General features: G+C 43.8%; 2 protein-coding genes and 1 pseudogene across 6 annotated transcripts; 2 read left to right on the forward strand and 1 right to left on the reverse strand.

Annotated features, from left to right (window-relative positions):
- The first annotated feature begins 7,065 nt into the window (after positions 1–7,065).
- On the forward strand, positions 7,066–9,247 carry LOC139567569 (immunoglobulin lambda-1 light chain-like). The gene is made up of 4 exons (XM_071388927.1): positions 7,066–7,220; positions 7,421–7,705; positions 7,965–8,003; positions 8,609–9,247. The coding sequence occupies exons 1-4, from the start codon at positions 7,172–7,174 to the stop codon at positions 8,944–8,946; spliced, it is 711 nt and encodes a 236-aa protein (XP_071245028.1). The 5' UTR covers positions 7,066–7,171; the 3' UTR covers positions 8,947–9,247.
- A 3,314-nt stretch (positions 9,248–12,561) lies between these two features.
- Positions 12,562–75,636, forward strand: LOC139567568 (SEC14-like protein 1). 5 transcript variants are annotated; one of them, XM_071388923.1, is made up of 21 exons: positions 12,568–12,765; positions 13,766–13,892; positions 14,577–14,725; positions 15,586–15,758; positions 16,515–16,681; positions 28,521–28,610; positions 54,679–54,828; positions 55,667–55,798; positions 57,315–57,443; positions 58,031–58,343; positions 58,514–58,623; positions 58,795–59,029; positions 61,919–62,007; positions 62,126–62,196; positions 62,883–63,054; positions 63,214–63,348; positions 63,563–63,697; positions 64,349–64,606; positions 64,932–65,110; positions 65,430–65,456; positions 66,557–69,556. In XM_071388923.1, exons 6-21 carry the CDS (start codon positions 28,548–28,550, stop codon positions 66,660–66,662), a joined length of 2,304 nt encoding a protein of 767 aa, XP_071245024.1. In that variant the 5' UTR covers positions 12,568–12,765; positions 13,766–13,892; positions 14,577–14,725; positions 15,586–15,758; positions 16,515–16,681; positions 28,521–28,547; the 3' UTR covers positions 66,663–69,556. The 5 variants fall into 5 exon arrangements, with proteins under 5 accessions (XP_071245023.1, XP_071245024.1, XP_071245026.1 ...); XM_071388925.1 differs by having other exon boundaries at positions 58,840–59,029; XM_071388922.1 differs by lacking the exons at positions 65,430–65,456; positions 66,557–69,556 and adding an exon at positions 74,947–75,636 and having other exon boundaries at positions 12,562–12,765.
- Positions 75,637–76,185: 549 nt separating this feature from the next.
- Positions 76,186–77,231, reverse strand: LOC139541233 (UDP-glucuronosyltransferase 2B23-like; annotated as a pseudogene).
- Positions 77,232–144,179: the final 66,948 nt, after the last annotated feature.

Genomic DNA, 144,179 nt, shown 5'->3' on the forward strand with positions numbered 1-144,179 from the left:
CAGGCGTTCTTCTCCTCATTTAAAGCTCTGGCCAGCTGAGAGGCCCTGCTCTCCTCGTCCTGCAGTCGTCCTGGCCTCCATATCTGCCATCTCCCTCTCCAGCTGGGAGGCCCTGGTCTCAGACTCCTCGTTGATTTTAAGTGTGTCTTTCAGAGCCTTCTCCAGCTGGGAGGCCCTGCTCGTCCTTCAGTTGAGGAGATGTCTCTTCAAGGCCTCTCTCCGTCCACAAGGCTCATCCAACTTCCTCTGCCGCTCCTCAATGGTTCTCTGCTGCATGGCCCCACGGAGCTAGCTTCTCTTCAGGCTGTCCTTGACTTTCTGCAGCTCCCAAAAAATGTATTTGAACATTTTATCGTTGGTGTTCTGCTATAGATACGTTTCAACGCAGATCCTAAAAATGATCGTACGCGATTGAGAAAAACTGTAAGTAAACAGATCTTATACAGCCAGCTTATATACCTCGCTGATAGAATCTATTGTATACTAGTTTATAGAATTACATTTTAGTCATTTAGCAGACGCTCTTATCAAGAGCGACTTACAGTTTGTCCCACCTCACTATGAATGCACTATCACATATCACAGGAATAGTAAGTACACATTTCCTCAATAAAGTAGTTATCAGCAAAGTCAGCGTTACAAAGGGGTGTGGTGGGTGTGAGGGGTGGGGTCTATTGTAAGTATTGGTTATTCAGTACAGTACATTCCTTTGACATTCCTTATAACGTATAACATAAATGTGTGTCAACTTATCAGGATTGAGAAGTTTTGCTATCACCTCCAGATAGTTTGATGTCTTTTAGTACTGGCTGTGCTGCGCACTGGCCATCAGCAGAGGGATGGTTTATGTTTGTTGTAGGAACATAGCGTTTGGTGTGTGCGCGTCTGCACTAAACATTAGGAACACCTTCCTAATGTTTAGTTGCACCCCCTTTTGCCCTCAGAACAGCCTCAATTCGTCGAGGCATGGACTCTACAAGGTGTCGAAAGCGTTCCACAGGGATGCTGACACATGGTGACTCCAAAGCTTCACAGTTGTGTCAAGTTGGCTGGATGGCGGACCATTCTTGATACACATGGGAAACTGTTGAGCATTAAAAAAAATACCAAAAAAACACCAGCGTTGCAGTTCTTGACACACTCAAACCAGTGCGCCTGGCATACCCCGTTCAAAGGTGCTTAAATCTTTTGTCTTGCCCATTCACCCTCTGAATGGTACACATACATAATCTCTCAATTGTCTCAAGGTCTCCCCTTCATCCACACTAATTGAAGTGGATTTAACAAGTGACATCAGTAAGGGATCTTAGCTTTCACCTGGATTCACCTTGTCAGTCTGTCATGGAATGTTTTCCTAATGTTTTGCAAATTAATTAAGTGTTGTTTTTTTTATTGGGCATTTATTCCCTACAATACTGTAGCTAATGTAAAAATACATACATAAAGTTGGAATACCTTCAGATAAGAACCAAGTGCAGACTGTGTTGAAGTAACAATGTTTATTGCAACAACAGAGGCAGGCAAACAGGTCAAAGAAGGCAGGGGTCAATAATCCAGAGTAGTGGGGCAAAGGTAGAGGATGGCAGGCAGGCCCAGGCAGAGATCGGTAATCCAGAGTAGGGGCAAAGGTACAGGACGGCAGCCGGGCTCCGAGTCAGGACAGGCAAGGGTCAAAACCAGACTGGCGAGGAAAAAGAGCGACTTGGGGGAGAAAAGCAGGAGCTGAGACAAACCACTGGTTGACTTGACCAAACAAGACAAACTGGCAACAGACAAACAGAGAACGCAGGTGTAAGTACTCAGGGGATAATGGGGAAGGTGGGCGACACCTGGAGGGGGGAGGAGACAAACACAAGGACAGGTGAAACAAATCAGGGCGTGACACGTTACATTAGATTTTGTTGGGCCAACCTGGAGGATGGTTTTCCCAATGGTGTATTTAAAGAGGAAGTTCAGTATTTTACAACTCCATGTTAGATGGTTCAGGCGAGTTAATTAAGAACAAATTCTTATTTACAATGACAGCCTGGCCACTGATAACTGGGAAGTGCAGAGAAATACATAAAATAACAAAACAACATTGAAATCACAGGACAAGACAGACAGAAGGACAGGGACATATGACAAACACAAAAGTCAATACGGAACAGTTACAGCACAAGGTGAACAGATATCACAACACAACGGGACAGAAACACATGGCCACAACACAACACTTAATCAAAACAGTCAGCATAGATAGTAGATGGTCAGCAATAAATGTGATAGAATATCAGGTACAGTATCTATATGAAACATTTTAAGCGCCCATTGGAATGTCCGTAATTCACCTGCTATTTGTTAGAATAACACGTTTTCCGTGAAAGTGTCTATGAATGACGTGATTCTGCAGAGTAACAGTACATTGACTGACCAGCTGATGGAGTGGAGGCCACCGTGGAAATGCGGGACCAGGGAATGCAGAAACGGGCTTGGACTAAGCAGCTGGGCAGCCGGCAAATGCCGGGACCGCAGAGGGGACGGTCGCCAGGTAACCACAGGTAGCGGGTGTGAGGAGCTGCGATTCAATTTGTTGACAATCACTAATTAGGAGGAGAAATCTTCCATAATCCTAAAGATGCTCAAATCAAATCCTAAAGCTGCTCCAAAGGCCATGGTGTGACTGTGAAGCCTCCCTTTTTCTCCTCAGCCTGTTAAAAAACGTGATGTGTTTTCTCTTCTCTAGATATGAGACCCCCTTGAAGGATGTTACCTAGAGGAAGTTTCCTCCTTGGCTACATCCTGTGGCAGTTTATTGTATTCTTCTGCGTCCACGTTAAAGTGAGTATCGTCAGCCAAGTATTGGTTCATGATGAAAAGGATGATGATTACAGAGTACGCTGTGTACATCTTGGATCATGTGCAGGTCCTCCCGGTGGTTCAAAGTACTCCTGAGAAGAACCTGAACCAGCCTACCCAGGAGATGAATACTCCATCCAGCGATGATGTCCTACAGACCTCTACGGAGGGTTAAGCCAAACCCCTGGACGACAAACGTATCGATAGCCCACCTGTCAATGAACCACCACTATGTGACAACATACAGGCCTTCCCCAGGGGGAACGAAAAACCACTCAAACTCGAAGGTGTGAAGGACTCTAGAGGGTGATACTACTCCCCTCCGTGACCTCCAGATCAACGGCACACCCCTTGTCGGCGAGCAGCAGTGTCAGTTGGTGCGGAGCCTGTGTGGACAAGCTACAGCCCTGTCAGATGAGTGAAAGAGTCCAGAGTGCTGTACTCAGTACTGCTGGGAAAACACCTTGAGGCAGATCCAGGAGGACATGCGGAGGGAAGGTGCAAGCAGTCTACTGTCAGCCCAGCCACCCTCCCCTCGCCTTCACACGCCCTTGCACACACCTGGGGATAATAAGGAGAAGAGAGAGAAGAGGAAGAAGGAGAAGAAGCCAGTAAGCTCCTTTCCTATGGACAACACACAGACATCCAACCATGTCCCCACAGATGTTGAGGAGTCCATTTCACAGGACAAGGTTGGGGTGAGGTACAGACCTCCACCCATGTCAATGGCCAGGACAACACTACCAAATCTAACGATACAATGGAGGATGAGGGACAAGGTTTGGCGTGAGATGTGACCCTTCCTTTACTCCTACCAGACCATCACAATTCCACCCATGGCCGATGAGGAGGAGCCTATCTCCCAGGCTATTGCTCCCTCCACTGCCATTAGGCAGTCCCCAAAAGTTGACGCCCCACCTCCCAATGACGCCAGCTCATTTGCCCCAAAGACTGAGGGGTGGTTCGGCCGACTCTGTCATTGGAGGAATGGGGAATCTGCTGGCTCTCCTAAAGGAGTCAACATGTATGTACTCTATGAGAGCAGGTGATTGTTTTAGTCAACATGTGGTTTTAACTCCAATACTGTCAGCCACCGTGTTACACAGATTTATTCCTGGTAATGAACGTCTCAAACAACACATTATCAGTCAGTATCTTAAATTCTTGACCTTGTATTTGTTATGAAGAAGATAACGGTTTGTTTTTCTTCTCATGCAGTAATTGACTTTTCTTTTTCAATCCTCTAACCCCAAAATCCGAAGGAGGTCTCGAGGCATGATCATGATCAGCATCTTAAAAGGCATCTTTGAAACGTTCAAGGCATATTATGAAACAGCATCTTCAAAAATGAATAAACACAAGATGTATTCGGGATAATCGTACTCTGACATTTCTTCAAAATAGGTCAAGTTTGAAGTTGTATTTTGTCTGGTTTTACATTGCCGTTGACTATTCCATGGGCCATGACTTATTGTGAAATATTTTGTTCAACTGTCTCACTCCTTGGGCTGCATTTCTCTCTACAATAAAAAATGGTAGACTTTTGCAAGCATTTCTCTCATTCTCAGAGGTGCCTAGTGAGTGTGCAGTGATGTCCTCTGCACTTGTCCAGGTGTGAGAGCTCTGGGGTATTTTTAGTACCAGAGAGGGGTGGGGAGCTCCCCAAGACAGAGAAACTGAGACAACAGCTGCACAGTGATACAGAAGAAGGGGAACCGAAATGTGGTCTCAAACCACAAGTCAGTGCACATACACACCCACATTCTTTTACAAACATGTCTGCATCCCAAATGATACCCTCTACCCTTTATAGTACACTACTTCTGACCAGAGCCTTGGTCAAAAGTAGTGCACTATATTGCGAATAGGCCATTTGAGATGCATAAACATTCAGATAGATGACACAGGGAGGTGATAATAAAAGTGGTGTGTGATTTTCTACTCCAGGTCATGATTCAGCTTACTCATGAGTCCACTTTGAAAATTAAAACACAAAGGTTTTCTGCGACGTGTTTTATGACCTCTATGCATTATGTTATATTATAAACTGGGTGGTTCGAGCCCTGAATGCTGATTGGCTGAAAGCTGTGATATATTGGTATACAGTGGGGAGAACAAGTATTTGATACACTGCCGATTTTGCAGGTTTTCCTACTTACAAAGCATGTAGAGGTCTGTAATTTTTATCATAGGTACACTTCAACTGTGAGAGACGGAATCTAAAACAAAAATCCAGAAAATCACATTGTATGATTTTTAAGTAATTAATTTGCATTTTATTGCATGACATAAGTATTTGATCACCTACCAACCAGTAAGAATTCCGGCTCTCACAGACCTGTTAGTTTTTCTTTAAGAAGCCCTCCTGTTCTCCACTCATTACCTGTATTAACTGCACCTGTTTGAACTCGTTACCTGTATAAAAGACACCTGTCCACACACTCAATCAAACAGACTCCAACCTCTCCACAATGGCCAAGACCAGAGAGCTGTGTAAGGACATCAGGGATAAAATTGTAGACCTGCACAAGGCTGGGATGGGCTACAGGACAATAGGCAAGCAGCTTGGTGAGAAGGCAACAACTGTTGGCGCAATTATTAGAAAATGGAAGAAGTTCAAGATGACGGTCAATCACCCTCGGTCTGGGGCTCCATGCAAGATCTCACCTCGTGGGGCATCATTGATCATGAGTAAGGTGAGGGATGAGCCCAGAACTACACGGCAGGACCTGGTCAATGACCTGAAGAGAGCTGGGACCACAGTCTCAAAGAAATTCATTAGTAACACACTACGCCGTCATGGATTAAAATCCTGCAGCGCACGCAAGGTCCCCCTGCTCAAGCCAGCGCATGTCCAGGCCCGTCTGAAGTTTGCCAATGACCATCTGGATGATCCAGAGGAGGAATGGGAGAAGGTCATGTGGTCTGATGAGACAAAAATAGAGCTTTTTGGTCTAAACTCCACTCGCCGTGTTTGGAGGAAGAAGAAGAATGAGTACAACCCCAAGAACACCATCCCAACCGTGAAGCATGGAGGTGGAAACATCATTCTTTGGGGATGCTTTTCTGCAAAGGGGACAGGACGACTGCACCATATTGAGGGGAGGATGGATGGGGCCATGTATCGCGAGATCTTGGCCAACAACCTCCTTCCCTCAGTAAGAGCATTGAAGATGGGTCGTGGCTGGGTCTTCCAGCATGACAACAACCCGAAACACACAGCCAGGGCAACTAAGGAGTGGCTCCGTAAGAAGCATCTCAAGGTCCTGGAGTGGCCTAGCCAGTCTCCAGACCTGAACCCAATAGAAAATCTTTGGAGGGAGCTGAAAGTCCGTATTGCCCAGCGACAGCCCCAAAACCTGAAGGATCTGGAGAAGGTCTGTATAGAGGAGTGGGCCAAAATCCCTGCTGCAGTGTGTGCAAACCTGGTCAAGAACTACAGGAAACGTATGATCTCTGTAATTGCAAACAAAGGTTTCTGTACCAAATATTAAGTTCTGCTTTTCTGATGTATCAAATACTTATGTCATGCAATAAAATGCAAATTCATTACTTAAAAATCATACAATGTGATGTTCTGGATTTTTGTTTTAGATTCCGTCTCTCACAGTTGAAGTGTACCTATGATAAAAATTACAGACCTCTATATGCTTTGTAAGTAGGAAAACCTGCAAAATCGGCAGTGTATCAAATACTTGTTCTCCCCACTGTATATCCTCTTAAGGACCCTTTTTTTCAATTTTCGCCTAAAATGACACCCAAATCTAACTGTCTGTTGCTCAGAACCTGAAGCAAGAAAGCTGTGGTATTTTGGTATATATACCCCCTCGTGCCTTATTGCTTAAATAGATACCAGACAGACAGAAGATGCTTCTGAGAGGAAAAGAAGACACAAAGCCATACCTAGTGGATATATTCTCCCGAGACCCAGAAATTCATTTTTGTCCAAAAACTACATGCCACTGTGTTAGGGCCTGTTGTACCTATGAGAGGACATTCAAAGCCTTTTAATGATATCACAATTTAATCAAAAGTTATTTGTGTTCATACCCCTTTTTCATAATGAGTAATCATAGAGTTGTTATTGAACTCAAAAGCTACAAAAAAAATATAATTGCTAAACTGTTCATTGACTATGCAAATGGTAGAGGAAGTGTGTGTTTATGGGTGGCTGGTTTTGGAAGGGGGAGTGGGGCTGGCTGACGGTTTCAGTACAGTAAGCTGCTCTTTATAGGAGGCGTTGGGAGTTTCAGAGCTGCATTGAAGTGAAGACAGAAGTGTGTGAAGACATCTTTCTCTGATATCACCTCTGCTTCCAACAGAAGAGATCACCATGTTCCTTTCTACTGCTTCTATTACAGCCCTGCTACTCACTCTGTCTGGTAAGACTGATTTAACACTGACTACAGTATAATGAAATCACTGACTATAGATTATATTGTAAATATGGAGATTATTACTTCCAGAAGTATTAATACCAGATCCATTGATATACTCTGCAATCACTAGGAGGCACAATGGGCTTATATTGTAGGATCCTGATGTATTTTATCCACAACAAAATGTTTCTACATTTCTGCAGGTATGGAAGCTCTGGTACTGACCCAGGAAAAGTCCCTCTCTGTGAACCTGAGAGATAATGTGAAAGTCTCCTGTGTTGTTGGCATTCAGACCTGGATTTCATGGTACCAACAGAAGGCTGGAGGTGGCCCACGTTTTTTGCTTGCTGACACCAATAGAGCAACTGGGCTTCCAGGCAGGTTCACATATTCTGAATCTGGATCTACTGAGTATCTGCACATTAATGGAATCACGGCAGAGGATGAGGCAGTGTATATCTGTGCTTGCGTTGGTAATAATTGTGGCGATGTACCACAATGATACAGTTCAATAGACTGCTCGTACAAAAACCCAACAGGGCTTCGGATTGGAAAATAATTAAATGTGCACAGGTCACTGAATGCCATCGTGTCTAAAGGGGGATTGCATTGGAGAACACTTCACTATAAAATGAATGAATTAAGTCCTTTGCTGAATTTTTCATGGATTTCTACATCTTGATGAATGGAGGCTTGACAATGAAGAGCAGTCATCAACACAGATGTTTTTGAATGAAGATGTATCACTGTGGGCCACGTTTGGACAAGGAACTGCAGTCATCATTGGTGAGTAAAATCCTTTGTAAATATAATCATGTGATGTGCTTTCTTAAATCAACAAATCTGTATTTGTACCTTTTATTAAGTTGTACTGTATGTAATGGTTAGAATATATTTTAAATTCTTCAGTATGTGTTGATTCATATATAACCCAAAATATACATTGTCAATAATAATGAATACTAATAATTGTTGAGGTAACATATTAATAAAAATCATACTGCACATTCATTTACTTAATTTATGGTAGCAGGGACTACAGATGACAATTTTCCATCTGGTTAACAGAGATCTTGATCAATGTGAATAGTTCCTTTCAAATAAACCTAATTAAGTCAAGTACACAAATTATCTTATGAGAAAGAGGAAAACATGTATTTTTTTGTTTCAGGATTATTAGTGATATTCTGGAAAATATAAATAGACTTAAAGTTTAACACTAGGATATTAAATCTATGTTCAAAGATAAATAATGAATTGTTTTAATTTTGACTGAATTTCAAACAGTTACAGTGTACTTTAAGTTAAATTCCATTCTTATTTTTTTCAATGAGAAAGTATCTTGATCCATCTCACTGTTACAGTCTGTATCTTTTGTGTCCTCCCGTCAGCCCGTCCTCCATCACCCCCTTCTCTGGTCCTGATGGCCCCAGCCCAGGCCCCTCTCTCTGGGGACAAGACCACCCTGGTGTGCCTGGCGCAGGGCTTCCACCCTGACGGTGCCTCTCTGTCCTGGTCTGATGACGGTGGCTCTCTGACGGGTGCTGAGATCCAGAAGGGCGAGTCTCAGCGCCAGGCTGACGGCACGTACACCCTGAGCAGCCTCCTGAGTCTGCCTTCGACACGCTGGAGCTCCGGACAGACCTTCACTTGTCACCTGCGCCACTCAGCACTGACCAACCCACTGAGCAGGAGTGTGAAAAACGGGCAATGTTCAATGTTCGGTTAGTTTTGCATTTCCCCCACTAATGGTTAAGATTAGGATTGAGGGGGGGGAAGCTGATCCTAGAACTGTACCTAGGCCCCCCCCCAGCAGCAGTGTTCACCCAGATAGAGGGACTGCTAGTGTGCTTCACATAGTTTAATAGATTGGCAACTTGCTTTACAAATGATTGAAGTTTAGTTTTTTTCATGATGTCTCTTTTTATGAATAGGGACATCTGATGATGAATGCTGTATTGCTTGTGAAGTAATCTGAGGAATTTCTGCATATTGATGTGATGAGATGAATAAAGCATTTCATGATATGATGTTGCCTCTATTTGACATTTCAATAACGAAAGCCATTGTGCAAAGGCTTTAAAGTAGACTTTTACCATACAATTCTTCAGGGTTGGTGTTAATCCATTAATTTATTGGGACCATATTTAGCGTGTATCCAGTTGTGAGAGTATCTTTATGAATGTTTTACACAAGTTTAGTATTCCGTTAGTCAGCACCTCTCCAACATTTTGGGGTGTGCGTTAACGAATGCTTTATACTGCATGAGTGGCAATTCATTTTGGGGGTATATTCAACACGCATCGCGGAAGTCCAACTTTACAGCGTGATTGAAATTTAAATGCAATGTTAAAACACTGCATTCACGGTAAACGCTGCATATATCGGCTCAATCGGAAATTGCCTTTAGGCTACATTTCTATCACCGAATCTGTAACGCTTCAGCTTTACAGATTGAACAGAGCCCTTAGAGCACGGTTCCCCAACGCATAACAGAGACACGTGACTATATACAAATGTAAGCAAGGTTTTAAATTATTATGTTTTAGTCACATATTATATTTGTTTGTGCTTCTTACGGTCAATTTGCAGCCTACAAATCTGTAATTATGTTCCGGTACCCTGATCATCCGCTAAAGAAACAATTGGGTATGCTGTTGAATCTAGTTGATGATCCCTGCCTTGGCGTTTTCACACACAGCCTAGTTTTTAGCTATATTTCGAATCAGATATCGACTGTTTGTTACAAACGAACGAAATATTTCATCAAATGCTCGCTGTGTTTGGTCCGGACTGCGCCCCCGGGTGCAGATAGAGAATGTTCACACCAGTTCAAACGAACCGAAGTAAGGGTGTAAACGCACCAGAGTTCGGAAGTATTTGATCTAGAAGTGTTGTAGAGACTACAGAAAGATAGGGAGGGTGTTGGTCCATCTGATTTGTATAATAGATGTCTGGATACTGTGTATCAGGATTTTGTGGCCATTTACACAGATGGTTCAAAAGATCCAATGACAGGATGTACTGGGTCAGCATTTGTAGTGCAGGAATGTGTGTGGGGGGGGGCATTCAGGAAACGTATTGGCAGTCAGGAAACATATTACAGGAATGTGGGGTGACAGTCAAGAAACATATTACAGACAGTGGAGACCTGTCATGATTTTTTGGGGAGGGCTTGCCTGTTTTGCATGTTATTTTGGCATTAACACGTGTCACATCAGTTTGCAAACAATGTAAAAAAGAATATATATCATTGAGTTAATAAAGCCACATACAAACATGGTCTCTTTTTTGTTTTCTCTAGTAAACCAGCTCCAAAATGCAGGTGTTTCAGCCTAGCTCAGTGTTTTCTGTGGTGGTGGCAAAACCAGCAGAAAATATGGAGCGTTGCGCCATGATTGGCTCAGTGTTCTGTCACTCATGGTGACTTTACGTCACTGCCAAGTGTAAGAGGAGACATTGAAAATTCTAGTCCTTCGGCTGCTGCCATAGAAGTGCTCATCCAAGAAGGCTCAAGGTCAGTGGCCACAGATAAAATGACATCAAATCACGTTATATGTACAGTAGCTTTGATTGGACTGATCATGTCAACATCATACTTTCAAAATCTTAGCTAGCGGTCATCATCATGAATCAAGTCGACAATCTACTTGCAAATCCTTTTTAATCCTTGTCATATGAAGAGAAATAACGAAGAGAAATTATAGATAAAACGTATCGGAGCTCATCGGCTATTGGACATAAACACTACACAACAAGTTAGAAATCGCAAATTCAACGAGCGGTTTGGAAAGAATCAGTGACAGTGGCTGTGTGGTCCCAAATCTGGGATTAAGGGGCTATTTTACGAGTTCAAATAATAAACATTCAACATTGGCCATGCTGTCAATGAAGTATGATTTGTGCCGTGCTCAAAACATATGTTAACTTGGAGGACCGCCGCTCCACCTTCCTGTTAAAGTGAGCCGAGCACAGCAATGTGAGTCCAAAATGATAGTGTATGCTACATCCTAAATTATGTAATATGCCAGTGAGATATGTATACTGTAGCTAAGAAAGTAATACTACGTGTATGTTGTGTCATAAGATATTAATTAAAACCTCTACAGGATCGGTGGGTCCCCTGCGGGATGGTTGAGCTAACGTAGGCTAATGCGATCAGCATGAGGCTGTAAGTAACAAGAACATTTCCCAGGACATAGACATATCTGATATTGGCAGAAAGCTTAAATTCTTGTTAATCTAACTGCACTGTCCAATTTACAGTAGCTATTACAGTGAAATAATACCATGCTATTGTTTGAGGAGAATGCACAGTTATGAACTTGAAAATGTATTAATAAAGCAATTAGGCACATTTGGGCAGTCTGGAGTAGGATTAGATAGGGTAAATAGTTATTTTATAATATTATTTTATTTTAAAGAGAGAGCTAATAGTTGGCAGAGTGATTTTTCATTTTCCCAAATGTTATAGTACTGTATCACAAAGAATTGAATGTATACTGAACAAAAATATAAACAGAGTTACACAAGCATTTCGCTACACCCACAATAACATCTGCTAAACACGTATGTGACCAATAACATTTGATTATAAGGAAATCAGTCAATTTAAATAAATGCATTAGGCCCTAATGTATTGATTTCACATCACTGGGCAGGGGTGCAGCCATGGGCGGGCCTGGGGGGACATAGGCCCACCCACTGGGGAGCCAGGCCCAGCCAATCAGATTTTTTCCCCCCCACAAAAGGGCTTTATTACAAACAGAAATACTCCTCAGTTTCATCAGCTGTCCGGGTGGCTGGTCTCAGACGATCCAGCCTGCAGGTGAAGAAGCCGAATGTGGAGTTCCTGGGCTGGCGTGGTTACATGTGAACTGCAGTTATGAGGCCGGTTGGACGTACTGCAAAATTCTCTAACATTATTCATATTAAATTCTCTGTCAACATTCCTGTAGACATTCCTGCAGTCAGTATCCCAATTGCACACTCCCTCAAAACTTGAGACATCTGTGGCATTGTGTTGTATGACAGAACTGCACATTCTAGACTGGCCTTTTATTGTCTGCAGCACAAGGTGCACCTGTGTAATGACCGTGCTGTTTACTCAGCTTCTTGATATGCCACACCTGTCAAGTGGATGCATTAACTTGGCAAAGGAGAAATGCTCACTTACCTGGGATGTAAACAAATTAGTGCACACAATTTGAGAGAAATAAGCTTTTGGTGCATATGGAACATTTCTGAGATCTTTTATTTCAGTTAATAAAACATGGGACCAACACTTTACATGTTGCGATTATATTTTTGTTCAGTATAGGTAGGTCGTGATTGGCCTCACTATCCAGTAGGTGGCGGTGTATGTATCTTAAATTGGATGCGATCCGCCAACACAATCCCAAAGAATAAGTATTTTTATCCTCGTCTGAGGCGGGAAGCTAGCAAAGCAGGGCTCATTTTTATTTTTGTTAAAACCTTACATTTTGTTATGTATTGTGGAAAGGAGATGATTCGAATGGATGGACATGACCAAAACACATTGAACATGGTAAGAAATGTGTCCTTGCTAACCTGCCAGCCAAAAGCTAACGTTAGCTAGCTACGTTTGTTAAACGTCCAACCAGGCCAAACAAGTCTAACGTTAGCTAGGACGATGACGGGGTTACATTTTCTAAAAAACGGGAACTTGTTTCTGGTAACTGTTGTATTTATAACATGTATCTGGCCTAAATGTCACCGTATTCGCTATTTTGACCAGGGCACATAGGAAATAGGGTGCCATTTGGCAGTCACGGTACTCTGTAGCTAATCTGGGTTTGGGCAGGTCCTGCAGTGAAGCCATCATGGCCGTAGGCTGTAGCGTGTTATAATCTGGTGACTAACGTACACACTTTAAACCACCTATACTCATTTGAGACCCTTATTTCAAAGATGCAAATCTCTTCTAGCCATGGTAGTGAAAATTAGTAGGCGACTTTGATAATTATACATGACCCAAAACATTACGGGATATTAATTGCTTGATGAATTCAGAAACCACACGTGTAGAAGTTTTCAATATAGGTTGTATACATTTACTCAAGCGTTTCCATTATTTTGGTAGTTACCGGTATACAATAGCAGTGGGTTATGTGAAGCCTTGCAATTGCAGTTGTGCGCATGTATACAGCAGTTTGACGCTCATGATACTGTACACAAACCATTGTCTTTAGAAAACATACGTTGGTCCCTTCCCTCTTTTTTTTTTGTGTTAATCTAAAATTCTGTAATGTATTTACTATTAAATTAAACTAGATTCGTTTTTACTAGCCAGCTATCTAATTTAGTGGCAAAGGGGTACTATAGAAAAGAGTATAGGTTTGGCTAGTACTCCACTGCCAAGAAGATTTCCCTGTTGGTGGTAATGATACACGTTGTCCAGTAAAGGGTGTGTGTACTAGGATAAGATCAGGGGACAGAAAATATTCAAACATATGAAACCAATGTTTATCATCTCAACAATAAACTGCTCTACTAAAACACTAATCTTCTATGTTTCCCATCTGTAGTGGTTCAGCATATCTCAACGAGTCGGTTGTCCTTGAAGTCAAGAGATGCATGCTGACAAAGGTACACACATTTCTGTGGTGCCAAGATCATGGGTCCCTCTCACCTCTGCTGTAATTGGCCTACTGGGTAAGTAGGCTACATGGCTTGGCCTTTAGTCTGGCTTTTCCCCCCCTAAATGGCACACTATTCCCTACTTAGTGCACTACTTTTGTCCAGTGCTTTGGTCAAAATAGTGCACTATATAGGTACTAGGGTGCCATTAGGGAATCACTGTGTAAATAATCTGGTCTTGGGCAGGTGCTGCAGTGTAGCCGTCATGGCTGTATGCTGCAGCGTGCCTTGTTGGACCTAGACTATAACAGGGGGTTCTGTGAAGCTGCCCTGGCAGTTGCAGGTGTGAGCATGTATACAGCAGTTTGATGTTCATGTATGATACTGCAGACAAACTTTGTCTTTAGATAACAGAAGTGTCTCTTCTATCTTTTATGTTGAAATAAATAAAATGCTGCAGACGTATTTACAATTCAATGAAACTAGATTTGACCAGCTAGTTAACTTTAGTGGCATAGGGGTACTGTCGTGAAAAGGGTACACAGGTTTAGCTCGTAGTCTAGGCCCAGAAAGATTTCCCTGTTGGTGGTAATGATACACATCTTCCAGTGAGGCATACCAGGATAATATCAATAGTCATGAGGGACAGATCAAATGGTCTGTTTTATAAATTGAACTGTCTGACATATGGATCTAATGTTTATCATTTCAACAATAAGCTGCATACTAAAACACTTCTCTAATCTTTCCCACCTGTAGTGGTTCAGGATATTTTAACAAGTCACTGTCCTTGAAGTCACATGATGGCAATGGAGCGGCAAAGCATAGAAATAGAATGACACAGATTCTATTTCCGTGGCGCCAAGATCCATGGATCCCTCTCACCTCTGCTGTAATTGGCCTACGTGGTAAGTAGACTACATGGCTTGGCCTATAGTGTATCTGTCCCAAATGACTCCCTATTTAATGCAGTACTTTTGACCTGGGCTCGTATGGCTCTGGTCAGAAGTGGTGAACTATATAGGGAATGGTGTGTCATTCTGGACGTGCATGCTTTTGATAATCTGGTCTTGGGCAGGTGCTGCAGTGTAGCCGTCATGGCTGTATGCTGCAGCGTGCCTTGTTGGACCTAGACTATAACAGGGGGTTCTGTGAAGCTGCCCTGGCAGTTGCAGGTGTGAGCATGTATACAGCAGTTTGATGCTCATGTATGATACTGCAGACAAACTTTGTCTTTAGATAACAGAAGTGTCCCTTCTGTCTTTTTGTGTTCAAATAATCCTGTAGACGTATTTACAATTGAATTAAACTGGATTGGCTTTCGCCAACTAACTTTAGTGGGAAAGGGGTACTGTAGAAGAGTATACAGGTTTAGTAGTCTAGTGCAGGGATGTCAAACTCATTTTATGGAGGGCTGAGTGTATGCTTCCTTTATATTTCCTTTCAATTTGTGTAATAAAGACTTAAACAACCAGGTGACTGGAGTTTCCAACAATTAATGAGCTGAATTGATCACGCAAGTACAAGGGAGCGAAAACCCGCAGACACTCGTCCCTCCAAGAAATGAGTTTGAGACGTGGTCTAGTGACAAAGATTTCCCTGTTGGTGATAACGTTGTCCAGTAGAGGGCATACTTTGTAGAAGATCAATACACTCATTAGGGACCAATCAAATCTTCTTAAATTGAACTGTCTCACATATGAAACCAAAGTTTATCAGATCAGCAAACCTCTGTGCTAAAAACGTATCTTCTGTTTCTCACCTGTAGTGGGTTGGCATCTCATCGTGTCCGATGTCCTTGATGAACTCACATGATGGGGCGTCTATTGAGACCAGATGCATGATGACAATGAAGGGGCAAAGCATAGAAATATATTATTAACAGATTCGATTTCTGTTAGAAATGGGTCCCTCTCACCTCCGCTGTAATTGGCCTACTGGGTAAGTAGGCTACATGGCTTGGCCGATAGTCTGTGTTTGTCCCAAATTGCACACTATTCCCTACTTAGTGCACTGCTTTTTAGGGTATGTGGCTTGGGCTATAGTCTGGCTTTTTCACAATGGTGCCCTATTCCCCATTTAGTGCACTACTTTTGTCCAGGGCTTTGGTCAAAGTAGTGCACTATATAGGTACTAGGGTGACATTAGGGAATCACTGTGTAAATAATCTGGTCTTGGGCAGGTGCTGCAGTGTAGCCGTCATGGCTGTATGCTGCAGCGTGCCTTGTTGGACCTAGACTATAACAGGGGGTTCTGTGAAGCTGCCCTGGCAGTTGCAGGTGTGAGCATGTATACAGCAGTTTGATGCTCATGTATGATACTGCAGACAAGTGTCTTTTAGAAAACTGAAGGTGTGTCCCTTCAACTTTTTTTTTGTGTTTAAATAAATCCAATGCTGTAGACGTATTTACAATTCAATGAAACTAGATTTTACCAGCTAGTTAACTTTAGTGGCAGAGGGGTACTGTCGTTTAAAGGGTACACATGTTTAGCTCGTAGTCTGTGCCCAGAAAGATTTCCCTGTTGGTGGTAATGATACACATCTTCCAGTGAGGCATACCAGGATAATATCAATAGTCATGAGGGACAGATCAAATGGTCTGTTTTATAAATTGAACTGTCTGACATATGAAACTGTTAATCATTTCAACAATAAACTGCATACTAAAACACTTCTGTAATCTTTCCCACCTGTAGTGGTTCAGGATATTTTAACAAGTCACTGTCCTTGAAGTCACATGATGTGCGGCATTGAGACCAGATGCATGAAGGGCCAAAGCATAGAAATGGAATGACACAGATTCTATTTCCGTGGCGCCAAGATCCATGGATCCCTCTCACCTCTGCTGTAATTGGCCTACGTGGTAAGTAGGCTACATGGCTTGGCCTATAGTGTATCTGTCCCAAATGACTCCCTATTTAATGCAGTACTTTTGACCTGGGCTCGTATGGCTCTGGTCAGAAGTGGTGAACTATATAGGGAATGGTGTGTCATTCTGGACGTGCATGCTTTTGATAATCTGGTCTTGGGCAGGTGCTGCAGTGTAGCTGTCATGGCTGTGTGCTGCAGTGTGCTTTGTTGGGCCTAGACTATAACAGGGGGTTCTGTGAAGCTGCCCTGGCAGTTGCAGGTGTGAGCATGTATACAGCAGTTTGATGCTCATGTATGATACTGCAGACAAATGTCTAGAAAACAGATGTATGCCTTCCTAATGTATTTTATGGTGGTTAAATGCTGTAGGTGTATTTTGTAACTCCTAGCCTATTTCCTCATTGAATGTGTCATGCTTCGTAGGCTACGCCCACCATTTTCAACTTATCTTGTGTAAAAATTTGTCACTTACATAAGGGATAATCAAGGTGCTATGTGTTCTTTGGAAAATGGTGAACGACATGGAAGGCATGTTCTACGACGCGCTAGCGAAGTGGAACTTACCTCCCAGTGAGTTGCATTATTTTACAGAGAATGCGTAGAACCCCCACGTTGGTTATCCCTTGTGTCATGGCTATAATTTGACACAATTACCAGGAGAAAAGTGTTCGAAATCTGCTGAAGTAGCTAGTAAGTTTAATTGATAGCTACAGTAGTTGTCTTAGTAACCAAACAGACTTGCTTATTTAGCTTACCAAACCAGAGAAGACTCCCATTGGGCAATAGAGGAATCTATAACTCCTCGGTCAGCGGATTGTCACCCAATCATGTTCACATTGTCATGCAGCATCACGTGGTTGTTAAGCTGATCGTCATGCTCCTCAAAGTTAGTGACTATGCATCTATGATAAAGAGGGGTTGCGGGGGATCACACAATGCAAATAGTCCGGGTAACCATTTGATTACCTGTTCAGTAGTCGTATGGCTTGGGGGAAAAACTGTTGAGAAGCTTTTTGACCTAGACTTGGCACTCCGGTACTGCTTGCCATGCGGTAGTAGAGAGAACAGTCTATGGCTGGGGTCTTTGACAATTTTTAGGGCCTTCCTCTGACACCGCCTGGTGTAGAGGTCCTGAATGGCAGGCAGCTTAGCCCCAGTGATTTACTGGGCCGTACGCACTACCCTCTGTAGTGCCTTGCGGTCAGAGGGCCAAGCAGTTGCCGTACCAGGCAGTGACGCAACCTGTCAGGATGCTCTCGATGTTGCAGCTGTCGAACCTTTTGAGGATCTCAGGACCCATGCCAAGACTTTTTAGTTTCCAAGCTCTCAACCTGCTCCACTACAGCCCCGTCGACGAGAATGGGGGCATGCTCAGTCCTCCTTTTCCTGTAGTCCACAATCATCTCCTTAGTCTTGGTTACGTTGAGGGATAGGTTGTTATTCTGACACCACCCGGCCAAGTCTGTCTTCCTCCCTATAGGCTGTCTCGTCGTTGTCGGTGTTCAGGCCTTCCGCTGTTGTCGTCTGCAAACTTGATGGTGTTGGAGTTGTGCCTGGCCATGCAGTCGTGGGTGAACAGGGAGTACAGGAGGGGACTGAGCACGTACCCCTGGGGAGTTCCAGTGTTGAGGATCAGCGTGGCAGATGTGTTGCTACCTACCCTCACCACCTGGGGGCGGCCCGTCAGGAAGTCCAGGATCCAGTTGCAGAGGGAGTTGTTTAGTCCCAGGATCCTTAGCTTAGTGATGAGCTTTGAGGGCACTATGGTGTTGAACACTGAGCTGTAGTCAATGAATAGCATTCTCACATAAGTGTTCCTTTTGTCCAGGTGGGAAAGGGCAGTGTTGAGTGCAATATAGATTGCATCATCTGTGGATTTGTTTGGGCGGTATGCAAATTGGAGTGGGTCTAGGGTTTCTGGGATAATGGTGTTGATGTGAGCCATTACAAACCTTTCAAAGCACATCATGGCTATGGATGTAGAGTGCTACGGGTCTGTAGTCATTTAGGCAGGTTGCCTTTGTGTTCTTGGGCACAGGGACAATGGTGGTCTGCTTGAAACATGTTGGTATTTGACTCAATCAGGAACATGTTGAAAATGTCAGTGAAGACACCTGCCAGTTGGTCAGCACATGCCCAGAGCACATGTCCTGGTAATCTGTCTGGCCCTGCAGCCTTGTGTATGTCGACCTGTTTAAAGGTCTTACTCACGTCGGCTACGGAGAGCGTGATCACACAGTCGTCGGGAACAGCTGATGCTCTCATGCTTGGCTCAAAGCAAGCATAGAAGTGATTTAGCTCGTCTGGTAGGCTCGTGTCACTGGGCAGCTCGCGGCTGTGCTTCCCTTTGTAGTCTGTAATAGTTTGCAAGTTTAATCCTTATTGTTGCTAGCTTCACATAGATGGGTCTGACACCATTAATCAAATAAGAACTTTCTTATAAAGTAGGGTTATTTTAGATGACATGTAGCTATATAGTTAGCTAACTATAGCTACTGAAACATATGTCTTTTTGCTATGTTTTTGGGGAAGAACATATTTTGCATACATGAGCTAGCTTTTTTTATGACCAGCACTGTAGTTGCGCGAGACAACTTTACCAGCATCAAAGCATACGTATCGATGAATCGTTGTGACATTTGAAATGCGAGTGATTGTGTAATAACTACGTAAAAAATGTATGAACGCGTTAAATTATTATGTGACGTGCGGTCATATTCAGCTCCTGATTGTTCGACAAGCTTATTTGATACGTCAAATAGTGTTATTTGACACGCAAAGACCCAAACGGCGTTCCATAGAAATCCTGGTTGAGAATTAAATGACTGAACAACGAAACAGCACAGCATGTAAGTGAAATAAATGGGTTTTGATTATGTTTTACTGGTAATGGGGACATGCGTAAATGCCAACAAAATAACATTTTAGTCAGTGTGTGTGTAACCTTTATTTAAGCTAGGCAAGTCTGTTAAGAACCAATTCTTATTTCCAATGAAGGCCTACCCTGGACAAACACGGACAACGCTGGGCCAATTGTGCTCCACCCTATGGGACTCTCAATCACGGCCGGATGTGATACAGCCTGGATTCGAACCAAGGACTGTAGTGACGCCGTCTCTGCACATTCTCTGCAACTCTTCCACGTGTCCTTGGTGTATAAGATATTATTTTGTCTTTATAACTGTTCAAATAATGGTTAATAATCTAATGGGGGCTCCATTAAAATGTATTCTGTACGTTATTTTTTAAATGTTACTGTCAATAGGCTTATTACAAATATGCATTGAGAAACAATAAATGATCTGAGTCCGTGTCAATGTTTAAATCAGATAAATTGAGGTCTGGGGGGGAAACTAAAACATTTGAGTTGAATTCTCCTTTAATTATGCAAGAAAGGAATGTCAGTCTAGCTATGTTTCTGCTGTTAGCCCGCTGCAGCACAGCTACAGCGCAGTACAAAACAATGGCTACCCAATTGATGCCGATATTGTTATGTTTGGCTTTTTAAGCCGATGGTTGCTAACCAGGGGTGGGATAATGTCACTGCCGTTGATTGGATAGCAGCCGGGAGCTTTGTTTATGACCGTTTGCGATAGTACGCAAAAAAATTAAAGCAAGCATTTTCACAATTGTTGGAGACCCCTGGTATAAAGTTTCTTAACCCATCTGTTTGAACACACAAGGAGGTGATGCCCTGTGCCCTGCTGTGCCCCTCTTCAGCCCAGTGGGTTCTGACTGGTCAGTTGATGCACTTCCTCTTGTGTTAGGTTTTGCACCACTTCCTGGTTCCAACACTTGTCCTGATGGAGTGAAGGAGCAGAATCAAACTAACCGTTGATGTTTTGACTGATGTATATTCATAGAACTAGATTAAATGTTATGTATAGTGGTGTATTGTCATCAGGAGAACCATTTGTCAAAGATTCAGTGAAGTATGATATTATCCACTTCCTCAAGGAGAAGGTAGCAAGCAACAAATGCTACAACCATGAAAAATGTGTTCATGACAATGTTATTGCAATGACCTTGCAGGGGGCTCTAACAACTTGACTCTCAGCCAAGACCATATCACGTTTGTGTGAATGTATTTCTGGAACATGCTGTTCTCTTGGTGTAAACTAATGTGGCATGATGTCAGAACTGTAGTTTTGCCTTACAATTGTTCATGACTCATCAATAAAATTAGTAAACAAATAAAAAATGTCCATGTCAATCTATTCATTTTTAATGCAGTAGAAATGTAACCAACTGAAGGCATTTGCACCACCTACTGTAGTTTGATCTTGGTGGGTTTGATGGTAGACCTTGGTTTGCTGCTGAATGGATGTGATGTTACTAGTTTGCCTTAGAATGGAGACAACTACATTTCAATCGGCACTAGCCATCTGTGCTAAATGTCTTGCATACTTAGTGTGTAAATCCATGGCCCGAAGAATAAGCTTCGTCCCAAGGCTGCTGCTTATGCCCAGAAGGCCTTGTCATTGATGGCACTGTTATGAAATATGAGCTAAAATCCCTGTTTGACACGCACATGTGCTCAGAATGGCGAGGATAGACTGACATTGCCCTGTGTGGATCTTAAACAGGATTATCTTAGATCTAAACTCTTCGTAGATAACTACATGTGCATGATTCCACAGCCATGTGAAATGTTTACATATTGCAGCTGAATGCAAATTATTCTTACCTCTTAATTTCCCTGCTGGGATTTGGCGTTCTCAAATGGTTATCCAACAGGAAGCCCTGCCCTAGGGGAAGTGGGTAATTGTGGAACCTCACATGTAAAGCATTTGAGGACACAAGGCTATGCCTAACACAATAGTCCCCCTGTGCCATAATGTCATAACTTTATCAAATTGAATCAATGGAATGTTGATAAAGGCATTGCAGCGGTGGAAGCAGATATTACATGGCTAATGAGGTTAGTATTGAAAATGTCATTACCAGCTCAGTCAAGTAAAACAAAGTCAAATACGTTTTCATGTTAGATGGAAATCCTGAAACTATCTTGTCAAATGCTTCGTTCTTTGTATCCCATGACTCATTTTGCTGTACAGTACACTGGTGATTTGAATTCCCGATGATGACTCAATGCAGCCTACTGAACATATTGCTCATGCAATTGTATCTTATACATTAAGCATAACTTAATAATTTTGGGGGACCCTTCAACTCATGCTTATGATCTACTGTACTGCCAACTTAGGCCACACTTTTTTGAAAGACTGGCATGTGCACATGGACTTGGATAACTAAGCTGAAAGCCAGTAAATGGGTTCTAGACTGAGTTGTGAAGGTCATGTCATGCTGTATTTTAAATGGATAAAGCCCTCTTTTAAATTATACGAGATTGAGGGATTTAGATTATATTTGAGTGCAGAATTAGGCAAATATTATTTTATAAATGTAGTATGGATTTTAGGGGATCCACACAGTAAATTACTCATTTTGTAAACAGAAGTATGGTGAAATGGACCAATTAACACATGTCACATGGGCATATTGTCCAATATCATGAATTGATGCATGGTCATGATATGAAACTTTTTTTCAAATGTGCATATGCACAGTTCTCAGTGAAGATGACAGCTTTACTCATCATGTAGCTTTTTCCTCTGTCGCCCGTCACAGTATAAAGAACATTTTACATTAATTGTATGACAGCTTAAGCATAAAAAATGTAATTTTCAATCACCAAATGCCAGGTCATCTGTCATGTCTCCTAATATTCTGTCCCATCACTCAACTATTATTTCCCTGATAGGCCTACATATTGATTTAGAAACTGATTTATATTCAATTATTTTTATTGTAACCGCATATGCACCACACCGCGGCACTGCTGAGCTCTGTCTGTACCAAAGGGGGAGGGGCGAAACTGTCAATGAGAAAGCTCGAGCTTTCAAATACATTCATTCTCTCCAGTCCTCAAGGCTCAAACCTTCAGCTGGCTGTCTTTAGCTCGCTAGCTGCATCTGGAATCTTTTCGCTATGAAAACCCAATTCTGAACCTGTTGTTAGCTAGCTATGCCTTTTTAAAGTGCTGTAGTCGCTATCAGGTCGATGGCTGATTGGCTAGCAAAACAGCTAGCTAACGTTCAGCACTCGTTCATCACCGACCGGCGAAAAAGGAACCGAATAAGGCTATGGATTAACAGTATAACTGTACTTGAGTTTCCTGTTTAGTCAAAATAATACGAGACAAATATATCGAAAGAAGCAGATAATTGTTAAAGAAATTACGATAATTCATTGGTGAGTGTCATTTATATTTGTTAAGTTAACGTTACACGTGTAAATTCGTATTACCTGCAAGGCACATGCCTGTAGTGATTGTGTACAGTGATGACTAGCTAATGTAGGCTAAATAGCCTAAACCATCCTTTTAACGACTTCACACAGGCTTCTACATGTTATAGCTATATAGGGTGTGTGTGAGTGTCACTCACTGAGCATCACTGAGTGAGTGTTCTTGATTTCTGAAGGGCTCAACTATAGGTGTTTGAGTGGCTCTGGCACAGCTTGTTTGTACAGTAGATTACAGTGCTGCCGGCCATCGCTATGGCGTATTGGTTAACAGTGAACAAAGAACCTGTATTGTATTCTGGTTTGGTTTCTGAAATGTCACCTGTTCTTTTCCCCTTGACTTACATCTTTTGTTCAACAGGGAAATGTAATCTCTCTCTAATACATGACGGTAACAATTGTTCACCTGTTTTTAAGTAGCCTAAATAACCCCTATAGTTGGCTAAATGGAAAGGTTTAGCCTAGTTTCACTTTAGTATAATATGATTAGCTTTTACAGACAGTAGCATAGATGTAGCTTGGTGCCGGTCTTCTGCTCTCTTGCCAACTATGAAATTGTCATGCCAAATTTCATTTGAAAAAACAGGCTGACACCCAGGCTAGTGTGACGTTTTAGTTGAAAAGCCCCATATCCCTCAGAAGTATAGCTCTGGTCCAGTGCCTTATGCCTTAAACGTTGGAGTCTCAAGCCGAACCTAACGCCCTGGTTGGATCAGACCTACCAGAAGTAGTGCTGTGTAGCAAGTGTTAACACCACTATCACACAATGTCCCTTCCTTGCCGCACGGCTGCTGAAAAAGTCAAGCAACACTTGCTTAGTAACATGTATCTGCACTTTAAATAAATCAACAACACTGAACAAGTAAGGTATGCCATGTGCTAAGACTGGGCAGGTACCCCGCCTGTCTTTACATGTCCTTGTCGGAACAGGTTTACAGCAACACTTACATTTCACAATGTGATTTTTGTTTTGATCTTGTACATCTGGGTTGTGTTCAGTAGGCGCAAAGCATAAGAAAATGGTCTGAAACAGGGAGGTATTACAATCTGAACCTGTCCAGTAAGAAGCGCTCGTTGTGCCCCAAATAAACACGTCCCAGGCTTACCCAATAGCTGTTTGACAACAGGGCAATTCCACGCCTGGACAGCCCGGAAATATTTAACGTATCTCAGATTGGTCTGGCAATTCCCACATAGAAACTTTGGGAGGAAGAATGTTTGACATGCTTTTCACATTTGTATCACAAACCATTAGAGAAAGTGGCAATTTTAGGCCCTTTTTAGACTATAGGGCCTACATTCCTCCTGTAAGACCCTATGAGCTGTGAACCGTACAAGATAACGTCTGTGTCCAAATACCCATACTAGCGTACTAAATACGTAGTATGCGTTAAAGAAAGTGTTATAGTTGCACGATATATCGGTGAACATATCGGAATCGGACGATATTAGCTAAAATTGCCAACATCGGTATCGGCCCGATTTCTAGTTTAATGTTGATGTTAAAAACCGATGTCAAAGCTACCGTGCATACTTTTATAACGTAGGTACATGACGTAATGACACCACGTAAAATGTTGCGCTACAAGTGCAACACAGCATTCCTAACCTAGCCCACAATGTCTGCTGTGTGGATTGAGCAGTCAACAAGTCGAGCAGTCATTTGAAAGAGTAAGAAGATTTCAGCGAGACAACTCAAAGGAGAAGTCCATTAAAGCCAAGATAATGGAATTCATTGCCCTTGACAATCAACCGTTCTCTGTCGTGGGTGATGTTGGCTTTCACCGACTGGTCGAGCACCGGTACACACTACCAAGTGCGCTATTTTTCAGATGTTGCCCTACCGGAGGTACACAGTAATAGCGTCACTGTTATTAGCTTCACAACATACATACTATGGAAGGCAGTTTGGTTCTTTGTGTGTCAAAAAAGGATACAGTAGCACTGTCAAAGCTGTACAAAAAAGTCTGCAAACACCGGCCACGAACGATGTGTTTACAATACCGCTTTGGTAATATAGCATAATTTGTTCGACCGCAACTTCTGGGGTAGCTAGCTTTAGCTTGGTACCTAGCTAGCACCAATACAACCAGCCTGAAAACAATGACCAGTAGAAACTGCAGTCATTTTCATTATTCTTAGCAATGATTTAGGAATCCTTGTAAGTATTAGCTAGGTTGCCACTTGTTGTTCGCCTTTTGAAATTGAACTTCAGTTCATGAAAATAAATAGCTAGTCAGCTACTTAACCCTGCTGCCCAAAGCGAACATTTTAAGTAGGCAGCTAGCTTCACAATAAGGATTAGGCACAATAGTGGAATTTGCGGTTTGCCTTCAAAATAAAAGTGTGCCGTTGACAGTGATGCAAATGAATACAAATAGTACAATTATGCCATACCTTCATTTTGAAGGCTAACCGCAAAGTCCTAATTCTTATTGTGTGGCTAATCCTTATTGTGGCTAGCTTCACATAGATGCATCCGACCACCATTAATCAAGTAAGAACTGTCTTGTAAATTAGGGTTATTTTAGATGACACCTAGCTATATAGTTAGCTAGCTAACTACTGAAACAGATGTTGTTTTGCTATGTTTTTGGGGAAGAACATTGTTTGCATCCATGAGCTAGCTAGCTTTTTTTTATGACCAGTACTGTAAATGTGTGAGACAACTTTACCAGCATCATAGCATAAGTATCGATGAATCGTTGTGACATTTGAAATGCGAGTGATAGTGTAATCAATGTGTAATAACTACGTTAAAAATGTATGCAGTCATATTCAGGTCCTGATTGGTCAAATAGTGTTATTTGACGTGTATCTTTTTTGACACGCAAAGACCCAAACGGCGTTCCATAGAAATCCTGGTTGAAAATTAAACGTCTGAAAAATGAACAACAAAACAGCACAGCAAGTAAGTGAAAGAAATAGGTTTTGATTATGTTTTACTGGTAATGGGGACATGCGTAAATGCCAACAAAATAACATTTTGGTCTGTGTGTGTGTAACCTTTATTTAACTAGGCAAGTCAGTTAAGAACAAATTCTTATTAACAATGACGGCCCGGACGACGCTGGGCCAATTGTGTGCCATCCTATGAGACTCCCAATCACGGCCGGATGTGATACAGCCTGGATTCGAACCAGGGACTGTTACGCCTCTTGTACTGAGATGCAGTGCCTTGGACCGCTGCGTCCGTGTTAACTATTTAACTGTACTAGAATGCTTAAAAGGCTGCAAAAATAAAAAAATATCGGGTATCGTTTTTTGTTGGCAAGGAAAATATCGGGTATCGGACATAAAGGTAATTTCGGTGCATCACTAGTGGTGCATCATTAGTTATAGTATGTGATATTTTGAAAATGGCGAATGTGTTGCAATTGCGTTGACTCCCACCATTAGTTTATTTTGGTACAGTTTGTCAATTTATCTGATTAGCAGCTGTTAGACATGTGAGTCAGAAAAGATGACTGAATTCTACTAGATTAGCGCTCGGTTATGTTAGGCCAGGAGATCCTGTATAAACACAAACTCACATCCTTGACAACTTCCTTCACAACAGCTCTGCGCTGCTCCGCGAAACACAAGAAGTATGGATGTCCTGACTTCTGCAGATGCCGTATCACCGTAAATGTTGCAAGGCCAATGCAGACGTTGGATTGACCATGCAGAATGCACAATGCACGTCTTTCTCCGCTAATTTGTGCAAATTCATTGTTTCATAACTTCATTGTGTGAATTGTTTGCGTTTGATTGTTAGTGTCTATCAATTCCCCATTACATACAGTAGATCACCAGTAGTACAATTACTGGCCTGCGTGCAAATGTAGGCATATAAATGTGTCCATTTGGGAATCTGATCGTATTTCTGAATTGGCTTAACGCACCACCACTAATGAGCTGTGGAGCTTCTCAAAGTAATGTTTTCTTTACATCAGACAGCAAGCAAACAGTCTGTTTTTACATTAATTGAGAATGACAATAGTTCCTAAAAGTATTTGAAAAATCTTTCCAGCTTTCTCCCTTTCGATAACCACTCAGCGTGAAAGGGAAAATGTCATGCTCTGATCCAGTGGAAATGTCATACAATAGGACTACTTAATGACTTCTTATCCGTTGCGCAAATAGCCTACAGCTGTGTCTGTCCCGAGTTCAATGGCACAGGAAACTCTGAAGGCCCAGAATAATTTGTGATTCATATGATATTTATTATCAGGATATTTTCTACCTACAGGCTACAATGTTTTTATTTGTTGGCTTTATAGGCAATTTTTACATAGTTGGCAATGGCAATATAAGTTACTTTTTAGCATTGTATAATTTTCTATTCGATTTGGATATAGTTTAGATATACGAAGACGTTATTATAAATGAGATGAAACAGTTTCACGAAAATATGCACATGAAAACTTTAACTGGCAAGCAGATTGGTAGAAAGGTTAAGATTATTTGGCATTCCACTTGAGAAAGATTGCCGACTCCTCGTGTAGCCTATTACAGGCAACTTCGGGAGAGTAATGGCAGAATCTGCAAAAGCCAGTAGAAGTGGAAGGAGAATGGTCGGGTTAAATTTTAGTTTTTTGTTATCTTGATCTCTGGCTCCCTCTTGAGTTATTTGTCTTATTTCATCAAAGAGGTGTGCTTAAGGCATCAGACAAGCTCAATGCATATATACTTGATTTTATTAAAACACAGGGTTTGTCCTATATATTGAAAAATACACATTTTAACATTTTGACCAATCCAAATATCATGCAGTGGAACATTCCAGCGTTTTCAGGGACCACATCTGTTGGCTCTATCAGGACCATAGCCTAGTCCTACTGTATTTACCAACGTCTGCACTGTGGTGGTTACCAACACTAAGTTCTTGGAATGCGCTGCTTACATTTTACATCACAGATTAATTCATCAGTTCTCTACGGCCAACCACCCATTCATGCGTTTACGTAGGCTGTAGTGCAGTATTAATGACCCCCAAGCTTTCAGCTCTACCGCTAGCTCCAAATAATATTTACATACGCATCAATGTAGGTCTACCTGAATAGTTTATCAGTCATGCGGTTGTGACTAGTTGGCACTTAGCAGTCCCTGACTTTCCAGTATTTGGCCATGTCTATCTCTGTTCCCTATGCAGTTAAGTTCCTGAATGGGTGATGTATGGTGCAAAACGCTGCATTCATTGATCGATTCAATCAGACGCGCTTCCTCACCCACGGCAGAGGAAAGTGCCTTCCTGCAGGCAATCACTGCAGACAAACTGCCAAGTACTCCGGGCTCCCCGCCAGCTGCTACACACACACACACACACACACACAAACACACAAACCTGGCTTACTTAATGACATGTCAGATGCCTCCAGCGGGGCCATCCAGAACTATACTGCCATTTTACCAACTCAAGCACTATTTTCTTTGTGTGTTACGCACCCAGTCTAATGGAGTCTGGCCCATTTTTGTCTAATCTCACCAAGACAAGTCTATGATGTTGGTTATATAAGCTCTAATATCAGATTGTTTTCTCTCAGGTCGTTGGCACCACAGTCGTTCCCACCATGGTGCAGAAGTATCAGTCACCCATCAGGGTGTACAAGCAGCCTTTTGAGCTGGTGATGGAGGTAAGTGTTACTCTGCCCTAGACTCTTGACCTCCATTGACGCCCCACATGAATATTAGATGTACTGTAGTGGTTATGCAACGGTAATGAATGGGTCCCCAAGACCACCTCTAGGAATTGGTGGGTAAGGACGTTAGGGCAACCTTGTCCTTCATATGATTGCCTAGAAGTTGACAACATGGCTGTTTGAGATGTAGCCTAGGTCTAACAAATACCCAGGCAGTAGTGGTTGGGTTATGTAATGGTAATGAATGGGTCCCCAAGACCACCTTGAGGGAAGGGTTGGTAAAGTACATTAGGGCAACCTTGGCTTCATATTGAACATGTGTGGTCGTGTTGCACTGTGGTGTACTATCTAGCTGCTTGGGTCTAACATGCACTAGCAGTCATAATACTTTGATGGTCTTCGACTGGTCTTCTTGACTGATCATTTGTGTAATGTACCAAGCAGACCGCTCAAGAATTGTCCAGCCAAGTCCAGTCCAGGATGCACAAATCACTTCTAGTCCATCTAGTATGTAGACAACTCAAACCTCCACACCATCTCAGGCCATGTCCGTGCACCAACCCTTTTAATATCTGAATAGCAAATGGTGGGCACTGTTATGTTGAACAGAAGTACCACTGCTGAATTGGTTGCTGGTCTGTTTCCTCTGTTAAATGCAGCACCTGTGCAGGCTTTTGGTGAGTGAGTGTCTTCTGGCTCCTATAGTATGATTGAGTTGTACTCACTCACTCACTCAGATAAGATGAGGGGATGCGTGCAGTACACAACCTGGAAGTGTAGACGTAGCGTCTGCCTCGGTCTGTCTGTACTCTCTCTCTCTCTCTCTCCTCTCTCCTCCACTCTCTCTGCCTCAATGAGTATGGTTACATGCACACAATAATGCGACCTATTGTGGATAGTCAGATTAATATAATAGTTCGGTTAAAACGTTTACATGCTTTGCAAGAACAATTTCCTTAATAATCTTGTTTCCATGGAGACATTTGAAATCGGGCTACCTGATGGCACTCTGATAAATGCAGGAATTCCAAAATAAACGTTCTACCACAGCGACCATGTTATTTTTGGGAAGCATATTTAATTCTGAGAACTACTTCGCATATATTCAGCTGTTCCAAACTCACTTCACTCACGCTAAAGATGGACTCTCACTCGGCTGGTGCTGGCACATGCGCAGATCAAACGCACAGCTGGAACGCTGATTTTAAACCAGGTGTTGTAATCCGCGTATGCGTACATAGATTTTGACCTTACGCCGACGTAAGGTGTTTACACGACTTGCATAATATGCCTACTGCCTTAACCAGTTTAAATCAAATTATTACTGTACACGTTAACGCACTCACTGTCCTTCTCTTTTTCATTCTCTTTTGCTCCATCTTTCTCCCTCTTTTGGCACCTCTCTTCCTCCCCCTCTCTTTCTATCTCTGCTCAGCCTCCAGAGCTAGAGGACAGGACTGTCAGGCAGGGCTGTCACAGAGGGTTCACTGAGTAAACGGTTCAGTGGCAGATGAGCAGTGGAAAAACACTGGCTTATTCAGCCTATCCACAGTACCACAGTACAGTGGCTACATGCCGGCAGGCGCATGTACACTACATTAAACTGTGTTATGGTGGGTTATCATCAGAATAATTCTCTGTGGTAACTTAGTAGTGTTACTTCCTGACTGTGTTTCACAAAGCTAGGAGGAGGACGACGATAATTCATAATTTTGGTTAACCACCTCATCTTGCTTTACTTAATAGGTGTTGCTACTCAGTTTTCATTGGGAAATCAAGGTTGGCCAACTTTAAGACCTGTAACTATTTCCAGAAGACATGCAATCAAAGCATTGTTTTTTGTTCAATCCAATTTAACTGCGCTTCATTTGAATGTGATTCAATAGTTGGGCTATTGTAGCCATGCATGCAGGTTTTATTTGCTGCCTCAAATCAGCTTTCTCCACTAAAGCGAAGAAGAGGCAAATCTCCTTAGCGCTGGGCTTGGTGAAAGGTGGGCAAACACTGGACAGGGGGCTATAAATAGTCGGTGAGTGGAGGCTGCTCAAACGCTACACCTGGTGGACAGCAGGGGAGGAGGAGGAGGGGAGGGGGACTGGACTGAAATGGCAGGAAATCCACATTGGGCTGCCTGAGGGGGCATCCGAGCTGGGATGAGCTGCCTTAAAGGTTCGGCTAGGTGAAATGATTTGATGTTGCTCGCATGCACTCTTAAAAGACCTTCACATGAAATAAGCTGCAATAGTACTGTTTGTCCATCTTGAGACGCTGTAGGCAGTGTACACTTCCTGAAAATAGTCTGAATTAATGTAACGCAAGAGATCTGTCATTCATTTTGACGTTTTTCCCGAGGAGATCTCAGTCGTGCAACTTTCTTTGGTGCAGTATTTCTCAAGTGAAAAAAATTGCATAAATGATTTGTGTCTCGTTGAATGACAACAAACACTTGATTGAATAATCCCTAATGTTGACCAAACATCGACGAAGATCCCAAGACTTCACTACCGTCTTCGGCTTGCCTCGATAAATGTTTGTGTGTGCACAAACAGCCCCCCCTCCCCCCAAAAACCTTGCCGAAGACCAAAACTAACGAAAAATTCACAAAATATCATGATCTAAGCACAAACTGTTACGAACTGTTGAATGGGAAGCATGCGGACGCCTTTAGAGTCAGATGGGACGGGTTCTGTTAATCTGAGGCAGTAGCAGAGGGGTAGAGAACCAACATAAGAAGCTGAGGAATCAAGGCATAGGGTTATTTGGCAGGAAAAATGGTTGCACAATGGTTGAACGATGCACACGTTCGTGTGCAGATACAAGTGGTTCACTGTGCGTCGTCATGGCAAATTGTCTGTCTGTCCTGTCCTGTCTTTTTATTTTATTTTATATCTCTTTAACAGGTCGGCCTGACTCAGTTGTCAGAATTATGTAGCCTAGTAGAAGAGATGTGGTTCACTATGCCACGTATTCTCTAGCCTTATTGTCTGTTCTTTTCTTTATTGATGTGAGTGGTACATTTACACTGACTGATAATGGCCCCTTCTAAAGCTGGTGTGTTTGAAGAGGCAGGTTGACATATTCTCTCTCCACGGGGAAATTACAAATTGGCAGACACTCAGGATATTTTCTGTATCAAAAAGGGGCTTAGATGGTGGTCCCCCATCTGGGCGGCGTAGAGAAATGTTAGCGTTTTTAAGACAATTTCCTGCAATTATACAGATTTCTCCATCGAGCTGAGAGATTGTTGCAGGTTTAAAGCAATTTCCTGCGACTCTAAATATTCTGCCATGGAGCTGAGAGACCGAGGGGGGGGGAAAGGTTTTGCCACAGTTTGCCTTACTGAACAGGACATTGCCCTGGTGTTATTGATGCCCTAGTGAGATCACAAAGCCATGCAAGCTGTCTAACACCTTGACTGCACCTATTTGAGCCTCCCTAGTAGGGAGGCAGCGTGTTCTACTTTGTGCCACACCTTCATGCAGCATAGCTGTGGGCGTGCACCGCACGAGAATGTACATGTTTTTGCAGGGTGCGTGTGATTTGATATGTCGTTGTGTGTGTGTTTATAAACATTGCTGTGCTGTCATCAGATTCTGTTTGGTATGACTAGGCTTGAAGTTTGTCTTTCAACAGACTTGAAAGTTGGCAAACATGGCTTTTCATTCTTTCGTTAAGGGATTTTGTTTGGCATTTTGCATTGAGGAATGTTGCATGTCTCTTTCTCTCCCTGTCCACTTTTCTTCTCTGTTTGGAAACTGTCAGTCTTCTGAAACACCTCTTACCGTCTCTGGAAGGAGAGAACTAAAGCGCTACATTCCTCTGTCTGTCAATTACCTTTTTAAACACATTCCTTCTAGAAGAAATACAGCCTCTTTCTGTGCCTCAACCACCCACTCAAGGCAATGACAGAATTGAAGCAAAATGTTTCCACCTTTAGCAATGTTGCCATTAGGCTCAAAGGAATGTATTAACAGCATCATGAAGTCCTTAGCCTGTTCTTGCCTTGCAGCTGTCTGTTTTCTGAGAGTATTAAAATGGTTCTATCCCGCTTTGACTTGGGCAATTTGAGAGGAGTTTAGTTAAAGTAGGCCTACGTTGCATTACAAACCATGTGTTTGATGTATTTGATACCATTCCGCTCCAGCAATTACCACGAGCCCATCCTCCCCAAATAAGGTGCCACCAACCTCCTGTGCTGGTGTCATGTATTAGGGGCCAATTAGGCCTATGCAGCATACTGTTATACAATATGACTCCAATTAGTTTGCCTTTGCACCCCTCCTAAGAAATAGCGGAAACACTGAACATTAATTCAAAAAGATAAGACCGCTAACTTGAATGATTTGTCACTTTCCAAAATTACAGTTTTTTTTTAGGGTGTCAGGAAATGATTGCTCAGGACTCCTGTGAAAGTGACTGATAAGGACAGAGAATTGCTGAGAAACACCAACCCCAGCAGCCCAGCAATGGGAAACGCAACTTCCTCTTTAACTAGGCTAGATGACACTCAGCGGAGTCTCTCGGAAGAAAGAGTCCATCGGCTGCTACTGCAGCAGCTAACTAGTGTGCTTCGGTAATCTGGAAACGTGCATATGCATGTGGTCGCACGCATACCGTCCAGCTTTCACCCGTGTAATATTTCTCTAGAGGAAGGGCTTTGGAAGGAAGTAAAACAACAATAGCTACAGAAACACAGTAGTGGTCCATAGCCTCCCTTCAGCATACACTCCCGACTCGTGCGTGCCTTCTCCGCAATAACAGGAAGTGTAGTCGATGTTATTGTTGCTATTAGCACGCCGCGCCGGTTCATGGAGCCCATGAGCACTTCACAAACTTTTTGCTACACCCGCAAGAACATTTGCTAAATATGTGTATGCGACCAATAACATTTGATTTGAGATGGTGTTCCCAATGGGAGGAGAGGGGGATGTCGAGAGACTTGTTGTTCCAGGTTAGAGGACTCTGTGTCCTCCTTGAAACAAACAACTGCTATTTCCCCTACGGACTATATGAGTTTTTGAAGTTTTGCCCTTTGGGGGAAATTGTGTTCCCAAAGTAGGCGAGAGACAAACACTGTTTGTTGTTTCAGGTGAAGAGAGGCTCTGTGTTCTGATTTGAAGCAACCAACCCCCACCCCTCCCTCCCTCTCCCTCAGACTCAAATAGTGTCCAGATGAATTAGAGTAGCGTGGCTCAATATTTAGCAGACGACACCAAAAGCAACTTAGAGTACATACATTGTTAGTGGGTCTAGCCTATGTGTTTGTGATCCCTGCAGGAATTGAATCCACGTCTTTTGGATTGCTAATGCCACGCTCTTACCAACTGAGCCACAACAGACAGGGGGATGCTCTAATCCACTAGATTAGGACACAGCATCACCGGGTCATCAGGGAAGGAACAGAGTGTCCCATGCCAGCCTGCTGCACATCTGGGCACGGTCAGAAAGGTGCTTTTTAGAGTGGCTGAAAGCCTAGCCTAGTCTAGCATGCCCATTTTATAAGTGGAGTGTTGCGCTAGGCTAATCCGCTTGTACAAAACGCCTCAGACCTTGGGAATGAACAGTGTGTCCATTGCCAGCCTGCTGTTGCAGCTGCACATCTGTGCACTGTTTGAGAAGCGGAAGTGTCCTATTTTAAGTCAAATCCTCTTTGGGTTGCAGCCTGGCTACCTCCGCACACTCTAGCGGATAGAGATAGGGTAATCTCCCTTAATATTTAATGGAAATGTCTGTGTTTTGCCATCAGCCAAGCATCTGTGTTACATAGACTACTGATGCGATTTCCATGGCACTAGTGAATTAAGTAGATTTTCCACGAATTGATGTCATTGGGCGGATGGTTGTATGCTTCTGGATAGTAGCCTATAGGCTAATAAGGCTTGGGTTAGAGCTCTGATACTGTATCAGACAGCATCACGTTTATGCAGATGGCGTGAGAGACGGGAGGAGAGAGTAGCCTATGTTTGTCTGTGTGGTCCTGATGAGTGGATTTTCAGGCCTGATTCCAAGAGTTTCTGCATATAATTTTAACCTTCTGGGGCCTTTTCTCACCTCGAATCTCTCTACGAAAGCTTTCCATTCCGTATTATACCGTGTCTTCAGAAGGTATTCACACCCCTTGCCTTTTTCCACATTTTGATGTGTTACAGCCTGAATTTAAATGGATTAAATCAAGATATCTTTTTTTGTCACTGGCCTACAAACAATACCACAAGATCAAAGTGGAATTTTTACAAATGAATTAAAAATGAAAATCTGAAATGTCTTTAGTCAATAAGTATTCAACCTTTTTGTTATGGCAAGCTTAAATAAGTTCAGGAGTTAAAATGTTCTTAACAAGTCACATAATAAGTTGCATGGACTCATGGATAATAATGGATAATAATGTTCAAGATGTTTGATGAATGACTACCTCATCTCTGTACCCCACACATACAATTATCTGTAAGGTAAGCAGTGAATTTCAAATACAGATTCAACCACAAAGACCAGGGAGGGTTTCCAATGCCTCGCAAAGAAGGGCACCTATTGGTTGATGGGTAAAAAAATAAAATCAGACATTGAATATCCCTTTTGAGCATGGTAAAATTTGTAATTACACTTTGGATGGTGTATCGATACACCCAGTCACTACAAAGATACAGGTGTCCTTCCTAGAGGCCGATCGATTATCATTTTTCAACGCCGATACCGATTATTAGAGGACCAAAAAAAAACGATACCGATTAATCGGCCTATTTTGTTTATTTTTATTTATTTTTTATCTTTTTTATTCTTATTTTTTTAAATATATTTCTAATAATGACAATTACAACAATACGGAATGAACACTTTTATTTAACTTAATATAATACATAAATAAAATCAATTTGGTCTCAAATAAATAATGAAACATGCTCAATTTGGTTTAAATAATGCAAAAACACTGTGTTGGAGAAGAAAGTACAAGTGCAATATGTGCCATGTAAAAAAGCTAACGTTTAAGTTCCTTGCTCAGAACATGAAAGCTGGTGGTTCAATATTCCCAGTTAAGAAGTTTTAGGTTGTAGTTATAAGAATTATGGCGCGTCGTCTATTTCTCTCTATACCGTTTGTATTTCATACACCTTTGACTATTCGATGTTCTTCTAGGCACTTTAGTATTGCCAGCCTAATCTCAGGAGTTGATTGGCTTGAAGTCATAAACAGCGCTGTGCTTCAAGCATTGCTGGCAAACGGAGTAAAGTTTGAATGAATGCTTACGAGCCTGCTGCTGCCTACCACCCCTCAGTCAGACTGCTCTATCAAATCATATAAATAGTTATAATAAATACACAAATACGAGCCTTTGGTCATTTAATATGGTCAAATCCGGAAACTATCATTTCGAAAACAAAATGTTTATTATTTCAGTGAAATACGGAACCGTTCTGTATTTTTGTATTTTATCGAACGGGTGGCAATCCTAAGTCTAAATATTGCTGTTACATTGCACAACCTTTAATGTTGTCATAATTATGTAAAATTCTGGCAAATTAGTTCACAACGAGCCAGGCGGCCCAAACTGTTGCATATATACCCTGACTCTCCGTGCAATGAACGCAAGAGAAGTGACACAATTTCTCTAGTTAATATTGCCTGCTAACATGAATTTCTTTTAACTAAATATGCTGGTTTAAAAAAATATACTTCTGTGTATTGATTTTAAGAAAGGCATTGATGTTTATGGTTAGGTACATTCATGCAATGATTGTGCTTTTGTTAAATCATCACCCGTTTGGCGAAGTAGACTGTGATTCGATGATACATTAACAGGCACCGCATTGATTATATGCAACGCAGGACAAGCTAGTTAACCTAGTAATATCATCAACCATGTGTAGTTAACTCGTGATTATGTGAAGATTGTTTTTTTATGTTTTTTTTTTAAATATATGTTTAATGCTAGCTAGCAACTTACCTTGGCTCCTTGCTGCACTCGTGTAACAGGTGGTCAGCCTGCCACGCAGTTTCCTCGTGGAATGCAATGTAATCGGCCATAGTCGGAGTCCAAAAATGCCGAATACCGATTGTTATAACTTGAAATCAGCCCTAATTAATCGGCCATGCCGATTTTAATCGGTCGACCTCTATTCCTTCCTAACCTAGTTGCCGGAGAGGAAGGCAACCACTCTGGGATTTCACCATGAGGCCAATGGTGACTTTAAAAGAGTGAGTAATTGCTGTGATAGAACTGAGGATGGATCAACAACATAGCCACGGGAAGTAGGGGTGCTGAGGGTGCTGCTTTTTATTTTTGTGGGCCTTTTACTAGTCCTGTATTAGTGGACCAATATAGCCGTAATTTTTTTCTGCCCCGCTCCAAACTTCTAACCGCAGCTATGATCAACAACATAGCATTTACTCCACAATACTAACCTAATTGACTGAGCGAAAAGGAAGCCTGTACATAATACAAATATTCCAAAACATGCATCCTGTTTGCAATAAGGCACTAAAGTATTACTGCAAGAAATGTGGCAAAGCAATTCACTTTTTGTCCTGAATACAAAGTGTTATGTTTGGCGCAAATACAACACATTACTGAGTACCACACCATATTTTTAAGCATAGTGGTGGTTGGCTGGCTGCATCATGTAATGGGTATGCTTGTAATCATTAAGCACTGGGGTGATTTTCAGGCTAAAAACTAAACAGAATGGAGCTAAGTACAGGGAAAATTCTGGAGGAAAGCCTGGTTCCGTCTGCTTTCCACCAGACACTGGGAGATGATTTCACCTTTTAGCAAGACAATAACCTAAAACACATGGCCAAATCTACACTGGAGTTGCTTAGACGGAGAATGTTCCTGAGGGGCCGAGTTAGATTTTTAAGTAGATTTAAGTTAAAAATGTATTGCAACACCTGAAAAATGGTTGTCTAGCAATGATCAACAATTTCAACAGAGCTTGAAGAATTTAGAAAAGAATAATGGGCAAATGTTTTACATTCCAGGTGTGGAAAAACTAAGACTTACCCAGAAAGACTCAGCTGTAATCACTGCCAAATATGCTTATACAAAGTAATGATTTAGGAGTGTGAATACTTATGTACATTACATAGTTTATATTTCATTTCCAATACATTTGCAAAAATCTATAAAACATGTTTTCACTTTGTCAGTATGGGTTATTGTGTGTAGAAGGGTGAGAATGTTTTTGTTTTAATCCATTTTGAATTCAGAGTGTAGTATGAATACTTTCTGAAGGCACTGTAGCCTTATCTCTCCACTATGATTCTACACTGAGAATCACATTAGAGGCTTGGCTGTAGAAACCTCAGAACCTATAGAATTATGATATAATTTAAACTAGATTATGTCCATTTGACAAGACTTCCAAGCCCTCTACCTCACAAAATGTAGGATTCTGAATTTATACATACATGTGGAATCTTTAGGTAGAGGCAATGTCTAGGTCTATATATTGTGAAATATAAAGACCTTTGTGGAGAGGGTTTAGATTTCACTTGAGGTTTGAGGGTACTCGACTCACCTTGGGCCAAGGCAGCACTGGGTGTTGGATTGGCTACGAAGACGAAGAGTCTATATCTGCAGTAACTGTGTGTAACCAGCTCATTATGAGGATAACAACTGCTCTTGGCAACCGCTGGACAGAGCTGATGTCGGTCAACTAGACCGCAGTCAACTGGTTCTAATTCGCTTTGTCCTTTCTCCCTGGAACCTCTCTCCTTTTCACTTTCTTTCTGTTTCTCTCTACCAATCTCTGTGCGGTGTGTAGTCAGCTGGCCAGTTAACCTTTTTTCTTTCTTACTTTCCTCCCTCTCCTTGTCACTTCTGTTTCTCACTCCTCTGTTTCTCTCTCTCTCTCTCCACTTTTCTCACTTTCTCTCTCTGTGGGGTGTTTGGCTTCAGTGTAAAGGTGTGCCAACAGTGCAGCAGGTCTGGCCTATGACCAGCTTAATCAAATAGGCCTGCTTGATGCCACGCTTGGTTGTCCCTCTGCTCTTCTCGCACTATACAGTCCCTCTAGGATTTCGCAAAATGTTTTTGTGATATCTGCGGCCAAAAATGCTTGATTTTGCGGCAGCTTTTCTGAAATTCTGCGATACATTTTGCAATTTTTTTTCTTTTTCTTCACGTTAATTTCATATAAAGCAATAAAAAGTCATGTGCTCAGTTTTAGGACAATTTTAAGCAGAATGCATAATACAAAAACAATTAAACATCGGACAAATTGCACTCAGTGCTTTGAGCAGCGCTCTCCCTAGACAGACTGGGGAGAGCAGAGTGCTGACCACCCTACTTAAGCCAAGGTTAGCGGAGTAAAAGTTTGAGTTAAACACCACTCACCTTAATTCTTTCAGCGTTTGCCACAGTCTTCCCTGTTACCACTTCAGTCATGGTGATCTGTCGCTGCTGTGGGAACTGTTCTGACCTTCTCATACGCTTTGCTGATTCCAAGTGACTGTTGATTGTCGACAAAAACATTTGGAAATTGTTTTGCACGGTCGTTAGCTGTTATTTTTGTTGGCAAATGAGATGTATTTCTGTTCATTGTACTGCCTGTCAGCCATCAACAATCACCCATTTTAGCACGTGAATATGCTGACAGGCAAGGGGGAAAACTTTGTTGATGTGTTTTTGGATTGGGCCATTTTCCACAGTAACAGTGCAGTAATTGGTCAGAATTACAAACCCGCTTTTGATTGGACCCTTTTATGCTCTAAAAGTACAGGGATTGGTCAAAATTGCGAGCTCTCGTGTAATCTGAGCTAATTGGTTGATTTTTGCATTGAATTATGCGATCGCGGAATCCTGGAGGGAGTGACTATAGTACTGTTTTCACTGTGTACTGCATTTTCAAAGCCTTATCTCATCCTTTCAGGGATGAACCTACAGCCAAGGAGAAGAAACATATGATCACACAAACAAATGTTATTAAATCAAGCAGATTATTGCAGATCCACCAAACGCACATCTACCCAGCCCAATGGAAATATAATTTGAAACCTGAAAGACCAGTCGGACTAGATTGAGTTAACCTCACAACCTGTCCTTCCTCCTTTACTCACTACGACCCAAAACAACGACGCCGCAGAAGGGGTAGATGGAGCGGTCTTCTGGTCAGGCTACGTAGATGGGCACATCGCTCACCGCTCCCGAGTATACTACTCGTCAATCTCCAGTCTCTCTCTTGACAACAAGGTACATGAAATTCGAGCAAGGGTTGCCTTCCAGAGAGACAGAGATTGTAACTTTCTCTGTTTCACGGAAACATGGCTCACTCGGGATACGTTATCAGAGTCGGTACAGCCACCCGGTTTCTTCACGCATCGCACCGACAGAAACAAACATCTCTCTGCTAAGAAGAAGGGCGGGGGTGTATGCCTTATGATTATGGTGTGATGTGATCATAGCAACATACAGGAACTCAAGTCCTTTTGTTCACCTGACCTAGAATTCCTTACAATCAAATGCCGACCGCATTATCTACCAAGAGAATTCTCTTCGATTATAATCACAGCCATGTATATCCCTCCCAAGCGGACACCTCGACGGCACTGAAAGAACTTCATTGGACTCTATGTAAACTGGAAACCACATATCCTGAGGCTGCATTTATTGTAGCTGAGAATTTTAACAAAGCTAATCTGAAAACAAGGCTCCCTAAATTTTATCAGCATATCGAATGCGCGACCCGGGCTGGCAGCATTCTGGATCATTGCTACTCGAACTTCCGCGACGCATACAAAGCCCTCCTTCGCCCTACTTTTGGCAAATCTGACCACGACTCCATTTTGTTGCTCCCAGCCTATAGTCGGAAACTAAACTGCCGGCTCAGACGGCATCCCTAGCCAGCTGGCTGGTATGTTTACGGACATATTCAATCAATCCCTATGCCAGTCTGCTGTTCCCACATGCTTCAAGAGGGCCACCATTGTTCCTGTTCCCAAGAAAGCTAAGGTAACTGAGCTAAACGACTATCACTCACTTCCGTCATCATGAAGTGCTTTGAGAGACTACTCAAGGATCATATCATCTCCACCCTACCTGACACCCTAGACCCAGTCCAATTTGCTTACCGCCCCAATAGGTCCACAGACAACGCAATCGCACTGCACACTGCACATTCCCCTAACACATCTGGACAAGAGGATTACCTATGTAACAATGCTGTTCATCGATTACAGCTCAGTATTTAACACCATAGTACCCTCCAAACTCGTCATTAAGCTCGAGACTCTGGGCCTCGACCCCGCCCGTGCAACTGGGTCTTTCTGACGGGCCGCCCCCAGCTGGTGAGGGTAGGAAACATCTCCACCCCGCTGAACCTCAACACTGGGGCCCCACAAGGGTGCATTCTCAGCCCTCTCCTGCACTCCCTGTTCACCCATGACTGCGTGGCCATTCACGCCTCCAACTCAATCATCAAGTTTGCTGACGACACTACAGTGGTAGGCTTGATTACCAGCAACGACGAGACGGCCTACAGGGAGGAGGTGAGGGCCCTCGCAGTGTGGTGTCAGGAAAATAACCTCACACTCAACGTCAACAAAACAAAGCAGATGATCGTGGACTTCAGGAAACAGCAGAGGGAGCACCCCCCCTATACACATCGACGGGACACTAGTGGAGAAGATGGAAAGTTCCTCGGCGTACACATCATGGACAAACTGAAATGGTCCAACATCGGCGTCTCTTCAACGTCAGGAGGCTGAAGAAATGTGGCTTGTCACCGAAAACACTCATAAACCTTTTACAGATGCACAATCGAGAGCATCCTGCCTGGTACGGCAACTGCTCCGCCCACAACCGTAAGGCTCTCCAGAGGGTAGTGAGGTCTGCACAGCGCATCACCCGGGGCAAACTACCTGCCCTCCAGGACACCTACACCACCTGATGTCACAGGAAGGCCAAAAAGATCATCAAGGACAACAACCACCCGAGCCACTGCCTGTTCAACCCGCTATCATCCAGAAGGCGAGGTCTGTACAGGTGCATCAAAGCTGGGACTGAGAGACTGAAAACCAGCTTCTATCTCAAGGCCATTGAGTGGCTGCTGCCAACATACTGACTCAAATCTATAGCCACTTTAATAATACATTGGATGTAATAAATGTATCACTAGTCACTTTAAAAAATGCCACTTTATATAATGTTTACGTACTCTACATTACTCATCCCATATGTATATACTGTACTCTATACCATCTACTGCATCTTGCCTATGCCGTACGGCCATATATTTATATGTACGTATTCTTATTAATTCCTTTACACTTGTGTGTTAAGGTAGTTGTGAAATTGTTAGATTACTTGTTAGATATTACTGCACGGTCGGAACTAGAAGCACAAGAATTTCGCTACACTCACATTAACATCTGCTAACCATGTGTATGTGACCAATGAAATTGGATTTGATTTACAGGTGGATCTGCTTACCTCCGATTTCTAAACTAGCTTGCTGACTTGACTAGCTGTGCTCTGTCTAGTAGTCTGTCTCTGGCCCAGTGTAGAAGAACAACTCCAGTATGACCTGGCAGCCATCTCATCCCATCCCTCATCCTGACCCACTTCCTTCATCCCTCTTCCTCCATCCCAGATCTAGACTATTTCAGCTCTCGCAACATTCTCACCTGAAGTGTTATAGTTTCTCTCTCCGTCTCTAGCTGTGTTGTTGTTCTAATCTCCTTACCACCTCCTATAGGCCCCTAAGCCTGGGGATTGTCCATTTATTCTCTCAATCCATCCTGTCCAGCGCATCACCTTTCAGGCTTTTGTCATTAGGATTTAAACGGTAGAAGGCTAAGTACAGCTGATTCATTCCTATGTTAACCTAGTGAGCTAATGGGAATTCAAGTGCACTTACTGCGCTAATGAGAATTTTATACAAGACGGAGCCATTTTCCCATTCTTTCGGGTTAGAGGTCTTTTTAATTGAGGTCCAATTTGTAAGTCGCTCTGGATAAGAGCGTCTGCTAAATGACTTAAATGTAAATGTTTTGGAAGCCGTGGGAACTCATTACATATTGCCTACAGTATTATTTCCATTCTCTGTGATGCGAGTTGTTTATGCATTATGCAGAGAGTTGCCTTCTCCCCTGTGGCTGGCGTAATGCCAAAATCTTTTGGTTTGGAATTGTTCCTCCACACACTTTGTGAATGAGTCTGTCAGCGAGCAGCATCCGCCTGCGGAGTGTAATTCACTTCGTCGGATACAGTTCTGTTGTAGCCCCTAGAGAAGCGCTCTGCTCTGTGAGGCAGCATTGATGAAAGACTGACTCTGGGCCTGCTATGTGCGAGTAAGCTGTATTAATAAGAGTTTCTAACAACTGACTCTGGGCCTGTGAGAATGATCCTGATCTGTTTCACTTATCACAGGACTCCTCATTGCAAGGTCGAGATGCTGCGACGAATAATCGACGACAGCCCTCCCCCACTCCAACGCCTCGCTCTACCAGCAGTAGCACACACACACACACACACACACACACACACGTCACACAATTGACCGTTAGCGTATTCTGCTGCACCTGCATGGTGCAGTCTACGTAGAGCCAAGCTGCAGTCAATGTGACTCACTACAGACGTAGGGAGCCAGTGTGACGTTAATAGGAATACGATTGACCTACATATTCCCATACAGTGTAATGTTTGTGTGTGTGTACATATGTATTGTATACCAGTATGTAGGCTAGGCTATATGTACAGTGTGTGAGTCCCTCCCCTATCCTGCGTCTTCAAACACAATAACACACACTCTCCTTCTGTGCCGTTATTTCTCTCTGACGCAGTACACCACAAATCACCTGCGCCCTGCTCCCCCTGTCTTCCTTGTTGTCCCACGCTTCACCGCCCATAGCCTCCTGACACAGCAGCCTTTATTTCCAGGAAGCGATGACACGCTCAACGCAGCCTCTGCCCCATTCACTAATACAGTCAATGGAGGTGCACCAATGCACCACAGCCAGTGAGGATGGGAAGACATTATGAAAAGAGGACCAGTTTCCAATAGCAAAGGTGCCACATTGTTTTCTGTAACTAGTCAATGGGGAAGGGAAGATGTTATAGATTGCCAATTTCCCACAGCCATCAATAAAGATGCCAGGGGTATGTGTTTCTTGTAAGTCAATGGAGGTGCCTTCGGAAAGTATTCAGACCCTTTGACTTTTTCCCCATTTTGTTAGGTTACAGCCTTATTCTAAAATTGATTTAAAAAAAAAAAATTTGCCTCATCAATTTACACACTACCCCCAAAGCAACATTTGTTTTAGTTTTTGCAAATGTATTAAAAAAAATATCACATTTACATAATTATTCAGACCCTATACTCAATACTTTGTTTAAGCACTTTTGGCAGCAATTACAACTGGCCTTGAGTCTTTAAAAAAATATATATATTTACCTTTTATTTAACTAGGCAGATCAGTTAAGAACAATTTTTTTGTTCAATGATGGCCTAGGAACAGCAGGTTAACTGCCTTGTTCAGGGGCAGAACGACATATTTTTTTACCTTGTCAGCTCGGGGATTTGATCTTGCAACCTTTCGGTTACTAGTCCAACGCTCTAACCACTAGGCTACCTGCCACACCAGTCTTCTTGGGTATTTTGCTACAAGCTTGGCACACCTGTATTTGGGGAGATTCTCCCAAGCTCTGTCAGGTTGGATGGGGAGCGTTGCTACACATCTATTTTCAGGTATCTCCAGAGATGCTTAATTGGGTTCAAGGCTCTGGCTGGGCCACTCAAGGATATTCAGAGACTTGTCCCGAAGCCACTCCTGCGCTGTCTTGGCTGTGCTTAGATTTCAAGGATGATCAATGGAAACAGAATGCACCTGAGCTCAATTTCAAGTCTCATAGCAAATGGCCTGAATACTTGTGCAAATAAGGTATCTCATTTTTATATTTTTTATATACATTTGCAAAAACATTCTGAACCTGTTTTCGCTTTGTCATTATGGGGTATTGTGTGTAGATTGCTGAGGATATTAAATGTTTGATTTAATCAGTTTTAGAATAAAACATAACAAAATGTAGAATAAGTCAAGGGGTCTGAATACTTTCCGAAGGCACTGTATATAGTCAAGGGCGGTAGGACGACATTTATTTCTCATAAACTTCAATGTAGATGCAAGGGTTTCTTGTAACAGTCAATGTGTCCATAGCCAGGCAATGAAGATTTGATACCGACAGTATTTCCCAATACAATCAATGAACCTGCAACACTGCTCATACAAGATGCCAATGTTCCCTTTACAGTCACTGAGGATATGGTACTGTCTACTTTTAAAAGTCAATAAAGATGGCAGTTTTTAAATATTAGTTGATGACGATGCAAGTTTCCCATTCCAGGAATTTCCAGTCAATGACATGCCATGTAGCCTAATACCAACCACCAGACTGGTATGTTTAATGCAGTAGTCGGCATCAGGAAATGCTGTGAGAGCAGACAAAATGTAGCTTATGAAACAACTGTTTCAATTGTGACCGCCTCGTTCTGCCCTGTGACCCCCTCGTTCTGCCCTGTGACCCCCTCGTTCTGCCCTGTGACCCCCTCGTTCTGCCCTGTGACCGCCCCGTTCTGCCCTGTGACCCCCTCGTTCTGCCCTGTGACCGCCTCGTTCTGCCCTGTGACCGCCTCGTTCTGCCCTGTGACCGCCCCGTTCTGCCCTGTGACCGCCTCGTTCTGTACTTGGATCTACATGTAACACCTCTTTTTCAAGTAGCCTAACTCAGTTGGTTAAATATCAGGACTACTTTATGTTGCAGAGGTAGAACCATGTGTAGCATTACAGTGCAACACATTAGCTTTGTGTATGTCACGTTGGCAGTGGCCTCTCTAAATGCCTGTCTGGCCGTGGCACAGTGAGTGTGAACTTTTAGCTCAGCATTTCCTGCTCAGCATTTCCTGTTTTGATGGCAAGAGTGTTTGACAGCTGACAGATGGGCTTCCTCAGCTCTCAGTCCTCTCTCTACCACACACACACACACACATATACCATCTCATGCAGACTGCATTCCCAGAAAGGGGGCTCATGCCCACTATACCGTCCTTGGCAGAGCCAAGAATACTGCCCTGACAATACCCTCTGTGTTGATGAGAACTGTAGAGTGGGTGGTGGTGGGTACTAAGTAGCTGCCCTATACAGAGCTTAGGCTAGCTATTCAAATAGTTGTAATAGTTTTTACCCCTACACACCTCCCCACCTGAAACACAATCTTCTTTTGTGCACCAAACTGAATACTGCAGTTAAACTCTGTAGCTACTTAGCGTTGAGATTAAGTGTGGAAACAACCAGGATATGAACAATAAAATAGCCCATACACAATGTACAAAACATTAGGAATACCTTCCTAATATTGAGTTGCACTCCCTTTTGCCCTCAGAACAGCCTCAATTCGGCAGGGCAAGGTGTCAAAGCGTTCCACCGGGATGCTGGCCCATGTTGACTCCAATGCTTCCCACAGTTGTGTCAAGTGGGTGGTGGACCATTCTTGATGCACACAGGAAACTGTTGAGTGTGAAAAACCCAGCAGCGTTGCAGTTCTTGACACACTCAAACCTGTGCGCCTGGCAACTACTACCATACCCCGTTCAAAGGCACTTCAATCTTTTGTCTTACTCATTCACTCTCAGAATGGCGCATACACAATCCATGTCTCAATTGTCTTAAGGCTTAAAAATCTTTCTTTTACATGTCTCCTCCCCTTCATCTACACTGATTTGAAGTGGATATTGGTGTTCCTAATGATTTGTACTCTGTGTATAACAGGGAAGCCATTGCATCCTGATATGCCCCACTTTAAAGCTGTATAACCTGTTAGCCTATGCTCTGTATTGAGCAGGAGTGACAGGCCTCAGTGTATTACCCAAGGACTCCCAACGGCGCAGTTCCACCTACTTCAGGCCACATGAACTATTCCCCGTTCAACACTCAGTCAATAGCTATTAAACAGGAGAGGTGAGGGACTGGGCAGGATAAGGAAACCGGTTTTGATGAGCAGTCAAAAGACTTGTTTAAATGGAGGCTATGACACCTTGCAGGAGTTTGCCATTTAAAGGGAATTTAGGCTATTCTACACTGCCCACAGAAAGGACAAACCATAGAAATATACTAGGAATACTCAAAGGGATCCTTAAAGCCCCTAGGCTGTGTCTCAGTAGCTTGTAATGGCTTCCTTCCTCATCTCCTTTCCTTGACCCCTAATCCTCAAGGATGTGATGGTTGAACGTTTATGAAATCTATCCAGCCCCTTTCAGTACTCACAGAGGAAAGGAGACAAGGAAAGGGAGTCACTCAGTATTAAGACAAGTTTTTTTAATACCTATTTTTGTGGAACTTACCAAGTCTGGACTTGCACAAAACCACAATATTTTCTTTGCATTTCAACCATTCAGAACAGTCTGGAACACAGCTGTCTCTCTCTATCTCTCTCTCACTCCACTGTGACCTGCTTTTCTGGCTAAACTCTGAAAATAGAAACCATGAGGAATTTTTTTCCCCCACATTACATTTGGTGCAGAGTGCAGCACACCTGAAAGCCTGCCCTGACCCTTTTAGCATGGATGCAGTCTTGTTGTGTAAGTGTGTGTGTGATCTCTTGAATAGATATGGAATTATACTTCATATTTCAGCCTAAATGCCAGTGGGAGAGGTGCCTAAAATATTGCCAGTTGGACTACATAGCAGCAGCAGCACAGGACACAGCCACTGCAGAGGACCCAGCCACAGGCATCACATATACTCTGGGGTCAAGTGGTTATTTGACCAACGCACGTCACACACACACCATCCTCTCTGCCAGCTAGGTCAGTAGACACGATCCAGTCAGTCTAATCAACAGCCACCATGTCCATGCCACCCTGTACCGTTCACCTCGCTACAGCCCGCATGTGGCACTCTGACACATTCCTCCACCCTACAGTCCTGCTTAAGAACCTATTGAACCACCATGGAACTCTGGGCCATATTCAATAGGGGCCCTGGTCAAAAGTAGTGCACTATATAGGGAATAGGGTACAATTTCAGACACACTCAAAGCGTCCATTGCTCACTGCATCATAGTCAGCAACACTGGATTCCCCTGGCATCGGCAGTACAGTACTTTCCAGAATAGTGCTGAAAGCAATCACAATAATGCTCATTTTGTTCCTCTGTTTACAATGTGAGTGTGTGTGTGTGGGCCATGTCCTGAATTAAATTCACTTTGTGCTGGAAAAATAGAAGAGAAATGGAATAATGGATATAGGGAATGTAAAAAAGGGGATTGTTCTCATTTCAAATATTACTATGAAATGTCATCTGAAGACTTGTGTAGGTCTATGTTGGACCAAAGAGCTTCGTATGTAACCTAACACTCCAAATACCTCAATCTCTTTTGTACAAATAGCTTAATTCTAAGGTAAACGTCTGTCTTTTCGAACAAGATAATTGTTTTGCCAACCATAAAAACCAAAAAGAACATTCCGGCCATATCACAGACATCTAAATGCCTTGTTTTTTGCTTTTGTTTTGATTTTGCCCTGGCAACCAAGCCCTCATCAAATGTTTTAGTCTCAAAAGCGGCCCCTCACCACAATGTCCTCGTCGCCGTTAAAAGGCTGTTATAAATATAGGAACTGACGTCCTGTTGGCTCTTGGCTCTGTTGTTCTTACACAACAATGCTGATACAGTCCGGAGACGAGACGACACTCACACCCATCTAGGAAGTCCACTGGATTCCCAGGCAATTTCAATTGCGTTTGAGATTATGTCCCTTGCAACTGTGTGAAAGTTGCTTTGTGTAACCCCAGCACTGTAGTGTTGTCACTATAAACAGTGTTTTGATATAAGCAATGGGTCCCCCCATTACTATTGATTTAACCATTAGGATACGTCAGAACTGTGCAATTACATCAATATTCCCTCTGTGTGTGTGTGTGTGTGAGGGAAAGTGTAGGACTAGGTATCTGTGATCTCAGATTGTCGTTGGGCCTGTCTGCATTGTCCATTTTAAAGCTTTTAATCAGATCCTGTCATCTGATCTAGAGTCAGTTCTCAGTGTCGGCTAGATCTCTGCTGATTGCCAAGTAGGGTGAAGAACTGATCCCAGAGCAAACCTTAGCTTAATTAGAGCTGATGTAATTGTTGTGATGTGTGTGTGTGTGCCGTGCAGACAGGCTGCTCCGCCCCAAGCTACATGAGTCTCTACCCTACCCAACCTCTTTCACACATACAGTAGGCATACATAGCAGAACGGGTCTCATTAACACACTGCGGTCATTGACCATCGCAGGGCACGTCAATTTCCCTTCCCAACACACACATTTACACACACTCAAACATTATCACTGCTACTGACGAACGTCATTGGCAACACTGAGGCAGTCACCCGCCGACACGTCAGCTCCAGCAGCCTGACCTTGGCCAGTGTCCTTCCCTTTCTAAAGACCAGTCTCTTTCAAAGCCACTCTCACACACGTCTAGTCCCCTCTAGTCTGGAAATAGACGTGATAGTATCCTTCGGTTCCTTTTCCACCCAACTCATTCATTCCCACTGTTTTCACTTCTTTGCTTTCCATTCCAAAGTGTCCTCCGTTCCCCTTCCTGAAAACACTAAGAAATAGTTCCTCTTCCAGTCTTCCATGCCCGGTCTTACTATCCTTTCCTAAAGGAAGAAGGCCTGTTTTCTATTTCCTGGAAAGGATTAGGTATTGTTTTGACATTTCCCCATGCATGTCTGGAAAGTGATCCTATAAACGTCCCAGCTACATTCCTGGGAATGTTGCTCACACGCTTGGCCGGCCTATCCTTTAGTGTATCCTGTAGCTATGGAGACCTGAGCTGACACACACACACACATGCTTTCGTGCTTATTTGGAAACCTCATATAGCCAATTTTAGTAAAAAATGTCTCTCTCCGTTTTGTTTGATGGCAAGCCTAATCTGCTCCGGGGAAGAGTTGAGCTGGAGGCAATCAAATCAAAATTTTCCGTGCTGTGGTGGATCTCCGCCAGTTGGGTCTGTTTGGATTAACTGCTGAATTTGACTGACTATAGCTCTGTTAGAATCATGTGACAATGGGGCGGTGGCTCGCGTGACTGCCTAGGCCTTTGTCCCAATTACTGTTCATCTTTTGATTATTCTTAAATATTTCCCTCTTCCTTCCTTTCCGTCACAATACACAACCTCTGATATGAGAAGTTAAAGCAACATGTTGGGAAACCGTCCTGCCATTTCACCGATCAGCATTAATGATGGAAATGAAACAAGAAAGGAGACCATGTTAGAGTATTGGAACATGTCTTCCTCTTGTCACCTGTCAACGCCGAGCGTGACACACTTCTTCCATGACTTTTACCGACACACTTATCTTGAATTGACTTTAAGAGGACCATAATGCTTTGTGTCAATATTAGACTGCCTAAGGTCTAAATATTGACCCAGTCTCCCTTGTGAGTTTCTGATGTTTGAGCATGTGCTCAGCTGTGACAGAGCAATGAGTCATGCTTGCGAATGTGGTATTTGAGTTTCAGTGATGTGACTCAGGCCTTTGATATGGAATTTTAAAATATGTAATAAGTAGGTCATTTCCTGTTTGGAAGAGGCATCCCGGATCGATTTGACGTGTATCTCAAGGGCATCTCTAGCATCAAGTGACACCCTCAACAAGCTAGTTCATTGTCTTTGGGCTACCACTAACAACCGCTACATATTACACACTGCACCATGTTTAGAAGGCACTTGGCGGGTTACGTGATTTCTAATTACCATCATTGTTTTCCCCTCACTGATCTGGAGTCAGCTCTTCCCCCCTCAGTCAGAACACTGAGTACTGGCCTGAATGGTGTCGTGTTTCTCTGTTAAAAATAGTCACTATCATGGCCTTTACATTTCCTGTTTTGCTTTCCTATTCATTGTGGGGTTTGTTTTCCCTTGTCATGTGACCTTTGTTTAGCATTGGGTGTATGTTTGACTCTAAGTTCATCCTAACCTCCAAAATAAATCAAACACTTGAGTAAATGAGGGATACAGAGTAGGCCTATATTAAAAGTAGTTGGTTCCACACAGGTGTGGTTCCTAAGTTAATTAAGCAATTAACATCCCGTCATGCTTAGGGCCGTGTATTCAAATGCTGGGAAGGCCATTATTTTGGCTACCAGGGCTATGCCCCCATAGGATGACAATGCCCCCCATCCACAGAGTTTGATGAGCATGAAAACGATGTTAACCATATGCCATGGCCCTCAGTCACCAGAACTCAACCCAGTTGAACACGTATGGGAGTTTCTGGAGTGGCGCCTGAGACAGCGTTTTTCCACCACCATCAACAAAACACAATTATGGAATTTCTCATGGAAGAATGGTGTCAAATCCGTCCAACAGAGTTCCAGACACTTGTAGAATCTATGCCAAGGTGCATTGAAGCTGTTCTGACTCGTGGTGGCCCAACGCCATTAAGACACTACGTTGGGGTTTCCTTTATTTTGGCAGTTGCCAGTGTATATAGCCTAGTGTGTTGTTTTTGGTCTGAAACAGCATGTTTGACATAAGGGTAAATCCATTTTGAATTCAATCACTTTTTGACTGCGTACCTTTTTGAACTAAAACAAAACTTGCCATACGTGTTTGCCCATGGAATAAGTGGTCATAAATGCATTTTTGGACCTTAATGCCAAAACATTCAGAAATGAAGGTTCTCAAAGTTGACCAAATTTTCATACTTTACCATACCATGAAACATCCATGTCTTCATCACTGGAAAAGAGAAACTGTTGAGTTTCATTTTTCATCATTTAAAAGCTTACGGTGTTGTCAAACTATTTTATTATTTCATGGAGAGAAAAAAAATCAAATTCAAAAATGTTCAACCTTTTTAAACTCCGATTTGTTTAATCGAAAATGTTGCATATTTTGTAGTTTAGACCATTTTTCATATCATCTGAGGTTTTTGTGTTGTGCCTGCCATCGGTTGAGCCAAAACATGCTCTTGAATACAGGGGAGGGTGTAATTTAAATCCATAGAATGGATCTATCCCTTCAGACCACTGCAATTTAGCTTATTTTTTTCTTTTCTTTTTTACTACCACAAAGATGCCCATCATTCCACCCACCGTCGAATGTCAACTTAAATGGTCATGTCTATTCTGTTTTATATTTTTTTGATTTCAATAGGTTTCCTATGGAGGATTGACAGTATAATTTAAAACAACAGATATTCCCATTCTCTGATGTGTGGACCTCCAACCATCTTTGTGTTACCATTTTGAAAGTAGAAATGTCTGTTATTCCCATTTTAGTACATTTCTTAGCCAAAACATAACACCCACCCTGTATTCAAGAGCATGTTGTCTCAACACAACCTGATGCAAAATAGGGTCTAAGCTATGGGAATGTGTAATTGACCTTAAAGGTTAAAAATGACAAATTAGATTATTTTTTAACAATTCTCCAGAAATCTAAAATAGTTTTACAACCCTGTTTTGTAAGCTTTTAAATGATATCACTCAACTGTTTATCTTTTCCAGTGATGAAGACACGGATGGGGTACGCAAAATGGGTCAACTTTGATCACCTTTATCTCATGAATGTTTTGGCGTTCAGGTCCAACAAGTCACTTTCTGACCACTTCTACAATGGGCAAATATTTATGGAATGTTTCATTCAAATCAGAAGGGGTGCTGTCAAAAAGTGATTGAATTCAAATGTATTTGCCCAGAAATATTTGCTTTGTTTATGCAGTCTGGGGTGTAAATTGTTATTGGGATTGAACATGTTGGACGTTGAGTGTTTATTTTATATTTATATGAGTGTATATTATTTATTTTATTATTTATTTTATATGTTTTGTGTTGAGGTATGTTGTTGGGTGTGAAGAATTGTTTGTTGTATTTGGCCTACCCCTTCATATGATGTTTGGCGCCATTGAGAGCATTTGTTGATGTTGATGCAGTAGCCTGTTTTGATGGGCGAACACCAAACACCGTGTTTACTCCTGCCATAGTGCTGACTGTACTCCTCCGAGAGCCTCTGTTCTAGACCAGAGAGAGAAACAGAACTCAACATGATGATAGTGGACACAGCTCACTGGTTGCGACCCAAATGGCACCCTATTGCCTATATAGTGCACTACTTTAGCACTTTAGGGAATATGTTGCCATTTGGGACACAGCCAACAGCCCTGGCAGTGTTATTAGGCAGTCTGGTACCATGCTGACTGGGGCTACAAAGAATGGGGGGTGCAGCTATTGCCAATTTCCAAAGCACCCTACTTAGCCTGGTTTGCTAGTCGACTCACACCGAGGCCTGAATACCGGTCCCATTTTAGCAGGGTAAGCTCTAGCCCTTATTACAGTTATATGACAAGGCCCTTTTTTTTCACCTTTATTTAACCAGGTAGGCTCGTTGAGAACAAGTTCTCATTTGCAACTGCGACCTGGCCAAGATAAAGCATAGCAGTTCGACACATACAACAACACAGAGTTATACATGGAATAAACAAACATACAGTCAATAATACAGTAGGGGGGAAAAGGCTATATACAGTGTGTGCAAATGAGGTAAGATAAGGGAGGTAAGGCAATAAATAGGACCATGGAGGCGAAGTAATTACAATATAGCAATTAAATACTGGAATGGTAGATGTGCAGAAGATGAATGTGCAAGTAGAGATACTGGGGTGCAAAGGAGCAAGATAAATAAATACAGTATGGGGATGAGGTAGTTGTCTAGGCTACAGAGGTGTTTCTCAACCTCCAGTCTGGCCCCAAAAAGGAAAAAGCCATAGCTTGCGAGTCCCTGGTATGAAAGGATTGCAAAACACTGGTTTTAGAGGACCTGAGCTGAACCCAAAGCCTTTTTAGAGGACGGGGACATCTTTCTCCAGTATAACTGATGATCGAGCTGTGAACACTGCCGACCTTGAGTTTAAAAAGAAGCTTGTTCTTTCTCTCTCTTACTTTTAGCTTTTGGTGAGTGCTTTTACATGTATGTTTTCGGTCTGAGCCATCTTGACTAAGTGGTGGATTTGTGCCCGGTGGTGGCCTCTCATTGCCCCAACGCAAGTTCCCTCCTTTTTCTCACTCTCTCCTTCCTCTCTTCTCTCGAGACTGCAGACTCCAACTGGGCCAGGATAAGAATCTCTAAATAAATAATGGTATCTAGAGCAGCCAGGAAGAAGTTACAACACAGGGCACAGACTTGGCCTAGAATAAGCAAAGACGCTGTCATAATGTACAAGTCTCTTAACTGTACTGAGCACAGTGTCCCTTAGGTGTGCTGGAGCATCACCTTATCTCCAACACCTCTCCAAACTGATCGGGGACCTGTCGATACATGTCCTCTCATGTCCCCTGGCTGCTTACGTAACCCTGCCAATCAGGTCCAGGATCAGTAATCAAACATTATGAAAGCAATGCAGGCCCATTGTGTGCCAAAGACCTTACGTTGTGTAACAGCTGCCTTCAGCAGCACAATAAATGAGGGTTGTGTCTGAAATGATACTCTATTCCCTTCATCGTGCACTACTTTTGACCAGGGCCCATAGGGTGCCATTTTGGTTGCGACCTACCTAGGTGGTGTTATGTGTTTATGAGCAGAATTCTACTGATATATTGTGCCTGAGGTGCCATTAATGGGCCTATTATTACTAAGGCCTATTATTTTGCATCCGAGGTAATGAAACGATGCATTGTGTAATGTTGGCATGTGTGCCAGCTGCTGAGACAATTGGATACGAGTCAACGATAGAACCATAGTGAGGGGATGTGTGGGTCGGAGTTGAATAGACCTGAAGGGTGTTTTGTCTCTCGCTGTCTATCTTTTCTGTCCTAACCTCTCATGCCCACCTTTATCTCGTTCTCTCTCACTCACTTTTTTGAAATATGAAAACAGCTGATAAAATAGATTTTGGGAACTAGAATATCCAACAATTAAATGTCATTGTTGGATATACAATGGCTAGACTATCTTGTCTGATGCATCTCACGCTCTCTCAATTCAATCAAGTTTATTAACATGGAAGGTTGAAGGAGTTTGCGTTGTTAAAACAATTGAGTCCCAGACTAATAACCCTTTCTCTTTCCATCTCTCTCGCAGGCCTACGAGAGGCGATTTCCCACTTGTCACCTGATTCCCATGTTTGTGGACAGCGAGGTGTTGGGGGAAACTGAGTGCGAGGACGGATCCATACACCAGGTCCAGCGCCGCTGCAAACTGGACGTGGACGCCCCTCGTCTCCTCAAACGGGTACGGCTAACCTGTCGCTAACTTCTCTCTTGAGTCTTGTCAGTCAATCAATCAAATGTATTTATAAACCATTGTCAGTCAATGTGAGTCTTGTACTTTAAGTCAATCAATCAACCAATCCAATGTATTTATAAAGCCCTTTTTGTACGTCAGGGGTTGTCAAAGTGCTTTACAGTAACACAGCGTAGACCACAAAGGCCAAGCAGAAGCCATATGAGTGTTAGAGTATTGTTTAAAGTTTCTGCTCAGTGTTTCCAGACTTCTGTGAAATATGACCTATAATTACTTCAAATATGAGGGAAATAGTTTTCCTTCCAAAAATGTTAAGTATGTTAAAAAGTTGCTTTTCTGTGTCGGAATGGTGTTGGCTTACCCCAAACAAAGAGTGGTGTTGATGTATACCGGTCATGAAAAATATTGATGTGAGTAGACTGCTGATTGGCCAGCTCATCCTCCTCAGGAAGATGACATCTTCTATGAGGAAATAGCTAGCATTTTTAAACGGTTTATTTAAGATACAAGTTTGAGGTGTTTTTCTCCAATTTATGCTTTGGCCACAAATACGAGTATAGGACGAGTCGGCAACATTATTTGGATACGAGTTAACAGAATATTCATTTTAAGTGAGATTTTCAGGTGACAGTTTAAATAAAGTTGCATTTGAAACATCCTTAGCTTGTATTCTAAGCGAAGCTGACATGACAAAAAACAACAAATCAAAAGACCTTAGGTAACACGCAAATCAGGCATCGGCCATTTTGTAATCAGTGTATCCGTTTTTCCTTTTTGACCATTTGGTTTTGCCGCAACTGGTTTCATGAGTGTACTTTGTGTGCAGATTGCGGGGGTGGACTATGTGTACTTCAGCCAGGAGAACACTCTGAACAAGAGAGAGAGGACGCTCCACATCGAGTCCCACAACGAGACCTTCTCCAACAGAGTCATCATCCACGAACTCTGCAGCTACTCGGTGTGTTACACACACACACACACACACACACACACATTTAAAATGTAGCTTTGGTTAGAATGGTTACATAAGCTACCTGTCCATTCGCTAACACACATTCAAGCCTTGGCTTTATTTTGTCAAACGCATGCACACACACTCGCACTCAATCACACACTCACAAAGCCCTGTTAAACCACTTTGAAGCCAGCTGTCGGCAGCACACCTGTGCATTCACAATGTCTCTTCAAATGGACGGATCAAGCGGTGTTCCAACCAGCTCCTGATATGTAGCTACACACACGCCACTTCAGTCTTAGTTTAATACACCTTATCTCACACGACACTGACACGCACACAGCCCTGTAAACGCAAGTTGTAGACGGCACACTTGTGTCTGAAAGCCCTTCCCTCCAATGCAATCACAATGCAGAGAAAGCTGTGTTCCAACCAGCCTCTCATATGCTGCTTCCTTCCCACTGAATAATTCAGACCTCCCATTTGTTCCTTGCAGCACTCCGCCTCAACACACTCACACACTGTTCTGGGGTCAGTTCTTTCACACCTCCCAGGCCTACTGCAGTGTGTTGCGGCACTCCCTACTCTGACCTCAGTGCTACTCTCACCAGGCTCCCGTAGTGAATGAATGCGCTCTGAGTTAATGAGGTCAAGCACATTGCATTAGCGTCTAACGAGGCTAGCGGGCCTATTTTAGGTCCGTTATGCAGCTTTCCTTATGAAAGAACAGTTACAGTTAGCTAGCGGATGCTAACAAGGCTAGGTAGCTCAATTAGACTGGGCTAAAGTTGGCTAAAGCTGACATATTTTGGTAGCCAGAGATAACAGGTATCCAACGCCGGAGCTAGCCGAAGAGCTACATAGTAAAATAAGCTCTTTCAGAAGTTGTGTGTCACGGAGGGATCACTGTATGACTTGCCTCGGTTTGCCTAGCGGTGTCTGACATTCAACACTCTCACTCCCAGCCCTATCTAACACACTCCACTCGCTGACATTCAACACTCTCACTCCCAGTCCTAACTAACACACTCCACTCGCTGACATTCAACACTCTCACTCCCAGTCCTATCTAACACACTCCACTCGCTGACATTCAACACTCTCACTCCCAGTCCTAACTAACACACTCCACTCGCTGACATTCAACACTCTCACTCCCAGTCCTAACTAACACACTCCACTCGCTGACATTCAACACTCTCACTCCCAGTCCTATCTAACACACTCCACTCGCTGACATTCGACAAAATCTATTTTGATACAATCTCTGGCTGTGTGTGAATGTGCTGTCTGTGCTTGTTACCGTCACAAAATGTCCTCCTCCTATCAATACTTGTTGGCATATAACGACACAACCTGTCAGTATTGGTATAATGCCAGTGGGCAGTGCCATCGGTACGCGCTCCAACACACAGTTGAGGATGTGTAGTTTGTAATGTGCGTCAGCGCTCGGCACAGTCATATTGGCGTGTGTGGTTGCCACGGTAACACGTGTATCTTCTCTTTCGTGTGTGCGCAGGCCCACCCTGAGAATGAGGACTGGACGTGTTTCGAGCAGTCGGCCAGCCTGGACATCAAATCGTTCTTTGGCTTCGAGAGCACGGTGGAGAAGATGGCCATGAAGCAGTACGCCAGCAGTATCAAGAAGGTGTGTGTTTGTGAGCCCGATCGGATCAGGGTCATATTCATTAGACACTAACAGTAAGAAACAGACTGAAAGGTGGCAGGACTACCTGAACCTTGTCCAATAAGAAATGTTGGCTTTCGTTTACCGTTGGTACGTTGCGCCCTAATGAATACAACCCAGATGTATCATATTTAGAGAATTCACCAGAGGTCAAACATTCCCCTCATGCAAAAAATAATTAATCCAACTAGGTTCCATTTCAACTCAATAAGTGAATTGAAATTCCAATTCAAAAATAACCTAATTGTATTGGGAATTTAATTCATCTCCTGCATTGAGTTAAATGAAAAGGAACCATGGAATCCAGTGTTAATACAGCAGACATACCATTGGGCCGTGAATGGTGAGGTCTAGTGCTAAGTGGCTCTTATTATATAATGTAAGCCAATTTGCTGACCCAATGTAAACGAAGTCCCTATTTATCCTCCTTCCATATTAATAACTCTAACTCTGTCTTCTTTTTCTCACTCTGTCGTTCTTCCTCTCCTCCCCCTCTCTCCATCTCTCTTGCTCTCTCTCCCTCCTTCCTCCCCCTCCCTCGTCTTCAGGGTAAGGAGATCATAGAGTTCTACCTAAACCAGCTAGAGGAAGAGGGGATAAGCCACGTGCCCCGCTGGACTCCCTCCCTAGATGCTCCCTCCTCCTCCTCCGTCACCATCAAACCTGTCTGTGCCACCCCAAAGCTCCTCCAGCTGGAGCTGCCTGTCACTTCCCCCGTCTCAATCCCCGTGTCCACGGATGCCAATGACCGTGAGATTGCCAATGCCAGCAATAATGATGCCACCCAAAGTGATGCCACCAGCAACGATGCCACTAACCAACCTGACAACCTGACAGAGAACCAGACGGGCACGCCTGATGGTTAGTACGAATGAATGATTAATGAATGATTGAGACACTGTTCAAAGGTTTCAATACATTAGGAAAATGTGAAACACTATTTTTATGTGCCGTTTAGCTGTGTGATTGATTTTGAATGAGATTGAATTGACTGACTTGAGAATTCCCTAAATTGTGTGTGTGTGTTGTAGACAAGTTGGATGCAGACTACATCAAGCGCTACTTGGGAGACCTGACGCCTCTGCAGGAGAGCTGTCTGATCAGACTACGACAGTGGCTGCAGGAGAGCCACAAGGGCAAGGTGAGACACACACACACACACCCTTACAGCTTTCAGTACACACATACTAAAGCATATTCTATCTTTAAAATCATACTCTGCTACTTGAGACACAAACATAGAGGCATGCGTGACATGCTCACACGCGCACGCTCTTACCCTGCCCCCTCTGAACCCCTCCCCCCCTTGGAGACCCTTACCCTCACTCCCTCCTCTCCCTCCTCGCCACCTTTCCAGATCCCTAAGGACGAGCACATCCTTCGTTTCCTGCGGGCCAGGGACTTTAACATGGAGAAGGCCAGGGAGATCCTGTGTCATTCCTTAACATGGAGGAAACAGAACCAGGTGGACTATCTGTTAGAGACGTGGACCTCACCACAGGTCCTCAATGACTACTACACTGGAGGGTGGCACCACCATGATAAAGGTATGGAGTATGGACACAGAGAGAGATGCTCAGGCATACACACACACAATTAGTCGTTAATAATTGTCATGAAGTCTTGATTTGATGTAGAGGGGTAGTCATATGATGTTCACAAAATACAGTAGTCACTCAGAATTACTCAGACACACACGGTACAAACACTGTTGTACTCGTATTATTTACACATGGTAAAAAAATAACTGTTGTGTGTGTCCTGTTTCTTTGTAAGTTGTTAACAGAAGTAACTTCCCAAAACGTCACTTTGTATTTCACTGTAATAGAAAAAGAAGTCTAAGCCACAACTTCCTGTCATACACCATATTTGTCCAATGAAGGAATACATCTTAGAATTGACATTGCAGTTCACCAGTCCCAAATTCAAATACGTTGTTACGTCATACTTGCCCTGGGTATTTGCATGCTCTGGTTTATTGCATGTCTTCACAGCAGTCCCAAGGCATTGCGCTCATCACACAATTAAATGTATACGAGCCTAGTTTGAGGAGCAGAATGGCCTATCACCTGTTAGACAGCGCGAGAGCAGCTCCGTGCTTTTCTAAGCAACAAATAACAATTCTAAATGCAATCGTGTGTAAACTGTTTTGATGGCCACGATTGGAAAAAGAGCTACTGTTTTTATTTTTTATTTTTTTCAATCTCGTAATTAAAGCGCGCCTCCCATTCGCCGGTGCATAGGCTAAAGTCAGCGGTAGGCAGGATATCAGCGCGTCACACCCCTCTTTGCAATGTGAGCGTGAGGCAGCATACTTGTTTGAAACCTGAACGTTTTACTTTACTTCAAATAATGAGGCATCTCTTACCTTGCTTCAAAGTAGCATAGCCAAAATCCATCCATAGACATGTGGAATCAGTTATTTTATAAAGACTTCCTCATACCATTTAACCAATATGATTTTATAAAGAGTTCCTCATACCATTTAACCAATATGATTTTATAAAGACTTCCTCATACCATTTAACCAGCATGATTTTATAAAGACTTCCCCATCCCATTTAACCAGCATTTCTCACCGGTTCTATTGGTTTTCATATCAACTTTATTTTGTTGTCCAGAAACCAAAGACCCAACCCATCCTAGTTGTTGCTATTAGATTCCCCCTCTACGTTTCTAGCAGAGATTTTAATCTCTGTCATATATGGAGCCACTTGCATTAGGCACACTGTTTTAGAACTGTTTTCCCACACATTGCATTTTGGTAAATGTTTGAAAAATATGCTTGATTAGCTGCTTCATTACAGGAGTTGAATGTTCAATAATAGACTATAATTAGCCTTTTGACTGGAAGACGATAGACTTGCTATTGTTGCATGTTTCTCATAATGAAAAATGTCCATTCCTTGTATGCATAATATTTTACTGTTTGGAATTGTATTTTTTGTTTGTTGACTGGTTTTTTATTTCACCTTTATTTAACCAGGTAGGCTAGTTGAGAACAAGTTCTCATTTGCAACTGCGACCTGGCCAAGATAAAGCATAGCAGTGTGAACAGACAACACAGAGTTACACATGGAGTAAACAATAAACAAGTCAATAACATGGTAGAAAAAAAAAAAAAAGAGAATCTATATACAATGTGTGCAAAAGGCATGATGTAGGCAATAAATCGAATAATTACAATTTAGCAGATTAACACTGGAGTGATAAATCATCAGATGATCATGTGCAAGAAGAGATACTGGTGTGCAAAAGAGCAGAAAAGTAAATAAATAAAAGCAGTATGGGGGGTGAGGTAGGTAAATTGGGTGGGTAGTTTACAGATGGACTATGTACAGCTGCAGCGATCGGTTAGCTGCTCGGATAGCAGATTTTTAAAGTTGTTGAGGGAGATAAAAGTCTCCAACTTCAGAGATTTTTGCAATTCGTTCCAGTCGCAGGCAGCAGAGAACTGGAAGGAAAGGCGTCCAAATTAGGTTTTGGCTTTAGGGATGATCAGTGAGATACACCTGCTGGAGCGCGTGCTGCGGGTGGGTGTAGCCATCGTGACCAGTGAACTGAGATAAGGCGGCACTTTACCTAGCATAGCCTTGTAGATGACCTGGAGCCAGTGGGTCTGACGACGAACATGTAGCGAGGGCCAGCCGACTAGGGCATACAGGTCGCAGTGGTGGGTCGTATAAGGTGCTTTAGTAACAAAACGAATGGCACTGTGATAAACTGCATCCAGTTTGCTGAGTAGAGTATTGGAAGCTATTTTGTAGATGACATCGCCGAAGTCGAGGATCGGTAGGATAGTCAGTTTTACTAGGGTAAGTTTGGCGGCGTGAGTGAAGGAGGCTTTGTTGCGGAATAGAAAGCCGATTCTTGCTTTGATTTTGGATTGGAGATGTTTGATATGAGTCTGGAAGGAGAGTTTGCAGTCTAGCCAGACACCTAGGTACTTATAGATGTCCACATATTCTAGGTCGGAACCGTCCAGGGTGGTGATGCTAGTCGGGCGTGCGGGTGCAGGCAGCGAACGGTTGAAAAGCATGCATTTGGTTTTACTAGCGTTTAAGAGCAGTTGGAGGCCACGGAAGGAGTGTTGTATGGCATTGAAGCTCGTTTGGAGGTTAGATAGTACAGTGTCCAAGGAAGGGCCGGAAGTATATAGAATGGTGTCGTCTGCGTAGAGGTGGATCAGGGAATCGCCCGCAGCAAGAGCAACATCATTGATGTACAGTATACAGAGAAAAGAGTCGGCCCGAGAATTGAACCCTGTGGTACCCCCATAGAGACTGCCAGAGGACCGGACAACATGCCCTCCGATTTGACACACTGAACTCTGTCTGCAAAGTAGTTGGTTAATGAGGGTTGGTTCGTCGGCAGCAAAATGGACCGACATTTGCATCCCTAGACTATTCAAATTATGCGTCTGTGTGTCCTTCCAGAGGGTCGTCCTCTCTATATCCTGCGTCTGGGACAGATGGACACCAAGGGGCTGGTCCGAGCCCTGGGAGAGGAGTCTCTACTCAGACACGTGAGTGGGCCTCTTCTGCTGTCAGTCATACATGTATTAACTAAAGTGTGTGTGTGTGTGTGTGTGTGTGTGTGTAAGCATACCTACATTAAGTGTGTGTGTGTTTTTAACCCTTCAGGTTCTATCCATAAACGAGGAGGGCCTAAGGCGCTGTGAGGAGAACACCAAAGTCTTTGGCCGACCAATCAGGTACACACCCCGTTGCTATTTGGTAGTAGCTCCACCACTCCCTCTGATAGGTCAAGTGGAGTTTAAGCCATATTGCATACACCTATCCAGGCCTCTCAGATCTACAGGACACGAGTTCCTGGGAGAAGGGGGACTAAACAGTAATGAGTCCTATGGGACCTCTGTTGCTAAGCTAATGTGTATCATGGGAATTGCCTTGGTGCAGTGGGGTTATTAACACAGAGTGTTGGGGATGCTCTTTAAAGTTATCTCTAGGCAAGATGGAAAGAATGGAAGGTTCCTCTCTGAAGGATTTGGGTGAGAAAGAGAGAGAGCGGGAAATTGATTAAGTGACAGAGAAATGGAGCGAGTGAGAGGAGAAGCGGAAAAGAGAAGGAAAAAAAGAGAAAGAAGGTGAGAATGGGGGGTGTTACCTGGCAGCTGTCAGGCTTATCAGATGGATGTGACTGTGGAGAGAAGCCATGCAGGAATCTATCTCAAGTGTGCTAGGGTGGAATGCCATGGAGCTTCCCTCACGTACGACAGGGAGCCAGAGCCCCTGATTGAGAGAGTGGGAGCAATCTGTCCGTTTCTGTTTTTTGACATCATATGGTCGTATTTGGAAATGTAATGTGTATTGTACTTACAATCTGTGTAGAGTACTTAAAATCTCACCCTCCTGCCTCCTCTCTCTCTCTCCCCTCTAGTTGTTGGACGTGTCTGGTGGACCTCGAAGGGTTAAACATGCGCCACCTGTGGCGACCGGGGGTTAAGGCCCTTCTGAGAATCATTGAGGTGGTGGAGGCCAACTACCCAGAGACCCTGGGACGTCTGCTCATACTGAGGGCTCCTAGAGTCTTCCCTGTGCTCTGGACCCTGGTGAGACACTATGAAATACTATTGTTTGAGACTGCTAAACGACACCCTATTCCCTATATAGTGCTCATAGGGCACTAGATAAGCTGCAGTTAGGCATGATGTATTTAGGTGGAGGCAGTAGGGTGTTGACTCGTCCCACGGTCTCTATCCTGTGTTCAGGTGAGCCCGTTCATCGATGAGAACACCCGTAAGAAGTTCCTGATCTACGCTGGAAATGACTACCAGGGCCCCGGCGGCCTGCTGGACTACATAGACAAGGAGGTCATCCCTGACTTCCTGGGAGGAGAGTGTATGGTGAGTCACTGTGTGGGGGCGCGTGCGTGTGTGGTGTCATCACCCAACATAGTCACATTGTCGTGTGGTTGCCATGATAACGTTTGTATCCCTTTTTCATGTCTGTGCGTGCATATAAATGATATTATGAATTTGAATTTAAGATCCTAGCAAACATGTACTTTCTATGCAGTTTTCGTTCTCCTATGGCCTAGTTCTTTGTGTGTCTGTGCAGTGTGAAGTCCCAGAGGGAGGCCTGGTGCCCAAATCTCTGTACCGTACTGCAGAGGAGCTGGAGAACGAAGACATCAGCCTGTGGACAGAGACTATCTACCAGAGTGCCAGTGTCTTTAAGGGAGCGCCCCACGAGGTGAGCCCCAATACAGTGCACCTCGGCTGGGGCAGAGCAGAGAGGACTCGAGGAGAGCGATGCGACTGTGGCCTTAGCTGGAGCTTTGAAGTCATTTGTGGAGAAAGAGAAATAAGAAAGAGAGAGAAGGGCAGATAGGTGGGAGGAGAGAAAGAGAGAGATGGGGAAAGAGGTATGGGAAGAATGAGAGAAAGATGTGGATAGAGTGAGGAAAATAATTAACAAGCCAAACGTTGGTCTGCTGAAGTTACTTGACCAACACTGCCACCCACTGGAGAAATCCTGAAAGTGCATTCAAACTGATCTTCAGACATTTAGCCACTGTTCTGTCACAAATTGAACATGAACATTGCTTTGAGAGGAATCTGCACCCATTTGTTATTTTGTTTCTGTTACAGGAAAGTAGATTATATAATCTATTATAAACGAAGCCATGTGGATACTACTCGGTAGAAATCTGCTGTCTTACCTCCCTCTGTCATCTGTTCTTTTTAATTATTTCTCAATCTCTTTTACTTCTACTCTTCTCATCTCTTTTTCTCACTCCTGATTTTCCCATCCTTCCCTTTCTCATCCCTCCCCCTTTCTCCTTTTCTCTCCCCTCATCTTCAACCCTCCTCTTTTTCTCTCCCTCCCTGCTTTCCCTCCCAGTTGGTGATCGAGATCATCGACGCCTCCTCCGTGATCACCTGGGACTTTGACGTGTGTAAGGGCGACGTGGTCTTCCACCTCTACCACTCCAAGCGCGCCCCCCAAACCCCCCGCAAGGACCCCCTAGTGGGGCAACACAGCAGCATCACCACCCCCGGGGGGAACAACGTCCAGCTCATAGACAAGTCCTGGACCTTAGGCCTGGACTACAGCATGGTGGAGTCACCACTCACCTGCAAGGAGGGGGAGAGCGTGCAGGTCAGCAATGGAACAGCAGACTAGTTGTTCATAGTATTGAGAAAGACATGAGGCATGCAGGTGGTTCTTTGTCAGTGCCTGAGAGAATCTCTTGACTGAATGAATGAATTAAGATTGACTCATTAAAATATACAGGTTTGCGAATTACACCAATGTTGAAACCAGTTGTTTAGTGGTGTGATTTTTAAATGCCTTTCGATACTTTCGAACATTCAGATTGACAATGATTAAAACCTCTCATCTAATGCACCTCTCTCTTTCCCCCTCTCCTCCTCCTCTCGCCGTCCTCCTCCTCTCGCCCTTCCTCTCGCCGTCCCTCTCCCAGGGTTCCCACGTGACCAGGTGGCCCGGGTTCTACATCCTGCAGTGGAAGTTCCACACCATGCCGGGCAGTGCCTCCACCAACCTGCCCCGTGTGGACGACGTCCTCGCCTCCCTGCAGGTCTCCTCACACAAGTGCAAAGTCATGTACTACACAGAGGTCATTGGCTCCGAGGACTTCAGGTTAGTAGCTTTGTGTGTGTGAGCTGATATCAAATGGGTCATCAAAGTAAATGTAATTTATTTTTAAATCATACTGTATTTTGTGTTATGATTGTGTCATACTTTTTTCCATTTGATATTTTTTGTACACAATATTGACTTTAACATTGTCCATTGTAGCCATTATGAAGTGCCAAGTGTAGGCTTTCTGTCCTAAAGAGAGAGATGTCCTTTTTACCCTCCACTCTTTCCTTTCAATGCGCTCCTGTCCTCTTATCGCTCACCAACCCCTCTTCCACTCCTCCTTCTGTCTCTTCTCTTTCTGTCTCTTCCTGTGAAGAATGGCTTGCTTTGATGTTCAAAGTTTGTAAGTGGACTTGTGTTCCCTTAGCTTTGCATTGCGTTTGGTTGCTTATGAGAACTCCCATTTAACAGTTAACGACAGCTCTAAGATGCTAGCATCTTGACCCTTCGCTTATGGCTTTATTTGAGCATTACCTCACCAGCAATGCTAGGCTTTCTCTGTGCGCTTCAGCTAGAAAAAGGCCACTCACTCACTAAGCTAGCTAGTCTCGCCCTTGCATGAATGACCAACAGACACATGGCCTTTTTAGTTTGAGTTTCCTTCCTCCTTTGCCACAAAGGGCTACCTGTATTTCAGGGTTCCCCAACTGGCGGCTTTAATTTAGGAAATCTGTTCCCAAGTATTCCCATGCATAATATAAGTACGTGATGTCATACAAATCTAAGTACATATAACATTTATAGGTTTTAATCCAAATATGATATCTGTTTGGGCTTCTTGCGGTCAATTTGCAGTCTACAAAGGATTTGTAATTATGTTCCGGCCCCCTGACCATCTGCTCAAGACCAAATCAGCACACAGCTGAATGTAGCTGATGATCCCTGCTGTGTTTTTCTGCCTCTGCAAATTGGTTGATAAGGATAAGAAGTCTTTCATTCGTGCCCCTCAAAACTATCACTGAAGCATGAGAGGCCATGCTTTAGTCCCCGTGGGTTAGAAGGACAACCTATTTAGTGCAGTATGCTAAATGAATGTCACACAGGGTGGATTCACCTCCGTTTGGTTTGACTTGCTGCATGATCTACACTATTCAGCACCAGACTTGACAAAGCAGGAGCTTGAACTGGGCATCATTAATACCAGACCAGGGATCAAATAATATTTGAAATAATTTCCTATGTGACGAGAGAGAAAGAAAAAAAAATTATACTTCAGCTGTGCTTGATTGAGCTTTCCTGCTACAATATAACCAATAAAAGAGTCCCACAAGTGCAAACCCCTCCCACTGGTCACTCCTAATGCAAATGCTCAAAGTAATTGAAAGATTTCAAATAGTATTTGCACCCAGGTCTGATTTTTAAGCCCATTTAGTATGTAGTTCTAAAACCTTAGTTAGGCCAACAATACGTTTAAATAAAATAATCTAACCTTTTTTCTCTCAGGGGCTCTATGACCAGTTTGGAGTCGAGTCACAGTGGTTTCTCCCAGCTCAGCCACGCCACCTCCACCTCTAACCACTCCCAGTCCAGCTCCATGATCTCCAGGTAGAGGACTACATCTGCCACGGACTTACAATTCTCCCTCTGCTGAACTACAAGTCCCAGCTCCTCCAGCCTTCACAGTCCACACTTCCCGCCCTAACCACCTCAAACCTGTACTACTATTAGTCAGTCACAATGTGGATCTGAAGCATGCTTGCACAACAGAGGATAAAGAAAATGTCGGCGGTTGAAAAAGTGAAAACAAAGACTTGTGATTTAAAGGGCTCCTTTTTTCTTGCAGCAGGCCATGTATATTTTTTTCCCAGCTTTCTCCTGGGCTGCTGAACAGAACGTTGGCAGAACGTTTTCTGCTTGCTGAGACTTTGGTAGGTGTGGGAAGTGTCGCACCCATGGAGCGCAATGCCAGATCAAGCAATTGTCAAACTCATTAAAGGAGCTGTGGGACTGGATTAAAAACGGGATGCGTCGATACATATGTGCATTAGAACACTTTACGCACATGCACACTTCCAAGGTGTTGGTGATACTGGATGCGCTGTTACATAAGAACATGGACACTTTATAGGTTGAAGAAACAGGAAGCGCTGTTACCTGCAGACAAACATGCTCAAACATAGGAAGACACACAATCTCACATACTGTATAGACACAAACCATAAACACACCTGCAATGACATGCAGAAAAATACAGTATTTGCCATATCACCAGTGTGGTTTGTCTCTACCTGGTGAATTGTATATAGGTCAGGATTGGGGTAAAGCCGTAGCGAGGTATCGTTTAGAAGCAATAAGCAGAGTTCGAATATCAACTATTGAAATAATTACATTTCTATTTATCATGAACATTTTATGTATGGAGGTTTGTCCTCATGGGTGCTATATGTGCAATGTATAGGTGACCTTCCAGTTCCCGGGTGACTAGATGGATGGACAGACAGACATTTAATTTAGCTAAACTTTCATTTGGAGAAATAGCCAGAAGAAATTGCCAGAGGTTATTTTTGAAATTTGAATTCACAAATGGAATTTGAATTGACACATTTTAAATGTGTTCGCAAATTCATCTACACATCTACTAGTCTCTTTTGGGCACAATACACTTAACCAGTGATTTACATTTAAATTCTTGAATTTCAATTACTCTGACTTGAATTTGAATGGATTTCACCCCAAAATGAGTGTTTACCATCTGTCCGTCTGCAGGAATGAACCTGACCCCTAGCTAGGTGTGGTTGTGGTCATTGGTTTGAATGTGCTACTGATGGTCAGGTGAGCTTTTGCTAGCCAATGGAATTCCCCGAACTGTCAGGGTCACAGGTTTAGGTCAAACTGCTATTCTTTATAGAGGGGTAGATAGAGAGGGAGGAAGTGAATGTTTTTTTTGTGGTGAAGCTTATCATTTGCTACTGCGCCATTCATGGAAATGTATTGATGCATACATGTACTTGGGTTAGTGCTGGTTGGATTGTTAGTTTTCAGTGAAAGTGAAGTGGGTGGCTGCATGTTCATTTTGGGATATGGTTGATTTGATGATTTTAGTTTAGGAGTTACCATAGTAGCTACTCATAAGCCATTTGTTAGCACCATTTTAGCCTTTGTAACTAACCGTGTATATAAGAAATATATCTGCTTGGTTAGGGGACACCTTTGCCTCGACTGAGCGAGGTGGACGATGTTTCCATTGTAATGCAACGTACCCATGCAAATAATGTTCTGGACAGCCACCTTGTGCTTCTAAAGCACCAAAGACGACGACAAAAAACTGTTCCGTCTTATAGTTTCCATGTTGTTGTTTTTTTGTCAAACTAGTTTGGAGTGTTTTAGGGGATATTTTGTGAGCTTCAAGCTCACGAGAGACATTGAACTTCTCTACAGATTAATGTCGGGCTGTTTCAAAGGTTCGGTAAGCTTTTGCCTTGCATTACAAGCTGAGGCTCTCTCAAGACAAGTAAGCCCATCCAGCCTGGTCAGTGTCACCATGCTGCTGCTTGATGTTAGAGGGCCAAAGACGTGTTTGTTGATGGGGCGTCGGATCTCACTCCAAGGATTATCGGCCAATCAGGCTAGCAGCACATGTCTGTTTTTAACAGCTTTTTGAGATGCTACTTTTTTAACGACGATAACGAAAACCCCAAGGTCAAAGTGAACAGTCTAATGTCTAACTGGAATAACATGAAATGCTTTGCTCACTGAGGAAAGGACCCGCTCAGAACGAGGGCTGTTCAGAATGGACTCACTAAGTTAATGAATGAATGAATGGAATAATGAGTAACTAAATGTCTGTAAGGGTGTCACCCATGTCAGGTCTGAGGATGTATAGTTGTACTTATTGTCTTCTGTACTCATTTTAACCTTGAAGCATGTCTAGAGATAGACTAGCGTAGTTTCCTACTTTCCAGCTCTCTATCAAAGGAAACTCATGTCCACAATGTGTAACGTGCTCAACGGTTCACCAAGCTTTAGAGAAAGGTTCCAGTCCTGGATATATCTCTTTGAACACGACATGCGTGTGAGAGGAGACAATGTTAGTTTTTCCTTTAGCTGAGATGGAACAGTGCTTTAGATGTGGCTCACTGTTGTTTTAAACCAGAGGCCGATGTCTTCAGTTACCTGTCAGTTTCATCAACTGACCTCAACATAATGTCACTACTACTACTGAAATGTATCTGCTATGTAACCTGCTTTGCTCTACTTGTCAACCTTCACTTTTTCTTATCTCATTTACCTATGAGGGCTCTTTCTGTCTTGTTTGTCACCAACCATATCCTGATTTCTCCATTTCTCTCATCTAGCCTCCCTTCCTGTAAGACAACGATAATGTTGCATATCTTTATTTCCCTTGAAATTCATAATTATGTTTAAAGAAAGAACTTCAAATTAATATAAAATAGCGCCTTTCCAATTTTTCAAACCATTAAACTTGAATTACGAGAATTAAAAGTTGTCCTGTTTGTGTAACATATCTTTCTACTTTTGATCCGGCTTCAACCTGCAATGCACGCAGCAATCTTAGTTTAAACTCAATTTGACACAGTCAATGTGGATGCATTTAGTTATCTGTATGTAGGTGACTTGAACATTGAGTGGATGAATAGGTGAACCGATGGATGGATGGGATTACATGCAAGCTGGGGTTTTTAGACTGGAATGGAAGATGGTCTCTGAATTACAAGCAGATCGTATGCACTGAGGGACAGTTTGAAGCCTAAAATCTCATTTGAAAGTGCTTTCTTGGCAACATGAAAATAGTTAATTACTGTATGGGGATTGAGGAGCTGTCCAAGGTACTACTGCCTAATGCCCACTAGGTGGCAATCATCAAATATCAAACAGAATATGCACAATCAAATAAACATTTTATTTGTCACATTTGCCGAATACAACCGGTGTAGTAGACCTTACAGTGACATAATTGGTGATGAGAAAACGAATGTTTCAGCTTTATAGCCCCTGTGAAGTGTCTTGAGTTTCTCCTTCTGTCTGTGGTACAAAAGTTATTTTTAAACGTCAGTGGTACACACAAAGAAGATCTTCGCTGCAATAATTTGACACTTCTGTTTGTTCATTTCGAATAACTACATGTCTATTCTTCCTCAAGAAGAAATGGGAAATGTCAAACACGTTTCTCCTCTCAATTTGTAATAATATAATGGCTATTTGTAAACTGTGTTTCACAGCTACTCGCAGCGAAAAGGAGCACGCGCTGCTCCACCTCACCTGTGTCAAATTGTAGAACACCACAGACAGGTGTGACTGCTAGCTATCTAGCAAGCTCACATCATTTACTAGCCCCTTGGTAGCTACAGTGCTTTCTAGCTAGTTAGTATAAATAAAGCCAGACATTTCAAGAGGCAGAGCTGTTGTCTGGCACATGGAGCAGTGGCGGTCAGTGCCGTTCAAGATGAGAGAGGATGATTTTCTTTTCATGAGCATGGCCTTATTTTTCTATTAAAGCATATTGGATGAATGTCATTCGTATTCCATTCACCCAGTTCAATGTAACAGCGATATGTTTAGGCCAGCGATATGTTTAGGCAACTACATTATGCTCAAATTGTCCCTATATCCATCATGATGTTGCTACAACCTAGCCTATGAATGAAAGTTAACGTAGGTGCGTGCACACAGGCCGAGAGATACATTTGAGGTGACAGTGACATTGAATACTGCCTTGCGCACTCTTGCCTGTACCAAGCTTATATTGGATGTAATCATTAGTCCAACAGTTGCAAGAGTTTCTGTTGGACAAATTCAAATATTTTTAACCCCGTTTGCTTCCGTTTAAGAAACGTTTTTCAACAGAATCGGCGGAATGAATACACCCCTGAACGCTGTAGTCCTTCTCACATCCATGCGCTCCCCTCCTCTCACCTCTTCCCTTCACTTGTGGACTTCAATGCACAACACATCAACTGTGTGTGACCAGGCGGGAAAACCTTTCCAAGCCAAACCATATCATAACCGTTACACACAGCCTACATCGTTGTCACCATATTAGCTAAAGTAACGTCATAGTCAACATAGCTAATAGAACTAACGCGTTAGTAAACCCGCTAGAATCATGCAGTAACGTTAGTGTACAGTCAGTAAGCAGTTACAGCGGCAGGCCCCAGTGACAATAAATTAGTAAAACCTTGACTTAGAAGAGTTCCAGTGTTGTGTTGGATAGTCATAGCCAGCTAGCTAACATAGCATCCCTCTGTTTGAGCAGGGTGTTTCAGTAGGCTAAACTAGCCAGCTGCATTTGCTAATTAAGTGAAACTGGGGGGAAATGACTCTCTCTCTCTCTCTCTCTCTCTCTGTGTATATATGTATAATCTTTCTTGCTTCTCCTTCATTTGTGAAGAAATTAGGGTAGTAGTGCACAGTGGTGTAAAGTACTTAAGTAAAAAATACTTTAAAGTACTACTTACGTTGTTTTTTGGGGTGTCTGTACAAATTCATGCACTTATCAAGAGAACATCCCTGGTCATCTCTACTGCCTCTGATCTGGCGACTCACTAAACACAAATGCTTTGTTTCTGAATGAGAGTTGGAGTGTGCCCCTGCCTACCCATAAATAAATAAAAACACTAACAATCGTGCCATCTGGTTTGCTTAATATAAGGAATTTGAAATGATTTATACTTTTACTTTTGATACTTAAAGTAACATTTTTCAATTACATTTACTTTAGATACTTAAGTATATTTAAAATCAAACACTTTTAGACTTACTCAAGTAGTATTTTACTGGGTGTCTTCACATTTCTCAAAATAGTTTTAAAAAAGCAAACATAAAATAATGATTAATTTAATTCATATGAAACAATTTTTTCATGCTGTCAATTTTCAGTGTTTTTCCCCAAAAACCTTCCTAATTAAATGTTGACTGGAAAGTAGGCCTACCTGGCAGAATGATATCATGATCATTTGTATCAATGTGGTGCACATTTATTTTGCATGCTCAGCCATCATATGTGCCGTACAGAAACCTGACGGAAACACTGCTAGCCTAACAAAAAATGTTCTGTGACTAAAACTTGGTTGGAACAAGCTTTCAATGGTGCTCCAACACCTGACACTAATATAGTGGATTGGGGGGTAAACTAACTATGACTCAAACCCTGGTCCCTATGACTGTCATTACAAAAACCATTATACTGTCACAATCCTCGCTAACGTTATATGAGCAATGATGAGGGTGGCTGGTAGCCTAGCGGTTAAGAGTGTTGGGCCAGTAACTGAAAAGTTGCTGGCTCGAATCCCCAAGCCGACAAGGTGAAAAGTCTGTTGATGTGCCCTTGAGCAAGGCACTTAACCCCAATTGCTCTGGATAAGAGCATCTGCTAAATGACTAAAATGTCAAATGTAATGATGCAACTCCTACCAAGTGGATTAACCCTATTAGCACGATCCATAGGGTGTTTGCCTTTCACACCAGAGACTCGGTTTCACTTCCTTGTACTGCCGTTTGCTACATTGGTGTTAGAAGTGGGATGGTGGGAACGCACGGCTCGGATGTGCTAGGTGGCTGAGTTGTCGAAGCACAGCGACGTGCCTTCAAGTACAGAGGGGGCAGTGTAGCAAACCTCACTACCTCACTCACGTTACAATTCCCAGCAACTGGGTTAACCCTATTGGCACGATGTTTGTCTTTCACGCCAGCGATCTGAGTTGTATTCCCTGCCCCACTGTTCGCAACAATACCAAAAGGCAAAAGTCTCTAGTTGCTAGGTGTTGTACAAAGGTTGTTTAGTATTATTGCAAGGGGTGCAAGTTTAGTTACATTTGAAAATTATGATTGTTGTTTTTTGCTGGCTCGCTTTTACATTTCAAAATATTTTATCCGTTATACAGTTAATTCAATTTGTAAAGTCTTAGGGACATTATTGTTTTGAAGTCAGTACAGTTCTACTATAGACTGTAAATTGCAGTGAAAATGCAATTTAAATAATGGTGCAAAAGCCCTGTTATTTGAATGTTTAATTCCAGTTGGATCAATTGTGGGTCTACTCAGATTCTAAAGTCTAGAAAGGCACCGTACAGGACAGTCTGGCTGTGTTTTTACTTCTGATACTGATGCACTGTCTGTTGCAGATCATCATTCCCCGAAGTCTTCCTATATAGTGAAGCCACAGGCCTATGCTCCCAGCAGGCCCTGTTATTCAGGAAAGTTTAACGCGCGTTCTGCCTCCTTTCCGATCCGAGTGGCTATTCCTCGATCTAGAACCTAAGGCTTCAATATAGACTAAATATTTGTCACTTAACTTTTAAAATGTATAACCTTTTTTGTGTGTCAAACACAACTAGACACAATGTTTTCATCTGATCAGGCTACTTCAGAAGTCTCCTGTAACCTACCTGCGCACGTTATCCACTCCACTCAAATATAATTCCAGCATCCAAACTGGCCATTCAATCAATGGCAAGAGACATCTGTTACCAAACACCCAAAAGTTAATTCATAGATTGTCAAGCCATGCCTTTGATACTGACTAGGGAGGGATCTATGTTATGTTTGTCGAGATTGACGTACTCTATTTGACTGTAGTGTTGAAAACGTGCTTATTGGCTTGTGTGGTGCATTGGCACAGAAACCTGCTGGTAGGAAAACGATGCATATGTTTTATTTACTTATGTAATAAGGCACAAGGGGGTGTGGTATATGGCCAGTATACCACAGCTAAGGGCTGTTCTTAAGTTCTTAGTGCCTGCATACAGCCCTTAACTGTGGAATATTGGCCAAATACCACAAACCCCCAAGGTGCTTTATTGCTATTATAAACTGGTTACCAACGTAATTAGAACAGTAAACAGTGATTTCAGCTAATCAGCGTCCAGGGCTCGAACCACCTGGTTTACAATTATAGATATATCATTAAATTCTACATCTGTTTTCCCCATCTCTGATTGTATTGTAGTGAGACAGGCAGGGAGAGTGAGCTCATCAGTGGTGGTCGGCAAACCCTCAACCTTCTGGCCTGTTAGCCCTGCGTGGCATCGACTGTGCCACAAAACCATGCTGAAGTGCTCAATTCAATATCCACATTTACTCATTTTTGCAGTTTTAAAGCTAATTTCCTACATGACTTATGCCATGTTAATGATATCTGAGCGAGGGTGACTAACACAATCAAAGGGGGCCCCCTGGAGGTCAGCGCCCCTGGGTGACTGACAGAACAAGAGAGAAACTGCTGATGCACAACCACATTTGGAAATTGCACCTTGTGTTTTCTACTGTTCTAACTCTCAACAGTACGTTGAGACCCAGACTGAGTTTCTAGGTGTCCGCTTGGAGCCAGCCCTGCACAAGTTGGTATTTTAAACCCTATGAACTGTGCTCGTGGAATATCACACATCAACCACATAACCATGTAAAAGGTCTGAACGTAGGCCTAGTTATCCTTGTTCAATAGTGGATAGCCCTGAGGTTCAGGTAGGGTTGTCTTGGGAGAACAGTAGTAAGTTACCCTATGACACCATCAGAGGGACACAGCAACTGGGCAGGTGAGGTGAGACCTTTCTGCAAGAGAGAAGTTTCTTGCCAACAGTAACCCTGGATTGCTGCCAGTATCAGCTATCTCTCTCAGCCATTGACATGTGAATCTATTGTGACTGTCACTGATAATGGTATCATGTCCCCTTTCCCAGCGCCGCCTCCTTGGTAGATTTGTGTCTGACGCTAGAGATGTAGAAGCCAAGCAGATGGTGTAGGGGGACCGGTGCTGTAGAATGCCTCATTACTACTAGAAGTCTTCATCTGTTGGCCGGTCCAAATTTTCTCCCAACCTCTCCCCCTTGGCCACTAACCCTTTGCTGTTTTCTCTCCCTCTCCTCTTTCTCTCCTAGTGAACAGGCCAGCCGGAGGCAGCAGGTGAAGGAGGAGGACACAGAGGACTTCACCATGCTGGAGACGGTTGGAGTAGTGTACATGTCGTTCATCGAAGGAGATGACGTCAATGCCTGTGCCCAGCTAGTGGTGCTCAGCTACCCAGACATAAAGTACAATTTCTACGCTAATGCTAACCATAGGCTGCATCTTAATGCTATAAAGCCCAAACGGACCATTTCTATGCTAATGCTAACCATGGGCTGCGTCTTAATACTATAAAGTGGTTTCCTTTTCTCCTCTTGACTCATAGGCACTTTTTGAGCATACTAGATGAAAGAAAGATGGTGTTCTTTTTGTATATCACCTGAATAGCTCTTTTGTATTAGTGTGGATCAAAGAAAGGAGACAAGGAAAGGAAGTGACTTGAAGGTATTGACACACAGGCCATGTCTGTATAGTCATCCTAGCAGTTTGTGACCATGAGTCTTGCCTCAACTTTTCATTGCCTCTATTTTTTTCATTCTTAACTGTTCCAGTCCCTCTATTGGACCCGACCTTAATTCTCCATCAAGGGCTTTCAACACATTCTGTAACACAACCCATCATAATGAATGATATTTTTCAGCTTGTTTTGTTGATACATGGACCAATTTTGTTATAATGTTATTATACTAAGGCTAATTAAATTGTCCCCCAGTCAGTGCAGACACAATAATTTACCCCGAGTCTCTCCCATTGGTTTTTATTGGATTAATTCACAACATAGTGGTTTTTGCATCATCCGCCCAAACAATTTCAGAATAGCCAAGAGCCACAATGAATCTTTACAAATTGGCTGCTTGAAGTTAAAATAGTTTTCAATATCTGAGTAATAGTCATTTATGTGACATGACAATTAACGTAGAAGACAGTAAAATACTAAATGAAAATTCTGACAATGGCGGGCATTTTAGCAGGAGTCCTCCGACTCCTCCTCAATCAAATAAAATTGACTCGATAGAACAATGTGAAATAAATCAACACAATTTATTAAACAAAATATACACTTGTGTTATACCCATTTCCCAACAAGTTAATCACAAAACTTGAAGCTCTCGGAAATAATAACTTTTACTTATGAGTACAATATGATGATACATTTTTATTTTCCAACACAGCCTGCAGCGACAGTATTTTACTATAGCTGCATTAGGCAGGAGGAAGAGGAGCACCATTGCCGACAACATGGTGATGACATCCACTGAGTGGTAGCTGTATCATGGCATCCTGTGGGACTCTGAGCCGAAGTCAGCAGCTTTTTTGTGTCTCATGACGAACTCAATCCAGTAGACGGCCCTGTCCAGTGGCTTCATGGTATGGTCTCCTTGCAGTCTAGAGTGCTTCTGCGTGTTGAACTTGTAGGCCCCGTTGTGGAGAACTTCCTGCAAGCCCTGAACAAAGATCCCTCTATTGAAACTGCCAATGTCTAAAACCTTGGCTCCTCCTCTCTCTTCCAGCCGGAGAAGATTGTCAAATTGGTCTTGAAACAGTGGCAAACCCAACACCATGGTAAATGGCCTCCTTGACCACATTAGTAACCCCATGTGACACAAATGCTCTGATCTTGTTATGACCAAGGAGGTCAGACTGAGCCAGCCATTTTACCAGGAGTGTATTGTATTGTTGCCTGAAATGGAGGGTTTTTCGCTAACATGTCTCCACGTGACTTTCTGAGGCATTGGGAAAAGGCAGAAGCAATTTCAGTGGATACATCCCTTGAAAGACTAAGGATCCTAACTACATTATAATGACCCCCATGTTCTCTAGAGCTCTGAACAAACTCTTCTTGCTCTTTTGAGAGCGGTTGAACAGGCTTGCAGTAGAAGCCATCAATGTGTATGATGTTTGGCATAGTTGGATGTGGAGACCCGAAAACAAAATCAGAGCGAATCAACCATAGGTCAGCTGAACGGAGCAATCTGTAATAATGAATATCTCGGCCAAAGTATTTATCACAAAGCTCATCATAGTATATATTGAACTCTACAATTTCCTGGAAAACCATAATGCCATAAAACATATTTCTGAGCCTCTGTAAGAAATTCATATCTTCCGATAAACCTGATCTAAAAATTGGAATAAATAACTGGTGAGGGAGAAAGAGCAAAATGTGCCATACCAGCTGTGGTCCAACGAGCGCTGTAAACTAAAGGCAATCTAATATAATGCACCAGCAAGACTCCCCCACCACACGCAGATCTGTGAGCACCATGTCATACCTCGCTTCCACAAGGCTTTTTATGAGTTCTTTATCCTCAAACATTGCTCTTACCATACCACACATACTTTCTTGAACCTTTGAAAGTATATCAACATCAGTATTTTGTTCTCTGCAGAATTTCAGAAGAAATGTATCCTCTCTGTGTTTTTGAAGGATTGTTTGCACAAATTATATAATGGAATTTTATCAAGCCCGTCTATTGTTGAGATGCTTATTAAGGTGTAGAGCAAGGATAGGCAACTGGCGGCCCGGACCGCAGGCCGCGGCTCAATTTCAACCCCCCCATGCCCAAAAGCCACCGTAATTCAAGAATGACTCTGATGATGGAATTTCCAAAAACAACACAGACTAACTCTCTCCAGATGTCATCCCTGGGGACATATCAAATACACCAAAACCAGGGCCTCCCGGGTGGCGCAGTGGTCTAGGGCACTGCATCGCAGCGCTAGCTGCGCCACCAGAGTCTCTGGGTTCGCGTCCAGTCTCTGTCACAGCCGGCCGCGACCGGAAGGTCCGTGGGGCGACGCACAATTGGCCTAGCGTCGTCCGGGTTAGGGAGGGTTTGGCCGGTAGGGATATCCTTGTCTCATCGCGCTCCAGCGACTCCTGTGGCGGGCCGGGCGCAGTGCGCGCTAACCGAGGGGGCCAGGTGCATGGTGTTTCCTCCGACGCATTGGTGCTGCTGGCTTCCGGGTTGGAGGCGCGCTGTGTTAAGAAGCAGTGCGGCTTGGTTGGGTTGTGCTTCGGAGGACGCATGGCTTTCGACCTTCGTCTCTCCCGAGTTGTAGCGATGAGACAAGATAGTAATTACTAGCGATTGGATACCACGAAAATTGGGGAGAAAAGGGGGTAAAAAAAATAAATAAAATACACCAAAACCATGATACAGCTCCAATGGATCCATCACTTGGGACCAAGATCTAGATCTCTGTTCAATGATTAACAACATTTTTTACTTTGGAGCCAACTTTGTCAAAATGGTTAAGCCAGAACACTGTAGCGAGAGTTGTGCAGGTCAGTGGAAAGATATTCTGGTTTAAACAAAAGGCCCCTGAGACATCTAGAAAGACCACACACAAGAGAGGGAAATAACATTTGATCAATCACATCCCCCTTTTAACAATGAGTATGCAGTACAGTATTGACTTTTAAACACAGACTCAGGTCTCTACCTCTCAAGACCAACTGCGAGGTTTTGTTTTGTACCAGAATCAGTGCGTCTTTAAAGGGATAGTTCTGTGAAATTACATATTTATAAAAAAAAATTAAGGTAAACCCACACACTGAAAAAAGACAGGTGACCGACCCTGACTTTAGTGCTTATTTATTTTTCATATTTGAACTGTTTGTAAGCACTTAAGTCAAGGTCGGTCACCTGTCTTTTTTCAGCGTGCGGTACTGTATATACTCTTCTCTTCTTTGTTTATTTAGATATTTGTATATACAGTGATCTCCATAGTATTTGCACAGTGACACATTTTTTGTTGTTTTGGCTCTGTCCTCCAGCACTTTGGAATTAAATTATACAATGACTATAAGTTTAGTACAGACTGATTGTCAGCTTAAATTTGAGGGTATTTTCATCCATATCGGGCGAACTGTTTAGAAATATCAGCACTTTTTGTACATAGTCCCCCCATTTTTAGGGGACAAAATCATGGCCTGGATAAGGGCAAGGTTCTTGGCAGTCTGGCGAAGTACACTTCCAAGCAGGCTTTGGGATGGAGATGCAATATGGCAGTCGTGCCAACATATCTCATCAGCCACCTGGTGGAAGGGACTTTGTGGATCTGATGCTCTTTCCCCTGTTGCCTCCATCATCCTCCAAATCCCACCAACATCAGCCGCCTCAGAGCGCAACTGGTCCTTGTTTGGGAACACACACACCAAAGCACGCAACAGGCTGACCAATACAGGGGTTGAAAAATTGGTGGCCATCCGGGCAAATTTGAGGCTTTTTGAGCCTGACAACGAGCCATCCTCAACAAGGTTGGAAAGTGACAGTGAAGATGAGGCCTCAGAGTCTGATGTTCAAGAGGTGGACATTGAGGAGGTCCAGGGAGAAGACATGGAAGCCTGAGAGGAAGACAACCAAAGCTTTAGTTTCTAGACTATCATTTTACAGATGTATGTTGAAAAGGTTTTTGGGAGATGCAATGGATCATTGGGGATCATTCAATATTCCCTTTATTTTGTTGTTCGGTGAAATCATCCCATGTGAACTGAAAATGGTTGTCTAGCAATGATCAACAATCAATTTAACAGAGCTTGAAGAATTTTTTGCTTCCACAAAGTATTGGGTGTGAATACTAAAGGAAATGAGATATTTCTGTATTTCATTTTAAATACATTTGCAAACATTTCTAATAACATGTTTTCGATTTGTCATTATGGGGTATTGTGTGTAGATGGGTGAGAAGAAAAAAAATCTATTTAATCTATTTTGAATTCAGGCTGTAACAACAAAATGTGGAATAAGTTTAGGAGGATGAATACTTTCTGAAGGCACAGCCTTAGCTATAACACAGGCATACATTTATGCCGTTGTTCTCTGTTGCCTGTTCCCGGTGTCCACTACCAGCTGCTGTATGAGGACAGTCAGATGGTGACCCTGACCGCCCCCTACATCTCAGGGTTCCTGGCCTTCAGGGAGACCCCCTATCTGCTGGAGGCCCTGCAGCGCCTGGAGACGACCCAGCTCTCCCTGCTACCTCAGCTTGCTACCTCAGCCTGCTACCTCTACCTCAGCCTGCTACCTCAGCCTGCTACCTCAGCCTGCTACCTCTACCTCAGCCTGCTACCTCTACCTCAGCCTGCTACCTCTACCTCAGCCTGCTACCTCAGCCTGCTACCTCTACCTCAGCCTGCTACCTCAGCCTGCTACCTCAGCCTGCTACCTCTACCTCAGCCTGCTACCTCTACCTCAGCCTGCTACCTCAGCCTGCTACCTCAGCCTGCTACCTCAGGTCAGGTTCTGGCCACTTTGGCATTGGAGATGTTGCAGTTTAACCGACGTATTTACTGTTATACTCAGAGAACACTAATGTCTCAATTTAGTTTCAACTAAATCTCACTCTGACATGTCTCATACTGTCTAACTTCTGTTGAGACTAAAGGTTAGTACCGTTTCATTGATGTTATCGGTCTGCTGTGTCCAACTGTTTTAACTGTTCACCTCAGAGCGATGCATCTCTGTGTGTTAATGCCTTTCTTTTCAGCTGTCCAATACCCTCGATCTTCCTCTCCCACGATGTGTGTCCATAAGTCAGCTCTGTACCTTCCCACTCTCCTGTGTTAGTCACGGCCCACACAAATCACTCACTCCCACACTTCCACCTCAAGTCGGGTCCCTATCCACAAATGCATACACACGCAAAACACCTCTCCTACACGAAACACGCACACACACTCGCCGTCTTCTGCCTAACACATGCACACTGCCCTCGTGAATTTATCACTGACATTTACCCGTGGACACTGACAGACCAGTCCCCGCTGCTTTATGTTCAGCTCCTCAAATTATTTCGACATGGCTTATGATTCACAGCAGAAATATGCCTGTACATCCACCTTGGCACTGTAACACGTCAGTGAATGGGCGGTTGACGTAGTTCAATACATCCATCCAACAAAATCTCACTAAGTCTTGTGAAAACTCTTCTTTTGTTAGCCTGTAATGAAGAAAGACCTCATGCTTAGAAGCACAAGGGACAGCAGAGAGCTGCTTTGAGCCTTGCCCATCTCTCACCCGTTGTCTCTTTCTGTACTTGCCCATCTCTCACCCGTTGTCTCTTTCTGTACTTGCCCATCTCTCACCCGTTGTCTCTTTCTGTACTTGCCCATCTCTCACCCGTTGTCTCTTTCTGTACTTGCCCATCTCTCACCCGTTGTCTCTTTCTGTACTTGCCCATCTCTCACCGTTGTCTCTTTCTGTACTTGCCCATCTCTCACCCGTTGTCTCTTTCTGTACTTGCCCATCTCTCACCCGTTGTCTCTTTCTGTACTTGCCCATCTCTCACCCGTTGTCTCTTTCTGTACTTGCCCATCTCTCACCCGTTGTCTCTTTCTGTACTTGCCCATCTCTCACCGTTGTCTCTTTCTGTACTTGCCCATCTCTCACCCGTTGTCTCTTTCTGTACTTGCCCATCTCTCACCGTTGTCTCTTTCTGTACTTGCCCATCTCTCACCTGTTGTCTCTTTCTGTACTTGCCCATCTCTCACCATTGTCTCTTTCTGTACTTGCCCATCTCTCACCCATCGCCTCTTTCTGTATCTGTCCCCAATAGGTGGTCTTGGTGGATGGGAATGGTCTGTTCCACTACAGAGGTGAGTAGTGGAACAGACGGTCTCGGTCTGAGACTGAGACCGGATTCTCAAGCTACATACTGTCTACTAATAGCATTGACTATTTACTACTAACAGTAGCCTGCTACGTACTTGCATAACAATTCATTCTTCAGCTGGTTGTGACGGTCATGTACCCTACTATACATATGGGGTTGTCTTTTTTCCAGAGTTTGGTCTGGTGTGTCACCTGGGAGTTCTGTCAGGGCTTTCCTGTATAGGTGTGGCCAATAACCTCCTGCAGGTGCAGGGTGTGGAGAAGAACCTCCTGCAGGTGCAGGGTGTGGAGAAGAACCTCCTGCAGGTGCAGGGTGTGGAGAAGAACCTCCTGCAGGTGCAGGGTGTGGAGAAGAACCTCCTGCAGGTGCGGGGTGTGGAGAAGAACCTCCTGCAGGTGCGGGGTGTGGAGAAGAACCTCCTGCAGGTGCGGGGTGTGGAGAAGAACCTCCTGCAGGTGCGGGGTGTGGAGAAGAACCTCCTGCAGGTGCGGGGTGTGGAGAAGAACCTCCTGCAGGTCCAGGGTGTGGAGAAGAGCAAGGAACACTAGTCACAGGTGAGAGCTCCACCACTAACATTTCACACTGGTAGAGCCCAAAATGCTGAACAGATAAAGACATTTTTGCAGAGGGGTGGAATTGCATTGAATCAAAGGACTAGTTTCCAATGATTTAAGGGCGGAGTGTTCGCTAGTTATATTTCATTTGTTTTTTGTTTTTACAAAAACAACTGGTTCAGACATTCTGATGGATAGCACTCAAATGAGATCTCAACTGACATTGGACTACTAAACTGTAGCCTAGCTACCGTAGGTCTGCATTTCAGCAAATGTCTGACCTCCAATGTCAAGCTTTTGTCAAGCTTTTCTTCTCCTCTTCTGAGGACCATACCATTCTGAGGACCATACCATTCTGAGGACCATACCATTCTGGGGACCATACCATTCTGGGGACCATACCATTCTGAGGACCATACCATTCTGGGGACCATACCATACTCGTGGCATGGTCCCTTTTCCTGTGGCTGTATCAAAAAACATTTGAATGCAACAACAAAATAATTATTGGCCTACAGTTTTTTTTGTGTTAATTTAATCTTCATGAATCATTCATGTGGGCTCTTGTCTACCTTTGAGCTCTATTTGTCACACTTAGTCATACTGTAGCTGTGTTGAAATTGGAGTACAGAGAGCACAATGCATCATTATTCATCATTCTATTGTGATAAATGTTTTTAAGGTAGTGTGTTTTCTTGCCAGGATCTATTGTAATATTTTCTTGTGGGATGTTAGTTTCTCTCCCCAGTGTTTCTGTGGCTTGAACAGTATTATACAAGTCGAGCAAAAACAAAAACCTGTTGGTGAAAACCGTAAACGAGCTCTTATTGAAGAGAATACTGGTGGGAGACGTCTCCGGTAAATATATATTTTTAAGCAATTTTGCAGCAATTTGTATTATGTAAATGTACCCTTTGTTTCGTTGTGGGAAATTCCAATCCAAAGTTACAAATCATTTAATTTGAAGGAAATGAATTGCATGCTTCAGGCTTGCAACAGAGCAGTACTATAGTGTGATGGTTTGGTGGCTGTAATGACGGATGGGAGGGGTGGTAGTAATGACAGAGGTAAGGGTTTCACTCTCTTCTGATGAAGGATTTTGAATGCGAGAGATGGAGACAAACAAACAAACAGACAGACAGACAGACATGGCTCTAACATGACTAATGTGACCACAATGCTAACAGATTTCCATAGCAAAAGGCCATGGGAGTTTAGTGCAGTACCTTGAACACACGCCACCAGCAATCAACTGCCAAAAGGCTCCACACCCTAAAAACTCAATTACCAGGCAATAACCGCAGCTCAAACGGTCCCCGCGACGCACATCTATGTTAACGCACCGCACTAATCTTACGTAACACTTTGTGAAAAACACTTGATGTCCCTCAGCTCTGCTTTAGCTCTAACGGCTGTTATGTGTGGACTCCGATTAGGTTTCCACTGTTTATGACCAGAGAAACAGGTAGCGACTCCCAAGTTAATTCGATCTCTCTCAGGCGACACTTGGCGTCTCACAGACGATAGCGATCGCATAAGCCTCGCTAACCGAGCTACTGTAGCCGCGGTGTGGATTGCATTGGCTGAGATTTGAGCTAATGACCAGTATCTGTCAGTTAGCTACTGTTAGCTGAAGCGTTGGCTCTTAGCTAGTCTTTCATTGAGGTATCAGGTAGCTTTTAGCCGTCCAGATACATTTCCCTCAGGCTTTTAGCTAGCGACGCTCCAGTTATTTTAAATGGAACATTAGAACACCTCTTGTCTTGACTTTGAGACTGGCGTCAGGGTCTGTTTTCAAACGATGACTCACTGCAGATTGTAGAATGATAGATGGGACCTCCCTGACTTCAATATTGCTTAGATACAAGCGTAGCGTTAAACTGCCATGTTTGTTCCTCCAACTGCTCTCACCTGAAGTTAGATCAGGGGAATCTGTGTTCATACGTCCAGAGTGAAGGCGACGTCAAAGACACACACAGACATCCAATGTGTCTCTAGGGTTTTGAGATGTCCAAGTGTTTTTCCTAACATTGCGATGACGCCCAATAGGTTCACTGTTGGACAATCAATTCAAATCCAAGCAAAATGTCCATTGAAACAGCGCAATACAATTCACGTGAATTGTTCATGGGATTTCAACGTGAAGGCTTTTATAGAAGTTCCCTTAATCATGGAGCCTCTGTTGTCACGGTGACATCACATTTCTGTATCCCTGTTACCCCCTGCGTCTTATTATGGGCTAAAGGTTTGTATGGACATGCCGCTGGTCTTCTCTCATTGTGTGTGTCCATGTGTACAATATGCGTGTTATGCGTCACTGCAACACATTCAGGTGTACAGGCCATCAATGGTTCTATTGTGTGCAATGCCAGGGAGTGACTCACTGAGTCCTGTTGAATGAGATGAGCTCGATGGATAGAGTCTTCGTTCCGTTCACACGACAGCTGCTGCCCCTGCCTGCTGCTAGGTGGCTGAAATTCCTCTGTCTCTCTTGTTCGCTTCTCTTTCTTCGGCTCCACTCTATTTCCCAGCTCTCTCTCACTCCTTTCACTCCTTCTCTCTCTACTCTCTCTGCAACTGCCGTCTCAATATCTCATCATCATTTTTTAACTTCTCCCAGTTCTCCCAGACCCCTTCACGCACTCTTTCTCCCTCTTCCTCTTTGGTACTGAGTCAAACCACTGTGTTATTGATGGTTGGTTTGTCTCATGTCCTACTTCCCAGATAGACACACTAGTCTCCTAGATGCCACCAGATGGGCCCTGGGCCCTACCTGGCCCCTCACCTGGCGTGTCTTCTTGTCCTCTATTATAATTAGTTATAGTGAAATGGATAGGACATCAAAGCTTTCATTAGTTTAAAGCCAAGTCCTCATCTCCAACGAGACACCTGTTACAGCATCAGTCTTGGCAACAGGGATGAGGATGGTTCGTTTTGATCTGAATCTATCTCAAGCTGATTGCAGGATCTGAGAGCTCTCATCTAAACACTGCATCATCCAATATGTGAAATATCTGATTTTTACCTTTCAAGTTTCAGGTCGAGTGAAGGCGGGATTGTGCGGTTTTTCACGGACCGATGACTCACACCATCCTATGCACTTCAAATGAGATATACACTACATGACCAAAAGTATGTGGACACCTGCTTGTCGAACATCTCATTCCAAAATCAAGGGCATTGGTATGGAGTTGGTCTCCCCTTTGCTGCTCTAACAGCCTCCACTCTTCTGCGTAGGCTTTCCACTAGATGTTGGAACATTGCTGCGGGGACTTACTTTCATTTAGCCACAAGAGTATTAGTGAGGTCGGGCACTAATGTTGGGTGATTAGGCCATGCTCGCAGTCTGCGTTCCAATTCATCCCAAAGGTGTTTGATGGGGTTGAGGTCAGGGCTCTGTGCAGGCCGGTCAAGTTCTTCCACATCAATCTTAACAAACGATTGGACCTTGCTTTGTGTACGGGGGTATTGTCATGCTGAAACAGGAAAGGGCATTCCCCAATCTGTTGCCACAAAGTTGGAGGCACAGAGTTGTCTAGAATGTCATTGGACGCTGTAGCGTTAACATTTCCCTTCACTGGAACTAAGACGCCTGAACCATGAAAAACAGCCCCAGACCATTATTCATCCTCCACCAAACTTTCCTGCCAGATGGGGAAGCGTGATTCATCACTCCAGAGAACGCATTTCCACTGCTCCAGAGTCCAATGGCGGCGAGCTTTCACCACTCCAGCCAACGCTTGGCATTGCACAAGGTGATCTTAGGCTTGTGTGTGGCTGCTTGGCCATGGAAACCCATTTCCTGACGAACAGTTCTTGTGCTTGTTGCTTCCAGAGGCAGTTTGGAACTCGGTAGTGAGTGTTGCAACCAAGGACAGATGATTTTTACACACTTCATTACTCGGCGGTCCCGTTCTGTGAGCTTGTGTGGTCTACCACTTCGCGGCTGAGCCGTTGTTGCTCCTAGACGTTTCCACTTCACAATAACAGCACTTACAGTTGACCGGGGCAGTTCTAGCAGGGCAGAAATTTGACAGACTGACTTTTTGAAAAGGTGGCATCCTATGACGGTGCCGTGTTGAAAGTCAGTGAGCTCTTCAGTAATGCCATTCTAATCTATGGAGAATGCATGGCTGTGTGCTCGATTTTATACACTGTGTGGCTGAAATAGCCGAATTCACTCATTTTAAGGGGTGTCCACATACTAAACTCAGCAAAAAAAGAATCCTCTCACTGTCAACTGTGTTTATTTTCAGAAAACTTAACATGTGTAAATATTTGTATGAACATAAGATTCAACAACTGAGACATAAACTGAACAAGTTCCACAGACATGTGACTAACAGAAATTGAATAATGTGTCCCTGAACAAAGGGGGGGTTCAAAATCAAAAGTAACAGTCAGTATCTGGTGTGGCCACCAGCTGCATTAAGTACTGCAGTGCATCTCCTCCTCATGGACTGCACCAGATTTGCCAGTTCTTACTGTGAGATGTTACCGCACTCTTCCACCAAGGCACCTGCAAGTTCCCGGACATTTCTGGGGGGAATGGCCTTAGCCCTCACCCTCCGATCCAACAGGTCCCAGACGTGCTCAATGGGATTGAGATCCGGGCTCTTCGCTGGCCATGGCAGAACACTGACATTCCTGTCTTGCAGGAAATCACTCACAGAACGAGCAGTATGGCTGGTGGCATTGTCATGCTGGAGGGTCATGTCAGGATGAGCCTGCAGGAAGGGTACCACATGAGGGAGGAGGATGTCTTCCCTGTAACGCACAGCATTGAGATTGCCTGCAATGACAACAAGCTCAGTCCGATGATGCTGTGACACACCGCCCCAGACCATGACGGACCCTCCACCTCCAAATCGATCCCGCTCAGAGTACAGTCCTCGGTGTAACGCTCATTCCTTCGACGATAAATGCGAATCCGACCATCACCCCTGGTGAGACAAAACCGCGACTCGTCAGTGAAGAGCACTTTTTGCTAGTCCTGTCTGGTCCAGCGACGGTGGGTTTGTGCCCATAGGCAATGTTGTTGCCGGTGATGTCTGGTGAGGACCTGCCTTACAACAGGCCTATAAGCCCTCAGTCCAGCATCTCTCAGCCTATTGCGGACAGTCTGAGCACTGATGGAGGGATTGTGCGTTCCTGGTGTAACTCGGGTAATTGTTGTTGCCATCCTGTACCTGTCCAACAGGTGTGATGTTCGGATGTACCGATCCTGTGCAGGTGTTGTTTTTTTACCTTTATTTATCCAGGTTTTTCTCATTGAGATAACATCTCTTTTCCAAGAGAGACCTGGTCCAATAGCAGCAGGGGGAACAACGTTTCAGACAAAACAAGTTACATACACTAACACAACGTTAAACAAAACTATAAACACACATACAGTACAACAAAAACATTTTACGTTAATAACACGAAAGTCTAGACTAAAAAAAGCTGGCCTAAGGACAATTACACTCTTCTATGATATATTCATCGATCAAGTGTTTAAACTCCATCAACGAAACTAGATCATCAAATGTTTTTAATATTCAGGAGAGAATTCCAGGACCACGGAGCTAAGTAACTTAAACTTTTTCTACCATGACCTGTTCTAATTTTTGGTACTGTTAGAAGCAAATGAGAATGGGACAGTAATTTATATTTATTTACCGACCTGACTAAAAAAGAACCGAGATAAAATGGCATTTTACCCAATATGGCCTTATAAATCAGTTTATACCACTGTTTAAGCCTACGCAAGGTCAATGATGACCAGCCAACAGCGCTGTAGAGATCACAATGATGTGTTAGACCTGAGGGCTGCATGATACACGGAATCAAGTGCTCTCAGGGTAGTGGTTGAGGCCTGCATATAACCATCCGCCATTATACATTGTGTACAATTTGATCTTTTTTGGTACACGTGGTCTGCCACTGCGAGGACAATCAGCTGTCCGTCCTGTCTCCCTGTAGCGCTGTCTTAGGCGTCTCACAGTACGGACATTGCAATTTATTGCCCTGGCCACATCTGCAGTCCTCATGCCTCCTTGCAGCATGTCTAAGGCACGTTCACGCAGATGAGCAGGGACCCTGGGCATCTTCCTTTTGGTGTTTTTCAGAGTCAGTAGAAAGGCCTCTTTAGTGTCCTAAGTTTTCATAACTGTGACCTTAATTGCCTACCGTCTGTAAGCTGTTAGTGTCTTAACGACCGTTCCACAGGTGCATGTTCATTAATTGTTTATGGTTCATTGAACAAGCATGGGAAATAGTGTTTAAACCCTTCACAATGAAGATCTGTGAAGTTATTTGGATTTTTACGAATTACCTTTGAAAGACAGGGTCCTGAAAAAGAGACGTTTCTTTTTTTGCTGAGTTTATACATAGTATATTACCAGGAAGGGAACAGGACAGCTACTAGTATGTTGCCTTGTGAGAAAGACAGGAACATGGCTGACAGGGCTGTGAAGAACATGTCAGGGCCTCATCCTCCCCTCGAAGAAAAGAGAGACCGAGGAGATGGGAGAAAGAAAGACTTTGATATTGCAAGAAAAATACACCCGTGCACAGACAGAGAGAAAGTCAGACGCACAGACGGACGGACAGTAGTAGTGTGGATGAAGGATGGTCTGACTCCACTCCTCCTCCACAGATTGCTTCATTGCAGAATGGAGGAGACAGCTTCCCTCTGACTACCGACTCAGGAAAAGTGCTGGGGAGGGTTAGACTCACACACACGTTCACCGTTTGCACACAAACACGTAATCAGTAGTTCTAAGCATACAGTCTCTCCTCTGTCTGTCTCTCTGTTTCTCCTCTCTCTCGCTCCATCCCTTTTCATCCTCTTTCTTTCTAGGCCCTGCGTAGTCCCGACAGCAGTACCAAACCAGTGTATGTTTCAGTGGGCCACAAGATCAGCCTGGACACGGACCTGCGCCTCACACACTCCTGCTACCGTGTCCCAGAGCCTATCAGACAGGTACACACACACACACACACACACACACACACACACACACACACACACACACACACACACACACACACACACACACACACAGAGTCAAACACATACACATTCTCACACATACACATGCACACACGCATACGAAAAGAGCCACCAGATTAGAAGTCAGTCCGATCAATGAAAGCCAACTGTGATGAACCCTGTTAAATGTCAAATGGCTGGGAGGAACAGAGCAAATCAATACGGTTTGCTGGACACGGGACACCATGTGAAGTTAACCTGTCTGTCTATGCTTCTCTCATAGAGAGGGATAGAGGCCGCACTTGCCACAAAGCCTGTTGTAGCATGGGCAGCGCCATTGAAGTTTATAATGGCAAAAACAGGGTGGGCTGGCTCTCTTTCTAACTTTATGCTCATCTCCACCTGCAGTCTGTTAGTGTTATTTTGCCTTCCTGCCACTAGACTGTGCTGTTCCCTTAGAGAAATGTGTGGTGGCATAACTCATCTGCCTTACACACTGTGCTGCTGTCAAAACCAGCCCTGCACTGCACCCAGTGCTCTCACACACACACATGCACATAAACATGCTCACTCACTTTCTCTTTCTTTCCCTCTCTCTATCTCTCGTTCGCTCTCTCGCTCTCTCTACCCTCTCTGTCTTTCACTGTCATTTTTCTCCACTGCAGTCGGCACACACACACACACACACACACCACACACACACCACACACACAGCATTTCACACCTCTATTCTCAGTATATTGCCAGGAGAGCTGCAGCAGTGGTGTATCCTTGGCTAACTCATATCCTCCTGTGTGTGTGTGTTCATTTCATCAGTGAGTGTGCTAATGTGTTTAGTGGGTGCTGGGGGTTCGTCCAATAAGATTGAACCTGGACATCGCTGAGAGCAAGGGGACTGGCAGAGAGATAACCGCTCTCTTCTTTCTCTCTTTGTACCTCTCTCTCTCTCTCAACCTCTCTTCAACTCTCTCCCTCTCTTCAACTCTCTCCCTCTCTTCAACTCTCTCCCTCGTCTCTCATTCCCCACTTTATTTGGTTCATCTCACTTATCTGTCTTTGTCTATCTCGTTCTCTCTACACCTCTCTCTGCCTCTCTCTACACCTCTCTCTGCCTCTCTCTCCACCCCTCTCTCTGCCTCTCTCTCTACACCTCTCTCTGCCTCTCTCTCTACACTCCTCTCTGCCTCTCTCTACACTCCTCTCTGCCTCTCTCTCTCTACCCCTCTCTCTGCCTCTCTCTCTCTACACCTCTCTCTGCCTCTCTCTCTCTACACCTCTCTCTGCCTCTCTCTCTCTACACCTCTCTCTGCCTCTCTCTCTCTACACCTCTCTCTGCCTCTCTCTCTACACCTCTCTCTGCCTCTCTCTCTACACCTCTCTCTGCCTCTCTCTCTACACCTCTCTCTGTCTCCAGACGGTCATCAACGTTGACCCTTGATAAGCTGTACTGCTGCCAGCCAGCACTCAAACACGTGTATACACACACACACACACACACACACACTGATGATAGCTCAGAGCCAGCAGCGACAGGTTGCCAAGTTTTCTTGTGCTGTGGAAACAACAATATGCTCCTGCTCCTCAGCGTTTAATTGCAGTTTACTGTTGGGACCCAAACACAGGAGCAGGTGGCGGGGGTTTGCCAAATAAGGGCACAGGCATCGTTTATGCATTCAGGAAGAGGGACAAATTGGAGCGTGTACGTTAATGAGGTGTTTGGGGCACCAGAAGTAGGGATTTGGGTTGACAGGTTGGGTTAAGGAGCTGGGTATGTAGACCGGTCATGTGAGATGGGTTGGGGATCATACTGTAGCAAAATCATTTTAACTAGGTTGCAGTGGCACCTGTTCAGAATGTAAACTTAAACCCCTTGCCTCTTTTTCCATTCCTCCTCTCCTATATTTTCCTGTCCTTTCCACTTCCCTTCTTTCATCTTCTCCCCTCTTCTCCTCTTTTCCCCTCTTCTCCTCTTTTCTTTCCTCCCCTCTATTCTCCTGCCTTCCTCTCTCCCCTCCCCCTCCTCACTGTACCTGTTAAAGCCGAGAGAAAGAAAAACCCCTCTGTCTGTCTGATCTCTACAGTTAAGCGAGCGCGAGAGAGAGATGAAAGAGAGAGGTGACATCATGGTTGGAGTCTGCAGTGAGGAGTTGATGGTGCAGCGAGCTGAAGGCAGAGGCAAGGCACTGCAGCAGAGTCTGTGTGCACCGTGCGTTGAGTGCGGAGGAACGCGCGCTGTTACACGGACGTGGCGAAGCTCTCCGTCTCACCCACTCACGCTCACACACACTTTGAAACTCTCCTAGACTCACCGTGCAAATACACTCATTGATGTCAATGTTATGCACAGTCACTTGCTCATACACTCAGCCACTCACGCATATTCGTCTCAGTCGCTGAGGAAGCAGGAGACAGCGTAGCCCATTGCAGACCTTCACCCTTTTCCATGAGTTAACACTCTTAGAGCCCTGAGAGGAAGATCGACAAGTCTGTGTCAATAACACACACACACACACACACACACACACACACACACACACACACACACACACACACACACACTCCCTTCTTCCTAGCCTTTCCTAATGAGGCCACAAACAAAGCTAATGGACAGTAGTAGTCCTTTCACCTAATGATGACGGAGGCCAGGCAGGCCGTATAGTGCTTAACGCCGTACCATTCACACTCCCAGTGGACCCTGTGTGTGTGTCTCTCTCTCGCTCTCTATCTCTCGCTCTCTCAGGCCATATCCGCTTGTCTGGTAATTATCTCCGGGACGGCAGAAATCCATACTAAGTGACAGGAAGACATGAAGTGTTAATGGACAACAAGGAACTAATGCTAAAGACATAACACTACTCTACTCTCTTTCCTTTAGGCAGGAAGGAGGGCTCACCAGGGAAGTTGATTACTGCAGCTCAGGATCAGCGCCAGTCTTGTGGCACTGACCATTGCCAATCAGTTAGGACTAGTAGTAGTAATCAATTCAATTTAGTTAAGCTTTACTGTACCCAAAGGGGTGAATTGTTGACAAGACAAGGCACACCGATGTGTCCAGTGTCACACCAAGTCCTGCAGACAGGCTCACGACGTTAAAAGGGTAGACCTGGTGAAAAACGCCTCAAACAATCAATGCCTTGCTGCTCTAGTGAGGTAGTCGTTCTATTCAACAGCAGATATGTACCGAAAGGCAATATTTTTTATGGAAATTTTGCCTCGGCAGTGTAAATGTCATGATTCCGGTAGGAGTTCACAACTACAGTAGGAGCTCCACTCTGGGTGGCCGAACAGGAGCTCCACTCTGGGTGGCCGAACAGGAGCTCCACTCTGAGTGGTCGTTCTAGTTCTACCATAACTCTATGCCTATATCTGCTCTGCTCATCACACCTGCCCTGTAACATTCTGTTTCCCGCAGCCCTGAGAGCCCCAAGCTGAGATACTCATCCATTACTCTGCTCTGCATCTGAATCAACAGGAAATGCTAAATCAGCGTTGCTTCTCCCCAGGTTGTTGCCGTAACAAATGGAATTTCAATGTGAGCGATTGTTGAAGGTAGCATTAGCGGTGGGCCGTGGTTGGTCTTTGTAGACCGAGGTAAAGGGATGCTGATGGTAGTTTTGTGTGCCGGTGTCCCCGCTGAGACTCTGGCTTCTGTGTTTGTTTAAAGGGAAGGCTTTAATCTGTGTTGTGTGTGTTGTGGGCGTCTCTCTCTTCCTACTGCAGCAGCTACACACACAGTTTGCTTACAGAAACTCATGCCTATTGTGTCTCTCTCACTCTCTTTGTTAATGTGTGTGTGTCTGTGTGGGTGCGCATGCCTGTCACATTTCTCAGTATATATCTGTCTCTCTCCCTTTCTCTCTCTCTTTCTCTCCCCCCTCCAATCTATTGCTGTCCTTCCCTCACCCCCTCTCTCCCCTCTCCTTTGAATAATTCAACCCCACAGAGCTTTGTGTTTCTGTCTGTTGACACATTAACAACACCCACCCACCAAAACAAACCCAAACACATTCAGTCTACTGCAGACCTGGGTTCAAACCCAAACACATTCAGTCTACTGCAGACCTGGGTTCAAACCCAAACACATTCAGTCTACTGCAGACCTGGGTTCAAACCCAAACACATTCAGTCTACTGCAGACCTGGGTTCAAACCCAAACACATTCAGTCTACTGCAGACCTGGGTTCAAACCCAAACACATTCAGTCTACTGCAGACCTGGGTTCAAACCCAAACACATTCAGTCTACTGCAGACCTGGGTTCAAACCCAAACACATTCAGTCTACTGCAGACCTGGGTTCAAACCCAAACACATTCAGTCTACTGCAGACCTGGGTTCAAACCCAAACACATTCAGTCTGCTGCAGACCTGGGTTCAAACCCAAACACATTCAGTCTACTGCAGACCTGGGTTCAAACCCAAACACATTCAGTCTGCTGCAGACCTGGGTTCAAACCCAAACACATTCAGTCTGCTGCAGACCTGGGTTCAAATCCAAACACATTCAGTCTGCTGCAGACCTGGGTTCAAACCCAAAACACATTCAGTCTACCGCAGACCTGGGTTCAAACACGCCTGCCTGGAGTGTCAGATGGGCGAGAATAATTTTCTTGGACTATTCTATTGGTCCATTGATCCAGGCAAGCTCAATCAAGCTCAGCTTTGAAATGATTTCAAATAGTATTTGAACCCAAGTCCTGTATCCAGTACATTTGATCTCCTCGATGGAAACAAATGACAGTGCAGACGCAGAAAACACACAATGCAGGAGAGAGTCTAGACACTAACTATGAGGAATTACACCGGCAGAGTCATCACACTAACTTCTGTCCTCTTCCTGCTGTGTTATCGTGGATGGAGATTGAGTGCGACAAATGCATCTCACTTTAAGGTGGTTAGTGTGTTTAGTGCATGCCATGTGTTCTACTGTAGCGGGTGGTCAGGGTGTACGGTAAGATTTCTTGACAAAGGCTCGGAGATGTGACTCAACACTTGACTATTTACTTGGGTGCATCATTCCCAAGTGCACCATGTGTCCAGCTACGGTCTTACCAGGGATTTGAACTAGCCTACACGCCACACAACTTGCGTTTTACCCCTGAGCAAATATCACCCGTTATTAAAATTGTCATGTGTGAAATATTGTCCGAAATAGTTCATATTCATAATATGGCAGAAAAAAAGAAGTTGCTTTGAACGATTTCCCTCCGCAGGTGTGCTTTCTTTCTGAGGGCGGGGGCGATACTACTGCAGCATTAAACGGTCCTGCTTGTTGAAGCCCTCAGGTTTTCTAAATGTTAATATATTTCTGTTTGACATTTTCAGCTCGAACCAGAAACCCAGTCCCACTGGAGGGGGAAAGAGAGGGAGAGGGATGGCGGGAGAGAGGAAGAGTCTCGCCAGACAAACTGCTGTAGGGGGAAAGCAATATCCGTGCCTCAGGCCAGGGGAACGAGGCCAGGGCGCAGAGTTCGAGAGGAGAGTGTGCGTGCATGCATGCCACGTGTGTGTGCGTAAACATGTCTGCATGCATGCGAGTGTGCGTGTGTGCGGGCATGTGTATGTACATGTTTGTGTGAGATGGTGCCAATGCCAAGGTCCACAGCTGAGCTGTCCTGTGCCCAGTGTAAGAGCTCTACGGGTGACAACGGGAGACTGGTGGACAAAGCTTCAATCAGATCCCTTCCTTTCTGTTGCCACGACCTTTTCTACCTTCCACCTCTCCCTCTGTCAACCACACACCAATGCATCATCCACATCTCCATTCTCTCCCACTCCCATCCAAAGCAGTGACAAATCAGCCGAGTGTTGTCTCTGTGCTTCGCTGAGTGTGTCACGGTCTTGGAAATGAGCGGACCAAGGCGCAGTGTGAGTATAGTTCCACATATTTATTTAAGTGAAAACTAACAAAACAAAATAATAACACTTACAAAGACCGTAAGGACGTAGTGCCCAAACACACTAACAAACAATCAATATCCCACAAAACACAGGTGGGGAAATAGCTACCTAAATATGATCCCCAATCAGAAGCAACGATAAACAGCTGCCTCTAATTGGGAACCATATTAGCACCAACATAGAAATAGATATACTAGATAACCCCCCAGTCACACAATCAAGGGCTCTCTATGGTCAGGGTGTGACAGAGTGCTATGGGAAGTTATGATAATGAGGAAGTTGGAACCCACCTGTTATTTCTGCGTGCCACACCAACAGCTACTGGAGCAGACTCCAGATGAATCCAAGTTTAACACTGGTCTTTTATGATGTTTATGTGATGTGAAGTTTTTTGAGGTATTTTAAGTATTTTAAGAACTGTTTGAGTGCGTGTTCACCACGGTTGTGAAGTTTCTTTTGTGTGTCTGTGCACAGTGTCTGTCTATGTGCCAGCGTATGTGTACACATGTTTTCATGCGGGCGCTGGGTAATTCAGGGGCTTCAGCTGCAAATGGTGTGACTCAGGTCCTTGCTGATTGATAGAGAGAGAAGGAAAAATCCCCAGTGGAATTCACACCCTGACTGTTCTCATTAAGGTAACTGACACTGGGTTTTACCAAGGCCACACATTCATTACCAAACACATTCTAAACCCCCTTTCATTCTAAATCCTCATACCTACCTTATACCATCCATGACTTACAGCTAAAGCACAACCGCACACGCACAAACAAATCTCACACACACACACAATCCACGACTCTTACTGAGTCACGTAGCAAGAACAAAGGCAGGTCGGAAATCAAATAAACAGTTCTAGATGAGTTTTTAAAGCAATTTGATGGATGAATGGTTAGCATTGTCATGTCGAGATGAAGCACGCAGCAGATCGTTGTGAGGGTGTTCTTGTTGTTGATTTGTTTTAGGCTGCTTTTTTCTAATCCTATGCGGGGGAGGACAGGGGATTCTAAGTTGAAGTGTGGTGTCATAACTCAAACATTCACCGAGATATTGCAGAATACACAGGTGTGCGGTTTTATGACAGTGGGAAGACGAGAGGCCTAATCGGTGTTGTTGACGGCAGCAGAAGTTAAAACCCCTCTGCTATCGTTTTGGGATTGCAGGCGGCCATGCGCTCCAGAGAGTACCTGCGTGTCCACTTCCCAACTGCTGCAGACACCTGAGCATAGAGGAGATGGGTAGGTGTTTCAGCAGACACACACACAGAGGTAAAGCACTCATTGCAGGCATTTGCCGTGGCTTACAAATACTAACACTTTTGCAGTCCCCAATGCTGTGGAGGGAGATAAAACACAGTCCCATTTCAAACAGATATATTGCTGGTATTGATGTGACTCCTTTTCTCTGTCTGTCTGTCTCTCTGTCTGTCTGACTCTCTGTCTCTCTGTGTGTCTCTGTGCACTCTTTGGACCTGTGCCAGGCCACCAGCCCAGTGCTGAGCCCTTAATGTCCTTACAGAGGGTATACCAGGCACTAGTGTTATCCCAGGACAGCCTTTCTGCAGGGGGAGGGGTGGGAGGTGAGCCAGTGGGACCACCTGGGGTTGAGCTCTGAAAGAGGGAGGGAGGGAAGAAAAGGGGGTGTGTGGCGGTTTGTGCCGTTCAAGATTAGGGAGAGGATGTAGGTGCACAGGTTCGTGAGACAAATTGGAGTAATCAATGTGGCAGACAGTGACTCGTTTAATACCACCGTGCACACTCTTGACTGCATCTACCTGATCTGGGGTGTAATCATTAGTCCAAACAGTTTGCTTAAACAAGAGTTTCTTTTGGACAAATGTAGGTAGGTCCCTCCCCGTTTCATTCCGTTTGCGTTCGTTTAAGAAACATTTTGCAACAGAATCTGCGGAAAAAATACACCCTGATCACACAGTTCACTTTCATAGCAGCCACATACAGCATCATCACTTTGCTTGTTGTATAATTCCTTCTCACATCTACACGCTCTCCTCCTCTCACCTTTTCCCTTCGTTTGTGGACTTCAGTGCACAACACAACAGCGGTCTGTGACCAGGTGCAAAAACCTCTCCAAGCCAAACCTTCATACCGCTAACCGATAGACAGCCTACATCATTGTCACTTTATTAACAAACTAGACCTAACGCGTTAATAAACTCACAATCCAATCCATGTGTACAATCACGCAGTACAGTGTATGTACAGCATGCAGTTACACCGGCAAACCCCGGTGGCAATAAATAATCAAAATCGAAAGCTTACCTTGACTTGGAAGAGTTGCATTGTTGGATATCCTTAGCCAGCTAGCTAACATAAATAGCATTCCTCTGTTTGAGTCAGGTGTTTGAGTAAGCTAGCTGCATTAGCTAACTAAGTGAAAGGTGAACTAAGAAGAAAGAAAATACAATTAAACATAGCTAGCTCTCTCTCTGCTGCTTCTCCTTAATTTTTGAACAAGATAATTTGTTCACAACTGTTTAACTATTGTCTTTCTCTCTCTTTAAGTCAACTACTCACCACATTTTATGCACTGCAGTGCTAGCTAGCTGTAGCTTATGCTTTCAGTACTAGATTAATTCTCTGATCCTTTGATTGGATGGAGAAGATATTACTTAGTACTACAAGAGCTCTGATAGGTTGGAGGACGTCCTCCGGAAGTTGTCATAATTACTGTGTAAGTCTATGGAATGGGTTGAGAACCATGAGCCTCCAAGGTTTTGTATTGAAGTCAATGTACCCAGAGGACGGAAACTAGCTGTCCTCCGACTATGGTTCTAACCTACAGAGTGCTGTTGAGGCTATTGTAGACCTTCATTGCATAACAGTATGTTTTAATCAGTTATTTGGGGATGTGAATATATTTAGTATAGTTTTATCTGAAAAGTATAATGTTTTTTTGAATGTTTCACTATTTTTATGAAATTCACTGAGTAGGATGAACCTCCCCCTCCTCCTCTGAGGAGCCACTGGTGTGAGGTGAGAGCTCCTCGGATGGCGCGAGGGAGGGAGAGGGGGAAGAAAGAAGGACGGAAGGCTAAGGCAGTCTTAGATCCAGAGATCATCCTCCCAGACAACAGCCAGTGCCCCATCATCCCCTCCTTTTAGTGAGTCATCAAAGCTCCAACGCTTCAAGAGTCATATGGGATGCAAAGGATGTTCGCATGCCCAGTTACAGTACAGTACCGGCACGCGCACACATACAGATACACATAGAGACGTGCACGTCTAGAGGACACTTGCACACTCTTGCTTAGTCACACGCATACATACACACACACACATACACAGAGAGATGCATGCATCCACTGGACACACATACAACCTAACACCCATTTGAAATGCAGCCCGTGTTCTGACATTCCAAAGTTATCCCCCTTTGAACTCCCCCATGGCGGGAGCGATGCTCTCTCTCACCCCTCGTCCTCTTTTGATCATTCTCTCAACAAAGGGAAAAGAGACGGGAAGGTTTTTGCCGAGTGAGCAAAGCTGCCCTTCTCTGAATCTCCAGGCTTTAACTCCCTTATCTCCCTTCCCCTTTAAAACCTCCCCTCACTCCCTTCCACTTAAAAACCTCTGTGGATCAGCTATTGCAGGGCAGATATTTTCCGTCCTCTGTACTACTGTAGTGGGACTTTCCCCAGCCCAGAGGTCGAGCACGGAACCTCTGGTTCTGGCACTGTTCTGATGAGGGCTGGAGTGTGCTCAACCCCTCTAACTGTACAGATGCTACTGTCTCCGACATGGTGGGTGACCAGAAAATGGGGAGGATTTGGTGCGTCATGGATCAGTAGTGGTTTCTAGCAGTGGCAATATGGTTAGGGTTTCGGTCTTCCTGTTGCTTTATTCATCAGTGGAGGCCTCTGTCTTAAGTTTATCCCATGCCATTTCTCTACTAACAGGGATGGTGGGTAATCTTACTCTGCGAGGGCCAGTATAAGCGCAGACTTTTAAATACTTGGTACGATTGCCTAACCCTGCACTGTAGCCTTCTTATAGAGTTTAGTCAGAGAAGCATTGTGCTCTATCTCAATAGGATCACCAGGTTTAGATTAAAGCAATTCAAGAAAATTGATAATGGATACTTCTACGATTGCACTCCACTACTCCACGGGTTTCTTGTGGTGGTTAGGCAGAGAATCGTCGTGCTCCCTTCCCATAACCGGTCTCCCTTGAAGTCCACAGTCTCTATCTCAATGGAATCCCATTACAGAAAATGTGCTCCTCTGTTAGATACCCAGAGCCTATCATCCCCTGGACCACTGGGTAGAGCTGTAGTACCCATTCCTCTGTTAGATACCCTGAGCCTATCATCCCCTGGACCACTGGGTAGAGCTGTAGTACCCATTCCTCTGTTAGATACTCTGAGCCTATCATCCCCTGGACCACTGGGTAGAGCTGTAGTACCCATTCCTCTGTTAGATACTCTGAGCCTATCATCCCCTGGACCACTGGGTAGAGCTGTAGTACCCATTCCTCTGTTAGATACTCTGAGCCTATCATCCCCTGGACCACTGGGTAGAGCTGTAGTACCCATTGCTCTGTTAGATACTCTGAGCCTATCATCCCCTGGACCACTGGGTAGAGCTGTACTACCCATTCCTCTGTTAGCCTCTGGACTGTGAGCCTCCGGTTGTCTCTCACAGCCCCCTCATAGCCCCCTGCAAGGCAAAGGGAATGAGCGCCTCTCTCACTGACTCATGCTGGAGGGAGAGAAAGCTTGGCAGGAAAGCAATAGGATTCTGACAGAGAGAGAGGACGGGATGATAGATGGATCAGCAGGAGAGAAGATGAAGGGATCTGAGGGGAGGAGAGGGACGACAGGAGCGGAGACGGGGAGAAATGGAGTACAGGAATTCAATGCAGATGGGAGGGAGCTATTGTAGTGGTTTGAGGTAGGTGTGTGTGTGTGTGCATTCGTACCCGAGTTTAGCTTTTTCATCTACTTAAGCTTTTACAAACAAGAACCCTGAGTATTTTCTGATCATGTGACCCATCCGAGGCGGGGGGAAAAAATGTCTCTTGTATTTATCCTCATTGATCACCACGGTAACATTACCGATAGTCCCTCACAGACCTGTACAGCTCTTCCCTCCCAGAACTGATGGATGCTTCCCAATGCTGTGATTTCTTAACCAATCATTTCCCTCTATCCTCCTCCATTACCCCAGTCCTAACCAATAACTGGGGACCTCAGGTTAAACTAAATTAAATGAGTTGAAGTTTTCAATTAGGTTCATGCTGATATACACACTGCTGCCCTTTCCCACTGATCTCCAAAATGTCAGGGGAATGTTGTGGAGATGAATAGACTCGGCAGGGAGGAGGATAACTAATTAATACGAAAACTTCTTGGTGAAAGTAGGGATTCTTTTGGATTATTTAAAGGCCAGTGCAGTCAAAAAATGAGATTTCCCTGTGTTTTATATATAGTTCCACACAGTCAGGTTGGAATAATACTGTGAAATTGTGAAAATTATGATAATGCCCTTTTAGTGTAAGAGCTGTTTGAAAAGACCGCCTGAAATGTCAGCCTGTTTTGGTGGGGTGGAGTTTTGGCCTGCCTGGTGACATCGCCAGGTGTTTAAATTAGTTAATAAACCAATAAGAAAGGGAGTTCCAAATCTCTCTGCCAATAACAGCTGGTTTTCAGTTTCCCCCTCCCCACCCAGACCACTCCCAGACAGTCCTAGCAACATTTTTGCTTGAGAAATTGCTCTTTGCTAAGAAGCTATTTTTGTTTATTTTTAACCATTCTAATTGAAAACAATAAGGTATTTAATTGTTACCCAGAAATTGTTTGATGTTGAGATAAAAACTGCTGCATAGGACCTTTAATGATAAAACACTGGCATGATGATATATATGAATTTGAATTTCCCCAGGGATTCAGATGCACAAATAAAATACAGTTCAGTGACAACACACCTTTTAATTAGACAAGAAAAGTGTGTGCTTGTGTGCAGTCATGGCTTCTCATTGTCACGTGGTGGACCTTCGACTTCAAGATCAGTGTCAGCCCTCAAGCCAAAAGGAAATGTTCTCTTGGTCCAAAGGTCAAGACGTTGGGTTCTCCCGTGGGAGAACAGGGTTCAAATCCTGACAGTTACACGGATGTTATTGTGCTCGTCTGATAAGGGCGAAAGGTGAGTGTTCCTTTTGATGTTGAAGCCGAAGACATGATGAGGGGGTTTGATCTCCAAATAGGAATAACCTGAAGGATACTCTCATCCTCTCTCTCTCATCCTTCTTTTGTTTCTCCTGTGTCTCTTTATCTTATCTGCTGTCCTCACTTACATTTCTCTCATTTCTCCTCTTTCTTTCTCTCGCCTTTAACTCTCCTAATTTCTTTTCCTTTCTCACTTCTCATTCTCTTTTTCTCTCCGTCTGCCCCATTTCTCTTTCTTTCTCCCTCCCTCCCCCCTCTGGTTATTTCCATCGCCCCTCTGCCCCCTCCTCTCTTTCCCACCCCTCCCTCTATATGAGGCCCATTGAGTGTAGACTAGAGTAGCACAGTGTGCCAGAGGCAGCAGCAGGCATCTGGGTCCTTCCTGGCAGACAGAAAGAGGGTTGGCAGGATACCCGGCGCCTGCCTCCATGCCTCTCTTCCCCAACATGCACTGGGACTGCGCAATCAAAGACACAAAAAAGAGAGAGATGGGGAGGGAGGGAGAGTTGTCCATCTTTCCAACTATCCATCTCTTGCCTTTTCTACTACTACTCTGTCATCAATTTCCACCCGAATAGACAGAGGCGAAACACAGTGAATAAAAAGAGAGGGAGGGAGATGAGCATTTTGTACCGCAACCTGGAGAGGCGGGGGATGAGGGATGGGTGGGGGGTGTAAGGGGAGAGAAGCTGATGCCAGGCAAATCAGCGGGAGGAGACCCCCAATCTAGTATCTACCTGTCTGTTTGATGCGGCAGAGTGGATCCGCAATCGTTTCATCATGCTTGGCCTCAGGAACGAAAAACACTGTCATCCCTTCTTTTCCCTTCCTCCTCCTCCTTTCCCCCAGAACACCACCGCACTGCGCGAACCTCAATCTTTGATAAATCGCTACCACCTGCCTCATTTTTCACAACCCGTCCCACGATAACAAGAACAATCGCTGAGCCCCCAAGAATGAGAGATGGATAGAGAGAGAGCGGAGGAATGTAGAGAAGAGGAGTGGCAGGTAGTCTAGCCGTTTAGAGCGTTGGGCCAGTAACCGAAAGGTCGCTGGTTTGAATCCCCAAGCCGACTAGGTGAAAAATCTGCCAATGTGCCCTTGAGCATCTGCCAATGTGCACTTAACCCTAATTGCTTGTGTAAGTCGGTGTGGATAAGAGTGTCTGCTAAATGACTTAAATGTAAGGTGTGGAACAGTAAGGAGAGACGAGCGTAGAGAAAAGGTGTTTTTGAACAAACGGGAAGGGGTTCAGAGGGAATCGATGTGTGCAAAGGAAGTATAGCAGCGAGAGAGAAATAAAAGACAGACTGTTGTTGTGCTCCTCTGAATTGTTGACAATAGCTGCTTTGGTATCAGTTCAAGGTCAACACACTCCCACACACACATCAAATCACAAAAAGCCACTGGCATTGAGCATGAAAAAGTTTACTCGGCAAGTGTAAAATAATTGTGCAACCCCACAGCCTGTGTGTTCACTCTTCATACTAAATGGACTCCCAACCCATGTTTTGCCTGTTTCCGGCTAACTGGTGCACCGACACAACTGAATGCAGCCCAATGGGGCATCTGCTTGAATTTGGGTCAAAAAGAACTTGTTTAAAACTCCCAGATGATTTTTCCCAGATTGGGGATGCTTTTCTTCACGTTGAGAGGTAGTGAATGTTTTATTCTGCATTGATTCTTACTCTGAAATGTGTCAAAATTCTGACCCGTTGTGGCCTGGCTGGTGTAGAGGTAACGCCACAGTCTCCTGCCTACGAGTCTACGGTGTCGGCATGCGTTCAAATTCAGCCTACTGCCCATTGACACCGCCTCCCTCGGTCTTTCCCCACTGTTATCCTCTCGCTCTCGCTCTCTCTCGCTCTCTCTCGCTCTCTCTCGCTCTCTCTCGCTCTCTCTCGCTCTCGCTCGCTCTCGCTCTCGCTCGCTCTCTCTCTCTCGCTCTCTCTCGCTCGCTCTCTCTCGCTCGCTCTCTCTCGCTCGCTCTCTCTCGCTCGCTCGCTCGCTCGCTCTCTCTCGCTCTCTCTCTCGCTCTCTCTCTCGCTCTCTCTCGCTCTCTCTCGCTCTCTCTCGCTCTCTCTCGCGCTCTCTCTCGCTCTCTCTCGCTCTCTCTCTCTCTGTGTGTGTGTGTGTTTAATCAAATCTGAAAATACCTTCAATTCAAATCTGACCCTGAAATGGATCAATCAGAAGAAGTGATTTATGCCAATGCCTGAGTACAATGGGGGCTGTACTCTACATTTAGCAGATTGGAGACACGGTGTTGGAGATGTAGAGAGAGAGAGATGTATCGATTGACGAATCGATAAGGGATGCCCTGTTCTCTTTCTCCATTGATGCACCTTTCAGGAGTTGACCTTTCCTTCTGGTTCTGTCCATTCCAGAGGAGAGAGGAAGAGGCAGCTTGGGTCAGAAACCAGAGAAGGTCAGTCATAGTTTAGAATTGACAAAAGTTCCTGTATGTTTTCACCCAAAAGGAGAAAATAAAGATTCCAGAAGTTCTAACATAGTTTTTTTTTTATACGCAGCTGTTTGCAGCTGAACTTTCATGCCCTACTGTTCATCTAAAATAGAACAACAGTCAACAGTTGTGATCAGCAGTCCAGAGAGCTGTTATTGATAGATGCCTTGGCAGAGATGGGCTGATACAGGTGTACATCTGAGATGGATGGCCTTGTTTGCCTTTTAAGAAAACCGACTTTGTCTTCATGGGACTTTAGTCTGTGGGCTTCTACTACCAAAACCTAGTACTTTCTTTAGTGCTTCTTCCATGATTCCAGAAGATACAGGATAATAGTGATGATAAAGATGTTATAGCAATGATCACATGTTATTCTATAATATTATGCTGCCATAAATCTAAAGCCTTTATTAAAAGTATAGTTGTATGTAAATGTTAACTTTATTTTTTAGTTTCAAAGGATTTAAAATAACTAAAATACACACTCTCTTGACTTTACTCTCAAATCAAATCCAAATTGTATTGGTGATATACACATGGTTAGCAGATGTTAATGTGAGTGTAGCGAAATGCTTGTGCTTCTAGTTCCGACAGTGCAGTAATATCTAACAAGTAATCTAACAATTTCCCAACAACTACCTAACACACACAAATCTAAAGGGGTGAATGAGAATATGTACATGTAAGTATATGGATGAGCCATGGTCGAGCGGCTGAGGCAAGGTGCAATAGATGGTATAAAATACAGTATATACATGTGATATGAGTAATGTAAGATATGTAAACATTATTAAAGGGGCATTATTTAAAGTGGCATTGCTTAAAGTGACTAGTGATCCATTTATTAAAGTGGCCAGTGATTGGGTCTCAATGTAGGCAGTAGCCTCTCTGAGTTAGTGATTGCTGTTGAGCAGTCTGATGGCCTTGAAATAGAAGCTGTTTTTCAATCTCTCAGTCTCCGCTTTGATGCACCTGTACTGACCTCGCCATCTGGATGATAGCGGGGTGAACAGGCAGTGGTTGTTGTCTTTGATGATCTTTTTGGCCTTCCTGTGACATCGGGTGCTGTAGGTGTCATGGAGTGCGGGTAGTTTGCCCCCGGTGATGCGTTGTGCAGACCTCACTACCCTCTGGAGAGCCTTGCGGTTGAGGGTGGTGTAGTTGCCGTACCAGGCTGTGATACAGCCCGACAGGATGCTCTCGATTGTGCATCTGTAAAAGTTTGTTAGTGTTTTGGGTGACATGCCAAATTTCTTCAGCCTCCTGAGGTTGGAGAAGCGCTGTTGCGCCTTCTTCACCACACTGACTGTGTGAGTGGACCATTTCAGTTTGTCTGTGATGTGTACGCTGAGGAACTTAAAACTTTCCACCTTCTCCACTGCTGTCCTTTTGATGCGGATAGGGGGGTGCTCCCTCTGCTGTTTCCTGACGTCCACGATCATCTCTTTTGTTTTGTTGACGTTGAGTGAGAGGTTGTTTTCCTGACACCACATTCCGAGTGCCCTCACCTCCTCCCTGTAGGCCGTCTCATCGTTGTTGGTGATCAAGCCCACTAATGTTGTGTCATCTACAAGCTTGATGGTTGAGTTGGAGGCGTGCATGGCCACGCAGTCGTGGTTGAACAGGGAGTACAGGAGAGGGCTGAGCACGCACCTTTGTGGGGCCCCAGTGTTGAGGGTCAGAGAAGTGTAGATGTTGTTTCACCACCTGTAGGGGGCCCATCAGAAAGTCCAAGACCCAATTGCACAGGGCAGGTTTGAGACCCAGGGCCTCCAGCTTGATGATAAGCTTGGAGGGTACTATGGTGTTGAATGCTGAGCTGTAGTCAATGAACAGCATTCTTACATAGGTATTCTTTTTGTCCAGATGAGATAGGGCAGTTTGATGCGATTGCGTCATCTGTGGACCTGTTGGGGCGGTATGCAAACTGAAGTGGGTCTAGGGTGGCCGGTAAGGTGGAGGTGATATGATCCTTGACTAGCCTCTCAAAGAACTTCATGATGACAGAAGTGAGTGCTACCGGGTGGTAGTCATTTAGTTCAGTTATCTTTGCCTTCTTGGGTACAGGAACAATGGTAGCCATCTTGAAGCATGTGGGGACAACAGACTGGGATAGGGAGCGATTGAATATGTCCGTAAACACACCAGCCGGCTAGTCTGCGCATGCTCTAAGGATGCGGCTAGGGATGCCGTCTGGGCCAGCAGCCTTGTGAGGATTAACACAATGTTTTACTCACGTCAGCCACGGAGAAGGGGGGGGAGCGCAGTCCTTGTTAGCGAGCCGCGATGGTGGCACTGTATTATCCTCAAAGCGGGCAAAGATGTTTTTTTGTTTATCTGGAAGCGTGGCTATGTTTGTTTTTGTAGTCCGTGATTTCCTGTAGACCCTACAGGTCAAATACTTGTTCTCCCCACTGTACGTCTCGTGTCTGAGCCGTTGAATTGCGTCTCCACCTTGTCCCTGGGCCGGCATTTCGCTTATTTGATTGCCTTGCGGAGGGAACAACTACACTGTATATATTCAGCCATATTTCCAGACCTTTTTCCATGGTTAAATGCGGTGGATCGCGCTTTCAGTTTTGCGTGAATGCCGCCATCCATCCGCGGTTTCTGGTTGGGGTAGGTTTTAATAGTCACAGTGGGTACAACATCTCCAATGCACCTCTTTAAAACTCCCTCACCGCTTCAGCGTATAGGTCGATGTTGTTCTCTGAGGCTGAACGGAACATATTCCAGTCCGTGTGATCAAAACAATCTTGAAGCGTGGCTTCCGATTGGTTAGACCAGCGTTGAATTGTTTTCGTCACTGGTACATCCTGTTTGAGTTTCTGCCTATAAGACGGTACGAGCAAGATGGCGTCGTGGTCGGATTTGCCAAAGGGAGGGCGGGGGAGGGCTTTGTATGCATCGCGGAAGTAAGTAGCAGTGGTCGAGAGTATTGCCCCTGCTCGTCGTGCAATCAATATGCCGATAGAAGTTAGGTAGCCTTGTTTATAAATTTGCTTTGTTAAAATCCACAGCTACAATAAATGCAGCCTCAGGATATATAGTTTACAGTTTACATAGAGTCCAGTGAAGTTCCTTGAGGGCCGTCTTGGTATCTGCTTGAGGGGGAATGTACACAGCTGTCACTATAACTGACGAGACTTCTCTTGGTTGGTAAAATGGCCGGCATTTGACTGTAAGAAATTCTAGGTCGGGTGAGCAGAAGGACTTGACTTCCTGTATGTTGTTATGATTACACCATGAGTCGTTAATTATGAAGCATACACCCCCGCCCTTCCTCTTCCTAGAGAGGTGTTTACCTCTGTCGGCGCGATGCGTGGAGAAGTCCGGTGGCTGAACCGAATCCGACAACGTATCCCGAGAGAGAGCCATGTTTCTGTGAAACAGAGAATGTTACAATCTCTGATGTCTCTCTGGAAGGCAACCCTTGCTCGAATTTCACCTGCCTCTGTTCAGGTGCGAAGTGCCAACATCTGCTTCTGCCTCTCCTTCCACTGCGAGCACAAATACCCATACCTTGCTCTAAAATGGAAAATCAATTGGGCTTCTATGGGCAAATCAATGCAGGCCGATTTGTTGCAATAAGGACAAATCAGCCTTGAGATGGGAGAGGAGATGCAGCATGGAATGCGTGTTTAGATTTTACATTAAGCAGAGAGGAACTGACTGGGTGAGGTCCAGCCATTCCTTTTGATTTCAGTCACTTAGTGTCTCTTCAGTAAGCTACAGTGCGGTTTAGTTACTCTATTGGCTCAGCTTGTTCTACCGTTAGCGATTATGCTACTGTCGTGTCTTTGGCATCATTAAATTGAAGACTGTTATTTTATCAAATCAATTCTCTGTAATTATTATTACGTGATTAAACTAATCATGTAAATCTAATTCCCTAGGAAGTTGGGGCACCAAGGAAAATCTTCAGATTACAAGGTTATAATTTTAATATCTGATCAATTAGTCTTCTAATTAATTAATTATTCTTTACCTCACGTTAGTCTCATTCCAAACGTCGTAAATTGTTGGTTATCTGCACGAACCCAGCCTTTACTATGAATCATCCATACACCAATTGTCTTAATAATTTATTTACTAACTAAATAATCACAGAAATGCATAAACAAACAAACAGTAGATATGGTTACAAGGAAATGATAGGGGAGGTTCCCTAGTGGGCTAAGCCGATATGACAGCTTGGTGGACAAAGGGAAGTGGGTGTGAGAAGGGCGGGAAAGACAAAAAGAGTCACTACACAGTTGATAATTATATTAATTGAAATGCTAATCCTTTGCACATGAATGCTCACTCATTTGGGAATAATTGCAATCAATATATATTTACTCCCAGTGTGTCGTCGTGATCTCTGTTGGAATTGTCAGTCCTTCTGTTGGAAAGTTCATCTGAGCGTCTCTCTGCTTCCCTGAAGTCTTTCGTGGTTAGGATGGATACTTTAGAGTACCATTCAGAAATGTTCTTATAGAACAGATGTTTCGGCAGTTGTCGGTCTTCGCATCTCAGGTTGACATAATTTCTAGCTGCAGACTAGTAATTAATATCTAAGATTTGCTCTTATTCTGTAGGGATCGATAGTCTCAGAGTTTAACCATTTCCAGCCGTGTAGCCAATGCTCCACGTGGTATGGTTAGGAATTCAACAACCATTACAACCTTAGCTTATACTGAGGTTTTTGTGGTCTAAACTCAACCTGTGCCCCCTCAGCTGACCGAGGTACGCGTGGTCTGAAGAGGATTTATTCAGGTGGGGGTTTTATTCGTAACAGTAGAAAAGGTCTGTCCCATGAGCCAGATCATGTCTGTGCTCATGGGGGCGGGCCAATGACTTAGTTCAACTTTAAAGGGAATACAATTCTCACATTAACGGTTTAACATAGCATTACATAATTTCACAAATAGTTTCATCTTTACTCATTCATTTTATACAATAATTAGACGCAAACCTCATAACGGATGCACCTGTATAAACAGAGTTATGGTAATGTAGCTGTATTGTCTTTCATGAGGTCACAAACATGAAACAAAACCGACCGGGTCGTAGCTGGCTTCTCCACCGACCGTTTACACATTCACATTCCAAAACATGGATATTGTTCAGTTCTCAAGTTCTGTGATGTAGAAGAAGTTCCTTTGTTCTACTGTGAAACTCTCTCTCTCTATATAGTGTATGGCCAGGAGGAGAGAGTCTCCTCCAGGAATTTACGACCTGAGATAACAGAACCTGGGTGTAGGAGAGAGAGAGAGAGAGAGAGGGATGCCACGATCTATACCCAGAAAGGGCCACATGACACTACCCTACAGTATGCCTCAGTGTTAGCGATGATGCTACCATGCAGTGGGCCTCAGTGTTAGCGATTATACTACCATACAGTGTGCTTCAGTGTTAGCGATTATACTACCATGCAGTGTGCCTCGGTGTTAGCGATGATGCTACCATGCAGTGGGCCTCAGTGTTAGCGATTATACTACCATACAGTGTGCTTCAGTGTTAGCGATTATACTACCATGCAGTGTGCCTCGGTGTTAGCGATGATGCTACCATGCAGTGGGCCTCAGTGTTAGCGATTATACTACCATACAGTGTGCTTAAGTGTTAGCGATTATACTACCATGCAGTGTTTTATTTTTTTTACGGCTACGAATAATATGGAAGAGAACTCTCTTGGTAGATAGTGTGGCCTATCATAATGTACTCTAACTTTTATTTATGTATTTATTTGTAATTTAACCTTTATTTAACCAGGTAGGCCAGTTGAGAACAAGTTCTCATTTACCACTTCGACCTGGCCAAAATAAAGCAAAGCAGTGCGACAAAAACAACACAGAGTTACACATGGAATTAACAAACATACAGTCAATAACACAATAGAAAAATCTATGTACAGTGTATGCAAATGTAGTAAGATTAGGGAGGTAAAGGCAATAAATAAGCCAATAGTAGCGAAGTAATTACAATTTAGCATTAACACTGGAGTGATAGATGTGCAGATGATGATGTGCAAGTAGAGATACTGGGGTGCAAAAGAGCAAAGAATAATAACAATATGGGGATGAGGTAGTTGGGTGTGCTATTTACAGATGGGCTGTGTACAGGTACAGTGATAGGTAAGCTGCTCTGACAGCTGATGCTTAAAGTTAAAGAGGGAGATACAAGTCTCCAGCTTCAGTCATTTTTGCAATTCGTTCCAGTCATTGGCAGCAGAGAACTGGAAGGAAAGGCAGCCAAAGGAGGTGTTGGCTTTGGGGATGACCAGTGAAATATACCTGCTGGAGTGAGTGCTACGGGTGGGTGTTGCTATGGTGACCGGTGAGCTGAGGTAAGGCGGGGCTTGATTGTGTGGTTGTGTGCCTCAGTGTTGGCGATGATGCTACCGTGCAGTGTGCCTCAGTGTTAGCGATTATGCTACCGTACAGTAAGCCTCAGTGTTAGCGATGATGCTACCATGCAGTGTGCCTCAGTGTTAGCGATTATGCTACTGTACGGAATGCTTCCTAATTAGCTGTGTCTCTTTACTTTTCTTCTCTAGTGTTGAGCCACCATTTGAACCACCACTTTCCAAAACAAACTGCAGCTCATCATCTTTCTGTCTATCGCCAACCCCTACGGGTGCCTGTTTCGCTCCAAATATCAGCACACGTTCCATTATCATCTCTCGGGCCTTCATTCCGTCGTCGCAGTTTACGCTTTCGGAAATGAAATCAGTTTTGCTTGCTGATTTGGGGATTAGAGAGATTATTCTGATTCATTTAAATGCTGAGTTGTTTCTACTAACCAGCCGTTAAGGATGTGTAGCTATTTAGTGTAGTGAGCTCTGAGCTGCCAGTAGCGACTGCCCGTCTTCATTATCCTCAGTATTTACTGGCAGAGTGTGTTCTGTACATGTGTTTGTGCCTGCGTGCGAGAGAGTGTTTGTCCATGGATACGAATGATTGAGGCAGTTGTGTGTATATGGGGAGGCTGTTGATCAGACATCCCTGACAACAGATGAATATGGATATGCCTGGACAGAGCATCAAATAGTCATTTACCACCGGGCGCTTTATAGTGCCTCGCCACAACCAACCAGGACATCACTCGCAGCTATTATCACAAACACACACAAAAACAGATACCGAAAGGTACACGTTCGTAAATTCACTCGCATGCTTATGCATCCACCGGCTATACGCATCAACTGGTGTGCAAAATCCCACAGGAAATCATGAGTGCAAACGCGGTCATAAAATCAACATGATGATCTGCTCGCTCTCCCCTTATATGGTGTCAGAGTCAGAGGTGTTCTACACCATCCCCTGAACTGATGCTGTGAAGAGACATCAGTAGGTAGATGACCTCCTCACCGGTACCTGTGCCAAATGGTGAGTCACAGTCTACTATGATCGTGTGTGTGTGTGTGTGTGCCTTTTGCCTCTGTATTAGTGTATGTGTGTTTTCTACTACACCTGCTACACCAACACTGTGATTCATGGTGCCAGTAACACTGTAACCCTCCCTCCGCCCACTGTGAGCCCATCCCTCAATCTGGCCCAATGGCCATGAGGCTCCATAGAAACACACCACAATATCTCCTCCCAAACCCATTTACTACAAATAATGGCGGTGAATCTGTGAGCTAAATCATAGCCTGAGACTGATAGGTCTATCTATGGGGTACCACTGCATCCCTCGTAATGTGTGCCCACAGACTCGCTTGTAACGTATTACAGTGTGTTTATGTGTGTATGTCAATATGAATGTGTGTTGTGGCTAGCCACTGAAGTCTATGAAGTCTGTGTTTAGTGCAGTGGGATTCATTGTATCATATTTCTTTATTGACCATTCTGGCTGCTGGCTGTTTGGCCTTGTTTAACTGGTTTCTAATCTCTCTACCTCTATTCCTCTCTTCCCCTCTCTCTCTCTCTCTCTCTCTTCCCCTCTCTCTCGCATTCTCTTCCCCTCTCTCTCTCTCTTCCCCTCTCTCTCTCTTCCCCTCTCTCTCTCTCTCTCTCTCTCTCTCTCTCTCTCTCTCTCTCCCCCGCTGCGTAGTTTATTTGGCCTTCTCTCTATCATTTTATTACGTTCTCCTTCTCTCCCTCTCTCCTGCTGCTGTAATGTAATATGATGCCCTCCAGGGTCACAGAGCCCAGCGCTTTCATGTCAGACAGGCTGTTTCAAACAGCCCCACTGAGCAGAGCGCTCCTTCTCTCTCTTGCACACAGCTTTTCTTTACCTCTCTCTGCCCTTTTGTTCCTGCCCTCCCGCCTAGCTCTCTTTCACTCGTCTTTCTGTCCCTGCTGTCTTTTGCCTCCTCCCTACGCTTTCACTCCTTCTCACTATCCCTCTCTCTCTCTGTTTTTCCTCTCTCTCCCGCTCTCTGTCTCGCGCTCCGCTCACCTTGTTCTCCTCTCTATCCCCCCCATGTCTCTTTCACTCCTCTCTTCCCCTCTCACCCCCTTTTCTCACGATCGGTCAGTCAGTACAAGTCTGCAGTGAATCATATCGCCTCTCCGCTACCCAATCAGAATTGAACATGAGCACCGCTCCTCATGAGCATCGTGCTGAGGGAACAACGCTAAAGCTGAACTCAGACGCGTCAAACACCAGAGCTGAACACCTTAACTCCACTTGTCCCTGTTCGGTCTTATGCGTCTAGCATCTCCTCGCTACCCTTGCAACGATAAAAGGACATTGACACACACACACCTACCCGCGCTCTCACACACAGATTCACACACTCCGCGAGAGAGCATGGTCCCACGGGGACAGCTGAAGGAGGGTGTGTGTGTGTGTGTGTGTGCGCGTGTGTGTGTGGCAGTACTGTAGCTCAGGGCTGGATGCAGAGAGCCCAGTTGTTCTTGTCACACCGCAACCTCATCATCAATCATGTCACAGTTAGCGTCACACAGCGTCAGACCAGTCCCAGGGCACACACACACACAAGGATTATCATATACACACACGCACACAAATATTATGCAGGCACGCACGCACGCACACGCGAAGCCGTAAACGGCACAACACCATATTCACAACACCCGCAGAAACACACCACTTCTAGCTATTTTGCTGACACTTAGGTGTACACCCATTTTCGTATCTAGCTGTATGAATGATCCATTACCTCGGTCGTGATCCATCTAGCTAGTTGTTATTGAGCTCAAGTGTTTATTACAGGGACAGCAGGAGAAATGAGGGCATAGCTTGTTCAATATATTTACTGGGAAAACATGTACGGTGAAACTCCACTCAAAACATCATTATACAACTCCCTCAGCAAGGATACGGTCTGTGACCAAAACAAATTATGAAAGTGAAGTGAAATTGAGATCAACAGACGAAGCTGGTTCCTTGTTGCATATTTTTGAAATCACTTCCCGTTTCGGTGTCTAGGACCTTAAGTGTCTCAGGTGTTTGTCTACAAGGTTTTGATTGGATTCAAATGAAAGGACCCAGGTGGTGATGCAATACCATCGGCAATGTTCAACAGTGTTGCATGGACATGTACCACCTTCTGCTCAGTCATCCAGTCATGTATGGGTGTGTTGTGTGTGTGTGTGTGTGTGTGTGTGAGTGTGTGTGTGTGTGTGTGTACACGTGTGTGTGTGTACACGTGTGTGTGTGTGTGTGTGTGTACACGTGTGTGTGTGTGTGTGTGTGTACACGTGTGTGTGTGTACACGTGTGTGTGTGTACGTGTGTATGTGTGTGTGTGTGGGTGTGGGTGTGTGTGAGGGCGTGTGTGTGAGGGCGTGTGTGTGTATGAGGGCATATCCAGTATTTGCCATGGAAATAGAGATCTCAGGGCCGTGGCCTTTCCCCCCAATCTGCCCCCTCTTTCTCTCCCCCCTCCTCCCCTACACAAAGGCCAGCCATTATGTCGTGCATCACCGCATTCCCCCTCACCCCGCCAGGCCCCAATACAACATGATTCATCCCCCAACGAGGTGAGGTGTGACTGGGAGATTATTAATACTGAAGGGTAGAGCTCCCTAAAAGATGAACCGTCGCCCGCCCTGACTGCCTGGAAATTGGAAAATATTGCAAATGTTTATGGGGGGGGGGGGGGGGGTTGTGTGTGTGTGTGTGTGAGGCGTCTCATATTTGTGATGCTGGGCCAGCCTGCTGTATAGTCTGGTAATGTCTGAGCATGGATAAACAGCACCTCATTTACTGGGGAGGAAATGTGCTGACTCCAGCACTATGATAATGTAGGGGTGAGTGTGTTTATGTGTAGGGGGGGTTGTCTGTGTGTCTTGGGGGGGGGGGGGGGGGGGGGGTTTGTGTGTGGTCGGGAGGGTGGGGAAAGGAAGGGGGGGGGGGGGGGGGTTCATGGGTGAACTTATATGCCCATGCACACACTTTTTTTGTTGACAATCCATATGTGTGTGTGTGTGCTTATTCTGTCGTTGACATCGTGTGAGTTGTGAGTGCAGCAAGTTGTAAACTCCCATCTGGCAGATGTGTGTGTGTTTTGTGTGTATACCTGTGCATGTGTGACGACAGGGCCATCTCATTGTCTCCCTCTCTCTCTCCAGTGAGTTATCTGGCCCTGTGACACCTCCGCTCCAAATCAATAACTCCATCTCTGCCTGGTCATGTCTGCCATTGAACCGTGCCCCGTGTGTTATACTGACTTTGACAACTATATCAAAGGATGTAGTTTAATTCACTTTTGAAAATATACTTTTCTCCAATAGGCCTTTGAGTGTAATTGCTGGCAAAGCAGTATTCTATTTTCAATGGAAGACGTCATGGTGCATGGTTAGCTCATAGGTATGTGTACCAATAAACTCAATTTTTATTTCATTTTATGATGGGGTTAACAAGCTGAGACCAAATTTGAAAGGGGACGCTAACCTCCAAAATGTGTTTTCAAAAGTGGTCTAAAGCTGTGTGCCATTGGTGAGGAGGAAAAGCTGTGACAAACGATAATCAGAATGATTGGGGGAAGTGCCCAACAGTCTCACAGAGGAAAAGGGGACCGATCAGCATGACAAACTCTTCTAAAACTGCCTCAATAAGTGAAGCAGTGTGGTTGTTCTTGTCAAAATGTTCCTATGTAGGATTATTTTTGTTATGATTACTCAGTCACACACGCACACACATCCCATTGAAGCTTTTGCAAACGCTACTTCCCCCTCTTTATCAGAAGAGTAACTTATCTTCACCAAAGAGTCTTGTTCTGCCACCTCTGATTACCCTCCTGACACTAATCAGCAATAGTATCTGACACCCTCATACAGGAAGTGACCCTTTAAACCTTGACACTACTAACTCCAGGTAATGGCGGGTAGAGCTGGAGGTGTGGTGTGTGTCCCAAATGGCACCCTATTCCCTATAGTGCACTACCTTTCACCAGGTCCCATAGGGCTTTGGTCAAATGTAGTGCACTATATATGGAGTAGAGTGCCATTTGAGAGGCACTCGTAATGAGAGCTTCTATGTGAGGTGTAGCGTGACAGAGAATAGAGAGGACTACTTCCTGTATCGTGTTACTGAAGGACATTTGTTTTCACACAATGGAGTGAATGGAGGTGAGTCATGGCCAGCTAAGAGATTCAGATCCACTCTGCATTCAGACATAACAGCAGCAATCCCACTCACGTGTCGTTCACTCCTTTTCCACTCACACTGTCCATTGTACAGAGATAATGTGACGGGACAGCAGTGGAGAAGGTGGAAAGTTTTAAGTTCCTCGGCGTACACATCACAGAAAAACTGAAATGGTCCACCCACACAGACAATGTGGTGAAGAAGGTGCAACAGCACCAGCACCTCTCAGGAGGCTGAAGAAATTTGGCTTGTCACCTAAAACCCTCACAAACATTTAGATGCACAATTGAAAGCATCCTGTCGGGCTGCATCACCGCCTGGTACGGCAACTGCACCGCCCTCAACCGCAAGGCTCTCCAGGTGGTGGTGCGGTCTGCACAACGCATCACCGGTGGCAAACTACCTGCCCTCCAGGACACCTACAGCATCCGATGTCACAGGAAGGCCAAAAAGATCATCAAGGACAACAACCACCCGAGCCACTGCCTGTTCACCCCGCTACCATCCAGAAGGCGAAGTCAGTACAGGTGCATCAAAGCTGGGACCGAGAGATAGAAGCTGTTTTTCAATCTCAAGGCCATCAGGCTGTGAAACAGCCATCACTAACACAGATAGGCTGCTGGCTACAGCTAATATGCCTTCTAGTACTCAGGACCACTTCTTCCACTGTTCTGAGTGCTGCCTCTCCCTTCAGGAGAGAGGAGACCCTCCCACAGCAGGGTCTCCCTCTGGCTGTCTACCGCTGACCTGGGGTCAGCTTACTGTGATGTCTCCTCTCTGTCTCCCATTATAGGTCTATTATATATTATGCTCTGTCTGTTATCACCTGGTCAGCACATTGACCCCTTACAGTGTCTGATTGTAATGGACAGCAACCCTGATCCCATTCATTTTCCCTTTCTCCTTTTCCGTCTTTGTCCTTCGTCTCTCCCCCCCCCCCCCCTCTCTCCTCTCCAGTTTAATGGAAATGTCTTCTCAGGCGCTATCAGTGCACATTGCATATTAGGTCACTGTAAACCCTAGCGGATACTATTGAAGGTTATAATAGCTGGTATACCAGGCCAGCTCCTGATACTATTGAAGGTTATAATAGCTGGTATACCAGGCCAGCTCCTGATACTATTGAAGGTTATAATAGCTGGTATACCAGGCCAGCTCCTGATACTATTGAAGGTTATAATAGCTGGTATACCAGGCCAGCTCCTGATACTATTGAAGGTTATAATAGCTGGTATACCAGGCCAGCTCCTGATACTATTGAAGGTTATAATAGCTGGTATACCAGGCCAGCTCCTGATACTATTGAAGGTTATAATAGCTGGTATACCAGGCCAGCTCCTGATACTATTGAAGGTTATAATAGCTGGTATACCAGGCCAGCTCCTGATACAATTGAAGGTTATAATAGCTGGTATACCAGGCCAGCTCCTGATACAATTGAAGGTTATAATAGCTGGTATACCAGGCCAGCTCCTGATACTATTGAAGGTTATAATAGCTGGTATACCAGGCCAGCTCCTGATACTATTGAAGGTTATAATAGCTGGTATACCAGGCCAGCTCCTGATACTATTGAACGTTATAATAGCTGGTATACCAGGCCAGCTCTCGATACTATTGCTAACGTCTGCTGAGACTGTGGAATTACTTTACTATATGGGGATGTTGTCTGTTGTAGAATGTGTCGTGTTATGCAAAGCTACTAATACTGATGTGAACTCTTTCTCTCTCCTCAGTGCTGGGAAGTGGACACATCATGAAATGCAAGACAGAACAGTGATGCCTAACAACAAGATACCCGAAGAGCCTTCAAGCGTGCCTGTTAGTGTGTGTGTGTGTGCTTGAGAGACAGTTCAAACGAGATTTACAGTGTTTTTATGCATTATCTTTATATCTACAGTATTTTTTTTTACCTTTATTTAACTTGGCAAGTCAGTTAAGAACAAATTCTTATTTTCAATGATGGCCTAGGAACAGTGGGTTAACTGCCTATTTCAGGGGCAGAACGACAGATTTTTACCTTGTCACCTCGGGGATTCGATCTTGCAACCTTTCGGTTACTAGTCCAACGCTCTAACCACTAGGCTACCTGCCTCCCCAGTTTCTACAGTATATTCTATGGGTATTTTTATATCAGAATATTTGTATATACTGTACTCATGTTTTGGGCTCTTTTTTACACAGAGATGCTTTTTTATCCTGTAAATAAATCCCGACTGAGCCCTGAATGTATTTACACGGCTCTTTATTTCCATTTTGGTGGTCAGAGCCAAAGATTTTCCCCAAAACTTTTCCCCATGTTAGCAAGCTGAGTTGTACAGTAGATATGTCTCTCTGTGGGGTTTGGAAGCTGTTACACTCCACGCCTACATGCTATTTAGTGAGAGGAGTGACGCAAACACTAACTTTTCCCCATTGATTTACAGTATCTATGGCTCTGTTTGGGGCGAGGTGAGAGGGGTTGTTGTACGTCATTATAGACTTAGGAGGGACTCACACACTTCTTACATCACATCTCTGTGCGGGGGGGGTGGGTGTGTGTGTGTGTGCCTGTCCCTGAATATCTTACTGTGTGTGTGTGGGTGTGTGTGCCTGTCCCTGAATTTCTTACTGTGTGTGTGTGATGGCTGCGGGCATGGCTGTGCGGTGCCTGGCTGGCTGGGCCCAGGGATCGGAGCGGAAGGGCGGGGGGGGCAGCAGGGTTCAAGGACAGGATTAGAGCCTACCACCGGGGGCAGTATTGATCAGCAAGGGGGGTCAGGACCAGCCGGCCTCCAAGGAACTCAGGATTGGACTGTACATGTTGAGACACACCGATACACACACACACACACACACACACACGTCAGAGGGCTGCAGCCCCAGGAGTTGGCCACGAGCCAGGTTGAAGAGGAGGGGAACAGACTGTGTGTGTGTGTGTGTGTGTGTGTGTGTGTGTGGTAAGTGTTTATTTTTGTAGTTTGTAGAGGGGGCATGTGTACATCCGGGTGTCTATTTCTGTTGGTGCTGAGTGTGTGTTTTAGAAGACGTTGAGTTGGCATATTGTGCTTGTCTGTTTCCCATAGAGGCATTAGGCCTAAACATAAAAATATTAGGTCGTAAACTAACAAATAATAATTTGTTCCAAGACAGGCTCCACAGATTGTCATTATTCATTCACCCTTAAATTTAGAACAAGATATAAGCTTGAATAGTTTTTCTTATGTTGATTTTTGCCTTTGGTATTTAGTATTTTATTAGGATACCCAATTAGCCGCTGCTACTCTTTCGGGGGTCCGAAAAGGAAACAAAACGCAACAAAATTAAATATATAATATATGTAACAATACATAATACCATACATAATATATCAAAATGTTTGTGTCTCTTCACAGTCCCCGTTGTGCCATAACGTCGTCTTTTATCTTTTTTTAATCTGGTTTTATTGCTAGCTTGATTTACCTGGGGTGGCAGAGAGATCCATGTAGTCATGGCTCTATTTAATACTGTGTGTTTCCCAGCCTTTGTTCTGGACCTGGGGACTGTGAAGAGACCTCTGGTTGCATGACTAGTGTTGTACCAATGGGTGTTCGAACTGTGTGCCAACTGCTTGAACAGACAGTTAAGTACCTTCAACACATCAATACTTAGAAGAAGTTTATGCTACCATTTACAATGCAGCCTATTCCCATAACTGTACTCAATATTACAGTTTAGGCCGATATTTTATAATAGGCCTTGTAGCCTCTATCAGAGTCTATCACGTTGTCCAGATTTGTGTGATCGGCGTGCGTCACATTTCACAGTAAAACGGTAACCTAGTATTTCAAATATGGACAATTAGGCTTAGGCCTATACTAGGGTCAAGTTGCCAAATAATATCATTCAGAATTGTGTTAAATCATTTTTACATAGGGAAAATAAAGGTATTCAAATTCAATCTAATAGGCCTAGAAATAGATTTACAGTGCTTTGTTAACTCTAGAATGCCACAGACATGGTTGTCATGACAACAGCCCAGTATCTTTGACAAAGTGAAAGATTTCCATTTGTAAAACAGCTGATGTTGTGTTTATTTTACAGCCAAGAGAATGGGGAAACCAAAAAAAAAGTAAACCCTGAGAAGACCAGTGAGGAGGAGGTGTGGCTCTGGGTGTGGTCCGTGGCTCTGGGTGTGGTCCGTGGCTCTGGGTGTGGTCCGTGGCTCTGGGTGTGGTCCGTGGCTCTGGGTGTGGTCCGTGGCTCTGGGTGTGGTCCGTGGTTCTGGGTGTGGCTCTGGGTGTGGTCCGTGGTTCTGGGTGTGGCTCTGGGTGTGGTCCGTGGCTCTGGGTGTGGTCCGTGGCTCTGGGTGTGGTCCGTGGCTCTGGGTGTGGTCCGTGGCTCTGGGTGTGGCTCTGGGTGTGGTCCGTGGCTCTGGGTGTGGTCCGTGGCTCTGGGTGTGGTCCGTGGCTCTGGGTGTGGTCCGTGGCTCTGGGTGTGGTCCGTGGCTCTGGGTGTGGTCCGTGGCTTTGGGTGTGGTCCGTGGCTCTGGGTGTGGTCCGTGGCTCTGGGTGTGGTCCGTGGCTCTGGGTGTGGTCCGTGGCTCTGGGTGTGGTCCGTGGTTCTGGGTGTGGTCCGTGGCTCTGGGTGTGGTCCGTGGCTCTGGGTGTGGTCCGTGGTTCTGGGTGTGGTCCGTGGCTCTGGGTGTGGTACATGGCTCTGTTAAAAGAGATGGACAAGGAGATATCCACCCTCTGAAAGAATCTGGACCACTATAAGGCCTACGAGGGGACATGGACGAAAGAGATGGAAGAGCTCAAGAGGAGGGGTGTCACCACGTTCGTAACTAGAGACCTCTCTACTTTCAGGCAGGAGAAAATAGAACTGGAGAGCAGACTCAGTCAGGCAGATAAGAGAGAGATGTCCAGTCAGAACCAGATTAATGCTCTCCAGGGGAGCCTCCAGGCCAAGGAAGACCAGTGGATGGTCATGCAGACAGAGCTCCAGGAGACCCTCCAGACTTTGGGGAAGCAGGTGGAAACTGCCATCACCAAGAAAGAATGGTGGACGGTCAAGCAGGGAGAAATGCAGAGAGAGATAGACACGGGAGAGCTGGACAAAATGACCAAGGCCACCATGCACCTTCAGCCCTCTCTGCCTCTGAGGAGCTGGAGGGAGGAGAAGAGAGATCTTGAGAGAAGGATCAGAGAGGCCGAGGAGAGAGAGATGGCCGGCCAGCAGCTGCTGAATGTTCTCCTGGAGACGCACCTGGACATTAAAAAAGAGCAAGTGAATGAGAAAGAAGATATGGAGAGGAGGATCATGGCCAGTCAGAGAGACCTGAACACTCTCCAGCAGACCCTCCGGGCCTTAGACGAAGAACATTTACATGTTGCCAACTCAGTGTCCATCCTGAGATTGGAAGATTGGGAGTTCGAGCCCCGGCCGATTCATACCAAAGACGGTAAAAAACGGGACCCGATGAGTCTCTGCTTGGCACTCAGCATTAAAGAGAGAGATTCGGGGTAAGTCCCTTCGATAGACTAGTGTCCTGTCCAGGGTGTGTACTTGTGTCGTCCGGGGTAGGCCGTCATTGTAAATAACAATTTGTTCTTAACTGACTTGCCTAGGTAAATAAAGGTTAAATAAAATACAAAACTTGTACATCAAGCTGCCTATTTTCTATTATATTGATCCTCAAAAAATATATATTTTCATTTATATCAACAATTTATTCATTTATATCAACAATTTAAAAATAAAGATTGAAAAGAATCAACAACAGTGGTCTCATGTGTCTTGGAATTTGGTGTTTTGATCCTGTGTGAAGAATGAACAGAGCACCAACAATTCATTGTCATAGTTAGTTTGAGCCCTGTGCTTATAATTAAAGTAGGGATGGTATTGGAGATTCAACTTCCTCAAAATGTGTCAAATATACTTTTGAAATAGAAAAAAAAACACTTGGCTGATATTAAACGGAATAAAATTGACTGATAAAACATTTGCTGAGAGAACATTCTACATTCTGATGAAGGCTAATGATGAAGGCTAATGATGAAGGCTAATGATGAAGGCTAATGATGAAGGCTAATGATGAAGGCTAATGATTAAGGCGGACGCGCCAAGCTTTTAATAGTTACTTAAATGAAACAGTACATTTGTATTGGTGAGCGAGCGTTGCACCTTTTCCTTTTCAATGATGATAAAATAGTTTGGTTGCACCTCAACTCACATTGGTTGAGCGCCCTCCACTTCCTTCCAGAACATTCCACCTTACTCAGCCTTTGGTTGCACGCGACCCTCACATTGTGCCTAACGTATGTACACTATACATGCGGGTACATGCCTACAGCACGTGTTTGATGTGTGTACAGATCAGTTGGTAGAGCATGACTCTTGCACCGCCAGGGTTGTGGGTTCAAGAACATGTCACTAGGGCTGACAGTCTTGCCTCGTTCATCACTGTGGTTACGCAAGCTCTGAAAGTGATGGCATTCTCTGCATTGTCTCTCTTGGGAATGCGGGCTCACACACATTCATCTCTCTGTCACTCACACACACATTCATCTCTCTCTCTCTGTCACTCACACACATTCATCTCTCTCTCTCTCTGTCACTCACACACACATTCATCTCTCTCTCTCTGTTACTCACTCATACACTCTCTCTTTTTCTTACACACACACACACACACACACACACACACACACACACACACAGAGACAGGCATCACTGCCCAGACTGTGTAGCTTTCCTCCTCTTTTCTTGTTCTCTCATAAACTCAACAGCTCTCAGAAGATCCATTTGCACCAGAAGAAAAATGAACATCTTTCATCCTGTAGTTTGTTGCAGTTGATTTGATTTCCTAGCTTGATTTAATCTTCAAACGGTGTTTCATGTGGTCCCAGACTCCAAGGGAGGTGCAATCAGGCATTCTCAGAATAGATGAAAAATGTAACTGTAGTCTTATCAAGTCTAATGAAGAGACAGTACCAGACAGGCTCACTCGTACTCAGCACAGAGACAGAGACAGACAGACAGACAGAGGTAGACACAAAGGCAGACAGAAAGAGAGGGGGATAGGCAGAGTGAGACAGACACAGACAGAGGGAGACAACAACAGAGAGAGAGAGAGTGGATGTGAGAGGACACAGGGAGGGTATTCTGACAACACTCCTCTCATGTCTCTGCTCGATTGAAGTGAACAAGCTCTTTGATGTGTTTGTGGAGACGGCCTGCGCGAAAGTGTCCGTCGAAGCTGACAGCGCTATGTGAAACCCATCTGTAATTTGCTAACATGGGTGTCCTTGTCAGAGACCCTCTACTGGTGCAGCCTCTTATCTGTAGGTGGTCGGCCGGGACAGAGTGCCCTCTCGTTGTCTCTCTTTGAGGGGGTTGCTTGATCCCTAGCGCTGCAGAGCTGCGGTACAGCGCTATAGAAATGTATTGGCAATGTTCCTGCGTTACCGTGAATGCAGTCTGCGCTAAAGCTGCCCACGTCGGCTCAATCGGAAATGACCTTTACATTTCAAGCGTGCTGGAGCGCTGAACTTCAGCGATACGGATTGAATCCAGCCATAAGTCAGGAGAACTTGGGTTTGACACCTTATGATGCTTGTACTATGCGGTTGCTTCTGGGTTTGAAATCCGTTATTGCAGGGTTGTTTCAGCTTCCTTGCTTGATTGCACTTGATGTAAGTCGCTCTGGATAAAACTTGCTTGACTTATTACACTAAATGTCATTTACAATTTTATGTTAAATCAAATCAAATTTTATTGGTCACATACACATGGTTTTGCGAGTGTAGCGAAATGCTTGTGCTTCTAGCTCAGACAGTGCAGCAATGTCTAATATGTAATCTAACAATTCCTCAACAACTACCTAATACACACACATCTAAGTAAAGGGATGGAATACGAATATACACATCTAAATATATGGATGAGCAAGGACAGAGCGGCATAGGCAAGATGCAATAGATGGTATAAAATACAGAGATGAGAGATGCAAGATATGTAAACATTATGAAAGTGGCATTATTAAAGTGACTAATTATCCATTTATTAAAGTGGCCAATGATTTCAAGTCTGTATGTAGCCAGCAGCTTCTCTGTGTTAGTCATGGCTGTTTAACAGTCTGATGGCCTTGAGATAGAAGCTGTTTTTCAGTCTCTCGTTCCCAGCTTTGATGCACCTGTACTGACCTCGCCTTCTGGATGATAGCGGGGTGAACAGGTAGTGGCTCGGGTGGTTGTTGTCCTTGATAATCGTTTTGGCCTTCCTGTGACATCGGGTACTGTAGGTGTCCTGGAGGGCAGGTAGTTTGCGCCCGGTGATGTGTTGTGCAGGCCGCACCACCCTCTAGAGAGCCTTGCGCTTGTGGGTGGTGCAGCTGCCGTACCAGGCGGTGATACAGCCCGACAGGGTTTTAGGTGACAAGACAAATTTCTTCAGCCTCCTGAGCTTGTGATTTGTCAAACTGGGTAGAATGAAGATGGACTCTGAAACATCAGTCATTCAGTTGCCAGGAGATGAGGAACAAAACATGCCATCATAAGAAGGCCAAACACAAATTCTCTCTCTCTCTCTCAAATTCAAATTCAAATTCAAGCTGCTTTATTGGCATGAAAAACATTGTGTCAATATTGCCAAAGCAACAATGTATACAATATACATTGTAATACAATTAAAACAATGACAAATAATAATATAGAATGGCAGTAAATAATAATACAAAATTAAATATAAAAATAGTAACAATAAAATGGTAACAGTCAATAGTCGAATGTTATGTATGGTGTAATGCACCACTACCACCACCACCATCATTAAACTGCTATCATTACCATTACCACCCATACCATTACTATTTGGAATGATAAACAACAATAATAATACTAATAACAATAACAGTAATAACAATAACAGTCATAATAAGTAAGTTACTGCTTACTATGCAGATGTTATTATTCAGTGTCCCTCAGGCTATGGCAGGCAAATACATATTTGGCTGCAAGAGGAGCCATTGCTCCTTCGCCCATGAGTATTTTTAGTTTTTCCTCTGGGTTTAATAAGTTAAAATTTGGAATAAATGTAGTCATTTCTGTGAATAATGAATCTCTTGGTGAGGAATATTTATCACAGTAAAGGAGAAAGTGCATCTCTGTTTCTACCTCCCCTGTCGTGCAGTGACCACATACACGCTCCTCTTTGGGTAGCCATGTCTTTTTATGTCTCCCGGTTTCTATTGCCAATCGGTGGTCACTCAGCCTGTACTTGGTAAGGATCTGTCTCTGCTTCGAATCTCTGACAGAGTAGAGATATTCAGCCAATTCATATTCTCTGTTTAGGGTCAGATAGCAATTTAGTCGGCTTTGGGATTTTGTTTCGTTTTTCCAATGTTGTAAATATGAGTCCTTTGATTGGTTCATGATTTTGTTTATTGGAATTCTTTGTTTTGAAGCAGTGCTGGTGTCAGCTTGGTTGGTTAGGTCCAACACCAGCTGACTGAGAGGGCTCGTTTCTGGGCTCAGCTCTTGGGTTTGAAGTGCTTTAAATTGCAGACTCGAATTTGGACTTGAATTTAGATGTAGCCAAAATTTTAATGATCTTTTCTGTATTTTCATTATTACTGGAAAGCGGCCCAATTCTGCCCTACATGCATTAGTTGGTGTATTTCTCTGGACTTGTACCTCTCTCTCTCTCTCTCTCTCTCTCTCTCTCTCTCTCTCTCTCTCTCTCTCTCTCTCTCTCTCTCTCTCTCTCTCTCTCTCTCTCTCTCTCTCTCTCTCTCTCTCTCTCTCTCTCTCTCTCTCTCTCTCTCTCTCTCTCTCTCTCTCTCTCTCTCTCTCTGTCTCTCTGTCTCTCTGTCTCTCTCTGGCTCTGTCTCTCTGTCTCTCTCTGTCTCTCTCTGTCTCTCTCTGGCTCTGTCTCTCTGTCTCTCTCTGTCTCTCTCTGTCTCTCTCTGTCTCTCTGTCTCTCTGTCTCTCTGTCTCTCTGTCTCTCTGTCTTTCTGCCTTTCTCTCTCCTCAAGCCGAAGAATGATAACTTTCCACATTCATATCTTCATGTGTGCCAGGGAAGAGAATCAAAAAGGTTGGCCACTCAAACCTAGACAACCTTTCTTCCTCAATGCCAGGCAATTACTGCTGTGAACAGAAAGGTTTTCACGACCCACGATATTCCAGCCAGACACGCACTGATAAAGAACTAGAGAGATCTGAAATGGTAGCTGGGCTATTGTATGATTCGAACCGATGTAAGGCATTTGACCTTAATAAAAACTTCCAGTACAAAGCAAGGACTCATAAAAGTACTGTACTGACTTTTCGGATATTTGGGATGTAGATGATGGCTCTTGACTGTTATGACGCGATTACGTTTTTTGTTGTGCTATCGTTCAATGATCGTTCAATGATCGTTCAACCCCTTGGCTTTCAATCTTTATCCTCTTTCATTCCTCTCATCTCACACTCTTTCACCGAGTCACCCCTCCACTTTGTACTGTATATCTGTTTTTTTTACCATGTTGGATTACTTGTTACTTGGATTACTTGTCACTCGTTTTTCAACCACTCCACAAATTTCTTGTTAACAAACTATAGTTTTGGCAAGTCGGTTAGGACATCTACTTTGTGCATGACACAAGTCATTTTTCCAACAATTGTTTATAGACAGATTATTTCACTTATAATTCACTGCATCACAATTCCAGTGGGTCAAAAGTTTACATACACTAAGTTGACTGTGCCTTTAAACAGCTTGGAAAATTCCAGAAAATGATGTCATGGTTTAGAAGCTTCTGATAGGCTAATTGACATAATTTCAGTCAATTGGAGGTGTACCTGTGGATGTATTTCAAGGCCTACCTTCAAACTCAGTGGCTCTTTGCTTGATATCATGGGAAAATCAAAAGAAATCAGCCAAGACCTCCACAAATCTGGTTCATCCTTGGGCGCAATTTCCAAATGGCTGAAGGTGCCACGTTCATCTCTACAAACAATAGTACGCAAGTATAAACACCATGGGACCACGCAGCCGTCATAGCGCTCAGGAAGCGGACACATTCTGTTTCCTAGAGATGAACGTACTTTGGTGCGAAAAGTCCCGAACAACAGCAAATGACCTTGTACAAAAGTATCTATATCCACAATAAAACGAGTCTTATATCGACATAACCTGAAAGGTCGCTCAGCAAGGAAGAAGCCACTGCTCCAAAACCGCCATTAAAAAAGCCAGACTACAGTTTGCAACTGCACATGGGGACAAAGATCGTACTTTTTGGAGAAATGTCCTCTGGTCTGATGAAACAAAAGTAGAACTGTTTGGCCATAATGACCATCGTTATGGTTGGAGGAAAAAGGGGGAGGCTTGCAAGCTGAAGAACACCATCCCAACCGTGAAGCACGGGGGTGGCAGCATCATGTTGTGGGGGTGCTTTGCTGCAGGAGGGACTGGTGCACTTCACAAAATAAATGGCATCCATGAGGAAGGAAAATTATGTGGATATATTGAAGCAACATCTCAAGACATCAGTCAGGAAGTTAAAGCTTGGTCGCAAATGGGTCTTCCAAATGGACAATGACCCCGAGCATACTTCCAAAGTTATGGCTTAAGGACAACAAAGTCAAGGTATTGGAGTGGCCATCACAAAGCCCTGACCTCAATCCTATAGAAGATTTGTGGGCAGAACTGAAAAAGTGTGTGCGAGCAAGGAGGCCTACAAACCTGACTCAGTTACACCAGCTCTGTCAGGAGGAATGGGCCAAAATTCACCCAATTTATTGTGGGAAGCTTGTGTAAGGCTACCCGAAACGTTTGACCTAAGTTAAACAATTTAAAGGCAATGCTACCAAATACTAATTGAGTGTATGCAAACTTCTGACCCACTGGGAATGTGATGAAAGAAATAAAAGCTTAAATAAATAATTCTCTACTATTATTCTGACATTTCACATTCTTAAAATAAAGTGGTAATCCTAACTGACTTAAGACAGGGAATTTTTACGAGGATTAAATGTCAGGATTTGTGAAAAACTGAGTTTAAATGTATTTGGCTAAGGTGTATGTAAACTTCCGACTTCAACTGTATGTGTTTATCATGTTGTTTGTCAAAGCCTGAGTCGTCCCTCCACCTGTTTGTTTACAAATATGTGTGTCTACCATGCAGTGGAGGATTTAGGTAAAAGCGACATGGGCAGCCCCCCAGGGCTGCATCTTGCCGGGGGGGCACGGGGCGCCCGGACAAAAACATTTAGAATAGTGACATTTGCGGGTCACGTCAATGATATCATGACCCTTGTCGGAGTGGGCGCCCTGATTCTAGTTTGTGAGCTAGGCAGGCTACTGCCTGGGAAGGTCTCCCACTCAGAAGTAACCAAGGAGGTTGTATGGTTCATTTGGTTCCTATTCTGAAAGTTGTGCATAATGACATGCATATTTAATTGTGTAACAAATGTATTTAGGGTGTTAGACTCATATACTGTATTTTAATGCAAATTCAGGGGCACTTCTGAATATTTTGGAGCACCCTCTGGCACTGGCCAGGATGAGGAGCTATCCACCTCCTCAGACACACTGGCCAGGATGAGGAGCCATCCACCTCCTCAGACACACTGGCCAGGATGAGGAGCCATCCACCTCCTCAGACACACTGGCCAGGATGAGGAGCCATCCACCTCCTCAGACACACTGGCCAGGATGAGGAGCCATCCACCTCCTCAGACACACAGGCCAGGATGAGGAGCCATCCACCTCCTCAGACACACTGGCCAGGATGAGGAGCCATCCACCTCCTCAGACACACTGGCCAGGATGAGGAGCCATCCACCTCCTCAGCCACACAGGTGTCTTCACAAATAAAGTCTAAGCCTGAGGATGAAGACCCATTTGCTTCCACTTCTCCCCAGCAGGATTCTTCAGGTGTGTTTGTGCACACTGCAGATATATTAGTATATTTAATGATTATCTATTTGTGTTGTTCCAAAAGTCTGAATAGAGTTCGTTTCTCGCTGTTGACCCAGGGAGCAATACAAGCTAGAACCACCACCATGTTGGATGAATATGTATGAACTTTCCAATTTGTAAGTCGCTCTGGATAAGAGCGTCTGCTAAATGACTTAAATGTAAATGTAATGTTGTTTGTGACCTCTCATAGGTCTATTAAGATAGAGCCCATCCAGAGCGGCTCACAGTAGTGCCGTCACGACTTCCACCGGAGGTGGCTCCTCGGCGGTCGTCGGCCTACTAGCTGCCACCGATCCATTTCTCCTTTTCGTTTGCCTGTTTTGTTACATTAATTTCGGTGGGTTTATTAACCTCAGCTGCCTGCTATTCTTTGTGCTGGATTATTTGCTGTTGTTGCTCTGTTAGGGGTGCGTGTTTGCGCCACAGGTTTTTTTCCCCCACAGTCATTGTGCCGTTTGGATTGTAATTGGGAGTAGAGGTTCCTCCTCCGTGTGTTACTTTACTGCCCTGTGTGTGGCGACTTCGTTGGGTGTGTTTCCCCTCCTGTTGTTGTTGTGTTGGGACTTTCAATAAACGATTGTGTTTCTGGGACTTCCTTGCGCTCCTGCCTCCTGCCTCTTCTTAGGAGGCACCTAACGAGTGCATACATTTTAATACTTTCTTCGTACTGGTCCCCCATGGGAATCGAACCCACAACCCTGGCGCTGCAAGGGCCTTGCTCTACCAACTGAGCTACACGGGACTACACACACTCATACATACATACTCACACCACTCCCTCCCACACACACACGTGCAACTAGGTGTTTTAACTCATCTCCAGTGCCAGTATGTGAAGTGATTTCTTTCAGTGTGCAGAGGGCTTAGGTTTCCTTTCACAGGGACAACACTGAAGTAATTAGTGTAAGGGGAGGGGATGGTTCCTCCACCACTCCATGGTTCCATAGTTCCAACTCATAAGGTCAAACCTGATGTTTTCAACCGTAATCACCAGATGTGCAAGAACAAGTGCCCCAGTACCTTTCTGTCTGCTCTCTTTCTCGCTCTCCCTCAGTTTTTTCTCAGGTCTCTCTCTCTCAGGGCTTTCTCAGGTCTCTCTCTCTCAGGGCTTTCTCAGGTCTCTCTCTCTCAGGGCTTTCTCAGGTCTCTCTCTCTCAGGGCTTCCTCAGGTCTCTTTCTCTCAGGGCTTCCTCAGGTCTCTTTCTCTCAGGGCTTTCTCAGGTCTCTTTCTCTCAGGGCTTCCTCAGGTCTCTTTCTCTCAGGGCTTCCTCAGGTCTCTTTCTCTCAGGGCTTCCTCAGGTCTCTCTCTCTCTCAGGGCTTCCTCAGGTCTCTTTCTCTCTCTCAGGGCTTTCTCAGGTCTCTCTCTATTTTCTTCATATTTATCTCTTCGTTGTATTCCTTCTGATTCGTCCCTGCATCAGCCCCTAAGCATTTTGTCTGTGATGTCTTCAAGACTGTATGTGTGTTGTATTATTATCTGTCTTTGTCTCTCTTTGTCTCTCTTTGTCTCTCTCGCTATCTGTTTGAAGGGTATTTATGGAGTCATTTTAGTGTTAGTCAGTACTGCAGTCCCATGTTGTTCCCTCTGCCTGGATTTCAGTCAGCTCCTGAATTACAGTCTTTGATACTGTCTCTCCTTCTCTTGTCTGCCAGGCCTCAGTCCCAAAATATTATATAGTGTAAAGAAATAGAAAGGGTAAATTCTGTTGATAGAATTCTGCACTCCAGAACATGTGATCCAAAGTTATTTTCATTTATTTGCCAAAACTCGTCTGCTTTGGCAATATCTACACATCTACTGTGGTTTCTACCAATAAAGCTTTACTGAATTGAAAAGTCTAGACACTGATATTGTGCGGATTGTGCCAGCCAGAACTGTGTGTGTATATGCTAAATACCATAGTTGCCATGTAGTAGCTTAGTAGCTAACTCTGGCTGCCTCTGTCTCATTCTCCCGGGGTTTAGTGTGCTAGCATGTGGTCCGCCTGCTTTAGGCTAAGTCCATTAGACTGCTAATCATTGGGAAAGGAGTTTGAATGCAAGTTCTGCCTCTATTTCCCTATTCACCAGTTGTGCCCAATAGCCGTGACCTTCAAAATAGCAGATGCGCAATTAAGGAGGTTACACCTGCTGCTATTTGATTACAGCCCCATTTACCTTAAAAGCCCTTCTGTCTGTTCTGTCTGCTGCCCAAATTGGAATTTACATCAAGCCCGAGATACAGGTTGGCAGGCACTCACACAGACACACACACACACACACACACACACACACACACACACACACACACACACACACACACACACACACACACACACACACACACAGACACAGACACACACTCTTCTTCGTTCTTTCTCTCTCACACAGACAGACACACTCTCTCTGACTCACTGACTCAGTATGCCTGCTCACACTACAGACACACTCTCTCTCTGACTCACTGACTCAGTATGCCTGCTCACACTACAGACACACACTCTCTCTCTGACTCACTGACTCAGTATGCCTGCTCACACTACAGACACACTCTCTCTCTGACTCACTGACTCAGTATGCCTGCTCACACTACAGACACACTCTCTCTGACTCACTGACTCAGTATGCCTGCTCACACTACAGACACACACTCTCTCTCTGACTCACTGACTCAGTATGCCTGCTCACACTACAGACACACTCTCTCTCTGACTCACTGACTCAGTATGCCTGCTCACACTACAGGTGATATCGCATTTCTTCTAGGAGAAGTAACTTTTTAAGGAGATGCGTGCATGAGTATATACGCATGCTCACGTTTGTGTGTGTGTGTGGCTGGGTGTGTATATATATGCGCGCACGATTGGCGTACGTGCGTGCATATGAGCGGCTGGCACAGCCTGCGACTGACCTAATTATGGCGGGCCTGCCGGGGTGCGGCGCCCAGATGGGAGGTGTGTGGGGGGGGGGGGGCTACCGTCTCCTTAATTACTGTGTGTCGCAAGTATCCTCAACTACCGATGTAGCTAAATGTTCCCCACAGGTGAACAACAGGTCTCCAGTCCACACAGATGATTACATTACAGTATTCTAATCAGATTGCAGGTACTGTACTGTAGAGATGAATAGAACCGTCAGTTAGCTAGCAGATCTCCTTCCGGGCAAGGATTTGTGTGTTTGTTGTTTTCGTGTGTGTATTCCCAAGGAGAGAACCCCTCTCCTCCACACAAACTGTTGAATCCCGGGTGGTCTGTGGCAGGGGGTGTTTGGAAAAAGTTATTGCTCTCTACTTACTGCCGCCTCTATGACTGCAAGATATCCGCAACAGAAATTCTCCAATCCCCGAATCGGGCACGTTCAATGTTCAATTATTCATGCCGCCTCTCGTTCTACCTCTCTTCCCCTTTCTCCCGCCGAGTCCTGGTCACACACAGGCAAGCTCTGCCATTAGAGCTGTGATCGCTCAAGGTGGAGCTGTGGTAAAGAAGGTGTTATCTAATGCCTACACTACAGCCAAGGTCGCTTCTGCTACAAGTGACCTTGAATATGTGAAAGCGCATAATTGAGGGACCTTAGGGAGATTGCATAGCTCACTTTACACCCTTCCTCTTCCTAGCTCTAGGTGGTCACCATTGGTGACAGACCACATTTGTCGAGAGAGAGAGAGAGAGAGAGAGAGAGAGAGAGAGAGAGAGAGAGAGAGAGAGAGAGAGAGAGAGAGAGAGAGAGAGAGAGAGAGAGAGAGAGAGAGAGAGAGAGAGAGAGAGAGAGAGAGAGAGAGAGAGAGAGAGAGAGAGAGAGAGAGAGAGAGAGAGAGAGAGAGAGAGAGAGAGAGAGAGAGAGAGAGAGAGAGAGAGAGAGAGAGAGAGAGAGAGAGAGAGAGAGAGAGAGAGAGAGAGAGAGAGAGAGAGAGAGAGAGAGAGAGAGAGAGAGAGAGAGAGAGAGAGAGAGAGAGAGAGAGAGAGAGAGAGAGAGAGAGAGAGAGAGAGAGAGAGAGAGAGAGAGAGAGAGAGAGAGAGAGAGAGAGAGAGAGAGAGAGAGAGAGAGAGAGAGAGAACCAGCCACGACCACAGCACCACCAACCTCAATGCCCACCGCAGCACAGACCAGCCCAGCTTCAGAGCCACCCAGATGAGGCCTACCTCCTCCCCACCGCAGACCCACACCTGGAGGAGCCACAGCCCAGCAGGCAGAGCTACGCACAGGCTGTGAGAGGAGCAACTGGCCCAGCCCCCACCAACCAAATGAGTGACATTAAACAAATGCTGAGTCTACTATGCTCACATGTGATGGGCCGAGGGTCATGGTAAGATGAGCACAAGAACTCCACCATTCTCACACTACATCCACCCAAGTGGCATGACACAAATTCTATCTTAAATGATAAACAAATCACATTTGCAAAATAAGAGTTTACTTTAATTGAAAAATCCTATTTTAATGGTTCTTCTTGGATTGTGAGTGTTTGTCTCATTTTGAAAGGTAAAGAAAAGAGAAAAAAAAAAGTTATGAAGTCTTTTTACGTTGCATGTTGGAATATACAAGGATTGAAGTCCTCTGCTTTTGGGCTAAAGAGCAGAAACCCAGACTTCCTGAAAGAAATTGATGATGTTGATATTTTAGTACTACAGGAAACATGGTGCAGAGGTGATGTTTCCACTGGCTGTCCACTAGGTTATAGGGAGATAATCATACCATCCACTAAATTAAAAGGAATCAAACAGGGCAGAGACTCAGGGGGAATGCTAATATGGTATAAATCTGAACTAATTAATTCAATCGAATTGATCAAAACAGGAGAATTCTTTATCTGGTTAAAAATCAACAAGGAGGCTATCTTGACAGATAAAAACGTCTTCCTCTGTGCCACATACATTCCCCCCTCAGAGTCACCCTACTTCAACGAAGAGAGCTTCTCCATTCTAGAGGGAGAGATTAGTCACTTTCAGGCCCAAGGCAACGTACTGGTCTGTGGAGACCTGAATGCTAGAATAGCAGAAGAACAAGACACTATTAACAGTCATGGGGATAAACACCTACCAGGAAGCAATAACCTTTCCCTCCCCACATACCCCCACAGAAACAACTATGACAAAGTGAAAAACAAAAATGGATTACAGCTCCTGAGGCTCTGTCGAACACTGGGTCTGTACATAGTCAATGGCAGGCTGAGAGGAGACTCTTTTGGTAGGTACACCTACAGCTCATCCCTTGGCAGCAGCACTGTAGACTACTTCCTCACCGACCTAAACCCAGAGTCTCTCAGAGCCTTCACAGTCAGCCCACTAACACCTCTCTCAGACCACAGTAAAATCACAGTGTATCTGAGAAGAGCAGAACCCAACCATGAAGCATCATGGCCCAATAAATTACATGGTACTAAACAAGCCTATAGATGGAGTGCAAACAGTACAGACATCTACCAAAAAGCAATTAGTAGCCAAAAAATACAATCTCTCCTGGACAACTTTTTAGCCTTAACATTCTCCTTCAGCAATGAAGGTGTAAATTTGGCCGTTAGGAACATAAACTTTATATTTGACAAATTAGCCTCCTTGGCTAATCTAAAGAAGCATAAGAGCAAACCAAAAATAACAGATAATGAAAAATGGTTTGATAATGATTGCAAAAATCTAAGAAAGTCATTGAGAAATATATCTAATCAAAAACACAGAGAACCAGACAACAAAAATATACGCCTTCAATATGGGGAAACACTGAAGCAATACAAACGCACCCTAAGAACAAAAAAGGAACAGCACATTAGAAATCAGCTGGATGGAATTGAGGAATCCATAGAATCAAACCACTTCTGGGAGAATTGGAATAAATTAAACAAACCTCATCATGAGGAGTTGGCTATCCAAAATGGGGATATGTGGAGAAATCACTTTGCAAACCTCTACAGCAATATAACAAAGAGCCCAGAACAAAAAGATATACAAGAAAAATTACAAATCCTTGAATTAGCAATCAAAGACTATCAGAATCCTGTGGATACCCCAATTACAGAAGAAGAATTATTGGAAAGAATATGCAATCTCCAACCCAAAAAGGCCTGTGGTGCTGATGGGATTTTAAATGAAATGATCAAATATACAGACCACAAATTCAAATTGGCTATACTCAAACTCTTCAACATTATCCTCACTGCAGGTATTTTCCCCGATATTTGGAACCAGGGACTGATCACACCAATCTATAAAAATGGAGACAAATTTGACCCAAATAATTACAGAGGAATATGCGTTAACAGCAACTTGGGGAAAATTCTCTGCAGTATTATAAATAGCAGACTACATCATTTCCTTGACGAACACAACGTCCTGAGCAGAAGCCAGATTGGATTTCTAAAAAATTATCGTACAACAGACCACATTTACACCCTCCACACTCTAATTGATAAACAAGTTAACCAAAACAAAGGCAAAATCTACTCGTGTTTTGTAGATTTCAAGAAAGCATTTGATTCAATTTGGCACGAAGGTCTTTTTTATAAACTAATAGAAAGTGGTATTGGAGGGAAAACATATGATTTTATTAAATCAATGTACACTAAAAACAAATGTGCGGTTAAAATTGGCAACAAGCAAACAGACTTCTTCTCTCAGGGGCGGGGAGTGAAACAGGGCTGCCCAATAAGTCCAACATTATTTAACATCTACATGAATGAATTGGCAAAAACATTAGAAGAATCGACAGCACCTGGTATCACCCTACACAACACTGAAATCAAGTGTCTGCTGTACGCAGATGACCTGGTGCTGCTGTCTCCCACTAAAGAGGGGTTACAGCAACACCTAGATCATCTTCACAGGTTCTGTCAGACTTGGGCTCTGACCGTTAACCTAAAAAAAACAAATATAATGATATTCCAAAAAAGGTCCGGAAATAAGGATGACAAATATAAATTCTATTTGGACACAGTTCTATTAGAACACACCAAAAACTACACATATCTAGGACTAAATATCAGCAACACAGGTAGCTTTCACATGGCTGTGAATGAGCTGAGAGACAAAGCAAGAAGAGCATTCTATGCCATTAAAAGGAACATCAAAATTGAAATTCCAATTAGAATCTGGCTCAAAATGTTTCAATCAGTTATAGAACCAATTGCTCTATATGGCAGTGAAGTATGGGGTCCACTCTCTAATAATGAATTTACTAAATGGGACAAACATCCAATTGAAGTATTGCATGCAGAGTTTTGCAAGACTGTATTGCAAGTACAAAGAAAAACTCCAAATAACGCATGTAGGGCAGAATTGGGCCAATATCCCCTCCTCATTCGAATAGAAAAAAGAGCCATCAAATTTTACAACCATCTAAAAACAAGTGACCCTAAAACATTCCAGGCTGTGCTCACTCTGCTCCAGGGGAGAGGTAGAGACAGAAGTGCATTTCCTACTACACTGTGACAAATACTCAGACCTAAGAGCATATTTCTTTCCCAAAATTATAATTCAATACAAAGAATTTGAAACTATAAAAGATGAAGAAAAATTCAAATATTTGTTGGGTGAAAAGCCAAAATGTGCAGTTTTGGCAGCCAAATATGTGTCCTCCTGCCACAGCCTGAGGGACAGCCAGTGAAAAATGCAAAGAAATGTTGATAATATTTCCCATTTAGCTTAGTTTTGTTTTGTCTTTCGTACCAGGTCATGTGTCTTCTCAGTCATGTTGACACTGGTCTACTACTGTTGCTTTAATGTATTGTTGTTCTGATTAACATTGTTGTTGTAGCTGTTATTAATGGTAATCCCATGTCCACTACTACTATTATTACTACTGTTAGTCCCACCATTTATTTATATATAAATATATATATATTTTGTGTATATATATACATATATATTTTATTTAAATTTTTTGATATGTATACTTTGACAATGTAAGTAATAATAACTTGCCATGTCAATAAAGTCAATTGAATTGAGAGAGAGAGAGAGAGAGAGAGAGAGAGAGAGAGAGAGAGAGAGAGAGAGAGAGAGAGAGAGAGAGAGAGAGAGAGAGAGAGAGAGAGAGAGAGAGAGAGAGAGAGAGAGAGAGAGAGAGAGAGAGAGAGAGAGAGAGAGAGAGAGAGAGAGAGAGAGAGAGAGAGAGAGAGAGAGAGAGAGAGAGAGAGAGAGAGAGAGAGAGAGAGAGAGAGAGAGAGAGAGAGAGAGAGAGAGAGAGAGAGAGAGAGAGAGAGAGAGAGAGAGAGAGAGAGAGAGAGAGAGAGAGAGAGAGAACCAGCCACGACCACAGCACCACCAACCTCAATGCCCACCGCAGCACAGACCAGCCCAGCTTCAGAGCCACCCAGATGAGGCCTACCTCCTCCCCACCGCAGACCCACACCTGGAGGAGCCACAGCCCAGCAGGCAGAGCTACGCACAGGCTGTGAGAGGAGCAACTGGCCCAGCCCCCACCAACCAAATGAGTGACATTAAACAAATGCTGAGTCTACTATGCTCACATGTGATGGGCCGAGGGTCATGGTAAGATGAGCACAAGAACTCCACCATTCTCACACTACATCCACCCAAGTGGCATGACACAAATTCTATCTTAAATGATAAACAAATCACATTTGCAAAATAAGAGTTTACTTTAATTGAAAAATCCTATTTTAATGGTTCTTCTTGGATTGTGAGTGTTTGTCTCATTTTGAAAGGTAAAGAAAAGAGAAAAAAAAAAGTTATGAAGTCTTTTTACGTTGCATGTTGGAATATACAAGGATTGAAGTCCTCTGCTTTTGGGCTAAAGAGCAGAAACCCAGACTTCCTGAAAGAAATTGATGATGTTGATATTTTAGTACTACAGGAAACATGGTGCAGAGGTGATGTTTCCACTGGCTGTCCACTAGGTTATAGGGAGATAATCATACCATCCACTAAATTAAAAGGAATCAAACAGGGCAGAGACTCAGGGGGAATGCTAATATGGTATAAATCTGAACTAATTAATTCAATCGAATTGATCAAAACAGGAGAATTCTTTATCTGGTTAAAAATCAACAAGGAGGCTATCTTGACAGATAAAAACGTCTTCCTCTGTGCCACATACATTCCCCCCTCAGAGTCACCCTACTTCAACGAAGAGAGCTTCTCCATTCTAGAGGGAGAGATTAGTCACTTTCAGGCCCAAGGCAACGTACTGGTCTGTGGAGACCTGAATGCTAGAATAGCAGAAGAACAAGACACTATTAACAGTCATGGGGATAAACACCTACCAGGAAGCAATAACCTTTCCCTCCCCACATACCCCCACAGAAACAACTATGACAAAGTGAAAAACAAAAATGGATTACAGCTCCTGAGGCTCTGTCGAACACTGGGTCTGTACATAGTCAATGGCAGGCTGAGAGGAGACTCTTTTGGTAGGTACACCTACAGCTCATCCCTTGGCAGCAGCACTGTAGACTACTTCCTCACCGACCTAAACCCAGAGTCTCTCAGAGCCTTCACAGTCAGCCCACTAACACCTCTCTCAGACCACAGTAAAATCACAGTGTATCTGAGAAGAGCAGAACCCAACCATGAAGCATCATGGCCCAATAAATTACATGGTACTAAACAAGCCTATAGATGGAGTGCAAACAGTACAGACATCTACCAAAAAGCAATTAGTAGCCAAAAAATACAATCTCTCCTGGACAACTTTTTAGCCTTAACATTCTCCTTCAGCAATGAAGGTGTAAATTTGGCCGTTAGGAACATAAACTTTATATTTGACAAATTAGCCTCCTTGGCTAATCTAAAGAAGCATAAGAGCAAACCAAAAATAACAGATAATGAAAAATGGTTTGATAATGATTGCAAAAATCTAAGAAAGTCATTGAGAAATATATCTAATCAAAAACACAGAGAACCAGACAACAAAAATATACGCCTTCAATATGGGGAAACACTGAAGCAATACAAACGCACCCTAAGAACAAAAAAGGAACAGCACATTAGAAATCAGCTGGATGGAATTGAGGAATCCATAGAATCAAACCACTTCTGGGAGAATTGGAATAAATTAAACAAACCTCATCATGAGGAGTTGGCTATCCAAAATGGGGATATGTGGAGAAATCACTTTGCAAACCTCTACAGCAATATAACAAAGAGCCCAGAACAAAAAGATATACAAGAAAAATTACAAATCCTTGAATTAGCAATCAAAGACTATCAGAATCCTGTGGATACCCCAATTACAGAAGAAGAATTATTGGAAAGAATATGCAATCTCCAACCCAAAAAGGCCTGTGGTGCTGATGGGATTTTAAATGAAATGATCAAATATACAGACCACAAATTCAAATTGGCTATACTCAAACTCTTCAACATTATCCTCACTGCAGGTATTTTCCCCGATATTTGGAACCAGGGACTGATCACACCAATCTATAAAAATGGAGACAAATTTGACCCAAATAATTACAGAGGAATATGCGTTAACAGCAACTTGGGGAAAATTCTCTGCAGTATTATAAATAGCAGACTACATCATTTCCTTGACGAACACAACGTCCTGAGCAGAAGCCAGATTGGATTTCTAAAAAATTATCGTACAACAGACCACATTTACACCCTCCACACTCTAATTGATAAACAAGTTAACCAAAACAAAGGCAAAATCTACTCGTGTTTTGTAGATTTCAAGAAAGCATTTGATTCAATTTGGCACGAAGGTCTTTTTTATAAACTAATAGAAAGTGGTATTGGAGGGAAAACATATGATTTTATTAAATCAATGTACACTAAAAACAAATGTGTGGTTAAAATTGGCAACAAGCAAACAGACTTCTTCTCTCAGGGGCGGGGAGTGAAACAGGGCTGCCCAATAAGTCCAACATTATTTAACATCTACATGAATGAATTGGCAAAAACATTAGAAGAATCGACAGCACCTGGTATCACCCTACACAACACTGAAATCAAGTGTCTGCTGTACGCAGATGACCTGGTGCTGCTGTCTCCCACTAAAGAGGGGTTACAGCAACACCTAGATCATCTTCACAGGTTCTGTCAGACTTGGGCTCTGACCGTTAACCTAAAAAAAACAAATATAATGATATTCCAAAAAAGGTCCGGAAATAAGGATGACAAATATAAATTCTATTTGGACACAGTTCTATTAGAACACACCAAAAACTACACATATCTAGGACTAAATATCAGCAACACAGGTAGCTTTCACATGGCTGTGAATGAGCTGAGAGACAAAGCAAGAAGAGCATTCTATGCCATTAAAAGGAACATCAAAATTGAAATTCCAATTAGAATCTGGCTCAAAATTTTTCAATCAGTTATAGAACCAATTGCTCTATATGGCAGTGAAGTATGGGGTCCACTCTCTAATAATGAATTTACTAAATGGGACAAACATCCAATTGAAGTATTGCATGCAGAGTTTTGCAAGACTGTATTGCAAGTACAAAGAAAAACTCCAAATAACGCATGTAGGGCAGAATTGGGCCAATATCCCCTCCTCATTCGAATAGAAAAAAGAGCCATCAAATTTTACAACCATCTAAAAACAAGTGACCCTAAAACATTCCAGGCTGTGCTCACTCTGCTCCAGGGGAGAGGTAGAGACAGAAGTGCATTTCCTACTACACTGTGACAAATACTCAGACCTAAGAGCATATTTCTTTCCCAAAATTATAATTCAATACAAAGAATTTGAAACTATAAAAGATGAAGAAAAATTCAAATATTTGTTGGGTGAAAAGCCAAAATGTGCAGTTTTGGCAGCCAAATATGTGTCCTCCTGCCACAGCCTGAGGGACAGCCAGTGAAAAATGCAAAGAAATGTTGATAATATTTCCCATTTAGCTTAGTTTTGTTTTGTCTTTCGTACCAGGTCATGTGTCTTCTCAGTCATGTTGACACTGGTCTACTACTGTTGCTTTAATGTATTGTTGTTCTGATTAACATTGTTGTTGTAGCTGTTATTAATGGTAATCCCATGTCCACTACTACTATTATTACTACTGTTAGTCCCACCATTTATTTATATATAAATATATATATATTTTGTGTATATATATACATATATATTTTATTTAAATTTTTTGATATGTATACTTTGACAATGTAAGTAATAATAACTTGCCATGTCAATAAAGTCAATTGAGAGAGAGAGAGAGAGAGAGAGAGAGAGAGAGAGAGAGAGAGAGAGAGAGAGAGAGAGAGAGAGAGAGAGAGAGAGAGAGAGAGAGAGAGAGAGAGAGAGAGAGAGAGAGAGAGAGAGAGAGAGAGAGAGAGAGAGAGAGAGAGAGAGAGAGAGAGAGAGAGAGAGAGAGAGAGAGAGAGAGAGAGAGAGAGAGAGAGAGAGAGAGAGAGAGAGAGAGAGAGAGAGAGAGAGAGAACCAGCCACGACCACAGCACCACCAACCTCAATGCCCACCGCAGCACAGACCAGCCCAGCTTCAGAGCCACCCAGATGAGGCCTACCTCCTCCCCACCGCAGACCCACACCTGGAGGAGCCACAGCCCAGCAGGCAGAGCTACGCACAGGCTGTGAGAGGAGCAACTGGCCCAGCCCCCACCAACCAAATGAGTGACATTAAACAAATGCTGAGTCTACTATGCTCACATGTGATGGGCCGAGGGTCATGGTAAGATGAGCACAAGAACTCCACCATTCTCACACTACATCCACCCAAGTGGCATGACACAAATTCTATCTTAAATGATAAACAAATCACATTTGCAAAATAAGAGTTTACTTTAATTGAAAAATCCTATTTTAATGGTTCTTCTTGGATTGTGAGTGTTTGTCTCATTTTGAAAGGTAAAGAAAAGAGAAAAAAAAAAGTTATGAAGTCTTTTTACGTTGCATGTTGGAATATACAAGGATTGAAGTCCTCTGCTTTTGGGCTAAAGAGCAGAAACCCAGACTTCCTGAAAGAAATTGATGATGTTGATATTTTAGTACTACAGGAAACATGGTGCAGAGGTGATGTTTCCACTGGCTGTCCACTAGGTTATAGGGAGATAATCATACCATCCACTAAATTAAAAGGAATCAAACAGGGCAGAGACTCAGGGGGAATGCTAATATGGTATAAATCTGAACTAATTAATTCAATCGAATTGATCAAAACAGGAGAATTCTTTATCTGGTTAAAAATCAACAAGGAGGCTATCTTGACAGATAAAAACGTCTTCCTCTGTGCCACATACATTCCCCCCTCAGAGTCACCCTACTTCAACGAAGAGAGCTTCTCCATTCTAGAGGGAGAGATTAGTCACTTTCAGGCCCAAGGCAACGTACTGGTCTGTGGAGACCTGAATGCTAGAATAGCAGAAGAACAAGACACTATTAACAGTCATGGGGATAAACACCTACCAGGAAGCAATAACCTTTCCCTCCCCACATACCCCCACAGAAACAACTATGACAAAGTGAAAAACAAAAATGGATTACAGCTCCTGAGGCTCTGTCGAACACTGGGTCTGTACATAGTCAATGGCAGGCTGAGAGGAGACTCTTTTGGTAGGTACACCTACAGCTCATCCCTTGGCAGCAGCACTGTAGACTACTTCCTCACCGACCTAAACCCAGAGTCTCTCAGAGCCTTCACAGTCAGCCCACTAACACCTCTCTCAGACCACAGTAAAATCACAGTGTATCTGAGAAGAGCAGAACCCAACCATGAAGCATCATGGCCCAATAAATTACATGGTACTAAACAAGCCTATAGATGGAGTGCAAACAGTACAGACATCTACCAAAAAGCAATTAGTAGCCAAAAAATACAATCTCTCCTGGACAACTTTTTAGCCTTAACATTCTCCTTCAGCAATGAAGGTGTAAATTTGGCCGTTAGGAACATAAACTTTATATTTGACAAATTAGCCTCCTTGGCTAATCTAAAGAAGCATAAGAGCAAACCAAAAATAACAGATAATGAAAAATGGTTTGATAATGATTGCAAAAATCTAAGAAAGTCATTGAGAAATATATCTAATCAAAAACACAGAGAACCAGACAACAAAAATATACGCCTTCAATATGGGGAAACACTGAAGCAATACAAACGCACCCTAAGAACAAAAAAGGAACAGCACATTAGAAATCAGCTGGATGGAATTGAGGAATCCATAGAATCAAACCACTTCTGGGAGAATTGGAATAAATTAAACAAACCTCATCATGAGGAGTTGGCTATCCAAAATGGGGATATGTGGAGAAATCACTTTGCAAACCTCTACAGCAATATAACAAAGAGCCCAGAACAAAAAGATATACAAGAAAAATTACAAATCCTTGAATTAGCAATCAAAGACTATCAGAATCCTGTGGATACCCCAATTACAGAAGAAGAATTATTGGAAAGAATATGCAATCTCCAACCCAAAAAGGCCTGTGGTGCTGATGGGATTTTAAATGAAATGATCAAATATACAGACCACAAATTCAAATTGGCTATACTCAAACTCTTCAACATTATCCTCACTGCAGGTATTTTCCCCGATATTTGGAACCAGGGACTGATCACACCAATCTATAAAAATGGAGACAAATTTGACCCAAATAATTACAGAGGAATATGCGTTAACAGCAACTTGGGGAAAATTCTCTGCAGTATTATAAATAGCAGACTACATCATTTCCTTGACGAACACAACGTCCTGAGCAGAAGCCAGATTGGATTTCTAAAAAATTATCGTACAACAGACCACATTTACACCCTCCACACTCTAATTGATAAACAAGTTAACCAAAACAAAGGCAAAATCTACTCGTGTTTTGTAGATTTCAAGAAAGCATTTGATTCAATTTGGCACGAAGGTCTTTTTTATAAACTAATAGAAAGTGGTATTGGAGGGAAAACATATGATTTTATTAAATCAATGTACACTAAAAACAAATGTGCGGTTAAAATTGGCAACAAGCAAACAGACTTCTTCTCTCAGGGGCGGGGAGTGAAACAGGGCTGCCCAATAAGTCCAACATTATTTAACATCTACATGAATGAATTGGCAAAAACATTAGAAGAATCGACAGCACCTGGTATCACCCTACACAACACTGAAATCAAGTGTCTGCTGTACGCAGATGACCTGGTGCTGCTGTCTCCCACTAAAGAGGGGTTACAGCAACACCTAGATCATCTTCACAGGTTCTGTCAGACTTGGGCTCTGACCGTTAACCTAAAAAAAACAAATATAATGATATTCCAAAAAAGGTCCGGAAATAAGGATGACAAATATAAATTCTATTTGGACACAGTTCTATTAGAACACACCAAAAACTACACATATCTAGGACTAAATATCAGCAACACAGGTAGCTTTCACATGGCTGTGAATGAGCTGAGAGACAAAGCAAGAAGAGCATTCTATGCCATTAAAAGGAACATCAAAATTGAAATTCCAATTAGAATCTGGCTCAAAATGTTTCAATCAGTTATAGAACCAATTGCTCTATATGGCAGTGAAGTATGGGGTCCACTCTCTAATAATGAATTTACTAAATGGGACAAACATCCAATTGAAGTATTGCATGCAGAGTTTTGCAAGACTGTATTGCAAGTACAAAGAAAAACTCCAAATAACGCATGTAGGGCAGAATTGGGCCAATATCCCCTCCTCATTCGAATAGAAAAAAGAGCCATCAAATTTTACAACCATCTAAAAACAAGTGACCCTAAAACATTCCAGGCTGTGCTCACTCTGCTCCAGGGGAGAGGTAGAGACAGAAGTGCATTTCCTACTACACTGTGACAAATACTCAGACCTAAGAGCATATTTCTTTCCCAAAATTATAATTCAATACAAAGAATTTGAAACTATAAAAGATGAAGAAAAATTCAAATATTTGTTGGGTGAAAAGCCAAAATGTGCAGTTTTGGCAGCCAAATATGTGTCCTCCTGCCACAGCCTGAGGGACAGCCAGTGAAAAATGCAAAGAAATGTTGATAATATTTCCCATTTAGCTTAGTTTTGTTTTGTCTTTCGTACCAGGTCATGTGTCTTCTCAGTCATGTTGACACTGGTCTACTACTGTTGCTTTAATGTATTGTTGTTCTGATTAACATTGTTGTTGTAGCTGTTATTAATGGTAATCCCATGTCCACTACTACTATTATTACTACTGTTAGTCCCACCATTTATTTATATATAAATATATAT

This window comes from Salvelinus alpinus, chromosome 2, assembly GCF_045679555.1.
Source record: "Salvelinus alpinus chromosome 2, SLU_Salpinus.1, whole genome shotgun sequence".
In the NCBI taxonomy this organism is placed as follows: domain Eukaryota; kingdom Metazoa; phylum Chordata; class Actinopteri; order Salmoniformes; family Salmonidae; genus Salvelinus; species Salvelinus alpinus.

Excerpts from the sequence above, each read along its gene's own strand:
- LOC139567569 (XM_071388927.1), top strand. The coding sequence starts at position 7,172 with ATGTTCCTTTCTACTGCTTCTATTACAGCCCTGCTACTCACTCTGTCT. Across the intron at positions 7,221-7,420 it reads CCTGCTACTCACTCTGTCTG|GTATGGAAGCTCTGGTACTG; the intron begins GTAAGACTGATT and ends ACATTTCTGCAG. Across the intron at positions 7,706-7,964 it reads CGTTGGTAATAATTGTGGCG|TGTGGGCCACGTTTGGACAA; the intron begins ATGTACCACAAT and ends AAGATGTATCAC.
- LOC139567568 (XM_071388922.1), top strand. The coding sequence starts at position 28,548 with ATGGTGCAGAAGTATCAGTCACCCATCAGGGTGTACAAGCAGCCTTTT. Across the intron at positions 58,624-58,794 it reads AGGAGAGCCACAAGGGCAAG|ACCCTTACCCTCACTCCCTC; the intron begins GTGAGACACACA and ends CCCCCCTTGGAG. Across the intron at positions 65,111-74,946 it reads ATTGGCTCCGAGGACTTCAG|TGAACAGGCCAGCCGGAGGC; the intron begins GTTAGTAGCTTT and ends TTTCTCTCCTAG.